Here is a 127,877-nt window from a genome sequence, read left to right as displayed (position 1 = left end):
CCTGCGTTGTTCTCTTTCTCTCTCATTATCTCCTTCTCTTTCCTTCTCTTTCTTTCTCCCCTCTCTCTCTCTTTCTCTCTTTCTCCCTCTCTTTCTTTCTTTCTCTTCAATCTACTAGTCTGGTCCCGTCAGATTTTTTTTCCCTGCAATGTGGCCCCTAGTTCCTGTTGTCTATAATTTTAAAAATACAAAAGATAATTGTAAATGTATTTTAAGAAAATAAATTTCTGATGTTCTGGTCTTAATCCTTTGCAGATGAACATGCTGCTGAGGCTGCAGGAAGCGGCCAACTACTCAAGCGCTCAAAGCTGCGACAGCGACAGCGCAAGTCACCATGACGACCAGCTAGACTCGTCCCTGGAGTCGGCGCTATGAAAATCTTGGACTTTGTTCACAATCAAAAAGTTATTTTAGTTACCCAATTGTACTCAACCTTTTTGAACAGAAATGGTCTTGATCCACTGGCAGATAATTTTACTCATTCTGAGTATATTTTCCTGATTTTACTACAATTATTTCAATCAATTCTTGCATTTGCTTTACCAAAAATGTTTCTTTCATAATGTTTCGAATAAGAAAAATATTTTTACTACTTTTTTTACCAGGGGGAAAACAAGTTTTAACGGGGTATAGTAATATAAATAATACTTTGAATGAAAGAAAAATCATTTTTTGCAGTGCTGTATACGTTTCTACACCTATGACCACTAGAAAAAAATACCTGACAGGAAACTCAAACAAAACAACAATACAAATAATTTACCTCATTGGCAAAAAAGGTTTTGAGTTTTTTCAAATTCCCAAATAACTTGTCTTGTTTTTAAAGTAAATAAGAAATATGAGAATTTCAATACACTTATCTGGCAAATGTTGGATCAATATATTAATGTTTTTTCTAATCAAGCCATAAATTTTGTAAAACTAGCTAAATCATACATCATATGCTCAATAAGATTAGTTTCTTTCTCTTTTTTTGTTTTACAGAAACAACATCAGATATCTTTAAATCCAAATTATTATGATTTAAATTAAATGAGCTAAATTATCTGAAGTTGGACTTTTTTTTCTTGCAGTTAACATTAAAACGTTGTTTTAAATATTCTCTAAAAGGAACTAATAACTATGACAATATGAGATACTACCTCCAAGTTACAAGAATAGTGTCACATTTATAAAAGAATCTCCTTAAGGTTAACTAAATGTTAACAGTATTGTTAAAGGGATAGTGTGTATTATTTGACCACTAGATGTCACCGGATTCTGTAGTGCAACTGAAAACAAATGCTTTAAGGCATTAAAAATACGTACTATGGGGACTCAAAGTGATCAAACCGCTGCAATTCCTTTCTCTCGTATTTTACCAAGCCTTTCACAAGTTTTTTGATTGTTAAGGGTAACCTTCGCAGCAAGATAGCAGCTCCCTCTCGATGAAGCTCATGATATGTAAAATAATGCAAATTTCTCGATTTACAAGCTTTTTTTTTTTTAAATGCCCGTCTATATGGTAGTTCTTGTCTCATCGCAGCCACTCCAGCAGCTCCCGTGTTATTTTCGATTGTTCTCGATTGTTCTCAGCTCAGGGATGCTGCTGGAAATGTGAATTTCCCTTCGGGGATGAACAAAGTATCTATCTATCTATCTATCTATCATTAGCCGTACCGCTTATCCTCATTAGGGTCGCGGGGGGGGCTGGAGCCCATCCCAGCCATCTCCGGGCAGTGGGCAGGGGACACCCTGAACTGGTTGCCAGCCAATCGCAGGGCACACAGGGACAGACAACTCATTCGCTCATTCACACCTAGGGACAATTTGGACCGGCGAATTCACCTGAAATGCATGTTTTTGGAACGTGGGAGGAAACCGGAGTGCCCGAGACATGAACTGTGCCGCACAAAAGAGCTATAATATTGTTATTTTAATGGATGTATTTTTAATCACTAGGATAGGGGTCAGGAACCTTTTTGACCCGATATATAAATATATATAGATATAGATATAGATATAGATATATATATCTATATCTATATATATATATATATATATATATATATATATATATATATATATAAATATATATATATATAGGGCAGCACGGCGGCGCAGTGGTTAGCGCTTGTGCGGCACAGTTCCGGGCACTCCGGTTTCCTCCCATGTTCCAAAAACATGCATTTCAGGTGAATTCGCCGGTCCAAATTGTCCCTAGGTGTGAATGAGCGAATGAGTTGTCTGTCCCTGTGTGCCCTGCGATTGGCTGGCAACCAGTTCAGGGTGTCCCCTGCCCACTGCCCGGAGATGGCTGGGATGGGCTCCAGCCCCCCCGCGACCCTAATGAGGATAAGCGGTACAGCTGATGAGATATATATATATATATATCTATATATATATACATATATATAGATATATATATATATATATATATATATATATATATATATATATATATATAGATATATATATATACATATATATAGATAGATAGATAGATAGATATACACATTATATTTTTTTTTTCCCGGCAGGGGAGGAGAGCCATACCATATGTTTTAAGATAAAATTCAGCAAAACCAAACTCATATAATACTGTGTCCCATATCACAAATATACCTCTTAAAACTTTTTTCCCTCCTGCAGTTGATTGTTGATTTTGTTCATTTTGACCTTTAAATTTTGGGGGTAAATAATGGTTTCAAAACAAGATGCGAGCAGAGTTCATTTGTAACAATGTCGCAAAAAGTTCACAGATGTGTTTTCATTCAGCACAGTGGATGTATGTGAAAGTGAGGGGAGCGTGTAATGTGTGCAGGGATCCAGGCCACCTCTACCACTCACCCAATTCAATTGGTCTGTGTGCTTGGCTGGCGTTTTGGGGTCTATACTGGACCAAACAGCATTCATTATTATTTCTTTGGCTATACAGGCACCAAACTCAACAGAATTTTAACGCTACAGAGGAAATTTACACGAGTAGCATTTTATCTCAGAGCCATATGAAGTCATGAAAAAGGTCATATCCGGCTTGCCAGCCATAGGTTCCCGACTTCTGCACTAGGAGGTGCTAAATAAAACACACTATCCCTTTAATGTGCAATCAAAATTACTGAATGTTTCCTTCAACTTACAAAAATGCTCTCTAAGTCAATTAAAAAGTTAAAAATATTAAGAAACTCCTCAAGAAAAGGTTACTACTTTCAAAATATATCTTTTACTGATATTTTGCAGAGCAGATTTGCAGAGCTTGTCTTTTAGTCACAATGTGTCACTTCTGCTCCCTCTGTTCATTTTCTACATATTTAGACTACAACTTTGTGGATCAGCCGCCCAAGAAGAAAAGAAATGTTAACTGGAATGTTTTGTTGGCAGTTACAGTTTACATTTCGGACAGGCACTATTTCTTGTTTACAGAGGTGCTCTCAAGGTCACTTGTTCCGAGTAGCCGAAATGATGCTACTGTGATCAAAATGGACATGTGCCAATCTCTTATGTTCATGCCAAAATAAAAAAAAACTAGCAAGGGAACAATTAAATTGGTGCTTTCGTGTTGCCTTAAGTGTGCAAAACATTTTTTTAGTTTGCTTCCATTGACCTTCAAATGATGAGAGGTTCGTATGCAGTGAATGCTTCATTCTTCCTGTGTTTCCTCAACAGGAAAAAAACAAATAGTTCATATATGTAAAGTATGAACTGATTATTATTGTACAAAAAAAAAACATTTATACATGAATACAATTCAAAGGGGATTGGGGGTTGTTTTTTCACCCAGTTGATCTGGGTTCACTTAAACTAACAAGAGCACAACCAAATGTTGTTTTTTTCTTTTTTAAGCATGCTTTGAGCCTTTTCACTTGAGGGTTCGGGGGTTTAATTAAGATAAAATATTAACCTTTATGTATACTATTGGACAGAAGCCATTTTGGATTTTTTTTTTAATGTGAGGGTTGGTTTTTGCACACTCGGGCGGCTTGTAAATACCTCAGTCTTCTTGCACAGAAAATCAAAGATGCATTCGCCCAGTTGATGTTACACGAACCTGCTAAAAGAAAATATGTATTTAAAAGAAAAATAAAAAATATCCAAACAGATCTAGTGATGTGCAGTGGACGCAGGAATATAGATGAAAATAATTTCCAAGCTGCACTTTTCTACTTGGTTTCCATCTTGCTGTGGCGTTCATTGGATTGTTTAAAGCTGCGGAGGCGCTCGCTTTTACTCTACACCGTACTGTAAAAGACCACAGGTGCTACCACAAACCCCATATTGACAACCTCAGGACAATCCCACCATCTACGATCTTACCAGTTGTCTGACTCTGCAGCCAGCGTGTCCAATTGGGCTTCAATTGGAAGGCCACAGCATTTGTTCTGCTTTGGAGATGAGAAGGTTCTTGTCAGTCTTCTTGAAACATTTGTCCTTTGAATGTTTTATATTTTGTACATTTGTATGTAACATATCATGTAAATAGACAGAGGCAGTGATATAACTCATCTGGAGGATTTTGTAGTCTTTGTAAAAGCTCTAAAAATAATAAATGGTATCTGGTGTCACAAGCAAAAACTGGTTCGAGTGATTTTTTTAGATTAGATTATTGTATTCTGACAACCATAAGAAGCACATAAAAGTCTCATATTTTTTTCAATTTGTGTGACACATCCTGTTGTTCAGTGCGGCGTGTGTGATGTAAAGCGGTGGACATAGCTGAGGACGTAGAGGAAGCTTCTAGACTCTAGAAGGGTGAAATGGGCATAACTGCTAAAGGGTGAGGTGTGGGCGTGTATATAATGCTCAGTTCTGTTTTTGGGATGAAATCCGATGTTTGTGTGAGATTGTCCACATTTCCAACTAAATGTGACTTGTATGCGTCTCCTGTGTTTATTACAAATTACTAGAAATTAGAATATTGTCATGATTGCTGATTCGGGGCACATGCGGCTGCCCAATTGGCGCCAACAGCCCTGAGAGCTGATTGGTTCAGAGACTCCTTTTAAACCCCCGGCTTTCAAGAGGAAGCCGTCAGACCGTTTGCGAACCTATGCTCCTAGCTAGGCAAGCTCATACCTTAAGACATTTTCCTGCCCTGTTTTCTCCAGCCTGATACGTGTTGCCGACCCGTTTCTGCCCTGATCTGCCATCCGGATCTCCGACCTGTTTTCCCCCGTTTCCTGCCTGATACCTGTTGCGGACCTCTTTTCTGAACTCAATACCGCCCTTGCTCTCCCGTCCCGGCTAGTGACCAGCATTCCTGCTGTCTATGATTATCCTCGCTCGACATGGAAGTGACACTTCCGCGTTCCAGCCATCTGCTACCCGTGTCCGTCGATCATCGGATCGTGGAAGCAAGCACTGCTCTCCCTCTTTATCAATAAAACTGAGTAAACGAACGCTACTGGGCCCTGTCTCCGTTTCTGGCTTGTGACAAATATAGTAATGAAACTTTTTGTGATTAAGGCTAGACTTAAAGTTCTGTTTTATTTTATGTACGTAATTACAACGACAAAAACAAAAATGTCATAAACTCAGGGTTCATCACAAATTTACTTAAATATTCCAAGTCTTTTATTTTTTATAATATTAATGATTATGGCGAAAACTTCTCCCTCTCTCTCAACCCCACTAGTCTTTTATTGCACTGTTACTATAACTTGGGACGGTCTCTAAGTACTAATTTGTAAATATTTTTGCCTATTTGTTCTGACAGTCTTATCTTTTTTTTTCTCTTTAAAGTCTTTATTTCATGTTTACCCTGCCATGTCTAATCTCATTGAATACAATGTTTCACCACGTTGATATCATTACAATAAAACAATGCTATTATAAAATATTAAAATATATTAAGGGCTATACAAATAAACACGACTTGCCTTGGAAAAGGTATAGTAGTAGGTTGCAAGCCGTAACCAGATATTATTGACTAACAAAAAAACTTGCAAAATTTTAGTTAATTTTCGTTTAATCTAAAATGTATACCATTTTTATTTGCATTACAGAAGATAAAGAACTTTATCATGATATCCACTTTTCTTCGACGAAACTGTTCGATATTCACATTTTAACGTTTTAGCAACATCCACTCGAAAGCGCCTGTTCCCATTGTTTACAGATCGTGCTTTAGAAAGCCACCTACCCTGCGTTTCAACCAATCAAAAGGTGGAACTGACAGAGGGGCGTCAGATGCACCGTGATGTTTAACACGGGGCATGTTTTTTTAAACAAAAATACATACAATCACAATGTATCGAGACTTCTCTATTAATCCAATAACTTTTTTTTTTTTTTAAGATTTTTTATTGTTTTCATTCCAAGCACAGATGACGCAATTCCGGTTTCTCCCCAACCACCTCCCTACGCATTGAAAGAACAACAGCGGCAAAATTGTGGAGGAAAATGACAACAGGAGAACCACAATGGCGAAAAGTGTATTCGTTTACCGGTGTGATTCCTCGTTCCAGACATGGGCACCGGGCGGTAGCCATCCGGGAGTTAGTTGTAGTGTTTGGAGGTGGAAACGAAGGAATTGCAGAGGACCTGCATGTTTATAACACCGGTATGCTAACATTTACCTAGCGGCTATTGTTTTTAGCATTAGCATGTGGAAGATGTCACAAAAATATCAACGTTTTCTTTTTTTAGATTTAGCCTTCATTCTGATATTTAAACTCGTTATCAGGTTACGTTTTATTTTCTTCCTGAACTTAATACGTCAGTTTCAGTGCTTCGAACCGCAGTGTCATTAGTAAGAAGAAATTTATAACATAATACATGTTGGAATTTTTGAAGTTTAAGTTATTTTTACTTATTGTATTATTAAAGTAGTTGACAGGATACCTTTTTTTTCAACCAAGATAAGCCTTTAAAATGGAAAATTTGGTATGCCTAACATTACTAGATGCATACCTGTCAATTTATACACACACACATACATATTTATGTGTGTATATATATATAAAAAATTTCAAACCTATATTGTCAGACCGATCTCGTCTTGGCCACCTCGACTCTTCTCTGTATTCTGCTGCTTATAATTAACAACACTTAATTTACTGCTGGTGGAGAGAAAAATTTACAAAGTTATTGAAATAATTGTTTTGTTTGTTGAATAAAATAATGTTGTTTACACAAATTATCTTTATTTTTATTCTACATAGACTCTCTCGCTGTGAGTAAATGGGAGCTCCGCTGTATTTGTAAGATTTAATATCGCATAATAAAGAGAGCAATTGGCTGTGCTTGAAAGGTTTTCTCAACAGCCTTAATGTTATTTTGGGTTACAAGATTGTTTTATAACACAATTACATTATTTCAGTTTCAAAGCAGTGGTTCCTGCCTGCAGTGAGAGGAGACATCCCCCCCGGCTGTGCTGCCCATGGTTTAGTCTGTGAGGGTACTCGCATACTCGTATTTGGCGGCATGGTGGAGTATGGCAAATACTCAAATAGTCTTTATGAACTTCAGGTAACCCTTTCCAATTTAGAATAAGCTGTACTGCTTATACCCTCACAAACGTACGTTTGATGTGCCAGGCTAGTCGTTGGCTTTGGAAAAAGCTGAAGCCAAGAGCGCCCAAGAATGGTCTGCCTCCATGCCCACGAATCGGTCACAGTTTCACCATTTCAGGCACCAAGTGTTACGTGTTTGGGGGGCTGGCCAACGTGAGCGAAGACCCCAACGGTAACATCCCGCGGTAAGTTGAAGGATGAAGCCTAACATATATTAACAATTATCGTATTTTCCAGACTATTAAGCACCCAATTTTGCCCACAATTTCGAAAGTGTGCCTTAAATCCTCTAAGAATAAGGCACATAAGACTGAAAATGCATACATTACAGTAATTATAGGTAAACATTACCATACAAGGTTTCACGGTAATACCATAACTGAGCAATGATTGTGCAATGAGTACTCAACTTAATAAAAATTGCTTATCTAAATTGCAAAACCTTGTATGCAACAGGAAATGAACCTTATTAGTGGCCGTGAAAGTGCCAACACTTTTCCACTAGACCACAGTAGCACAAATTACCTACAACAAGGCATTAGGCATTATAGTCACGGTGCCAGGAAAACAGATCTGCACAGTGCGCTCTGATCAGTTACTCTGTCCCTCCACCTCTTCAGTTAAAAATTAAGGGCAATACAAATAAACTTGACCTGACTTGGTTTCAGTTATTGACGCACAGGTTAAGAGGTGTTCCTATCTGAATGCACAATGCAAATCAGAGTTGTGGAACCGTAAGTTAATTCATTTTTATTTGTATAGCCCTTTATCACAAAAAGTCTCAAAGGGCTGTAATGACTACAATTACACCATCCCCTGATTTAAAACCTACATGAAGGCAAGGAAAAACTCAAAAACCTCAGCATAAGGAAATGAATGAAGCTTGAGAAGGGGCCCCATATAAGGTAATCCCCTTCCAGGATGACCTGGCTGCAATGGATGTTGCAAAGGCATCAACAGACAATACACAGACACCATCAACATGAAATATACAGTAGGTAATAACAAAATGTCCGGTTGACAGCTTCCTGAAGTCATCATAATCAATAAGATATTGAATATAAGTGTCTTTTAAGCCTAGATTTAACACTTCCTCGGAGTTTGCAGATCGAATCTCAGAGGGAAGAGTATTACACAGCACCGGGGCACGGATGGAAAAACACCATTAATGTGATAATTGGATAAGTTGTACTGCCATTTTACATGTTGTCAATATCACCGGTAGTCAGGTTGTAATGTGTTGACACAATCACCGCATTGGTCGGACTCTTCTTTCACTGAATACAATGATTTGCAATTTTGCTTTTTGGCACATATTAATGCCTTGTATTAATGCATTTTTAGGTGCCCGTAGATATGGAGGTGCTTGCTGTAATCTCAATTTCATGCGCCGTATTGTCCGCAAAAAATTCTATGTATGAAAATATAGGACTTTTTACTATTTTTGTGGGGGTTAGTCTAATAGTCTGTTGTGTTTAATAGTGCGGAAATACAAAAATCCATAAGCGTAATAACATAGATGCCTCGGCAGATACCTGGACGACCTTTATGAGCTGGAGCTGCAGTCTGTATCAGGGGCGAGAGGCTGGAGCATTCCAGAGACGAAAGGGGGAAGTCCTTCAGCGCGCGAGTCGCACACGGCTGTGATCTACACTGGGCTGGGGTCTCCAAAGCTCTTCCTTTACGGAGGGATGCATGGCTGCAGATTGGATGACCTATGGCAGCTTGATCTCAGTAGGATGCCCATTGCTCAAGTATTTATCGGGATCCCCATCACAATTTTTGTCTCTCTCTCAGACACGATGGCATGGTCACTGACTGAAACCAGGGGTGCCGTTCCACTTCCCAAGAGCCTTCACTCGGCCAATGTGATTAAAAACAAGTAAAGAAAATTCAACTTTAGTTCTCTTTTATGTAGAAAGTTGAGCCTTTTTTGTTTTATAAATGAATCGATAGACGAGTGTCTTTTGCTTGTAGAATGTTTGTTTTCGGTGGCTGGATTCCTGTTCCAGAATCGGAGAAGCACAACGCTGCAGGGATGAAATGGATTTGTACCAACTCCTTAAGTGTCCTTAATTTTGGTATGTAGTGTCCTCTCTTTCTCTCCCCAAAAATGGCACCAACCATCTTGGCATATGCCAATAACCTATTTCACAATTTAGTGTGGTGTTAAAAAGTCCAAATTTCAATCACTGTAATACTTTCTAACACCAGATGACCACCTTTGTGTTTGTTTTCAATTTGAGTGAGACAAACAACAACATTCATCTGTCTATTATATCAAAAATATCCCACTTGTCAATAAAATAATCAACAATAACGCACTGTGTCCATTCTGTGCATTAAGAAAAGTCTAAAATAATTTGACACAGTGGGATTTTCCAGTAAAAGAATGCTAACATTCATTTAAATGCCAGTATTATGTATTCTATAGCGACCCCTTTTGGTGTAAAAATAATGTATTCATTTTTTGTTGCATTTAGCACTTAACAGCTCCCTACTGCACGTATGCTTTTTTGCATTATTTCTTTCTCTATCCACATGTGTTAGCTTGATGCTAGCTGCTATTGTTATTGTTAGCTTCTCCGTGTAAACAAACCTTGCTCCTGCAATATGTTTTTGTCCTTTTAAGTAGCTCTCCCACGAGCTTCTGGGGTTAGCCACTGACATTAGCTCTGACCAACTCCAGCTACTGGCTCTCTTCAGCCACTCCGGGGAATCAAGTTCGCTCTGTCTTGTTGTCAGGCCGAGATTTAGAGCAGCTTGCATATCTTGTGGTTGGCGGAAACTTGTTATCATGATCATTGATCATGCAATAAAATATGGAAGTAGGCATCCAAATTTTCCTTCAGGCTTCTATATTGTGTATACTTTCAATGCACACACTTTAGAGGAATTACTACACTCACTTCAAAAATGAAAAGAGTTGTGTTCAATAGAAGAAATGTTGGGATTGTAAAGTAAAAAATAGCATATGATTACTGTCTTATTTTTTCTCTTCACAAAATATTTTTTCTCCCAGATACAATGAGCTGGAAGAACTTGGCCCCAGAATCTGAGGACATCAGCGACGAATTGCAGAGCCACAATACACAAAACAAAGATCAGAGTCCCAGCTGGCCCAAAGCTAGGGCCGGACATTGTGCCACCGTTGTTGGGTCCAGGCTCTTTATATGGAGCGGCAGAGATGGTTACCATAAGAACTTGTACCAAGTCTGCTGCAAGGACCTTTGGTACCTGGAAACAGGTGATACAAAGACTTTTACACAGTCATACATTTGATGGAGTTGAACTTGTCTTGTTTTCTCTGCTCACATTCTAGATCGACCAGCCTCGGCAGATGCAGTGATGCTCATCAAATCCACCGTAAGCATGCTTCACGTGGCGTGGCGCCCACTGTCAGGAGCAGAGTGCTACATCCTTCAAATTCAGCCCAAGTGTTCTCAAATCACACAGCTTGACTCCATTCCTACACCTTCAAACAGGAACGAAAAAGGTGCATAGAATCTAACCTACTTTTGTGAGATCTTGCATTTTACCCCGACTGAATCTTTTTCTTAGATTTGCAGTCCTCGCACCTCACTAGTGAATGTACTACAGAAGAACAGGGAAACTTGTCATCACAGGTATGAAGTAGTCCAAAATATTTCCATGCCTGTTGTGATTGTAGTATGCTTCAAAGCAGCACGACAATCAGATGGAATCTCCCCAAGAAAAGAAACAGGATTTTTTAGGGTTTGTTCCCCATCAAACAGGTACATTTGATTTGAAACATTACTCAACCAAAAACATGATCAGATTACAATTAGACGTTTTTGCTTCCAAAAATCCAGTTGAGAAGAAAACAGATCAGGTATGGAGCTTACTTTTATTTTCTGAGTTTTAGTGAGCTCGTCTTGTTTTATACGAAAATTTGTATTCTCTCCTAGAACGACGAAAGCAATAATTGGTTTGACGTCGGAGTGCTCAAAACGCTTTTTTCAGAGGTCCGGGACTATTACCTTCCTGCGGACAACAACCAGACCAGTACAGACCTCAACAGGTCTTCTGTTAATAAAGAGGTCAGTGGGATTCGGCGATATTGAATTGGGAAAAGCTTTACAATTTTACCAAGTACCTCTTACCAGCATTTTGGTTTGGTATATTAAAAGCGTTTGTATAGTGACCCTTAGTGGTATAAAAATAATTATTTCATTAAAATATATCACAAGTAATGAGCCAAAAAACATGTACTACAGTATCTCCTAATGCTGGTTCTAACTTTACAAATATGGCAGTATATTGCACAACTTTGAAGAATCCTACATATTTAGCCGCCATCTTCCAACTACGGATTTTGTGGATTTTGCCAAGATAGCTTGTCCTGGGGGTTCAGTTAGCACTTAACAGCCATTTAGAGCACACAGCTGAGCCCTGCATGTGAAGCCCCATCATTCAGCGATCTGCTGCATTATTCCACTCAATCCTTTAGCATCTCATCTCATCCACTTGGTTGCAGGCTACGGCGGCTCGCTGCCAACCGCTATTTTTATTGTTAGCTGCTATTGCTTTGTCCATCGGTGTAACTCGCCTTCCAAAGCTGGTCATGCTGCGTCCCATATTTAGGCATTGGCCATTTTTTTTCTCTACAGTTTTCTTCTCTAGCCACTCACATTACAATCTTGGCTTTAAGCTATGGCTCGCCTCTGTTGTAATTGTTAACTGGCCCTTGTAAACAAAGCTCACTTCTAAATGTCTTCTTCGGATGCACATGATTTAGCTCTACACAAAAATAGTGTGATGGAATGTTACACACTGCCACTAAAAAAAACACACTCTAAAAAACTTGATTTAAAAAAATATTTGGGTCAGGAAGTGGTCATTCTACTACTCTGGGTTGTTTTGTGCAAAAAATAGCCATTTTTTAAGGTTCTTATCCAGAAACAAAATTTTTAGGTAGAAGGGAAATAGAAAGGGAGACCTAACTTTTGGGGTTGTTTAAACCGCATGACCTTATATTTTGAGATTGAAACAAATTACCCAATTTTTGTATTGGTTTATACTAATGGCCATATATTTTGGACCTTGAACTAAATTCATGGTCTGAAATAATGACATGGTGTAATGTTTCTTTTTATTTAATTTTAAGAATGAACACTTATTTTTCAAATTTATTTTTTCGATTTTTGAATTGTAACATTTGATCTTGACTTGTCGTTTTCTGCTTTTGCTCGCAAGGAGAGCTCTTAGGCCTCAAATGATTATTGAAAGTTTCGCATTGTGTGATAATTATTTATTATGTGCATTGTTTTTTTGTTTTTTTTTTACAATTATTTGTGTGCATTTGAGAATCTCTGGTGTATTGGGCCCAATTTATTTTGTTTAGAGTTTCCGCAAGTCTCCAGCATGGATTTAGCACATATTGTCCCTACTGGCATTAGCTTTTATTCAACCATTCCAGTGTCACAGGAAGCTCCCGGTTTCGGTCGACTACCAAGACAGGAGGAAGAAGGAGCTGGAGCCAGGTCAGAGTTACCGCTTCAGGGTGGCCGGCATCAACTGCTTTGGCCAAGGAGAATTCAGCCCGGTCAGTGAGTTCAAAACGTGCCAACCAGGCTTCCCAGGGGCACCATCAGCCGTTAAGATAACCAAGGTTAGTGACAGTTAACAAAAGCAGAACAATTATAAATTATACAAGAACCCTTATTTTAAGTATATATGTACAGAGACCTAATGCTACTTTGCGCTGGCTCACTCCTTCGCAGAATCTGAATTGAATTGATTTTGTCTTGGTGGCACAGCAGCTGTTTGGTAAGTTCAGAGGCCATGGGTTCAAATCCAGCTATCAGCCTTCCTGTGCGGAGTTTGCGTGTTCTCCCCGTGCTTGTGTGGGTTTCCTCCAGGCACTACTGCTGTTTCCTCCCACATTCCAAAAATATGCATGTCAGGTTAATTGGCCGGTCCAAATTGTCCCTGGGTGTGATTGTGCGGGTGAGTTGTCTGTCACTGTGTGCTCTGCAACTGGCTAGCAACCAGTTCAGTGTGTCCCCCTCCCATTGCCCGAAGATAGCTGAGATGGGCTCCAGCACCCCCGCGACCCTAGTGAGGATAAGCAGTGCAGGTAAGTTATGGGTGATTTTGTCTTTATTGTCATTGATGTAATTGTATCGTGCATTGTGTTCGCACAGCAGCAACAGTTTATTTAGGGTGCTCTGTGTTGGGTGGCTGTGACTGTGTGTGTGTGCGAATGTCATAGACTGGTGTATGCCGTCAACAGGGTTGGGTAGGGTTACTTTTACTGGATTACTTTCAATTACTTTTGGATTACTCCAATACCAAATATGCTAATAAAAGACAAAAGGAACTAAATATGAATAAAATTACTAAAGGCTTGGGGAGTAACGGAATACATGGAACGGCAAAAATGATCTTGGCAAGCTGTTTGGATTTATTTTCACTTTGTTTCTGTCGCATTTTATGTTAGTTTTGCCAGAGATCAAAGAGATCAAAGCCAGGAGAGAAAGCTTAACACGTGTTGTGAGTCATAATTTTATTCATATATAGTTTCTTTTGTCTTTTATTAGCATATTTGGTAATGGAGTAATCCAAAAGTAATTGAAAGTAATCCAGTTAAAGTAACTCTACCCAACCCTGGCCGTCCCCATACACAAACTAGGAAGAATAGTTACCGGTACCTTTTAGCGGTGGTTACATTGAAAAGGAATTCATCAATTGATAGGACTCTGAACAAAGTCAGAAGAGCGCGATAAAGTGGTGATCACCTGTGGGTGCTCTGTGGATTATTATTGGGTTCCAGAAGCAATGGGGCAGTGTCAGTGAGAAGACAAGAAGGGTGCTGCTGGTCCGGCCTACTCCTAACAGCTAGGCTAACAAATCTCCTAAGCCACCGCTGTGGACCCCGTATCTTGCCAACGCCAGGTCCATAAGCCATGGAACGAATGACCTGGAGCTACAGTTTGTGGGAAACCACTACATTTGGGGCGTTTTATTTTATCATTGTGGAGATCTGACTCTGTTCGATGACACCCGATGCTACCGCTAAATTGCTTTCTTACACTGAAAGGAGAGGTCCTCCAATTTTGTTTTACACAAAATACTTTGACAATAGAACTATTCATTCAACTACAATTATGTCTCATGTGTTATTATTTGTAGATCTATTATTGTTATTTTATTATAGTCATGTACTCTGTTGGTAATGAGGTCATCTCAAGGTTAGTCTTAGGCTTTTATGAAAGTGCAACGCTACTTCGCTGAATTTCACTTTCCCGGGTGGTTCTGGTCCCCATTAACCGCAAAAACCGAGGCTCTCATATGTATAACAAATGTACACATCTATATGATCGTCTGTGCATGTGATAGTGTTGTGTCGGTCTCTTGTGACTTGTGGTTTTAAATTGTGTTATATTTGGGCAAAGAACGAAGAAGAAAGAATAATAACCGTATTTTATTGCAATATGTATTCTGTGTAGCACTATTTAGATATTCTATGTAACACGCTACAGTGGGCATTTGCACGTCACACTGGGTATTTGTATATTGTGTATCAGTAGCCTAGATGGTAAGGCGCCCGCTTTGAGACTGGGAGGTCGGTGATTCGCGCCCCGGCCGAGTCATTCCTAAGACTTAAAAAGTGGTCGGCGGCGCCCTCTGTTGGCTGCGGCTGCATCGGCTCGCTACAACGGGTCAGGTGCAATCGACATTTCGTTCTGTGTGCATTGTTACACAGAATGACAATACAAGGAAATTATTATTATTATTATTATTCTTTCTGCTTTATTATTGTATTGTTCTCAGCTCAGGGATGCTGCTGGAAATATGAATTTCCCTCCGGGGATGAATAAAGTATCTATCTATCTATCTATCTAATAAAACCGGCAGGGCTTTTTGTGGGAGAGTGGAATAAAAGGTGAAGGTTGCAGTGAGGTTTTTTTTCTATGTCAGAGCAGGGAACCTTGGAGGTGGTTGAAAAAGTTACAGTTGTGCTTGTTTGGGAATGAATGCGCGATAAATTGAGCAGTTGGGGATTGTTATGGCGCACCTGGCTCTCTTATCTGTGTGTGTGTGTGTGTGTGTGTGTGTGTGTGTGTGTGTGTGTGTGTGTGTGTGTGTGTGTGTGTGTGTGTGTGTGTGTGTGTGTGTGTGTGTGTGTGTGTGTGTGTGTGTGTGTGTGTGTGTGTGTGTGTGTGCGTGCTTTTCCTTCCACATTAATGAATACATATTAGGAGTTGTTATTATCCAGGTGAGATGTCAATTGGGTGTTATCGTAAAAGATTGATTATGGCAAATTTTCAATTGATAGTGGCTTCAGGGTTTGTGAGGGTGTTTGAAATCATTGTAAATACTTGAAATATTTGCCATTTTACTTAACAAGTCTGCTTAAAATGACGCAGACACTGCTCTCTGTTGGCTTAGCTTTTCTATTGCATTTCTTCGTCCCTCTTGATTAATGGCATCTAGCATTAGTTTGTATGGCATTGTTCCTCGAAGCGTCATCATACAGGCTGTGTCCAGTAGGACATGTGCATGTTACAACACAAACAGGCCACTATGAAAAGTGCTTTAGTGCGTATCAATTATTGACATCCGTTTTTTCTAATGGTATTGAAGAAATTGGTAAATTGGCTTTAAAGGTCCTTTGATAGTGCTTGGATTTGGCCGTGTAAAAGGTGTACAAACCCTGTGGCTTACAGTTCGTGATTTGGAAAGAACATGGATTAGGGTTGTGTATTGGGATTTTTCTTTGCCCTTGATGACGTCGTGAAGGACATTGTTTATAGGGTAGGTAGGATCCGGCTCGAAGGACCAAATTTGAGGTTAAACTTTAGTAGACACTCAAAATAAGGAGAGTACACATCAATGGATTTTGAACTTGCGGAGGAGAGACAGAGAGAGAATCTTTCGGATAAGATATTTTTTTTCCCGATTTCTAGCACTCCCTCTGAGCCTCCTCAAACCTTGAAGGTTGCAAAAACAGATCAGCCCCACAAGGTGTGAAAATCAAAGAACAAAAACAAGATTGCCGATGGCGACATTGATGTCAAAACATCTAACAACATAGAGCAATCTCATCTCATCTCATTAGCCGTACCGCTTATCCTCATTAGGGTCGCGGGGGGGGGCTGGAGCCCATCCCAGCCATCTCCGGGCAGTGGGCAGGGGACACCCTGAACTGGTTGCCAGCCAGTCGCAGGGCACACAGGGACAGACAGCTCATTCGCTCATTCACACCTAGGGACAATTTGGACCGGCCAATTCACCTGAAATGCATGTTTTTGGAATGTGGGAGGAAACCGGAGTGCCCGGAGGAAACCCACGCAAGCACGGGGAGAACATACAAACTCCGCACAGGAATTCTGGAGCTGGATTTGAACCCACCACAGGTTCCCGAGACATTTAACTGTGCCGCACAAGCGCTAACCACTGCGCCGCCGTGCTGCCCACATGGAGCAATAGTAGTAAAAAAACAGGGGTTTTACGGGTACTCGAAATCTGGGAAAGTGCTTGAATTTTAATACTGTGTGTTCAAGGTCAGGAAAATGCTTGAAATTTGGGTGACATGGTTGAAAATGTTTGAAATTCTTGCTTGAACTGGGTCATTCAAAAGGTGTACGAACCATGAAATAATGAACTGGGATCCTATTAAATCTCCTTTGTATTTGTCCAATATTAAAAACAGAATAAACCTATCACCTATTTTTTCTTGTGTAAATCAGGCTAATGATATCGTCCACATCACATGGCAAGCGCCTCCGTCGCCTTCAGGCCGGATCCTGGAATATTCCATGTACATGGCGGTGAAGAAAGGCCGCTCGTCTAGCTCGGAGGGTCCAGGCCACATGGCCTTCATCCGGATCTACCGCGGCGTCAAGACTTTCTGCGCCATCAGTACCAGCCAACTGGTCAACGCTCACCTGGACTGTTCGGCCTCTAACCGCCCGGCACTCATCTTCCGCATCGCCGCCAAAAACGAGCAGGGCTACGGTCCGGCCACACAGATCCGCTGGATACAAGGTGGGGGAGCTCTAAACCCACGTCTTGGTAGTCTAGGCCTGAGCGACATGACAGAATCTTTTATCACGATGAAAAAATTATTATCGGTCGATATCGATAATTATTGCGATAATCATCAAGTATTTTTTTTTTCCTTCACATTTTAAGTCTCATTTTTGCCCATGAGTAAAAGTTAAGAACATCCGATGCTGCTTTAACCAGGGTTTGTACCGGTGCTTGACATTATTGAAAATGCTTGAATTTTAATTATGTGTTTTTAAGGTCAGGAAAATGCTTTAGTTATTAGTGAAGTGCTTAAAAATGCTTCAAATTGTTGCCATTTCATGTTTTTTCCAGTCTGAATCCATAGATAGTGTTAAATAAAGAAATAGTTCTAAAAAGTGTGTGAAAAAAACACCAGCACGCCTGCCCTGGTGGCTTGTCATTGTGGCGTATGTGAAGCGTCACCGCTCCCTATTGGTCTTGGCTGGGCTCACTGCGCACATTCAGCTGCCAAACAGCTCCTCAGATTATTTTTTATTTTTTGATGATTCCGTAGTGCATTGGTTAGCTCATTTGTCTAACATGCGAAAAGTCTCCGGTTTGAGATCGGGTGGAAAATATGTTGGCCTGGAGAGGGATGGGCACCACAAGGCTGTACTTGCCCAAGACACACCACAGAAAATAGTGCCCCTACGACCCTAGTAGATAAGGGATGCAACCAACAAATTATAAATAATTATAAAACATGAACCAAATTATTTTGTAATTAGTATTTGTATGTTTTGCAGGGGATCCCTGCAAACACATGAAATGTAAATTCTAATGTTCACAGATCTACTAAACAAATTTGTAAAATACAAATCAAATTTAGCTTTTTACACACTGAACAGATTTAAAGTCGAACGACATCACAAAATCGCTGAATATACAAAACAATCAAATAAAAATTAAAATATTAACTCCTCAGTGCTATAAATAAATGATAAAATGGCCATATGCCTTTCCCTTGCAGGCCCACTTGATGAATGCTTATAGAAATTTGATGTTATTAGCAGAAAGAAAACCCAAGATTTGCCAATGCTAAACGTTCTGCTGAGTACGCCTGTCGGTAAATTTAACATTTAACATTAAACAATTTATGATCAGGAATCATCTAACATCGGCATATCATGACATTAGAGCCCATCCAGAAATTTTTATTACAATGGAAAACCTTGTGGGGTACGGTGTGGCACTTGAGTCAATAGATGAAATTGAAAAGGAGGAGCAATTTATGTGTGTGGGTGGGGGATTTAGTAAATAACCTACAGAGAACTGGAACCACAGTATTAAAGGCCGTAACAAATTTTGAGCGAAAATCTCCAACGCCAGCCCCAAAATGTCACTGCTCTAAAGGAGATTTCCATGGAAGAATGGGCCAAAATACCAGCAATAGTTTGTGTAAAGCTTAACAGAAAACGCTTGGCCTCCGTTATTGTCAACAAAGGGTACATAACAAAATATTGAAATTAACCTTTGGTATTGACTGAATACTTAAACAATGTCATTTTCTTTTTTTTCCACATTCTGTCACTCATAGTTGAGGTTTACCCATGTAGTCATTTACAGGCCTTGCACAGTTAGTGGTTGACTAAATACTTATTTGCCCCACTTAATCTGACCATACATAACCGACAACTACATCCAGCAATTCTTTGGCCAAATCCTTTTTTTTAAATCTTTTCAGATGCTTTCATCTTGCGAGCTGGATCCAAGGCGGATGGCAGCACTGTGGATGCCTTTGACGCTGTCGACAAGTGAGTTAACTGTGTCTTTTTTGTGGTCTCCTTAGTTGTTAATCAAATGCACTTCCTTCTTTTACAGTTCCAGCTGAAACCCTACGATGAATACAAACCTATTTGACTCAAAGAGCCATGACAGCAAATTCTTTAGATTTTTGAGAGCCATACCATTTATTTTAAGACAAAATTCAACAAACCCTGAAACCTCCTCTCCAAACAACAGCTAGTTCTTCAGCACATTTTATTTTCAGGGTTTGTACAGGTGCTTGAAATCCTTAAAAATGCTTTACAGACGCTGCCCTACTTACAAACAAGATTCCAGATGATCGTTCGTAAGTTGAACTTGTTCGAAAGTGCTATATTTTGTATTTTTAAGGTTTGTATAAGTAACCTGTATTAATTTGTACAAAAAAAAAACATTTCATCAAATAATATGCTCTATAAAGATAAATAAGGTTAACTAAGTTTAACTCACTTTTGGAAAATGTGCTTCAACAGTTCGGCAACTTCCTCCTCTGTGGTAAAAAGTGGCCGAAAAAAGTGATCCAACCATTTTCTCAACAGCTTCACATTCCACTTTAATTTCAAATTACACGGCTCGCCTCATCTTTACACTTTACACCAACCATATTGAATGCATGCACGATATATTAAACAATAAAAATGTCAGTTTTTAGCGCGCTGGAGATTGACCAAAGGCCGGTGGCAGCGGAAAAAAGCACTACAGTAATGTCATGTATTCGGGAAAAGATGCATACAATACAAAATCCAACGTTACAGTAATGTCCGATTAGTTTTTGACATCCCGAAATTTTTTTTCGTATCTACTATTTTTCTTAAGTCGAATAGTCGTAAGTAGGGGAGCGTCTGTACTTTTAAAGTTGTGTTTTAAAGGACTGACAAGTGCTTGCATTTCGGTGAAGTGCTTGTAAATACTTGAATTTTTTTCCAAGTTTCTCAACAAAGTCTACTTAAAATCGACGCCAACACTCCTCTGTAGTGACTTCACTTTGCCATTGAGTTTCTTCTTTCCGTGTGATAAATGGCAGCTGCTATAAGTTTGTATAATAATGTCCTATAAAGCATCAGTGCCCCTTAAGGGCGCGCCCAAGAGAATATGTCCATTCTACACCTATGCATGACACTATGAGATGTTTACAATTATAATGATTTCGTACCACTTGTTGACAATTATTATGGGAAATGCAAACAATTAAGGTTGTGTTTCCTCGTGGTAAATTGGAATAACCTCCTGCAACTGAAAAAATAATCTACATAATACTGTCATTTTTACCAAACCCCCATATGGGGGGAGATTAGTCTTGAAAAGATTTACACATGTATTGTTCAGATCCACAAATATCTATACTCAAGATCCAAACATCATATGTCTTGATAAATGCAGACACAAGATTAAAAATCACATATGCAAATTGAAGATATATTTGTGGATCTGCACATTACATGATTCACACCGGATTTCTTCTTTCAATGGTAAAGGAGAATTTGGAATATTGGCTTTGAAAGTCTTTGAAATGTGGTTGAATTTAGCCATGTAAAAAGGTGTACGGACAATTGTATATCACTATCATGTTTGATGATTTGATCAAATCTACGAAATAATAACAATACCAGGCTCTGGGTCCCATATCAACAATTATATGACTTGAAACTATTCTCTCTCATGCACTTACGATTGTTGATGCTCATTTGGTTGTAAATAATAGTTGTAAAACAAGGTGCAGGCACAGTTTTTTTAATGGCACAAAATACTGCAAACGAGAAATATACAGATGTATATAGGGAAGTGCTCTATGTGTGCAGAGATCTGCCCACTCCAACCGCTCACCCAATCAAATTGTTCTGGGTACTCGGCTGGCGTTCTCAGGTCTTTATCGTTTGTGAAAGTGTCTCAAATATAAAAGTACATTGTTTAATGAGCTTCTGAAGGATTCCTCAGAGACATACAGCCGAAACAGTGCCTGTCAGTGTAACACCGTGAGCGTAACTTGCACTAAAACTTTGACCTACATATTTTGGGCCCAAAAATCACTTGCTGTATTTTGGCCTCGCATACACTAAAATTGGAAAATCTGAGAAAATTACTATGGCCCTTGTTTTATAGCCGAGCTTGGTTTACAGTACTCCTTAAAAAAAACCTGGCCTGTGTGCCTTTTGTTCCCTACCCCTCCTCTATAACAATGAAACCATCTAGTTTTGATAAATTATTTAAATTGTTTGGTATGTGTTAAAAAAACAAAAACAATTATGTTTTATAGCTTCAGTTTGATATTTTTGTAGAAGACTCAAATGCATTACTATTTTTTTATATAAATCAGAAGATAGACCTGATAAGTTGTGTGTGTATGGCTGCAGGAGTCTATATATTGTTGAGTCTTCCACCTAGGAAGGGGTAATCGCAGTGAATGAATTAATGAGGGAATTTGTAAAGCGTTTTATGATTTTACAAATGAATAAACTACATGAATGAATTAATTTCTTTTGAACATAAGTCAAGAAAAAAATAAAATAATATTAATGTAGCACGTCAGAAAAGAAGCAGGATGAAGCATAAGCTTATTTACTTCTAGCCCTCCGACTTCCTTAATACTTGTGACTCAAATTAGCTCTTTTGTGTAGTTACATATAACAGACAAATACCTCACGCCCATACATTGTCACATAGGTTCCTCGTACAAAACACTTGGAAAATAATAATAATAAGAGTAATAAATGTATGCCCGCTCTAAGCAAAAAGTAGACATGAGAGCGTTCTCCATTCGGGCACTGGTGCTGTGGAATGCTCTTCCCTCTGAGATCCGATCTGCAACCTCAGTGGAAATGTTTAAATCTAAGCTTAAAACTCACTTTTACTCTATAGCATATGAATAACCTACTCTTCTCGTCGGCTCCAGAGCAGGGGAATGTATAATAATAATCTGAAAAATAGTCTGTGTAATATAGTGTAATAACCTGTGAAGCTCTTTGAGACTCTTTGTGATTTAGGGCTATACAAAAATAAAATGACTTGACTTGACATGAATAGATAAATAAAATAGCACAAGAGGGGAGTGAGTAGCAGTTATGCTTAATTGGTCCCACCCCTTAAGACTTAAAAAGTGGTCGGCGGCGCCCTCTGTTGGCTGCGGCTGCATCGGCTCGCTACAACGGGTCAGGTGCAATCGACATTTCGTTCTGTGTACATTGTTACACAGAATGACAATACAAGGAAATTATTATTATTATTATTCAGTCTTATATAATTAGTGGATGCAGCCACTTTATCATCATTATCACCTTATTCTTTTTTTCCCTCCACTGTCATTATCATCAACATTGCTGACCCATCCATCCATCATCTGCACCGCTTATCCTCCGTAGGGTCGCAGGGGTGCTGGGGCCCATCTCAGCTATCTTCGGGCAGTAGGGAGGGGACAGACACCCTGAACTAGTTGCCAGCCAGTCGCAGGTCACACAGAGACGGACAACTCACTTGCACATTCACACCTAACCTGACATGCAGGATTTTGGAATGTGGGAGAAAAACTGAGTGCCCGGAGGAAACCCACGCAGGCATGGGCAGAACATACAAACTCCACACAGGGAGGCTACGGTGGCTGGACTTGAACCCTGAACCTTTGCACTGTTGGACAGTGCGCTAACCATACATCCGCCGTGCTGCCCACATTGTCGACCCATAATATAGAAATAGAATATCTATTATAATAATAATTGTCTTCGGTGCTTTTGGTAACAACTGACAGTTTTGTTTGTGTTGACCATCAAACCAGGTATTCTTGAACCTCTGCTAGAGGGAAGGCCTCCCCCTAGCAGCATAAGCATGTTTTTTTTGTTGTCTTTGCAATGATCGATTTATACAGCTTTCCAATTTATTTATAAGTTTTGTAACCATGTGCATTACGTCCTAATAAAATCTTATGTGTATTTTAATGTCTGCTCCATTTACGACAATAGCACCTTTTTTGTAATGACACATTTCTGTATATTATATGTATTACTATATCATGTATTTGTACTGTACAGGGTTTTAGGGGGGCTTGAAATCCTTCATAAGTAACGAATTTTAATGTGTTATTTTACGGGATTGAAAATTGCTTGAATTTCAGATGAAGTGTAAATCCTTCAAATTGTTGCTATGTGACTCACCGAGTCTCCTTAAAAATGATGCCAACAATGCCCTCTGGTGGCTTCGATTTACCATTGAATTTCTTTTTCCCTTGTGATTAACTGCAGCTGGCATTAATTTGCACGGCATTGTTCTATGAAGCTAGAGGACAGGTGCATGCTATTCCTAAACAGAGCACTGAAATGTGTATTAATGCAAGAATTATGCATCAATTATTGACAGTGGTAAACGAATGGGAAGAACTTCATGCTACTGAAAATTCAAGCTATATATTACATTTTACCCAACACCTGTATGAGAAGGGTTTTGTCTCAAAAACAAGTATATTTAAGATTTACTCAAGATCTAAGAATCGGATGCCTTGATAAATGCACATGCAAAATTATGTAAATCACAAATATTTTTGTAGCTCTGCAAAAATACATGATTTACACCGGATTTTACTTTAAATGGTACTGGAGAAATAGAAAACTGGGCTTCGAAAGTCCATTAAAGACCCAGTGTGTAATATTGGACCACTAAATGACATTGTTGTCAAATGAAAACCAGAGCCACAGCAAGATCTCAGACAAACATGGAGGCCACCTTAAGTAGGGATTCCACTATGTAAAAGAAATACAAATTTCTTGACTTTATCAAAAATTACTTACAAAAATAACATTGGTATGAGGGCAGCACGGTGGGATGAGTTTTTTTCGCGTCTGCTGCACATTTCTGAGGTCATGGGATCAAGTCGAGCTACCAGCCTTCCTGTGCGGAGTTTGCATGTTCTCCCCGTGCTTGCGTGGGTTTCCTCCAACATTCCAAAGACATGCATTTCAGGTGGATTGGCCGGTCCAAATTGTCCCAGGTGTGAATGAGCGAACGAGTTGACTGTCCCTGTGTGCCCGGCGATTGGCTGGCAACCAGTTCAGGGTGTCCCCTGCCCACTGCTCGATGATTGCTGGGATAGGCTCCAGCACCCCCGTGACCCTACTGAGGATAAGCGGTGCAGCTAATGAGATGAGATGAGACTTACAAAAATAACATTGGTATGAGGGCAGCACGGTGGGATGAGTGTTTGTTGCGTCTGCTGCACAGTTCTGAGGTCATAGGATCAAGTCGAGCTACCAGCCTTCCTGTGCGGAGTTTGCATGTTCTCCCCGTGCTTGCCTGGGTTTCTTCACTCCCACATTTCAAAAACATGTATGACAGGTTAATTGGCAGGTCCAGATTTTCCTTAGGTGTTAATGAGCGAGCGAGTTGTCTCTGTCCCCTGGATGGCAACTAGTTCAGGGTGTCCCCTGCCCACTGCCCAAAGATAGCTAGAAGATAATACATGTATGTTTGCCTAGTAATACTAGGCTAGTATTATTATTTTTTACTCAGTAAAAGATTTTGTACCATTAGGAGGCATTAGATATTACACACTGTCCTGTAAAGGTGCTTGAATTTCGCTACGAAAGGGGTGTATGTCCGAACTGATTGTAATTGTTGCGATTGATAAAATTACATCTTATGGAATTTGCCTTTTATTATGTTATTATTGTAATTACTAGACTTTTTTTGAGTAAATTTAAAATCAAGATTCAAAGAGACAGTGTGTAATATTTAGTGCCTCCTAGTGGTACAAACAAACTGCCGTCCAGTAAAAAACATTGATTTGAATACTAGGCAAAAATACATGAACTACCAATCCAATGTTAATTTTCATGAAAGAAATCATGGATTGACATATTTTTAATTCTTTCACACCGTGGAATCCCCCACTTAAATGGCGCCATGTTGTCTGGCATAATGCCGCCACGCTCCCTTGTTGGAACAAGAGTGCCATCTAGTGATCAAATAGTCAAGTCATGTTTATTTGTATATTACACATTGGGGCTTTCAATAGATGTTAGCAATGAAACTTGAACTAATTAAGCACAGACAATAATGTTGTGTATGTGAACGTTATTAAAAATCTGAAATTATCGCTTTACAAATATAAACAAATCAACATAATTTCTAATATAGACAATTAAACAGGATTACGTGGTGTTAGCTCCCATAACATTTATCACCCCAGTGTTTTTTGGTTTGAACAAATTTATTGACACTAACAACAGCAAACAAACAATGTGAGGTTTGAACAGCCCTTCTCGACAATCTTAACAGCAATCAAGCATATTCCCAATTTTGTTATGTCTGGCAAAATAACGTTTTAACATTTTTTCCTGACATGAATTCAATTCAGACTGCTCAACTTTTGACATTTTACACTTTTAGCATTCCATCCCCTTTTTTTTTTTTGGTTTGAACAAATTTATTGACACTGGTTTGAACAAATTTATTGACACCAATAACAGAAAACAATCTTGACAATCTCAACAGCAATCAAGCACATTCACAATATTATATTTCAATATGACGTTTAACAGCAAACACAATGTGAGGTTTGAACAACCCTTCTCGAAAATCTTAATAGCAATCAAGCGTATTCACAATTTCGTTATATAACATATTTGTTAGTGTCAATAGATCCGTCCAGGCCCAAGTCGATTTTTTTTGTTCTGAACAAATCCACCGACACCAACAGCAGCAAAACAAACACGACAATCTCAACAACCATCAAGCATAATCACAATTTTGTTATATCTGACAATATGACGTGACGATATGACGTTTTAACACTTTTTCCTGACATTTTCAACAACTATTAACAGCAAACAAACAATTTGAAGTTTTAACAACCCTTCTCGACAATCTTAACAGCAATCAAGCATATTCACAATTTCGTTATGTAACGGTAATTGTCGAAAGTCAAGATTCACATTGAACTTTAAAGTGGCACTCCCTATGACGTCGGACGCATGACTGTACGTCACGTTATTAGCATGGGCTTTGATTTCTTTAGTACAAGTCACACATCTCATTTGGCACATTCTAAATTTTTATTTTGACTTTATACGACGCGCTTTCTTTCAGATTGTACGAGATGGAGCCTGCTAAACTGTTAACAGTGACTGGACCGGATGGTGCCGGGATCGAATTTCATCACATGCTTCTTGATCTTCAGAAAACGTCTGAAAATTATAAATCAAATTATAACCTTCTCAAAATAGAACATTCCAGGTATCTTTTCATTTTCATACGAATTATCACTAAATTAAACCACTTAAACTTTAGTTTATTGATCTCAGAAGTTTTTTTTAAGGTTATTGTTTGAAGAGCTAGTTTACGAATCAAAGCTTTAATACAGAGGTTCGTAAAGTACGGCCCGAGGGCCACATGCGTCACCATTTTCCCTTTGTGTGTCTACAACAAAAATACTACTACTGAATACGAAACAAAACTAAATATAAAATGCAGTGCTTAAAACAGCGACCTCACATATTATTTTGCTTTCATATTGAAGAGGAAAAAAAACATAGAAATACTACAAAAATACTACTTCAGTAATACTATAATACAAAAATATGTCTACATAAATACTAATAAAGAAATACTACAGAACAAATACAAAACATTATGGAAATACTTCATAAACACTTTTACCACAACATCCATTTATCCATTATCTGCCGCGTGAAATACCACTACTGTAATACTGTAATACAAAAACACTACTACCTAAAATATCACAATAAACATACAACTACAGTAATATACAAAAATATTACAGATATACAACAGAATTTCTACCCCAAAAAATCACTCCTAAAAAATACTTAATACTTCTACAGAAATACTACAAAAATACCATTACGGTAATACTATAATACAAAGATACTACTCCAGAAATATCACGACAAAAATATTACAGATATACTACAGAAATTATACTATGCAAATACTTAAAAACATCTACATCTATACTACAGAAATATTACAAAAATGATAGTATAAGAAATTATTAAAAAAAAATACTGCAAAAATACTACAAAAATACTAAAAAACAACTAGTTTTACTATGAAACAAAATATCAAATATAGTGCTTAAAACAGGAATCTAATATATTATCTTCCTTTAGTTGTGAGTGTTTCAAAATTCATTTGATAAAACTAATCTATTTAAAAACATATATAAAAAAATAAACAATGTTTATGCTTAGATATCTTTTGATAAATGATCTTATCAGTCTCCAGTGTCGGCCCCTTGGCCAAATATTTTAACCTGATGCAGTCCCCGACTCCCCAAAATTGCTCACTCCTGGTTTAATCATTTTTTCAGTTGTATTTATTTTGTAATAATAATAATTGTTCTTCTCTCTTTAGTTTGCAAGATGAGCTATCTCATTTGCAGGGGGAAGTGAAACGTCTCCATGGCCAGCAAAAAAACCTTCAATCCCAGTTGGCTGTGCTGACAAAAGAACTTTCGGACAAAAAAAGGGAGAATGAGGATCTTCGACTGCAGGTAATGATAAAAATAATTTTCAGATGTCACATATATAGATTACACAAGTTAAAATGATACAAAATCTATAAAATAGGGGGGGTATTTAGTAGGGGTGTAATGTAAATACTGACATGTCTCTTGAGCCATATAATCAAACTACTATAGAAATATGTTGTTATATATGCATATAATGTTTGTTAAGATGTTGTATTAACTGTATTAACTTATTATCTAGCTAAGACGAAAAACAACTTTTTGATGTTCTTGACTGTTCTTATGGTTCTAAAAACATTATATTTTGGTTCAAAAATAGTTTGGGCAGTAAACGTATTTTATGTGCAGAAGAAGAGTTTTATTTTATTTTTGTAATGTTAAATCTTTTTACATTGTACTGTATACTTTATTTACACTTCACTTAATTTCCATAACTTTGTGCAAATGTAAGGTATTTCAGTTTTCATGTTGTTTTGTTTAAGTGCATTATCCCGGTTTGTTAAAGTTTTCATAGTCACTTTATATTTTCCTATTTCTTAGTCTTTATATTGTATATTTTTCCAACTGGAGTGCAACCATAATTTCGTTGTAGCAATCCAATAATAGTAAAGTTGACTCTGACTCTGAATTGCACCTACCTACCTGATGCAGTCTCGGGAATGGCCCTCGATGCCCTTAATAAACGATAACCATATAAATTATATCTATCTCATATATCTATCCATCCATCCATTATCTGCACCGCTTATCATCAGAAGGGTCGCGGGGGCGCTAAAGCCGATCCCAGCTATCTTCAGGCAGTGGGAAGGGCACACCCTGAACTGGTCGCCAGCCAGTTGCAGGGCACAGAGACAGACTCTCGCAGACACTCGCTCATTTACACCTAGGGACAATTTGAAATGGCCAATTGACCTGACATGCATGTTTTTAGAATGTGGGAGGAAACTGGAGTGCCCGGAGGAAACCCTCACAAGCATGGGGAGAACATGCAAACTCCACACAGGAGGGTTTGATCTCATGACCTCAGAACTGTGGTTCACGGACCCCTTAACCGCACGGGTCGTATGGGCACCAATGAAGATGTACCTCTGGACAGCCTTTCACCGTTTACGATCCCTGACCTATTCATGGGTCGTGGCAAAGTTGGCACCATTCCATACCTGTCACACCTCCACTGCTCGATGCCCGTACAAACTGTCGTATTTTCCCGTACAAAATACAAAATAATCGTACACCATATTTATTTTTTTTTTTTTCAAAATGATGCATGATGGGAAATACCGAGACGGCAGACGCATGCGCACAGTAGCATCAAACCGCTCGCTTCGTTTACTTCGACAAAAACGATATCGAGATAGAGGCTTCTGCGGAAAACTCGTTAGACTTGATTGATTTGCCGTTTCGTGATAGTCGGTTATTACCGGATGGTACCCATAATTGACAAATTTGCGTTTTTCCGTACACGTCTTCAAATGCATAATAAACGTACTTTGTACGGCCAAAACGTACAGGTTGGCAGGTATGCCATTCCATTCCTTAATGTTGTCGGCCCAGTTCTGTCCCGGTCTTTCTCTTCACCTGCCCCCTTGGTCAGTCCTGATTCATACGTATGTATATATATATATATATATATATATATATATATATATATATATATATATATATATATATATATATATATGTATACAGGGTTGGGTAGGGTTACTTTAACTGGATTACTTTCAATTACTTTTGGATTACTACAATCCCAAATATGCTAATAAAAGACAAAATAAACTAAATACGAATAAGATTATGACTCACAACACGTGGTAAGCTTTCCCTCCTGGCTTTGATCTCTTTGATCCCCGGCAAAACTAACATAAAATGCGACAGAAACTAAATGAAAATAAATCCAAACATCATTTTTCCCATCCCATGTATTCCGTTACTCCCCAAGCCTGCAAAAAATTTAGTCATTTTATTCATATTTAGTTTCTTTTGTCTTTTATTAGCACATTTGGTATTGGAGTAATCCAAAAGTAATTGAAAGTAATCCAGTTAAAGTAACCCTACCCAACCCTGTATGTATGTGTGTATATATATATATATATATATATATATATATATATATATATATATATATATATATATATATATATATATATATATATATATATATATATATATATATATATATATAATATGCATATATGTAAGTGCATATATGTATATGTATATATGTATATGTATAACCATCCATTATCTGCACCGCTTATCCTCATTAGGGTTACAGGGGTGCTGAGCCCATCCCAGCTGTTTTCGGTCAGTGGGCAGGGGACGCCCCGAACTGGTTGCCAGCCAGTCACAGGACGCATAGAGACAGACAACTCACTTGCTCATGCACACCTAGGGACCTCAGAACTGAGCCGCACACGCGTTAACCACTGCGCTGCATATTATATACATATATAATGACAAGGTCCGCCTACTCGAGGGCGTTGTGGTTAAGGGTCGAAAAGCCCAGTGACGGTTGGACACCACCTGACGACATCTGCTCCTGGTTGAAGGCTGCAGTCACTGTTTGAGTGACTGCAAATGGTGCACTGATTAGAAGTGTATGTAATAGTGTATATTTATTTTATATATATACAGGACTGTCTCAGAAAATTAGAATATTATGATAAAGTTCTTTATTTTCTGTAATGCAATTAAAAAAACAAAAATGTCATACATTCTGGATTCATTACACGTCAACTGAACTATTTCAAGCCTTTTATTATTTGAATATTGCTGATTTTGGCTTACAGCTGAAAAAAACTCAAAAATCCTATCTCAAAATATTAGAATACTTCCTCAGACCAAGTAAAAAAATAATTTTATAACAGCAAAACTAAATCAAACATTTGAAAATGTCCATTGATGCACTCAGTACTTGGTTGGGAATCCTTTTGCACGGATTACTGCATCAATCCGGCGTGGCATGGAGGCAATCAGCCTGTGGCATTGCTGAGGTGTTATTGATGCCCAGGATGCTTCGATAGCGGCCTTCAGCTCATTTGCATTTGTAGGTCTGGTGTCTTTCATCTTCTTCTTAACTATACCCCACAAATTCTCGATGGGGTTCAGGTCAGGGGAATTAGCAGGCCAATCAAGGACAGTGATGCCATGGTCAGTGCACCAGTTACTGGTGGTTTTGGCACTGTGGGCAGGTGCCAGATCATGCTGGAAAACGAAATCCTCATCTCCATAGAGCTTTTCAGCAGATGGAAGCATGTAGTGCTCTAAAATCTCTTGGTACACAGTTGCATTTACTCTGGACTTGATGAAACACAGTGGACCAACACCAGCAGCTGACATGGCTCCCCAAACCATTGCTGACTGTGGGAACTTCACACTGGATTTCAAGCAACTTGGATTTTGCTCCTCTCCAGCCTTTCTCCAGACTCTGGCGCCTTGACTTCCAAATGAAATGCAAAACTTGCTTTCGTCTGAAAAGAGGACTTTGGACCACTCTGCAACTGTCCAGTGCTTCTTCTCCATAGCCCAAGTCAGACGCTTCTTCCGTTGTCTTGAGTTCAGAAGTGGCTTGACCATGGGAATACGGCTATTGTAGCCCATTTCCCGGACACGTCTGTGAACTGTGGCTTTTGATACCTGGACTCCAGCTTCAGCCCACTGTCTTTGAAGCTCCCCCAAATTCTGAAAGTGGCTCTTCTTCACAATTTTGTTAAGGCTGCGGTCATCTCTCTTGGTTGTGCAGCGTTTCCGGCCACATTTTTCCCTTCCAACAGACTTTTTGTGGATATGCTTTGAAACTGCACTCTGTGAACAGCCTGCTCTTTGAGAAATTTATTTTTGTGTCTTACCCTCCTGATGGAGGGTATCAATGATGGTCCTCTGGACAGCAGTCAGATCAGCAGTCTTCCCCATACTTGTGATTTAGTTTACTGAACCAAGCTGAGTGTTTTTAAGGCTCAGGAAACCCTCGCAAGGTGTTTCGAGTTAATTAGATGATTCAGGTGATTAGTTGAATAGCCTACTTGTATACTTTTTCATGATATTCTAATATTTTGAGATTGGAGTTTTGAGTTTTCTTAAGCTGTAAGCCAAATTCAGCAATATTAAAATAATAAAAGGCTTGAAATAGTTCAGTTGATGTGTAATGAATCCAGAATGTATGACATTTTTGTTTTTTTAATTGCATTACAGAAAATAAAGAACTTTATCACAATATTCTAATTTTCTGAGACAGTCCTGTATATATGAGTGAGTGAGTGAGTGAGTGAGTGAGTGAGTGAGTGAGTGAGTGAGTGAGTGAGTGAGTGTGTGTGTGTGTATAAATAGTATTGCAATATTATGAAGCAGATATAGCCGTTATTAAGCAAAACAATCAATCTTTTCACTTAAATGCGTCCACAACTTTTTGTTTTCTTTGATAAAGAGTGTCTGCTTGGATCCTGTAAAACCTCAATTTAGGACCACAAATGTTATTTTTCTAATTCTGGCACACAAACTACAACATGGCATTTTAACACCTAACTAGCAGATACAAAAGTTTGGTTTTACTTCAGTGTGTTGACCGGCGCGGAGTATTCTTTTGCATCCAGGGTGTGACGTCATGCTTGCTGAAGCTATGAAAGGGTCAATACTTCAGATGAGCAAAAACAATTATGAATTCTACAAGATTGTCAAGGACCAGGAACGGAGACGGGAACCCAATTAAGTTAGTTTCTTAGTTTTATAGAAAGAGAGTGATAGTAAGGCTTGCTTGATCGCTTGATCCGAGCACTGACGGAGCACGGGAGCGAGTAAGGCGGGAGTGACACTTCCGTGTCGGAAGAAGACAGACGGGAATGGCAAGTCGTTTGACCAGGGCTGGAGATCAGAGGCGATGTAAAGTTCGTAATAGAGGTCGTAGGCAGGCGGCGGGCAGAAGAGGCGTAGACAGGTTCAGAAACGGGTCAAAAAACGGGAATCGTACTGGAGTCCAAAACAGGGAGTCAGGTTCAGAAGGCCTGCCTTAGCAGGAGCTGAAGGTTCGGAACATTCGGACGCCGGCAACAGGGAGTCGGGGGGTTCAAAAAGTGGCAAGGAGCCAATCAGCGACCAGGGCTGTTGGCGCCACCGGGGCAGCCGCAGGTGCCCTGAATCAGTATTCATGACAAAGATGTATGAATACATATACAGATATATACTTTGTATATATATATATATATATATATATATATATATATATATATATATATATATATATATATATATATATATATATATATATATATATATATATATATATTATTTATTTTTTTAATTTTTTTTTTTTTTTTTTTAATTTATTTTGTTCAATGTAAAATCCTCAATGAGGTACAGCTTAGGATAATTTGCTGATATATTTGTTTCACCAGGGCAACACCAATGCAAAAATGTTTGAGCAACAAGAATGTAAGGAAAAATTCTGACTTGCTCACAATATTAAATGATGGAAACATTCATGTGTCCCAAATTGCAGGTGATGACTCCAAAACGTTTGGAGTTGCTGAGGACTCAAGTTCAGCAGGAATTAGAAGCGCCAGTCCGAGAGCGCTTCAACAAATTAGAAGAGGTCTAGTTCTGTTGGCTCTTTCCTTGTTTACGCATAAAAAATAATGAACACCTATTGATTTCTCTTCAAGGAAGCAGAGAAATACCGATCCCAGTTCAACAAGCTGCGTTACGCCATCACTCTGCTCAATTCCCAGTTTGAACAGCAAAAAGAAGAACATGTTGGGATGTTGGAGGCGCAGAAGATGCGCTACGAAATGGAGGTGAGCAATCCTACCTGCGATTAGAGCAATCTGGAGGTGTACATCAACCGTGCTGGGCACGTTAGTGAAAATCTGTTACAGTTACTGGTTACTTCAATTAAAACTTTATTTTGTTAGCCCTCTGATGTGTCTTGGGAAAGTACAACCTGGTGGCGCCCATTCCTTTCCAGGACTTTTTTTTGTGTAGGGGTTTGCTCCCTCACATACCGACACCCAAAAGTATCTAGTTACAAATTACTGTTTATACTCACATTGAAGCCAACCCTCTAAAACTGCTTAACGGTGTAATATTTAGTGCCTCCTCGTGGCCAAACCTGTTCTTGGGACAAAAGCTAATTTTCCCCGCTCATTTTTTTTCACTGTGTGACATTTGATGATTTTATAAAAATGTACGGAATAATAATGCCAAGACCCGGTGTCCCATTTCAACAAATTTGCCTCCCACAGTCACTGAAGATCGTTCAGGCTCAATTTGACCTTCATTTTTTTGGGTAACTAATGGTCTCAGAAAAAGCTTCAAGCTGTTCTTTTGTATGTCACTAAATACTGCAAACGAAAATTTTCCGGCTCTACAGTAGTTCCCTTCAGCGCAATGGGCGCATGCGATCGAGAATCAAGTCCACTGTGTCTGCAGATATCTACCCACCCCTACCGGTCACTGAATCAATTCAGTTTGCTTCAGTTTGTTCTGTAGGTTTCCATCATAAAGTGTCTCAACAGTGAAGATACAATATTTAATGAACTTACATATATAAAGGATTCCTAAGAGATATACAGTCAAAAAGGGTCTGTTGAAGTGACACCTTGACTCTATCTACACTGTAGTGGAAACTGCCCTTGACAGAACCACACTCACTACAATCGTTGGATTGGCTTTGAACTCGCCTAACTCCATTAGGGACAAGGAATTAAAACAACACAGATAAAATTATTGCATTAGAAAACTTTATCTTCGGGCCATATGAACTCATGAAAAGAGCCATATATGGCTTGCGACACCTGCTATACATCAAATATGGCTCTCGTCCTGTTTAGATGGCCCACCTGAAGAAGGAGAAGGAAAACCTGGCAGCCCAGTTACAGAGCATGGATCCCCTCCACGAGAGGAAACGAGTGGAATTCCTACTCAAGGAAAAAACGCAAAATGCGGTGTTGCTTAAGGGGCTGCGGGCAGAACTGGCTGAGCTCCGTGCCGAGAAGGACCACGCTGACCAGCGGGTAGAGAGCATCCAAGTCTGTCAGAACCGGCAACTCACGGAATCGCAGGCCGTGGTGAAGTCCCTGGAGGTGAGGAACCAGAAAACACAAAAAAAGGCTGCTTTGATAGCGAGTGCTGTTTGCAGTCGGAGCGCCAGTGCATGTCCATGCGCTTGGACCGCATGGAGGGGGAGCTTCGTTTGAGCCAGGAGCAGAACAACCAACTTGTCGGACAGATCCACAAGTACAAAAGAGAAGTCAGCTCCCTCAACTGCCAGGTGAGATGGAGCAAAACAGCAAAATGGGCAAAGCCCCAAAATGCCTGGAACAGTGTTTTTCAACCTTCTTTGAGACAAAAAAAATTAAAAAGAAATTTTGAGGCACAGCGTCCATCAAAAATGTTTAAAGCCCCAGTGTGTAAGATTTGACAATTAAATGGCACTGTTGTCTAATGCAAACACCAGTGCTACAGCAAACAGAAAGAAGGCAAACATGGCGGTGACCTTAGGTATGGATTTAACTACAGTCGTATGCAAAAGTTTGGGCACCCCTGATAATTTTCAAGATTTTCCTTTATAAATCATTGGTTGTTCGGATCAGCAATTTCAGTTAAATATATCAAATAGCAGACAAACACAGTCATATCTAAGAAGTGAAATGAAGTTTATAGGATTTACAGAAAATGTGCAATAATTGCTTAAACAAAGGTAGACATGTGCACAAATTTGGGCACCCAAACAGTAAAATTACAGTAGATCCTCCTTTTGCAGAAATAACAGCCTCTAAAGGGTTCCTTTATCTTCCAATGAGGGTCTGGATTCTGGTTGAAGGTATTTTTGACTATTCTTCTTGACAAAACATCTCCACTTTAGTCAGGTTTGATGGTTTCCGATCATGGACAGCCCGCTTTAAGTCATACCACAGATTTTTAATAATATTCAGGTCTGGGTACTGAGATGGCCATTCCAGAACATTGTACTTGTTCCTCTGCTTTAAAGCCTTAGTAGAGTTTGAGCAGTGTTTGAGGTCGTTGTCTTGTTAAAGTATCCAGCCCCGGTGCAACTTCAGCTTTGTCACTGATCCTAGAACATTGTTTTCAAGAATCTGCTGATACTGACTGGAATACACGCGGCCTTCAACTTTAACAAGATTGCCAGTACCTGCACTGGCTACACAGCCCCACAGCATGATAGAACCACCACCAAATTTTACTGTAGGTAGCAAATGTTTGTCTTGGAATGCTGTGTTCTTCTTCTGCCGTGCATACCGCCCCTTGTTATGTCCAAATAACTCAATTTTAGTTTCATCAGTCTACCGCACATTATTCCAAAATTAAGCTGGCTTTTCCAAATGTGCTTTAGCATACCTCAGGCGACTCTGTTTGTGGCATGTGTGCAGAAAAGGCTTCTGCCGCATTACTCTCCCATACAGAATCTCCTTGTGCAAAGTGCACTTAATATATGAACGGTGTGGAGTGACACCATCTGCAGCAAGATCATGTTGTAGGTTTTTGGAGCTGGTCTGTGGGTTGAGTTTGACTGTTGTCACCATCCTTCGCCTCTGCTTATCTGAGATTTTTCTTGCCCTGCCACTCCGGGCCTCAACTCGAACTGTGCCTGTGGCATTCCATTTCCTCACTATGTTCCTCGCAGTGGAAACTGACAACTGAAATCTCTGAGCTAGCTCTTTGTATCCTTCCCCTAAACCATGATGTTGAACAATATTTGTTTTAAGGTCATTTGACAGTTGTTCTGAGACTCCTATGTTGCCACTCTTCAGAAAAGATGCAAAGAGGAGAACAACTTGCCACTGGCCGCCTTAAATACCCTTTCTCATGATTTGCTTCACTTGTGTATGTAAGTCAAGGTAAATGAGCGCTCCAGACAAATTTTGTGTTCCAAAAATTAGTGCTAAAGGTATTCAAATCAATAAAACAACAAGGGTGCCCAAATGTATGCACCTGCCTACTTTTGTTTAAGTTATTATTGCAGACTTTCCGTAAATCCTGTGAACTTCATTTCACTTCTCAGTTATCACTGTGTTTGTTTTCTATTTGATATATTTAACTGAAATTGCTGATCCGAACAACAGAAGATTTATAAAGGACAATCTTGAAAATGATCAGGGGTGCCCAAACTTTTGCATATGACTGTATATCAAAGCAATGCAAATTTCTTGACCTATTATTTTCTGAAAAAAATGACACTGGCACGGAGCTCAGCCAGTTCTGCCCGCAGCCCCTTGAGCAACACCGCATTTTGCGTTTTTTCCATGTATTTTTGCCTCATATTTAAATAAATGTTTTGTTTTTTCATGAAATGTTTTTGTACCACTAGAGGCACTAAATATTACACACTGTCCATTCAACAATTAACTGCTGGCGCAAGTTTGATGTATTTTTAAAAGAAAAACTTTAAAGGAACATTGTATGTAATTTAGCACCTTCTAGTGGTAAAAAACTTAATTAATTAAATGTGTGTATATATATATATATATATATATATATATATATATATATATATATATATATATATATATATATATATATATATATATACAATGGTTACACTTTATTCTGGTCATATTTTTTAATCGGTTATCTGAGTTTTACTATATATATATATATATATATATATATATATATATATATATATATATATATATATATATATATATATATATATATATATATATATATATATATATATATATATATATATATATATATATATATATATATATATATATATAGCCTAGATGGTAAGGCGCCCGCTTTGAGACTGGGAGGTCGGTGGTTCGCTCCCCGGCCGAGTCATTCCTAAGACTTAAAAAGTGGTCGGCGGCGCCCTCTGTTGGCTGCGGCTGCATCGGCTCGCTACAACGGGTCAGGTGCAATCGACATTTCGTTCTGTGTACATTGTTACACAGAATGACAATACAAGGAAATTATTATTATTATTATTATTATATATATATATATATTTGGGGAGAAATATAACAAAACTAATGTGCAAAGATTATTTGCCATTGGAACATTGTTTAACTTCTTTTCATAGTAAGATAAGAATTAAAAACAGCAGAATTGCTGGTATGTGTAAGATTTTTACTTCATTTTATTATTTTTCCAGTGCAATCGTAAACAATTTATAACAAAATAAGTTTTTAAAAATACTGTACCGCCTCAAAAGCAGATAATTTGTTTATGAAAAAAAAATCTGCTGAAACCTACTGATGTAGCCTAGATGGTAGTGTGCCCGCTTTGAGACTGGGAGGTCGCTGGTTCGCGCCTCGACCGAGACATACCTAATTGGTATAATGGCGGCGCCCTCTGGCTGCGGCTGCATCGACTCGCTACAACGGGTCAGATGTATCGACATTTCGTTCTGTGTACATTGTTACAAAGAATGACAATACAAAGGAAATTATTATTATTATTATTATTATTATTATTATGTAGATGAATGTTGTAGTTACTTGGCTGATCACTGGAGGAAAACAAAGAAACTGAACAATAGTTAAGTCATGTTTATTTGTATTGTCCTTAATCACAAAAAGTCTCAAAGGGCTGTCTATACAGACTACAGACTACTAATACATCATCCCTTGATTTTAAACCTACATGAGGTTATGTAAAAACTCAAAAACCTCATGAGGTAATCCCCCTTCCAAGATGAATAGGCTACAACGGGTGTTGCAAGGACATCAATAGACAATACACAGACACCATCAACATGAAATATAGGTAATAATAGAATGTCCAGTTGACAGCTCCCTAAGGTCAACATTACTTATGAGCTATAGAATATAAGTGTGTTTTAAGTGTAGATGGAAACACTTCCACTGAGGTTGCAGATTGAATCTCAGAGGGTAGAGCATTCCACAGCACTGGGGCATGAATGGAGAACACTCTCAAACCTGCGGATTTCTTCTCTGCTCTTGGGATCACCAGTACAGGGATTTTTTTTGCAAAGATAAAATTGGGCAATTTCCTGCGGGACACTAGACAAGGTCTCAGGAGACACTGGTTGAAAAACACTGGGATAGAATAGAATAGAAATAAAATAATTAAATAAAACCCAAATGTGTCAGATGGAAAGCCTAAGGTTGGCACACAAGACAGAGGTGGACAACATGAAGCTGGAGTACACCCGCTCCAAAGGCGAGGTGGAGAGGGAGTGTGATTCACTCAGGGGGCAGAAAGAAAGTAAGTTGTTCACTCAGTCACAAACGCATTCACCTACTTGAAATATATTTTGACGGCCATACCTGTCCATGGCACTGAATGTGTTGACGACTAAGTCAGTGGCTCTCAAATTAGGGTATGTGAGATTTAGATATACATTTTAAAATTCAGATCAGATTCAGATTCAGATCTACTTTATTGTCATTCTAGTACACGTGTATACAGAACGAAATGTCGATGCATCTGACCCCCACAGTTTCCTTGAATGTACAGATATAAATAAAGTTGTATTGTAATTGGCTACGTATAGTATTTTACCATAGTGCCGATAGTGCAAGAAGAGTAGCTAACCAGATGTGCAAAATGGGCAGTCAGGTTAACAAGTCAGGTACACAGTAACATTAACACTGTAACAATAACGCTGTAAATTACCATAGTGCAGAGAGCAATGTGCAATGAGTGGCAAGCTATAAAAAACTGCCAGTAGTGCAAAAAGACAGATTAGCAGCCGTTTAGATTTAAGTTAACTATATGTTATATTGACCATTTAACAGTCTAATGGCCAGGGGGACTAGACTATTGCGGAGCCTGGTGGTCCTGCACCGCACACTGCAGAACCTCTTCCCAGAGGCTAGCAGAGTGAACAGTCCATGATGGGGGTGAGAGGGGTCCCCGGTAATGTTCTTAGCATGGGATAGGCAGCGCTTCTGGCCAATGTCCTGAATGGAGGGAAGTGTAGTCCCGATTATTTTCTCTGCTGTCCTCGTTACCCTCCTCACACTACCCCAGTCGGTAGCGCTGCAGCCTCCACACCACACAGAGATACAGCTGGTCAGGATACTCTCTATGGTGCCCCTGTAGAATGTGATGAGGGAGGGTGGGGGCAGGTGGGCTCTCCTCATCCTCCGCAGGAAGTACAGGCGCTGCTGTGCCCTCTTAACCAGTGATGCAGTGTTCACGGACCAGGTGAGTTTGTTTGTAATGTGCACCCCTAGGAACTTGATACTGCTGACAACCTCCACAGCCTTGTTGTTGATGCAAAGTGGGGCATGGTTGGGCTGGTTTTTCCTAAAGTCGACAATGATCTCTTTAGTTTTGTCAACATTCAGGACCAGGCTGTTGTCCCTGCACCAGCCCACCAACTGCTCCACCTCCTCTCTGTAGGCTAGGTCGTTGTCATCCCTGATGAGGCCCACCACTGTTGTGTCGTCAGCATACTTCACGATGTGGTTTGTGGCGGACCTAGGGACGCAGTCGTGTGTCATCAAGGTGAACAGCAAGGGGCTTAGGACGCAGCCTTGGGGGGAGCCCGTGCTGAGGTAGATGACATCTGAACTGTTCTGACCTATCCGCACTGATTGGGGTCTGTCACAGAGGAAGTCCAGCAGCCAGTTCCGCAGGGGGGTGTTGAAACCCAGGAGTCTCATTTTGTCTACCAGATGTTGTGGGATGATGGTGTTGAATGCTGAACTGAAGTCCAGGAACAGCATCCGCACATGGGTGTTCTTCTCCTCTAGATGTGTCAGGCTCAGGTGAAGCGCAGAGGAGATGGCATCCCTGGTGGAGCGGTTTGTCCTGTAGGCAAACTGAAAGGGGTCGAATGAGGAGGGGAGACTGGAGGTGGTGTGCTCTTTAACCAGTCTCTCAAAGCACTTCATTATGATAGGAGTCAGTGCAACGGGCCGGTAATCGTTGAATGATAAGATCTGGGGTTTCTTTGGCACTGGGATGATGTTGGCAAATTTGAAGCATGATGGTACTTTGGCTTGGTCTAGCGAGGTGTTGAAAATGTCTGTTAGTACACAAGCCAGCTGATCGGCGCACTCCCTAAGTACCCGCCCCGGAATGTTGTCCGGGCCTGGAGCCTTCCTTGTGTTGACCCTTCTCAGGGTCTTCCTCACGTCAGATGAGTCCAGGTGGAGTGCTCTTTCGTCCTGATTTGGAACCGCTTTCGCTGCAGTGGTGCCGTTTTGTGCCTCGAACCTTCCAAAGAATTTGTTGAGGTCATTCAGAAAGTCCATGCTAGTGTCCTGCACTGGGGCGGTGGTTGGCTTGTATTTGGTAATGGCCTGAATGCCTTTCCACATATCCCTGGTGTTGGTTTTGTTGAGGAAACGTTCCTGGATTTTTTGACTGTACGTTCGCTTTGCTAGTCTGATAGCACGGTTCAGGTTAGCCCTCGCTGATCTCAGCGCCTCCATGTCACCAGATTTAAAGACAAGGTTCCGTACTTTTAGTTGTTTGCGTATCTCAGCAGTCATCCAGGGCTTCTGATTGGCACGGGTGCATATAGTTTTGGAATTGCTGACGTCTTCTGCACATTTACTGATATAGGCTGACACAGAAATGGCGTACTCATCTATATTTATTTTGTTGTTGTAAGTGGCAGCCGATTTAAACATGTCCCAATCAGTGCAATCAAAGCAGTCCTGTAGTGCCTCCATTGCCCCCTCAGACCACACCCTCACCTGCTTCTCTGTAGGTTTTTCTCTGGTCAGCAGGGGCTTGTATGCTGGAATTAGCATAACAGAAAGGTGATCTGATGAGCCAAGGTGGGGGCGGGGGGCTGCTTTATATGCACCTTTGATGTTTGTGTAGGCCAGGTCTAATGTGTTCCTACCTCTTGTAGCAAAATTTACATGCTGATGGAAATGCGGGAGAACTGTTTTCATATTGGCCTGGTTAAAGTCCCCCGCCGCAATAAAAATGCACTCGGTGTAAGCATGCTGCAGTTCACTCACAGTTCGGTAGAGAACGTCCATTGCCTCCTTCGTATTAGCGCTGGGGGGCACGTACACGGCAGTAATGATGGTCGCGCTAAACTCCCTCGGTAGGTAGAAGGGTCTGCAGATCACCGTCAAAAGTTCAATGTCTCGTGAGCAGTGATTCGAGATTATCTTCGCATTTCTACACCAGTTGTTGTTTGTATAAATGCATAGACCGCCTCCCTTTCTTTTGCCGGTGAGCTCGCCGCTTCTATCGGCGCGGAAAGCAGTTAGCCCCACAATGCTAACAGCGTCATTCGGGATAGATGAGTTTAGCCATGTCTCCGTCAGAATTAAAGCACAACAGTTCGTCAACTCGCGGTTCGATGAGATATCCAATTGTAAATGGTCCAGTTTGTTGTCCAGGGAGCGGACGTTGGATAGGAAAATGGATGGTAGAGGCGTTTTGAAGGGTTTAGCCTTCATCCGAGCCGTTAGCCCGGCCCGACAACCTCGTTTCCTTCCCCGGTCACAGCGCTTCCGCTTGCCACTTTTACTCGCTGCTTTGTAGGCCGCTGTGTTCTGTTGACATAGCACTCCGAGGCTAAGTAAACACTCCAGAGTGATCGTCGAAATTTGCGCTGGATTTCTGGATGTTCGCATATCCAGCAAAAAACTGCGATCGTATATTAATCTACAGTTAGAGTTGTCTTTGTTCGCCCTCATAAACTGAGTCGAAGATTGGGGTTTTTGACTAGAATGTGAGAAACTGTCGGGAGCAGATCCAGCCGCAGCCATAGAGGGCGCCGCCATTTTGCCAATGTACCCTCAAGGCAAAATCACAACATGTGTTTATTTTCTAACTACACTAAAAATAGAAATCTTGCTCTATTGACAGGAAATGTGTCTCATTTTATGTTTTTTTTTTATTTTACCACATTTTAACTCATTTTACTTTGTAAAATAAATCTGATATTTTTGTCATTTATATACTCAAAAATATAAAAATAAAATGAAGAAAAGGTAGGCATTTAAGTAATTTTTAGTTCATTACTTTTAAAAGAAGTAATACCTAAAACATCCTCGTTTTCTGCAAATTGTACTTTATTTTTAACCTTTTTTTTCTCGTAAAAAAAGAAAGAAAATATGTACAATAAGGTCAATTATTTGATGTTTTACTAAAATCACAAAAATGTTTTTTTCTATCAGATTAAAAACAATAAAATGTATGTAAATAAATAAATAAATAAACATTGATTCAAAGTAATATAAATAGAAAACCAAACAAAACCATTTCTATATATTTTTGATGCAAACATAGTAAAAGAAAAAAGAAAAATGTCCAAAAGGTAAATTATTTTGTTTCTTATTTTAAACCAAATTAAGAACAATGCATCAAAGTAAATAATATCAAAATAAATCGAAATGATTATAAATATAAAAACAGAAACAAAAATTAAATTAACAAAACAATGTGCCATATCACACTATTTCTAAACACTTTTTATGATGAAATAGTCAAATTTAAAAAAATTAAAAGAAATACGAAATCATATGTAAAATAAGGTCAATTCTATTAGGTTCATGTTATATTTTAATTTTACTAAAATAGGTAAACGGTGATTTTTCAGTCAAATTAAGAAAAATGGAATATACATGAAAGTAAATCATTAAAAAAAATAAACCAATGTAAAAATAATATATCTAGAAAAACAAAAACAGAAACAAAAATTAGCAAGATTATCAGCCATCCATTAGACAATTTATGTAGATATATTGTTTTAATAAAAACAAAATACTGTGTGTAAAATAAGGCAAATTAATTGACTTTGATTGTATCAGTTTTTTTAATTAAAATAGAAAAATAATGTTTTTTTTAAGTAGGAACAATGAAATATACATGAAAGGTATTTATTTAGAAATTATATTAAAAATAATGTCAATATACTGAAACAGAAACCCCCCAAAAAATAGCAAATGTATCTGCCATATCGAATTTATTTTTTGATGAAACACAAATTTTCAAAATAACAATGTGTCCTTCAATGAGAAATTGTTCTATTATTTCTATACACAATTTTACTTAAGCACTGATTCTTGGGCTATTTGGCTCAAAGGCTATTGAACTAGGTTATATCAATAAAATGCTGACAAACTGCACAAGACGTTTTGGATGTGTCTCATCAGGTCTGCAAGGAGAAGTGTTGGCCCTCAAGCAGATGCTAGAGAGGCACAACAAAGTCCTGCTTGATAAAGAGAAAGATATGCTCAGGAAGGTGAAAGCCGTGAGTGACGAGGAGATGCTCAAGACTGCCACATTGCTCCAGGAAAAGTCAGTTTGTGCAGATCAACAGGCAGTGAGAACAAAGACACGGTATATCTGCGTGTATTGTGTGTTAGGTTAGATTTGGAGCAGCGTCTGATGGAGTTTGAGAGCCAGAAGTCCATGCAGAGCATCAACATGCAAACTCAGAAAGACCAATGGCACGACCAACTTGGCATAGCCCGTAAAAGGGAGGAGGCTGTTCGGAAAGAGCTTCAGACACTCAAGTCAGTGTGTGTGTGTGTGTGTGTGTGTGTCTGTTTTTAAACTCCTCAAATCTGTAGATTATTATTTTTATATAAGAGAATATGGTCCACCTAAAAATTAAGCGCTGTACCGTAATCCCTCGTTATAATGATGTTCGCCATTCGTGGTCCTGCTCCTTCACAGATTTCTCATTAAACAGACCCTAAGAGTAAACATTTACCTGTACAGTATACAGTACTTTAATTGTTTTTTTTGATTCAATAACATATATGAATATGCATGTAAAAAAATGAAATTGAATTTACTTGTGGTCTGACGTGACCCGAGCTGGTTTACTGGTGTTAATGCGTGGATGCAGAGGAGGGAGAAGACAGCGGATTAAAAATGAAACCGGTTATGAAACTTCCACTTGCGAGGATGATCATGTCCATAGCAGATTTCCTTGTATCAATCGTCTCCTCATTCTTAATAATATCCCGATCGTGCCAATGTAGGGAGGGTAGTGATTCGCGGACCTTCTTCATATTTCCTTAAGATCCTAAGTTTCATTCCAGGGTTAGCATGTTTTTACTTCTCCCTTTAGCATCACTGCAACAACCTTGGGACTGATAGCAAATAAATACAGGACAAAAATATAGTATTGTATCACCAAATCGCAAAATCTTTATAAAACACATGCGATTTTGAATTGAATGAAGCAAAAGGCATCGTGGGAGTTAATTCAGCCAAAAGCATATCTGTAATTGCATGCTACCATGAAGCCAATAACCGAGGAGCATTTATTTGTCGCCAACCAATAGCCGACGGGCATTTTAGAGAGATACCTCTTCATATGCACAAACACAGCTAAGTTTGACTTTTTTTACGTTTTGGGGAACGCAAATTAATTTGTAGTTGATGTCCAATAGTGTGGAAAATTCAGTAAAAACAACCATCTTATTTTACATCATTAAGTGAAAATGTCAGGGGTCTACTGTAATTAATTGTATCATAATTGTCAAGAAAAAAATAGAGGATTCTAATTTACGGTTTTTGCTTGAAATTGGTTCCTTTTGGAATGTAACACACGTGACAATTAAGTGTTCACTATACTTAAAATTACCACTGTAGGAAACATCAATCAACTAATTTACTCCAGTAGATGGAGTAAATTACTGAGGTTTTACTGTTCTAATTTTTTCAATTTCAAGCGACGAAAACAACAATTTGTTGACAGTTGTCAAAATATTTCGTCAGAACCAAATTAAAACAGCAAGGTGCTCAGCTGGAAGAGCTTCAGGGACACAAAGTAGAGCTGATGGAATTAAAGGAGGTGAGTGGGGAAAAATGCTCTTTGTTAAAGAAAAATTCCTTTTCCTGTATGTGTGTCTTTTGACAGAAAAACCAGGAACTCTGTGTCCATTTGGGGGCGCTGTCTCGCTCTGAAGCCGAACTGGCAGAGGCCAACGATCATCTGAGGGAAAAACTTGATGTCTTGAGGGAGGAGAACATCCGGCAAGGGGCCGAGAGGTGCTACTAAAATGCACTTATGTCATTTTTTTCTCATTTTAGCATCGTTTTCTTCACATTTTCTTTTGCAGACTTGTAGAGAACAGCAAAGAACAAGAAGCCAAGCTCGAAGATAAATACTCGCAACTCAAAGACAGACTGCATAGGGCGGCATCTGCTGAGAAAAAGGTGCTCTTGCTATTCTGAACTAAATTACCTCATTTTCACCAATAACGCCAACTTAATGACTCGTCTTGCTCCGTAGAGACGAGACAAGGAGGAGAAAAAAGAGCAGAGCTTGAATAGTACAATTCAAATGCTAAGGAAACAAATCGATGAACTAAAACAGGATGGGGTCTCTACCAACAAGTGAGTCTTGGAAAAAAAAACTCATATCCCAGAAAATCACAATAATTTAGAACAGGGGTGTCTAAGTCAAATGGACCAAGGGGCCAAATCAAAATTTTGGCAACTACTCAGGGGCCAGACTGATGGAAGGTTCACACTTTAAAAAATGCAGCGTACAGTCTAGTGAAGCCAATTGACCTATGGCTAAGCCGTGCCCCCTTTACTCACTCTGACAAATATCCAACATTGAATAGCGTTAGGACAAGTGTCAGAGCAGGAGACATTTCACATGAGGCAATTGAGCTTTTGGGGCCCTTTAAAGATCATATATAATCTCAAAAGGGCTGATTCCATGGTTGAGAAGGTTGATTAAAAGCTTCAGCTTCAGGTCACAATGAAAATGTGATTAAACCACATCTCATTGTCATCACCATCTTAAACAACACTACAGAGGATCAGCATTGTTTACCTTCAACTAATTAACCTGAACTTACCAACCTACAAAACTAGCATATAACAGGCCACTGAGCTCCCAGTAAACAAAGTGACATGATGTACAACGTAGCCAAGAGCTAACCTTAGACTAACGTCAGCCTAACGTTAGAGATGTTAACGGTATAAATAACTTTAGATTTTTCTCCAGTAAATTGACAATATGTTGCCTCAAATACTAAGTTGACTTACCTTGGAACAGATACAGACATCCTTATTAAAGTTTTCCACGTTGTATTGGTGCTATGGTCGACTCAATTTAATGTGGCTTGGAAAAGGGTAAAAAATACACCCCTTCCCCTAGGCTCTCAGGATACCTCGTATCAGACTTTCTTCTACTGCATCCACACCGTTTGACCATTCAAAAATTAAATACGTGAGGAATTTTTTTTAAAACTGTCAAACTGTAATGCATTTCAATGGAAACACCAGCGGAAAATGTCCAAGTGCATTGGCTTGGCTATGCACACTGTGATTGGCTCATCGCTTTGAGGTCAGGGCTTAGCCATAGGTGAACTGAACCTACTGAAAACCGAAGAAAAGGAGTATGATCTGATAAATAAAACATTTTTTCTTATGGCTCTGTAAAAAAAATCTTGAATTTTCAACAGGCACAAAAAGGCAAATTCCCTTGAAATGAAAATCCCAATAACATAAATGGTAAATGAAGGAAGCTGCTATTTAGTTGCTAATGTTGTGGTTGCAGCGAAAGACCCTAAGGCACGAGTCGGAAACCTTTTGGACCCAAAGAGCCATTAAAGCGAAAAATTACGAATTTGTTTTTCACAGAGCGATATGATATGTTTAATCAAAATTCAACAAAACCACCAAACCCGCTCTCAGGCAAAACCTAATTCTTTAGCTCATGTTATTTCACTAGGTGACATTTGATCAAATGTATGAAATAATAAAATTGCCAGTGCATGTGTCCCATATGAGTAAAAATATACCACTTAGAATTTGTCCACCTTCCGCAGTTACTTAAAGAGTGATAAGGCTCATTTTGGCCGTGATTTTTGCCAAAAATAAATAATGGTTTTAAAACAAGGTGCGAGTAGAGGTTAACCATAAACAACACTTTCTTCAAGTAGAAGCATTGTACAGTTAAAAAAATAAGAAACAATTCCTGGTGTATGATAAATAATGTATCAAGATCGTCGCATGTACTTAGAAAACTTTGCCACCGTTAATTTAATTTGTCAAATGTGATTTTAAAAGGAGTTAAAAATGACATGTCTGTTTTTACTGATGTCTTTAGGAGGTTGTTGGATTATCAAAAGCGCCATAACAAATTCCGACACCTCCTGATGTGCAATGGTTCTGTCGGCATCAGCGCGGCCCAAATCACCTCCACACGCCGCCCCAGTCTTCTACTCGGTCCTGAGATGATGCTTTCTGATATGCAAGTAGGTTTCACCTGCCATAGTCTACAGTTTCTCTGCCTGTTTGCTAATTTTATGTTTTTTTATTTCTTTAGGAAGAGGAAAGGGAGCAGAGAGAGTTAACCCGGATTCGTCAGAGGGTGGATGAGCTGGAGAAAGTTCAGCAACAAATTGAAGAGCAAGGATTTATTGAGACTAAGAAACACGACGTGGGCTCCGTATGATTGTGTTCCACTTTTCCAGCCCGCCAAGTTAGTACATTATAAATGCTTTTTGACAAACGTAACAAATAAACACCCTTTGGAGGTGAACTGTTTCTATGCAAAGCTCGTGCAAGCCACAAGATTGGCGGTTTCCAGTAAACAAACTACGTCTCCCATGATCCTTTGCTTTGTAGTTCTCAAAACGCGATCGTTAGCTAAACGGCTAGTGAACCGACAATGAAACAACTTGAGAAAAAAACGTGACAAATGAGCTATTATTCAGCCTTTTCTACATGGAATACTACTTGTAAGTATTATTCGATTTGGACGCTGTGCTCGTAATCTCAATGAGCGAAAATCGAGGTTATCAATCTTGTAACATTATCTCGAATGCGAATGTCTCTTAAATTTCATTTTTTAATATAAATTGTCATGTTGTTTTTAGAGAAGTAACTTGTTATTATCAGAGAAAAATTTCAGTTCGTTACTAATAAAAATAAGAGGCTGGTTTGATTGCATTCTTGAGCGGCGGGCGAGAACGCGCGATATTTGAAAAAGTAACAAACATGTGTTCACTACAATGAATTGCCAACATAGGAAACTGTATAATTAACAGCACTACTTGCACAAAAATATTCTTGTACTTTTTGTAGTCTTTTCGCGTTGCTTTTCTGTGTTAGGACGACCAAGTGAGCTGCAACCAATTATTTGACCTCTGCGAACAAAAACATGTCAATGCAATTTCCAGAAGGCACTAATTGTTTTAATGGAAGATATAATTTTGCATGTAATCAGCTGCCCTAGACTCGTCTCCACAACAGAAGCTGCAGCCAGGCGAGGGAGCTAACTAATCACTTGAGGTTGATATAACAGCCTGGTCCTGACTGCTAAGAGGCTGTGATTGTATCAAATAATAGCCTGACTCTTTGCATAGCTGCCATGGAGACTGACAACAAGGACACACTGCAAACGAGACACCAACTTGACTCCAGGGTTTCCTTTTCGCCAGCGCTCAGTATTGATCAGGCGGTGTGTGGATTTGGGCACCGGCACTGCCTAAGAAGCCCTTGTCCTCGATAAAGAGGAGACATGACCTCCTCGACCGTGCAGCAGTGTTTTCCGCTCCTGGGGGGTGTGGGGCCCGGCACGGGCAGCTTGTCTACCGGGGCCGATACGGAGCTTCAGAAGATGCTTATCGACGAGAGGACTAAGTGTGAACTTCATCGAGGCAACTACGAGACTCTAAAGGCTGAACATACCAGGTACGTGTTGATCAAACAGAGTTGAGTTTAATAATGTTACCGAAAAAAATATTTTCCTAGCTTGCAAGATGAGTTCATCCAGGTTCAAGAGGAGGTAAAGTATCTGCAGGCTCAACTGGAGAGGCTACAGCTGCAGTTTGCTGAGCGTACAATAGAAATTCTGGAAAAAAACAGGGAGATGGAGGGATTCAAACTGCAGGTAACTGAAAAATAAAAAGCTCCCTTGGGAAAAAGAGCACAGCAGCTTTGCCTAAAAATATAATTCATTTCAATTTAATTTTTTCTATAGATGATGACTCCTCAGCGCTTGGAGTTACTCAGAGCGCAGGTTCAACAGGAGATGGAGGGTCCAGTTAGAAAGCGCTTTTCCAGATTGGAGGAGGTCTGTGTTTATTTTACATAACAAAGTCACTTATTTCATTCCATAATTCAAAACAAAACGAATGACGGGGGCTGTGAAACAAATACTGGCTTGTGACATCCGCCCCCAAACAATAAAAATGATTAAGATCAGTCTACATGAATTACAATAACAAAAAAAAACACCCAATAGATAACACAAATACAGTTTGTGCTACACAAATACATCATACATATGCTTTTTAACATATTTTAAAGGCCTGTGTTTTGGTTTACACTTTAATTATCTCATTGTGTCATCTACTACATTTGCATTCCTGAAAGTATGGTAGTTAAAATTATTATGTACTTTTTTTTATCTGGAAATCCGTTTACTCTTGTGATTGTAAAGTAGAGCAGACGCATGTCTTAGGTCTAGCCACAATAAAGAATAAAGTGTCAATTCAATGAGAAGTGGCTGTCCGACAGATGTTTTTTGGCACGTCTAAAAGCTGCGCCAGGTAATGTGTACAAGGCAAATATTGTGTGCAAGAAATCAAGAAATAGTTGGTGGGTTTTTTTCTTTTCTTTTTTTTTTTAATTTATTTATTTATTTTTGGGTCGACTTAATCTTGATTTGAGTTCGAAAGGCATTAAAATGTCTTTAAAAGTCTTGAATTTGACTCGCCTTAAGCTGTAGGAACCCTGAAATAACCCACCTGGAAAACAAAATTAAAACAACAGCCTCACAGCAGTAATCACATTCTCAACCTCCTGTTTCTGATTTTGGTGATTTGAAGGAGGCAGAAAAGTACAGGTCAGATTTCAACCAGTTGCGCTATGCCTACACGATGCTTAACGCCCAGTTCGAGCACCAAAAGCATGAGCACGCTCGTGTCTTGGAGGAGCAGCGGCTACGCTATGAGACTGAGGTGAGTGTTCGGGTTTAGGTCAGTGATCTGGACCAGCCTTTTTTTAACCTGTCCCTTTTCCTGGCCAGATTGCCCATCTGGATAAGGAGAAAGAGATTTTAATGACCCAGAACCAGAACGCTGACTCGCCGAATGATCGAAAGCAAGTCGAGGTGCTTCTGCGGGAGAAAACCCAGCTGACCTTGCGCTTGAAGACCGTCCAGGCGGAGGTGGCTGAGATGCAAGCCCAGAAGGAGCACTCAGAGCAGCAGGCTGAGAAACTTCTGCGGGTTCAAAATAAACAGTTTGCTGAATCCCAAGCTGCTGTCAAATCTCTAGAGGTCAGGGTGGTTGATTTTTTTCCAAACATTTTTATTTACGTTTTCTCTTTAATGGTGGTACATACAACTGGAGAAGACTTACATTAAACTGGTTACAGTCGGTTCACACAGGTGTCTATATTGAATACCACTTCCCACCTTTACAACACATCCTGCCACAAATTCACACCATCCAGAAATGTAAAATAACTGATTGAGTAGATAAATAAAACAATAAAGGCAGAAATGAAAATATAATAATAGAACATACAAATTAAATTAATAATCACTGTAATGATCAATTGCTTTTGTAAAAATAATAATATGAATACATGACGGGGAAAATTTAAGGGAAAAAAGAAAAATGATGAATAAAACGGCTCAGAGCTCATGGTCCTCTATTTCAAACTGCAAAGTGTCTATGTGTAATGAAAAGGGTAGCCGGGTCTCGTGGAAGGTCTATTGGCAACTTTAAAGGGAGAATCTAATTTTATCAAGCTTCACATTTCACAATGTTTCCTTAAACCATCTGTTGTGTATTTGAGATTTTGACTTAAAAAGTACTAAGTACAACTCAAATAAGACAAAATTGTGTTTTTTAAAACTTGGAATAAGTTGCCCGTCTAAAACATTTCAGGCAGAGCGTCAGTCCTTGCGACTGCGGCTGGAGCGGATGGAAAGTGAGCTCAGACTGAACAACGAGCAGAACAGTCTGCTAACTGGACAGCTGAACAAAGCCGAGAAGCAAGTCAACTCTCTCGGCGGCCAGGTAAAACGCTTTCCTTGTCTTTAGAGTTGACATGCACGCAGAAAACAATTTTGCGATGATTGAGAGTAGACTCGTTATTGTCGTGCTTCATTACAGATTGAAAGCCTTACACATTCCCACAAAATGGAGGTGGCGCGCATCAAGCTGGAGTGTACACGCTCCAAAGGGGAGCTGGAGAGGGAGAGGGACGCCATCAGGGGGCAAGTGGAAGGTAATATTTTTTTTGATTGATTTAGTCCAGTGCTGCTCAATTATTTTCCATTCCACCTGAGGAAAAAGAAAACCTAATAACATTGCTCAAATTGACAGTGAAGTTTTTTTGTGCTCTGTGGTCACTGTGGCTCAAGAGGTTATTCCTTTTGGTTACTAATTTTGCTGTAAATTGAAATTTTACTATAATTTTGTTGTATTTTTTTATCTTGTTTTTCAAAAAAAATAACAATCTAACTTTTTTCCTTTCTTTTTTATATAAAAGAAGATAGAAAATATTAGATAAATAAACAACGATTAAAATCAGCAAAAGACCCCTTTTTTATTTGAGCCATTTTATTTTTTATTTGTTGGACAACCTGTAACAGCTGAATCAAACAAAATAAGTAATTATCTGTACTACTTCATGAGCAGATGATTACCGTAAATTCCGGACTATAGGCCGCTACTTTTTCACCAAACTTTCAACCCTGCGGCTTATTCAGTGATGCGGCCAATTTATGGAATGTTTCTAACGGCCGCCAGCGGCGCTCGAGTACCAAAGGTAAGATTTAGACCGGTGGAATATATGCGCCGAGGAAGACTGCAACTTCTTGGCTTGACTAGCGGCGAGAAATCTTTCACTAAAGCTGGCCGCATGCGAAAGGCAACTTTTTCGCAAGTCTGCCAGTGGATCCTGACAGCGTGGGGCAGCATCAAAAAATCCACCATTACCAACGGGTTCCGAAAAGCCGTGACAGAGAGGAGCACACCAGCGACAGTGAAGCGCAAGTGAGGCTGCGGGAGCGTGGGACGACGTCTATATGACACTGTTTCTTTCCGACAAAGAGGAATACAACTTCGATGGCTTCAGTTGTAAGGAGGAAGATGAGGACGGTTTACCGTGATTTTTACAAGTACTGTATGTTTTTTTAACAGACCCGTTTACTGTGTTGCTAGCGTGTTGCTACCATTAACTGCCTTGTCAGGCACCGTTTGGGATGAAAGTTATATTATTATTATTAAAGCTTTGAAAACTCTCGGTGTACCGTCTTTCTTTGTAAATATGTGTAACCCATGTATAATATGTATTTGCACCTGTATATTTTTGTAATGTATTTATTTGAGACACTTATTCTGATTTGTTTTGCGAATTAAAAAAGAGGGGTGGAGCAAACGCGGGCTGACGAGAAGTGGGGTAAAGGTGAGTGAGACCTGTTGTAGCGGCGGACAATAGTGGATATATATTTTTCCCACCCTTACCTTTGGAAATATAGACTTTTTTTCCTTGGATTAGTTTCAACAGGTACCTGCAGGTCTGCATCAAACCTTAAGTCCCTTTATCATTTTCCGTTCATTATGCCGGCTGTGATTTTTGGACTGTGTACTTTAATGAAGGACATTTAGTTTCAACCGCGCGACTTGAAGTCGGGTCTGGATAAATTTAATGTTTGTGTTACAATTTTTTAACGTGGGCGCATGCGGCTTATATGCAGGTGCGGCTTGTGAATGTGCGAAATCGGTTTTCCTCTGAAAATGTGGTGGGTGCGGCTTATAATCAGGTGCGCTCTATAGTCCAGAATTTACGGTAGCATAAAAAATGAGGCGGAAGAAATCTGCAGACACCTACTGATATGGATGAATGTTAAAGTCACTCTGCTGATCGCTGGAATATAAGAGTAGCTACTGAACAAAGTCATGCTTTTTTACAAAGATTATATTGGGCAATTTCCTCTGGCACACTAATAGGTTGAAAAAAACTGATCTATACCTATTGTCACCTAAGAAAAAGGAAAAAAAATGTGTCTCTTTTTGAAATGTTTAAAATGTTCTGTTTCAGGCCTTCAGACAGACGTGGAGGTGCTTAAGCATGCTGTGGAAAGACACAAGGAAGCAATCATAGAAAAAGAGCGAGAGGTGGCCAGGAAGGTGCAAGCAGCTCGTGATGAAGAAATCTACAAATCCACTCTTTTACACCAGGAAAAGTAAGAAGAGAAAAATAAACTTATGTGGCCACTTAAAAGAACTTTATTGACTTTAGGATGGAAATAGAGCACCGTCTTGCTGAACTGGAACAACAGAGGGCGCTGCAGGACACCAAAGACCAAGCCCAAAGAGAAGAGTGGGAATGCCAGCTTCGCATTGCCCAAAAGGGAGAAGGGTCTGCACGAAATGAGCAGCAGAGCCTAAGGTCTTTCTTGCTCTATTAGAAAAGGCAAATTGTTAAGTAACCGTCGTACGTTTTATGTGTAATCACTTGTTAACTATATTTCAGATCAAAATTGAAGCAGCAAAGCGCCCAGGTGGAGGAACTGGAGAGACAAATAGTAGTCGTGTCAAACTTGAAACAGGTCAGGCAAAACTTAATCGACCCAAAATTGCAAAATATATATGGGAAGGGTTTTTTTTTGTTTTGTTGCAATTTTAGGGTTAAATACCCCCACCCACTTCCCTTAATAGAAAAACGTGGAGCTGTGCACAGAGCTGGCTACGTTGTCGCGATCTGAAGCTGATTTGACGGAAGCAAATTTGGGCCTAAAGGCAAAAGTGGAGGCTCTGAGGGAGGAGCTGAGGGCTGCTCGCACCCAAGCTGAGAGAAGTCAACAAGAGGCAGAACGGTCATTAAGAAAATATACATATTTTTTAGGTTCTAATTTTAACTATAGCACTTACTATTTTTTTTATTCAATTAACTGGCTCATAAACTCAGATTGTTCTCAAAGCACAATAGAAAATATATAACTTTTTGTTCGGCAGGCAGTTGGAGGTGAGTCAGATCGAGTGGCTGGAAGAGAAACACAAGCTGCAAGAACAAGGGTCCCAGCTATCCGAGAAGTACAACCAGCTGAAAGACAAAACAAAAAGGGCTGCACTTGCTCAAAAAAAGGTAACCATTTATCCTTCAATTGTTGTACTATGTTGAACAAATTGTCTCTTACAAGAGGTTGAAATTGATTTACAGTGGCACCTCTTTACACGAGGACCTCTCAACAGCAGAATTTTGGTATACGAGTTCTATTTGCAACAAAATATTGCTCGCTATACGGAGGAAAATCTCGAGACTTTAAAGGACATGAAATTTATACATTATTAATTTCATGTTGGTATTGATAGATACTTTATTCATCCCCGCAGGGAAATTCACATTTCCAGCAGCATCCCTTCACTGAGAACAATACAATAATAAAGCAAAAGGATTACAATATACAAATTGTGTTCATAGTTGTCAAAAAATATTTTTTATCATGGCCACATGTAGTAAACAATGTGTGTGACTTTCATTGCTCAGCTTGAACTGAGAAAAAGTCAAATAAAAATCTATACCAATTTTTTATTTAAAAAAAATTAGGAGTGTTTTATACAAAAATAATACAGTATTTACACCCCACCTTTTTAAGCCCTGACCCATTTTCATGCCTGATTAACAGTCTCTCGATCTCATACCTGTCTACCTCCGTCAATTGCTCCCTTTATTAATAATTGTAAATCCTCCCTATTAAGCTATAATAAACTTCACAAACTTAATGCAGCACCCACTCACAGCAAAGTAAGACAGACTATGTAGAATATTGCGACAATATTAGCAAACTAAGTTTATGTTGTCATTTGCTACTAGCGACCAAGACGATCCAGATAAGAGCCTAGAGCCCAAATGGACAAGACGAGATTTTTATGTTTTCCCCATATATTCATTGTTATGCGGCGTACACATTTTAGAATGATCAAAAGACACGTAGAGAATACAGGGGAAACAGGTTGACAGGTATGTAATCTCTATGACTAGTAGCAAAAAACATGTACATTATTAAGAGGTTACACTGTATTTTAATTATTTTATTTTTTTCTCTATCCACATGCACAATAATTGAGTGTGTGTCATGTTTTACAGAGAAGAAACCAGACAGATACTAAAGAGAAGAGCCTGCAGAATAAGATCCAACTGTTGAAGGCTCAAATGGAGGAACTCAAATTGGAAGCTGCCGCAGCCAAGAAGTACGCTTTGCATTGATCCTTAGATTATGTCCATTTTGGCATTGCAATTTAAAAAAAAAAACTTTGATTTTTAGGCGTCCGCTTCATTCCGAAGAACACAACCAACTGCGCAGAAGGATGCGAGAGCTCCAGCGGCGACACAACGAGTTTGGCCGACTGCTATTGGGCGACCAGGGTGCCTTCAGTTTTGCACCGGCCCTCCTCACCTCTACACAGAACCTGTTTGTCACGGCAAATGTGTCCAATGTACCGGAAGAGGAAGAAAGGAGAGAGATGGTTTTGCTGAGCGAGAGGCTGGACCAACTGGAAAAAGCACAGCAGCTGCAACTTGAAGAATTGGACGGATGAATATCCCATCCCTGTCAAGCTCAGCTAATTGCTCCACATATCAATGGTTGCAATTACCCAAATTAAGTGATAATAAAGCTTACAAACACAACGCGGCACCTATTTACTCTATTTACTGCGACAACATAGATAGATACTTTATTCATCCCATCAACATAAGCAAGCTACAATGACGTTTTCTGCTACCAGTGACAGAAGATCTGGATTGGAGATGAAATGGACAAAACACGATCAGTCTATGGGGAAATCGTATTAATTTACAGGTATGTTATTCAAAAATTATGAATTAAGCCATTTCGTTCTTAAAATGTCTCAGGTTCATTTTGAATAGTCACTGTACTGTACTTTTCTGGGACATGAATATCATGGGTGTCCAATGACCTGTTTTCTATCGTGATCATTTGACCTCACATTTGACCATGCATGCAATAATGTACATGTTTACAGAACATCAATGTATTCACACATAAATGGTGCCCTAATCGGAATGGAAAAGGTCTGGCAGAATAAAGTATTATGTACACTTTTTGGTCTGAATTAATGTGCACGAATAAAGTCATCTAAAAACCTTTTTGTCAGATGTAGCACTTGCTATTTTTCAAAAAATGTATCATTAATAAATAATAGTATTTTAGCTATGTGTTGGTGTATTCAAGTTGTGGTTCTCCTCCACATAAAACTGATAGTACAATGGTTACTAGTAACAGGAGAACCCTCCTGATCTGACTCAAATACAGCACCTTCATCTGGTTTCTCTTGTTTTCCAGTGTGAAGCGTCATCCCGCTCTTAAGAAATGAGCCAGACCTCAGCATTGACAACACTAATACTAGATCCTCAATCACTGGGAATAGTATAGATAAGATTCATCTATTTTCTGCGCCGCTTATCCTTACTAGGGGCTAGGGAACCCATCCTTTGGACATTGGGCAGCGGACACTTCGAACTGGTTGCCAGCCATTCCAAAGATAACATAAGCCAATCCATTTTTTCTTCTCGTTTGCATTTACCTGCGCAAGTTGTATCATTGTCTATTTGTCAAGTGACTATTTCATTCAATTGGTTTTTGACACACAGAATATACAAAAAAATATAATTTTCAACAACATAAAAGTGATAGTAATGTACCCCTTTTTTAACCACTAAATTAGATAATTTGCATTAAAAAAAAACATGCAATAGGGCTACTTCTGCAGCGTTTTATTATATGCTTTGGCGACACCCAGTGGAAATATTAAAAGCCGCAGGTCATTGTTCGAAGTGGCATATTTTTTTTCTTATGCTTCTCTTAGCCACGTCTCGCGGGCCGAATAATATGTGTTTGCGGTTCTAATGCGTTCCAGAGTTTGTTGACTCTTGATTAAAGTTGTTGATTTATTTACTTTATCATTAAAATGAGCTAACCACACGCTTCTTATTAGCAAGAAACGGAGGGCCTCGGGTAATGTCCTTGTCATTTATTGTGAAGTAACCACCGGACTAAGCGTATACATTTCAAAGTAAATCACAAGAATGACGACGGAACATTAATACAAACCAAATTATTGGGAAAAAAAACATAACTATTCTGTATGTTTTGAATTATCCAGCTACATGGCGTGTCAGATATTATCTGTTTGAATAAAACCCACCATCTGCTTTGTCTCTTTGTTTTGTTTTGAAACGAAATAAACGGAACTTTTCTCTATCATTCTGGCCTAAAACCAGTAACCACCTCTTTGAAATTGACACATCAGAACCGGTCTGGAATCAGTTTACAATTTAGCTATTTATGTACCTCGTTTCTTGCTCATTGTGCATATTTTTAATTTTAATATGCAATGCAGAGATATTGGAAAGCCATGAACAGTCAATGAAGAGGACCGTGCTCATTTGTGATTATCAAACCTCTGCTAAAGTGTTAGCATCAGTCAAGCAACACCTACTTGAGGAAAACGTGGATTTAAGAACTGGTTAGAATCCTTTTAGGTGAGTACAAAAGGCGTCAAATAACGCTCAGGTGCAAAGGTTTTCAAGCAGCTGTCACCATAAAAGGCAGCTAGCTGTGCTAATGTTTGCGCCTGCAGAAGACGGACGGACTACTATTATGTAATAACGGATGGAAAGTGGAGCCCGCAGCAATATGTTTGCAACAAGACATTTCTGTGCAAATTTTTTTTTCAATTTTGTTGTAGATTTTGGTTACCATTTTACCTTTCAGCAGTGTGTGAACGCATTAATTTTGTGACTGCACTAATCTAGTCAAGTGGACAGTATCACTGCGCTTAACAGATGAACAATTTGATGAAAAAAATCAATTGAAATATACAACGTAATATACTGTATAATTTGGTTTTTCTTAACATTTTGAAAAAAAGGTTCGTCTGCTGTAGACGACATTTAACTGCAATCATATTCTACATTATGTTTTTTGTAAATGGTTGCCTCGCTCCAAAAAGGAATTTTCAACTTTTAACTCCACGCACTTGTGACAAATGTTGACAGAACAATAATCAATATCTGACAAAATTATTCATTAATAATTATTCAAAATTTATTTTCGATTTATTTATGTATATATATATATATATATATATATATATATATCATTAGCCGTACCGCTTATCCTCATTAGGGTCGGGGGGGGGGGGGGGGGGGGGGGGGGGTTTGAGAGAGCCATCCCAGCCATCTCCGGGCAGTGGGCAGGGGACACCCTGAACTGGTTGCCAGCCAATCAGAGGGCACACAGGGACAGACAACTCATTCGCTCATTCACACCTAGGGACAATTTGGACCGGCCAATTCACCTGAAATGCATGTTTTTGGAACGTGGGAGGAAACCGCATTAAAAAACATGCAATAGGGCTACTTCTATATATACTGGACTGTCTCAGAAAATTAAAATATTGTGATAAAGTTCTTTATTTTCTGTAATGCAATTAAAAAAACAAAAATGTCATACATTCTGGATTCATTACACATCAACTGAACTATTTCAAGCCTTTTATTATTTGAATATTGCTGATTTTGGCTTACGGCTGAAAAAAACTCAAAAATCCTATCTCAAAATATTAGAATACTTCCTCAGACCAAGTAAAAAAATAATTTTATAACAGCAAAACTAAATCAAACATTTGAAAATGTCCATTGATGCACTCAGTACTTGGTTGGGAATCCTTTTGCACGGATTACTGCCTCAATCCGGCGTGGCATGGAGGCAATCAGCCTGTGGCATTGCTGAGGTGTTATTGATCGCCAGGATGCTTTGATAGCGGCCTTCAGCTCATTTGCATTTGTAGGTCTGGTGTCTTTCATCTTCTTCTTAACTATGCCCCACAAATTCTCAATGGGGTTCAGGTCAGGGGAATTAGCAGGCCAATCAAGGACAGTGATGCCATGGTCAGTGCACCAGTTACTGGTGGTTTTGGCACTGTGGGCAGGTGCCAGATCATGCTGGAAAATGAAATCCTCATCTCCATAGAGCTTTTCAGCAGATGGAAGCATGTAGTGCTCTAAAATCTCTTGGTACACAGTTGCATTTACTCTGGACTTGATGAAACACAGTGGACCAACACCAGCAGCTGACATGGCTCCCCAAACCATTGCTGACTGTGGGAACTTCACACTGGATTTCAAGCAACTTGGATTTTGCTCCTCTCCAGCCTTTCTCCAGACTCTGGCGCCTTGACTTCCAAATGAAATGCAAAACTTGCTTTCGTCTGAAAAGAGGACTTTGGACCACTCTGCAACTGTCCAGTGCTTCTTCTCCATAGCCCAAGTCAGACGCTTCTTCCGTTGTCTTGAGTTCAGAAGTGGCTTGACCATGGGAATACGGCTATTGTAGCCCATTTCCCGGACACGTCTGTGAACTGTGGCTTTTGATACCTGGACTCCAGCTTCAGCCCACTGTCTTTGAAGCTCCCCCAAATTCTGGAAGCGGCTCTTCGTCACAATTTTGTTAAGGCTGGGGTCATCTCTCTTGGTTGTGCAAGCGTTTCCGGCCACATTTTTCCCTTCCAACAGACTTTTTGTGGATATGCTTTGAAACTGCACTCTGTGAACAGCCTGCTCTTTGAGAAATTTCTTTTTGTGTCTTACCCTCCTGATGGAGGGTATCAATGATGGTCCTCTGGACAGCAGACAGATCAGCAGTCTTCCCCATACTTGTGATTTAGTTTACTGAACCAAGCTGAGTGTTTTTAAGGCTCAGGAAACCCTTGCAAGGTGTTTCGAGTTAATTAGATGATTCAGGTGATTAGTTGAATAGCCTACTTGTATACTTTTTCATGATATTCTAATATTTTGAGATAGGATTTTTGAGTTTTCTTAAGCTGTAAGCCAAATTCAGCAATATTCAAATAATAAAAGGCTTGAAATAGTTCAGTTGATGTGTAATGAATCCAGAATGTATGACATTTTTGTTTTTTTAATTGCATTACAGAAAATAAAGAACTTTATCACAATATTCTAATTTTCTGAGACAGTCCAGTATATATATATATATATATATATATATATATATATATATATATATATATATGATAATCACAATGAGCACGGTCCTCTTCATTGACTGTTCATGGCTTTCCAATATCTCTGTATATATGTATATATATATATATTTGGGGGTTTGGTCACCTAATGTGTCCCAAAGACAGATGTTGCGACACATCGGTTGGGTATAAATATTGTCACATCTTTTCTGTACACAATCATTTGTGTGTGTGTGTGTGTGTGTGTGTGAGACCGAACCCCTGATTAATCAGGGATAAGGCAAATAAAAAGGAGAAGAATCAATAGGACAGAGCTTTTCTTCCTTTTGTGTTTACCTCCACATTTGAAATGAAATGATCTGCATTTATATAGCGCTTTTCAGGTCAATGAAGACTTCCCAAAGCGCTTTACAATGTGCTTCACATTTACCCATTCACACACACCAATAGCGGCCGTGCAGCCATGCAAGGCGCCAACCTGCTTATTGGGGGCTTTAGTGGTTCAGTGTCTTACCCGAGGACACTTCGACATGTAATACGGAGGAGCCGGGATTCGAACCTGCGATTTCTTGATCCCAAGACGAGCGCTCTAACTCCTGAGCTATGCCGCCCCCGTATTGTATTGTCAATGAAGGTTTTTTTTTTGTTTACAATTTTCATGCCAAATTAGTGTCAAGAGTCAACTAGCACATTTGTTAAGCAAATTCATTGAGTTTCCATTCTGTGCCCTTGTCAACTGCTTTGGTAGTAAGCAAGCCTCCCACTCACATCCTACCCACGCCTCAAAAAGGGGAGATGTTAATACAGTACAGTACTGTACTTCCTTTTTGTCATGCTTGTAGTTTTAAAAGGATTTATTTGTGTTTGTTTCATAATTGCGGTTTCGAACATGTTCTACTGAATATTTGCAGTTATACATAATGGTGAGTTTTTTTATGATTATGTGCATATATTTGATAGTTTTAAATGCAATAGCAATGCATCAGCATATTGAGCACCTCTGCAATGGATTGATTTAAAAAGTGTCTGATTTGCAATTTTTGACCTTTTTGAATCATGTGATACATTCGATCATTCCCCTTTGTTATTGATCATCTGGAGACAGATAAAAATTCACACACACACCAAATGCTATAACTCATCTCATGCACAACCTGGCCGATTTAGATTTGATAGGAAGCAGGCAAAAATATGGTGATGTCATCACATTGTCCCCCCCACACCCACTCTATACTTTGTTTTTCTCCTTCCAGGGTCCGTGTTGTGAATACCATGGTGCTTCTGCTGCCCTGGAAAAATCAGGTATGTCCCCTTGCTTTTAGCAGGCATGTGATGGAATTTAACTATGTTTCTTCTTTAGCATGACACTTAACAAATTCAAATGAGATTATTTAATTCCTAAATCAAACACGAGTCAGATGAGACCTTGAAGCTCTTCATCTTTTAATATTTCAAAGACAGATCTTCCTAACATCTGTCTGCACCCGTGTTCCCTCTCTTGCTCACTCTTCTGGTGTTATATAAGAGGTTTCACTCTTCCATTCTAATCAGGCAAGCGTGCGTCACAACTCATTTTCGCAGCAAAACCGCGTTTCCCTCTCCCGTACATGCCCACAGTCACAGTAAAAAGCATTGTTTGGCCTCTAAGAGGATTTCAGCATGCCTTTGAGGTCATCACAGTTTCCTTGACACCTCGCGGGGTTCTGTCTGACTGTCCTTGTCATCCGGCTCATCATCATTCTAATCAGCATGTGGGCTCGGGTGGCTAACTTAGCTATGTCTTTAAAACAATAGATTTTAATTTTAAAATACCAAATAGACGTCATTTTTTTATCATCAGCTGTAATGTTTTACAGTTACCAGGGTTGTCATTCAGGGAGCTTAATAGATGTTGTTGACAGACTGTTGACATAGGCATCCTCTTGGTTTCGTCCTCTTTGAAAATCCACATGGTTTCTTTGTTATTGTTTATTTTTTTCTTTGTTCTTTATTTAGGAAAAGTATCAATACTTCTAACAGCTCTTGCGTAGACACATTAATGCATGTTTTAATAGGACTGATGCCCTGTTTCACCTGGAAAATTAGCAACCACAAATATCTTGAAATTTGTGCTTCCCATTCAGCAAACTTTTCCTGTGTGACGATGGCAAAATATTGTCAAGTCCTTGCAAAATGTCACACTGAAGTGATTATAAACAGTGCAAAACCGTAAGATCTTATGCTGGCTTTATTGAGGCTATATCTGGATAGATGGCACTTGATAATGAATAAAATAAATTGATGATAACATAGTGTAAATTGTTCGCAACGAGGTTAGACATTGCACTCTGATAAACATGTAATAAAGTAAAATAAAGAGGAATATTTAGATAGCTAAGCAATATTTACAATATTTACTGTGTTATTTAGAGGCTTTACAGTAGCGCCCCTCCTCTGCTTCGTGTGTGACTGAGCGAAGCCGAAGAGAGATCCGTGTTTTAAGCCCAGCCACAGGAACACCGCTGCGCGATAAATGAACAAATCATGACAGCTCCTCCAGAGAGAAAATCTCGTTCTTTCCAGCCAGCGCGGACAGATGACAGGTGCTTTGTGCAAAAAAATGACCGTGCTGTTTGTGCATTATGCCCCGAGAGCGTTGTACCTCGCTAACCAAGGGTTGATCGTCAATACATAATGAATCATGAAAATGAATTCAAGGACAAGTCTGACATGGCGGAGACATTAAAATGCGCTGTGTCCAGGTACGGCAAACAAACACAGACCCTTAAGACCTTTGTCACTGCTAAAAACGCTACGACTGAAGCAAGCTATCACATTGCTCACTGCATCGCAAAGCACAGAAAACCATTTACTGATGGCGAATATTTTAAAGAAGCGTGTGTGTGTGTGCATGCGTGCCTTCTGCTTTGCTGCTGTTATTTCAAGTTTTGATATTTTCTGCAACAAGATATCATTGATGAATGGTATGGTAGCTGTCCATATTACTTGTTTTTTGATTGCAGTTTATAGTTGATGAAGAATGGTTAATTCAGGTTGATTCCTTTGGTAAAAAGTTCAAATCATGAATGGCAACAGGCCTTTCCACATGTTGTTCACATTCATTTTTTAGTTAATTGATGAACAGGAATAGTGGAATATAAATTGGTCAGTTATACGTTTTAAATGTACATCCATTTTGTTTATTTAGACTGGTGTAAAATTACAGCTCTGATGAATATAAAAGAAATGTTTTGCGAGTCATTAATCTTGGTGTGGCACACTGATTTACAAGGAGATTTGAAAGTGGCACTCCACAACAAAAAGGTTGCTCACCCCTGCTCTATACAATCTTTTCATAGTGCAGTGGTTAGCACATTCGCATATCATGCAAAAGGTCCCCAGTTCAAGACTGGGTGGTAACATATGTGGGCCTGGAGAGGGATGAGTCCCACCATGCTGTACTTGCTCTAGACATAACACAGGAAATGGTGCCCCTACGGCTCTAGTGGTTAAGGGTGTCAAGCAACCAACATATACATGGGCAAAAGATTTTCTTCTAAAGGTTCGTGTGCTTGTTCAGGTTGGTGATGGCAGATGGTGATAGTCTTTGTTTTAAATGGCCTGTAGTGTCTAGCAGAGGGCGGCAGTAGCTCAGGAGGTAGAGTGCTCGCCTTGGGATCAAGGGATCCCAATTCGAATCCCGGCTCGTCCGTGTTACATGTCGAAGTGTTCTTGGGTAAGACACTGAACCCCTAATACCCCCAATAATCAGGTTAGCGCCCTACATGGCTGCAAGGCCGCTATTGGGAAATGTGGAGCACATTGTAAAGCTCTTTGGGAAGTCATTGACTTGAAAAGCACTATATAAATGCAGATCATTTCATTTCATCAAAGAAGTGATGGCCAGGGTAAGAGAAGTCCTTAATGATTATTTCTTTTTGCAACAAGTCAAAAGAGGTCTTGGCGGTCAGGGTGAGAGGGTCAATAATATACATCCATTATCTGAACCGCCTATCCTCAGTAGGGTCTCATGGTCTCTGGAACCCCCTCCCCGCTGTTTTCGATCAGTGGACACCCTGAACGACTTGCCAGCCAGTAGCGGGGCACACGGAGACGGACAACTTGCTCGCTTTTTCACACCTAGGGACAATTTGGACTGGCCAATTTACCTGACATGCATGTTTTTGGAATGTGGGAGGAAAACTGGAGTGCCTGGAGGAAACCCACGCAAGCATGGGGAGAACATGCAAACTCCGCACTGGAAGGCTGGTAGCTGGATCTGATCCCATGCACTCAGGACTGTGCCTCAGACATCCTAACCACTCAGCCGGCGTGCTGCCAGGTCCATAATATGTTTTTGGTAATTTCCTCCAAACCAGACACAGAGCAGGCGATGATTTGCTGGGCTTTGTTGAGGACTGTAAGGTTCTTTTGTCTACTGCCGTGCACCCAGCATACCACACCGTAATGCCTTCATCAAAGAGTAGATTTGATTGCAATATGTTGTGTTTTTCCAAAAGGTAATTTTACGCATCACAGTGTCTTAACTGTTTGAGCTCCAGATTCCTACTGTTTAGAAAAACATCCATCCATCCATTTTCTGCACCGCTTGCGCTTATCAGTGTAGGGTCGCAGGAGTGCTGGAGCCCAACCCAGCTATCTTCGGGCAGTGGGCAGGGGGTACCCTGAACTGTTTGCCAGCCAGTCTCAGGGCACACAGAGACAGGCAACTCAATCACTGATTCACGCCTAGGCACAATTTGGACAGACCAATTGCCTGCATCTACTGTATTTGGAGAAAGAATAAGGTTTATCAAACATTCATTTAAGCATTTTTCTTGCTCCTACTACCACTGCAGATGCCACTCTGTACTAATTCATGCACAGATTGCATAAGCATCTGTCTTAGTCTGACAGATCATAGAGAATCCAACAGTAGCTTTGTGTCGTTGCCAAATGACTGTCAGACTGCAGTTGCAACTGTAATCATTTTTTGCCTGTATTACCTCACTACCTGACAGATATCCACATACTTGCATGAGCAACGCTGACAAGCCTCCCGGTTCATCTCAGACATGACCATGAAGTCTTCTTCTGAATCCCAGCAGGAGACAGAGATTGTATTGGTGAGTTGATAGAAAACCAGTTGAATGAATAGGACACCGTTGCACAAGTTAAGTCTGTAAAGTTTCTTCCAGTGTTTATAAGCCTGGCGTGACACCACAATTTAGTTGTTCATTCCCAGTCTGCCTACTATCTGACCAGCTTGTCAACTCCTTCAAGATAAAAAACTTCAACTACACTGATCAATAGTAAATTATGTTTTAAATTAAGTGTTTAAGATATTCAGTAACAATTTTTTAAACACTTTTCAAAGCGCATATTACAGTTCATATCACGTTGACATGGATGAGCATGTTGAATACAAAAATGTGCTATTCTTATCTGTGTTAAAATGTAATTTTTTTTGGTGGTAATGCTGAGTAATGCACCGCAAGACATTGCTGCCTCCATCATGTGCATCATGTGCTTGTTACTGAAATGACGTACATAATCTATTTCAAGCACTTCCTTAAAGTTTCAAATATAATTTATTGAAACTCCAATACATGAAAGTGCCGTGTTCTTTCACTGCCGTTCTGTCCTTTGAGTTCACCTCCACTTTAATCCCCGTAGTTTTTTTATGGGCTGAATGAGATTGGAATTTTAATTGCGGACAGCCCGACAACATCACTGCATCACTCTCTCAATGTTGGATTATTGAGTTATAGGCCCAAATGCCTTTCACCCCCGCATCGAGTATTCCAGCATAACTCAAATCGTTATTATAGCAGACCATGTTTTGATGTCACACAAGTATTTGCAAATATTTTGAAAAACGGTGTGTAAAATGCACTCACATTCTTGTAGCAAACTAAAAGAATGCGGCAACTTAAAAATGTTTTTTGTTCAATAACAAGTAAAAATGCATGCAAGTAAAACTTCAACCTTCTGCAATGTGTAGTGCAACCATTCTATTATAATCAGCAATTACAGTTAGAAATTACATTTTATGGTATGTGCTATTTTTATAATTTTACAATTTGGGGTTTATTTTTCTAAACTGGACTCTTTAAAGTTTAAAGATTTTAAAATATACATAGAAAAATAAATGTATTAATGAGCAACCTTTTTTTAATTTACTTAAATACAGTTAGCACACTATTTTGGAAGACAAAATCTTTTTCGTTAGCTTATTGAACCGGGGCCACCAGGTGAATTGTCCTCTTTGTATTTTCTCGGAAGAGTGGCAACAGGGCAGGTTCAAATCAACTGGCAAACGACCTGAAAACATAGATTGTTCAACATCACTGATTAGCACAGAAATTTTAGCCGTAGTTAACACTTTCAGAATCATAGTGAAGTCTACATGCACAGTTGTCGTGAAGGGGCTCGTGGTGGCTGGCAGAGAAAAAATGGATTAGTATGCCTGCATGCAGGGTTCGTACGCATGCTTGCAATCCTTGAAAATACTTCAATTGTAATGTTGTTTTCAAAATTTAAAGAGTTCCTGAATTTTGGCCGGAGTGCTTGTAAATGTTTGAAAATTTTGCCATGTTTCTTAGCATTTTGATTCAATAGTTCACGCATTTAATAAAAAAGAAAAAATACAAGTCTACTACTGTAAATATGAACTGGACATCTGAGCCACTGTTTTCACCTAATGGAACTGGGGAAATGGGAAGATTGGCTTTGAAAGTCCTTAAAAAAAGTACTCGAATTTGGCTATCATAAGGTATACAAACCCTTGTATATGGTGTAAAAATTACAAAGATATTGGGTTTTAAAATAAATGGTAAAAAAAAAATTCCTACAAATTCTAAATTTAATGTCCATTGGCTGATACTATTCCACTTTTAAATTTAATTTTAGTAATATTGTGCAAGCCAACTTTTTGGCCAATTTATGTAACCTTTGATATGTCAGGCGCTGATGATGGCACCGTTGCAACCTGATCTGTTGTGTAAATAGCACCTTAATCAAATGTTTATCAAGCAATAGTTTTAAAAAGTCAACATGGAAAAAGCCCTGCGGGAAGTATCACAGATATGAAAAATTGGCTCTTTTTTTTCTAATTTCAGGAACAGTCAACCAATTAACTAGGTTATTTTAGTTTTGCCATTTTTGAAGTTTTATTTATCAAAAAGAAGCATCCGACCTATAATTCTATCAATGAGACAGCACCAAAGCATGACATCCAACATGTGATTGAAAAATGTTGGGGTGAAGCATCAAGTGGCTTGTACACCATCCTAAAGGCGTGCAATTACCTTTGAAAAATGTCAATGTTATGGAACTAATAGAAACATTACGAAACTGTTCTGAGGCGGAGATCGCAAAGTGAAAATCTCATTTGGTGGGGGATAGAATGGTAAATGGGTTGCATTTATATAGCGCTTTGCATGTCACTAAACCCATCGTAATTAGCTAATGCCTTTTAAACCACCTGTACTCCAGATAAAAATATTAAATTAACGGAATAGTTTGTAGTTAGTACTGCTTGAGTGTAGCATCCGTGTATATAATTACATTTGACAAATTAAATAAATCTAAATATACAATTTGGACCGGCCAATCCACCTGAAATGCATGTCTTTGGAATGTGGGAGGAAACCGGAGTGCCCGGAGGAAACCACTGCGCCACCGTGCAGCCCATGCAACTTATCAAGGCTAGCAATTTGAGTGCTCTCTTTTTATGTTTTGAGAATCGCTTGCTTCATTTCGATGGTTTTCATGTTTTTGCTTCTTCTTTTAACATAAATTAAAGCCTTGGACCCGAAGAAGTGACTAAAGTACAATAAATACAGTATTACATCCCCGGAAAACACTCAAGATACTTAACTGAATTAAGAGAGTGAAAGACATTGTGCAAGGTAGTTCAAGCCACTGGCATATCTGCATTTTCATGATGCCGTGACACAAACCCATAGCCCATCAGCGTTTCATATGACATCTTAGAGACGTAACTTGTAATACGCACAGACACCATAAAGTTTTTGAGCTTATGTAACGGCCCTCTTTCATGCACGACACAAGGTTTCACAGTCACTCGGTTCATTGCCTGCATTCAGTAAACAAAACAATACAAAAGTCAGGGGCATCTGTTCACGACTGCATTTATCTTCAGCGCATACAAATTTACTGAAGCTACGGCAAGCAGACAACATTTGAGCACATTAATAGTGAAACTTCAATAATAACGATGAACATAACTTTCCCACGTACCTGCATTCAGTAAACAAAACAATACAAAAGTCAGGGGCATCTGTTCCCGACTGCAATTATCTAAAACATTAAAGATACAAAAAAACGGGTCATCACTCAACAGGCCGCACCTTGTTGCGTGTTTGCATCAAAACACATTGTTTCATCGTTTCACGCTGTATTGCTTTACTTCTTATTTAGTGCTTTTTTTATATACATCATTTAGCACAACGTATATATCTTTATATACAAAAATAATTTGCGAAAGCAGCTGATACTGATATTGGGCACATCTTACCTTCAGCGCATACAAATTCACTGAAGCTACGGCAAGCGCTGAAGCCCATAAAGTGCCAAACGAAAAAGACAGTCGCAGACGCCCATGACTTAACAACTGAATGAGGTACCGGAATATTAACAGTAATACAACAAAAACACAGATTTTGTGAGAATTCAAAAAAACATTCAAAACAATCAAATTTCAACTCTGTTACACTTACAATTTTTTTTGTTAGTGATATTATATTGAGTGGTAAATGTAATAAAGAAGGGCCAAAAATATATCTTTTTTAACACTGTAAAGTGAAAACAATGCTGAATTCTAAGGGTCTACTGTAATGTTATTGATGATTTTTTTTTTTAAATAAAAGAAATTTCAAATAGAAAGAATAAGTCATTTAAAGGACATCACCACCATTTCCGATCAGCAAAAAAAATCTTACTTCTTTATTTATGTATGTATATATTTAATTATTTTCTGAAAATATGACTAAGTTTTACTCTTGGGGTTAATAATAGAAACTGACATCGGCTCAGGACAACAAGTTACATCCATAACATCCTCTCTCTAATTAACTTGGAGAAAAAGCTTCTCTATTGACATAATTTGGTAATTTCTTGGCTGATGATTTTATGTTCTGATTTTCCCGTCTGTAATGCAAACTTGTCTGCTTGTTGAAGGGGAACACTAGCATGCGTGATTCCTGCCTTGATCAGCGGCTTTTTGTACTTTATTGGTGCAGGAGGCCGTCTCCCCAGACTCGTAAACGTTCCAATAACTGCCTCAGTACACAAGCCCAGGTCTCCTGATAGTGCCTTCCACTTCAGCCCATTCCAAAACGCCCACTTCCTTGTTTTTGTGAGGCGCTTTGATAATTTCTATGATGCACCCGCCAGCCTTGCAAAAAAGAGACTAGTGGTTTGTGATGTCATAAATCAAATAGAAAGAAGGTGGATTGAGGCAGCAAACCAAAACAGTGAAGGAAGGAGAGAAGGGGGGTTTACGAAATAGTGAAGCTCCCTCCCATCTTTCATCTTTACAGTTGAAGCTCGGAGCTCGGTCATAGTGCGACAGCAGTGGAAAGCATTCCTCCCTTCATACGGTACGCATTTATCTTATCCGGGGGGGCATAGACCAAGTAACAAACAGTCCGTTGGGGACTGATGCATGACTTATACTTTGTGTTTCGATTGATTTGGAATCGGCTTTAAGACCTCGGGCCTTTCATTCGTCTTTTTGTGGCCGGTTTCCTAAACGCTAGCGTCACATGCAGTGTAGGCTGAACACCACTTTGCTTGGCAACTGCATACACGTGCAGACATGCCGCTGCTGCAAAGATGGGACAAATACATTTACACAACTGAGGGTTCTTGGTAGGAACCATTTGGGCAGACAGAGGCGCTTTCTAAAAAAACATGTAATCAGATTTTGACATTAAAACAATCTATCAATCTATCTATAGATATTCACACACTCCTTAAAAGCTTGGTCAAAAATAACCCAATTTAGTTCAAGTTGAACTAAATAGATTTGTCTTTATTGTCACTGATATCAACGTTGTAAAACATTGTCTGCAATGAGATTAGGCATGGCGCTCCAGGGTAAACATGCAAAAAAGCCCTAAAAGAGAAAAATAAGACTAGCAGGATAAATAGGGAAAAATAATTACAACGTAGAGCTTAGAGACTGGCCTTAGTTATAATAATCGTGCATTGTAACAGTAGTGCAATGAAAAGAAAGGCAATTACATTGTAATAATAATTAAGTGTAGACTGATGCATTACAAGGCTTCATTTGACACACTCTCCTGGGCTGTTGTGAAAAATCTAAAAAATGTTGCTTTATTTTCAAATACTAAACATAATGGTCATATTAGTTAAAATAGCTCCACCAAAATGACGTTGAGTTGTTTAAAAAAAAATGTGGTCACATTCTAAAAAGAAACTCCAAAAGTGTATCATATTAAAAGTAAAGAATATTACTCTATAATAGTACTCATTAACCCATGGTAATTTTGTCTTCCAAAAAACAACCTACAAAGATTGATTTATTTCATACTAATCAATCGAGTGAGTTGGATTAAACTGATCCAAGTACTGTGATGAATTGGTTAATTTTGGATCCCGTTTTGGTTCTTTTTTTACCCAAGTCCGTACACTGAAGTTTAACTTTGAAAGAACGACTTGTAATTCAAGAAGTGCAATATCAATATGTCATTCTTAATGTTCCCGACGTCTATGTCCTGTAGAATCACATTTAATTAGGTTGTGCTAGATTCCCAGCAGAGAGAGGACAGAAAACTTCCCTCTAATGAACTCTCCTCAAGTCCCATGAAACTTCCATGAAACAAAAGCACTCTTGTGAGTCATGTTTTAAAAAAGTTTTGTTGGTGAATGGGCTGAGCAGTGTGATGTAACTCACTAGCAGCTAAACATCATCTGTAAATTCAAAGGAAACATTTTTTAATTTTTCTTCCATAATTTCCAAAAGTTAAAGCCTCTTCTGTCGATTTGTCCGTTTTTGTCTAAGTACCGGTAGTGTGACCTACATGGAAATCTGCGGAGGAACATATGAATATCCACTAGGCTAATTGCGATCCTTATCAGGATCAGTGTGTTTACATAATGCATGGGCAACAGGTGAACATTTTGGGGTTTTTAAAACACTACATTAAAGTAAACTCCTTAAAATCAATGTTTGCATTTACTTTTAAAGGCACTGTGGCCGTTATGATGATTGTGGGAATGATAAGAGTTTTTACCATTGTTGTTTAATTATTACTGCAATTATATGACTTTGATTCTAAAAGCTCTCACGTGCTACATCCGATATAAACATTCACCATGACTGTTTCATATCCAATTCAAATCCTCCACTATTTTTTTACAACCAAAAAGAGCTTGAAGGCAGAAACTTTGCTCGGCAAAAAGGTTTGAATCTAGTATGTTCATCATTGTTTTTATTCCATGTTTTACCTCTTACTCTTTGTCCTACTCTGCTTTTTGCAATTAATATAGCTAAATAGCTGTACTAAACATGTAAAACAACTATTGAGTATCACCAATCGCTTTTAGCCTAAAGGTAGAAACTTGGCAAGCAGTAAGTACTAAAATCAGAAAAGTATTTTTTATTTAACCTTTTTATTAAAGCCTTTGACGAATTCCCATTTAAGCTTTACCCTTTGCTATTTGTCCTTATTTGCGGGATTTGATTTACCACTCTATGCTTACACACATAATTAAATCCATTCAACCGTTGGCTTTCAGTTTAACCTTTCCAAGTGAAGTGTGTACCGGGTTCAATCCAGATCCAGTAAGGCTTTATTCCAATCAATCTTTCTCTCAGTCGCTAGCGCTCCAACATTCCCTTGCAATTACCGTGCAATGAAATTACTAAGTCAACACTACAAAAGCTCCTTGTTATCATCTAATATTTTTTGAAGAGAATATATCTCATTCAAGCTGGATGAATGTCAGCTTAAGCTTAAACCCTATAAATAGCTTTTGTCTAAAAAGAAAAGTTGCATTAAAATGTAATAGAAGAGTCTTTACCTATATGTGAACCTCTAAATGTCTATGATTTACAGTATTATTATTTAAATAGACTTGAATGCATTCTGATGCAGATATACTGAGGTTAACAACTACAATAAAGGTTGGCAGAGAAAAGGGTGGAGTAGAAATAATAATATTCAGCTGTAAATGTTCAAAATAATAGTTAATGTATGACAATTTGTCATTTGGGCCACTGCATTGCTACTGGTTTGTTGGATCCCTTAACCACTAGGATCGTAGGGGCACCATTTCCTGTGGTGTGTTTTGGGCAAATACAGCCTGGTGGTGTCTGTACCTCTCCAGGGCAACATATGTTTCCACCTGGTCTCGAACCGGGGACCTTGCGTGTGGTAGGCGAATGTGCCAACCACTGATCTACGGAAACCCATTGTGTCAGATCAGGGGATGGTGCAATAATATTCTGTGCGATAACCTGTGCAGCCCTTTGAGTCTCTTTGTGATTAAGGGCTATACAAATAAGAATGATTTGACTTGATACTCCTACAAAAATAAATAAATGTATTTTTGATATATGATTACACGACCCTCATTTATTTATTACTAGAACAGACATTCATTTTGTGTGCAGTGTTTTAGGCAGAAAAAAAAGTTGCCTTTGTTCTGTTGTTATGCTGATCGGGGGAAAAAATGGGCTATGGAGACTGTAAGCTGTGGGTTATGTTTGTGCATTACATAACGTGGGAGATTTTATACATAGTAAGCAAACAGTGACGCTGGACGTTGCTACTTGCAATTCAGCTACAATCTGTTATTTTTCTTAAAGACTTTACCGTGAGAAAATAGAAGGTGGGGCTTTACACTTATTCTTCCCTAAAAGCTAGTTACCAAAATAATGTAACAATTTAAGAAAACCAATAAAAAGTTGTCATAAAATAAGTGATACAGTCATAATACCGTAAACAACAAATAACAGCAATAGTTAGTAAGTAATTGATACAAACAGGCCAATAAAAAATTAAATTTAATTAGTAATGACTTCAAACACTCGGGCGACTGAGTAGATAAAATAAAAGTCACTAAATTCACAAAAGATAATGATAGCAAAAATGAATGAGCTTCTTTTTATTAGAAATGTGATAAATACATTTAAAAAAAAAATATATATATATATATATATATATATATATATATATAATAACATTGTTGCTTATTTCCAGGCAGCTCATTGTATTTGATTCTGATCCCTGAGGATTTTTATAGCATATTTGCTCACTCCTTGTGTGTGTTAGTTTTTTTAGTAGAAATCTTCATAGATCTTTGGCAATTCTCACATATTTTTGACTCCTAGCTGACTCAAGTTGTCAGGAAACCGGTAGGGCTGAAAGGCAGATGTAGCGTGTGATACTACCAGACTCCGTCCCCATTACCTAATGTTCTGAAAAAGTAAAAAAATAAAATAAAAACAAACAAAAGTCACAAAATAATTAATTCAAGATGGCGGCGCCCCTGTTCGGCTGCGTCTACATCGGCTCGCTACAGTTTTTTACACTTCGGCCATAAGACCCAGTCTTCGACTCAGTTTTGACGGCGCACAAAGATGACTTAAACTGCAGATTAATATACGATCGCAGTTTTTTTTTGCTGGATATGCGATCATCCAGACATCAAGCGCTCGGTGCTACGACCACTCGGGAGTGTTTATTAGCCACGGACTGCTATGTGAACAAGACCCAGCGGCCTACAAAGCAGCGAAGCAGAGTGGCAAGAGAGTGGCGTGACCGGACGAGGAAGCGAGGTTGTCGGGCCGGGCTAACCGCTAGGCTAAACCCTTCAAAACGCCTCTCCCATCCATTTTCCTCTCCAACGTTCGCTCTCTGGACAATAAACTGGACCATTTAACAACTGGAAGTGGCATCGAACCGCGAAATGACGAATTGCTGCGCTAAAATTCTGACGAAGACATGGTTAATCTTATCTATCCCGGCTGACGCTCAGGGAAACTGCGGGTCAGATGTATCAACATTTTGTTCTGTATACACGTGTACACGAATGACAATAAACTAAATCTGAATCTGAATGTGGTGTGTCTAGCATGCACCTGTTTGCCAGGCCATGTTTCTTCAGGTCAGTGCCTATCTTCAGAAACAAAAAGATAAACTAGTTTGAGATTAAATTTCTAATAACCGGAACCAGTATCTTTCATTTAAATATTCCTTTGGGGGGATTGTATGATTACATTATAATAAGATTATTGCTAAAGTCAAGTCAAGTCATTTTTATTTGTATAGCCCTTAATCACAGACTGTTTTAGTTTTAAATAAGAGGGTGTGTACAGTCTTTCATCTACATGATCATAGCTATCTGTATTTCTATACATATATGCAATATAATTGTACAAGTCCTAGGTCACACAAATTGTGAAAGTTAAAAGTAAATTGAGTATGTAATTACGGATGTGTATACCTTTTCAATCTCCATTGTTATCACCATGTTTCCTCTTTTTGTGTCTTAATTCAACTGTTTTCTTTTGCTGTCTGTGTCTTTTTGGTTGCGATGGTCGGCTGCGGCTTCTCCCCATTGCCGGTTGACAACGCCTCAAGGATCCCATCCCACTCTTTTTGTCCTCATCCTTGTTTCATTTTCTTCTCCCTTTTGCATTTCGATTCCTCCCTTCTTCTGTTTGACTCCCTCTTCACAATAAACCTGTTAGCACCCTGCAGAGTTGAGAGAGCTCCATGCCACCTCTGGTAAGCCTCTGACCTTTATACATTGGAAGGGATGAGGGTAATTATGGCAACAACATGCCAATATTACATGACAAATTATGGCGTAAAAAAGGTTTTGTATTAAGTAATAAGACTGTGTCTTACTTGCTTGAACCAGTACAAGTCCAGGACTGTCTGATGCTTGCCAAACATCATTCTATTCAAATGAAAACTTTTTTTGAAGAAACCCAATTTAAAAAAAAAAAAAAAAGGTAGAAACTTCTACGATGGCAAACAGTCCAGGGTGTCCCCTCCCCACTGCCGGAAAATAGCTGGGATGGACTTCAGCATTCCCACGACCCTACAGAGGATAGCGGTGCATATAATGGATAGATGGATGGATGAATGTAGGTAGAAACTCAACTTTTTGTTCATCTTGCTTTGGGACTGTTTTTCTGAAAAGGCACCAGGGCGACACAATTTTTCATTAAAATTTTGAATCAAATTCCTTAAGTATTAAACATGATTGGATCTTTAAGCACAACAATTATCCTAAATCAGTCAGGCTTTTAATTCTTTCTGCTGAACAAAACGTTTTTTTTTGTTTTTTTAATAGTAATCAAAGGAATAGCGTTTTGGTGCCTCTCTGGTCCCTTTCTGGCCCCTTCTTCTGTGATAATGGATTCTTCTAATTACATTGCGTCATGCATTGTTCTCATTTAAACATGTCATTTTTAATATCATGTTTAATTACGTTATGTGTTTTGTTTACCAGGATATTTATTGACTACCATGCAAAAGAAAACACTTAAAGGGACAATGTGTAATAAATAGGAGTTTTTGAATGTATATTATCAAATCTAGTGCTTAAAAAGGGCTTCATGTTATGTTTAACAAAGGTGGCCCTAGGTGCAGAAACACAAGCTTAGGGGCCGGTCACACAGACATTTGCGGCTGAATCACGGCCAGAAATTTCTGCCTCTGAGGCGGACGCTATTGGACGCATTGAGTTCGCCATTCAGACGAGATACAGCGGTGCTTGACACGAGTTCGGAAATTCGCGCGCGGGTGGCGGCGCAAAAAAATTTTGCCCTGCCCAATTCTTCAGAGCGCGGGTACGCAGCCTTTCACGAGCGTATTGAGGCTGATCCACGGCCAGAAGTTTCTGGCCGTGAAGCAGATGCTGTTGGACGCTGTCGGACGTTTAGAGACTGCCATATAGACGAGATAGAGCTGTGCTTTACTCGCGGTCGCAAATTTTCACGTGGTTGGCCGCGTTCAAAACTTTTGAGCAGCTCAAAAGTTTGAGCACGTGTTTAAACCGCGTGCCGCACACGTGGTCAACACGAGGAAATGACGCGGAAATGACGCGGAACGACGTGCTCTGGCCGCGGCCAGGGCGTGGTTACACATGGGTAGGACGGGAAATTTCAGCGGGTAATCGTGGGTGGAGCATGGTAATAGCATGTTCTGCGCCTGTATCGCGGTGTTATTACGTGAAATTAGCGTGTGACACTCAAACGCCTTTCTCCGCGTATAAACAGCGCGAATGCCGAGCACACGTCAGTTGTGCTCGTGACGTCAAAGGGGTGAACATGGATCCCCGTCAGCATAGTTTCTCTTCATTTCGAATAAATCTTTCGGTGCATTCGCAATGATCGCAGCAACGCTTTATTGCTAGGACCTTAACTTGGCCTTTTGGCTGAGAGTAAGAATTTCGGCTCCTAAGCTTTGTAGCGTATTATGATCTGATCGATAATGAATAAAGAAGATAGGCCAACAACCTTTAAACCTCACCCCGCCCCCCAGTCAGCGTAGTGACTTCGTCTCAATCCATTTTTATTTATTGACAGTCCTTATCAAGATAATAAAATAAAACTGATGCCATAGCTTGAAATCTTGATCTTCACGGGACTGTGTTTCTACAGTCCGTTTCCGAGATTAGCTTCCCCTCGCTATTACAACCACATTTACGTCGTTTAATCTCACTTTTAGGGAATGTGATGGCGAATATATATCCAAAACCACTTCGTCTTGCACTTGTTGGAAATGTAATACAACTTAAAGCATTCCGTCTTTGTTTTTGTTGTGAACGTAATCGAACGGTAATGCACACCGTATATAAAATCCTCCCCCCCTCGCGTGAACGCGCATTCTGCTGCGCTTCCAACAAAAGCGATCGTATTCTATATAAAACGCTTATTAAAACTATAAATCGAGCTAATTAAACAATTGGGAGATCCTAGTCTAAATAACGCGTTTATTTAAACAATAATGTGCGATCGTATTCTACAAAATGCGTTTGTTAAAACGTGGATGAAAAAGTCACGCGGGGGGGTGGGGCGGTTATGGGTGTTGCGTAGGACTCGGATTTGGGCACAACACCGGCTCGGCAGTTTTTATACACGTGGTCTAAACACGGAAATGATGCGCAAATGACGCGATGAGAGGAAGCGGAAAAGTCGCCGGCGTCTTTTTTCCGGCCATACCACAGATCAACAGCGGGTTGGCCAATTTTGCGCATTTTCCATCCCGGGCAACCACGGGCAAAAAAAAACCGCAAAATTTTAGCCTTGATTCAGCCGCAAATGTCTGTGTGACTGGCCCCTTAGTGACAGGTTTATTTGGGAGGAAAGGGAATTTTTAAAAAGTTATTTATTCCTGGAAGGACTGGAGAAAAATAATCAACATAAAACATAGTCTGTAAAAAACTCACAGCGGGTACAGGAAGTCTTGAGTTGGTCAAGGAAGGACAGGCATCGAGGGGTCAGGAAACAAACGCAAGCAGGAACATCAAAATGTAAAGCAGTAACTCAACAGCTTTTGCTGTCAGCAGTCATTATATACAGGGTTCCGAACAAGGATCAGGTGTGGGGATCCTCCAGTCTCTCCATCCGCTGGCCCTCTCTGGAGGATGGTGAATTGTCTATTAATTACAACTATGAAATTAAACTTGTACTTAAAATTGTCTGCATGTGTATTTAGTTATAAATACATATTGGAAAAATAGAATATATTTCTTCATTTATTGCCAAGGTATTGGATTAAGACTCAGTATCTCCAGTTACAAAAGATTTTTTTCCTCCTGGTGCAGCCGCTTATCAAAACATTTCAACTGTATGGGGTCCCCCACTAAAAAAAGTTCGCCTCATGCCTCTCCTAAACACACTGCCCAGGCAGCAAAGGATTGGCTACATGAAAAGTGGTCAAGCCAGTTTTCAGTTCTCAACCCCAAATCTTTGTATGGAGTGAATTGTTTGCCTAATGACTGCCCCAAAGCATTACTGCTCCAGAGGATATCTGCTTAGAGGAATATGTCAAGATACCTACAAAAGTGTGTGAAAAACTCTTGAAGACTTACAGAAAACGTAATTGTCAACAAAAGGTATACAACAAAATATTGAGATGGACTTTTCTTGATGACCTGATACTTATTTTCCACCATAATTTGTGAAGAAATTCTTTAAACAGTAGACAAATTGATTGGATTTTTTTTTCTTCTCATTGTGTCTCTAAATTTTGAGGTATTACCATAAAGACAATTACAGGCCTCTCTCATGTTTTTTAGTGTGTACTTGACTAAATACTTAATGTCCCCAACATGGAATGTCATGGAAAAAAAAATCAAACCATAATTGGCCGTTCCTCACTTGTAAATCACTGGCCCTTTAATGCAGTGGTTTTCAACTGGTGTGACTTTAAGACTCACCATTCCAACCAAATCAAGAAAAAAAATCCTCTTCTCAATGATTGTGCAGTTTAAAGAAGAGAGTATAACGTATTCCCTTATTTTCCCCAAAACAAAACGACGAGCAAAACCAAAAGTATTGTGAGTCAAATGAAAATGCTTCAAAGGTGAGCTATGAGGTCGCAACACTGAGTGCCAAATACTGCAAACCTCACTAAGGATGAATTTATTATTATTACAAATTTTCCGTTTACCAAATCTGGGCGGCCTTCGAAAAAGTTTGGACACCCCTGTGGTAGTCTGTAGCCCATACAGCCTTTTGAGACCTTATATGATTAGAGGCTATACAAATAAACATGACTCGACTTGACTTCAAGTACCGTATATATTGCTTATAAGCCTACATTACATGTAAGTGATCCCCTGTAATTGCTTTAAAATAGCCACGTACTAAAAGAAATTCAAAACCTTAATAAAGTGTGTACCTAAACAAGTTAATAAAGATATATTTTCTGGTGAAAAGGTAAAAATATACCATTTTAAAACTATTTACTGTACCTTCCAGCAGCGCTTCAATGGCAGCCACTCGTACAGCGTATTGTATTTCACACTCATCTTATTCTTCGACTCAATTGTTGTCACTGTTTTCCACTTTTCCTTACCCTAATCACTAACTTTCTTAGGACCCATTATTATGGGCAAAAAAGTCAAGTCAAGTCAAATTTATTTATATAGCCCTTAATCACAAAAATGTCTCAAAGGACTGCACAGGATTACAATGATACAATTACCTGATCTTAAACCAACACGCGGGCAAGGAACAACTCAAAACCTCAGCGTGAGGAAAAAGAGAAACCTTGAGAAGGGACCTCACAAGTGGTATCCCCCTTCCAGGATGACCAGGGTGAATTACATTCAGCATGAAAGTACACAAACATAGTAAACACTAGGTAACATGTTGAAAATTTGTCCGGAAAGTGCATGACAGCAGCAACGCCCCCAGCCTGTAAACTAGTCCAGAAAGTCTTTGACGGCCACGACGCAGCTTCCCATCTATGCCGGCTAGTCGATGCAGGCGTTGACATGCTTCAGGTCAGATGCTGGTCTGTTGACTCATTTCAAATTGTCCTTCTCCGTATCAACACGAGCCAGGCAGTCGGAAAAAGACAGGACAATACAAAATATGAGGTGGGCATCAATCATAAGCTTTTGAATAGAAGTGTGTCTTAAGTCTAGATTTTAAAACTTCCATTGAGGTTGCAGATCTTAAAAAGGAAATAAAACCAACAAAATCACAATAAAAGGAGATGTGGTCTCTCTCAAACACGCTGACTGAACAGGTAGAAGCGCATAGTCTCCATCCACTGTTAAGGAGTGTAATTGAACTTTTGTTTTTGTCTTTGTCTTAGTATTATTTTGCCAACGAAAAGGCCAGCAACCCTCTGAAAACGGGTTTGTGACCCACTTTTGGGTATCAACCCATTAGTTCAGAAACAATGCGTTAACGGACCATACTAAATGCAATGGGTTGTCACCTCTAAGGATGTTTGTGTTTTTGCAGCAGCAGCCGTAGTGTATGTCGACGATGCCGGTTCTTTGACGTCAGGCAGGATGAGCCAACGCCAGGTGAAGGAAAAGGACAAAGAAAAGGAGACCGGCCTCCAAACACCAAACCGTGAACTCGTGGCTTCTCCATCTTCACTCAGCCCGGGCATCAGCTACAGCCACGGTTTGCTTGCCACTTTATTCTTAAAAAAAATAAGATTCCATCAATTTGTTGCACACAAAACACTCAAAATTTCTGATATGAATTACCGTATTTTCTGTACCACACGTCCGTCTGTAAAACGAGCCCAGATAAATGCGTAATTAAGAAGGAAAATACATGTATAAGTCGTACTCTTGAGTATAAGCCGCATTTTGGGGGGAAATATATATGTTAAATCCAACACCTAGACCATAAATAAAACCCCTAGCAAAAGTATGGAATCACGAGTCTTGGGCAAGCCCTTACACAGACATTTTATTCTGTAGAAAAAAACTAAAAAAATCACAAAAGTGAAACAACGGTAAGGTCAGTCCAAAGTGCAACACTAAAATAAATTAAGAAGAAACATTGCATTGGTCAGTAAATGTTACTTTTGTAGAGCAAGTGCCGGGAAAAAATATGGAATCAATCAATTTTGAGGAAAAAAATTGGAATCAATGCATTTTGAGTAAAAAATAAGGACACGCCCAGGAATTTTCCTTTCTATAAATGGACACCTGGCTTAGATTAAGTTTGCTTGTTAGTCAGCAGTTAAAAACAGTGCAGTTTTCGCACTTTAGAGGGCTCCTGGACTAAGTGGATTGGCAGGAATCATAGCTCCAACAAGAGAGATGTCTTTTGAGACCATAGACAGGATCGTCAAACTTTTTGAAGAAGGTAACTATTTGTATGGTTGCCAAAGATGTGGGCTGTTCACAGTCAGCTGTATCGAAGATTTGGACCAAGTACAAACAGCGTGGGAAGGTTGTTAAAGTCAAGTATACTGGTAGGCCAAGGAAGACATGTGGGCGCCAAGACAAACAAATAAAGGCCATATGTCTTGAAAACAGAAAATGCACAACAAGACAAATAAAGAGGAAATGGGAGGAAGTTGGAGTCAATGTATGTGACAGAAATGTGCAAAATTGCCTAAAGTAAATTGGATTCTCATATAGGAAAGCAAAAAGTAAACCATCGTTGACGCTTAAACACAAAAAAACAAGACTGCAATGGGCTAAGGAGAGGCAACCATGGACTACGGATGACTGGATGAAGGTTATCTTGTGATGAATCACAAATCTTAATTGGGCCAGGTGTAGATGCTGGAACTTTTGTTTGGTGCTGTTCCGGTAAGATTTACAGAGAGGACTACCTAAAGAACCCATAAAAATTTCCACAGTCCTTGATGACATGGGGCTGCATTTCAGGCAAAGGCACTGGGGAGATGGCTGTGGTAAAATCTGCAATAAATGCACAAGTTAACATTGACATTTTGGACAGATTTCTTATTCCTTCAATTGAATAAATGTTTGGGAATGATAAACTCATTTTCAAAGATGACAAAGCATCATACCACAGAGCAGAGACTATAAACGCATTCTATGGAGAAAGACACATCCGGTCAATATCATGGCCTGCAAAAAGCCCAGATCTCAACCCTATTGAAAACCTGTGGTGGAAATTAAAAAAAAATGGTCCACAGGAAGGCTGTGACCTGAAAAGATGATCTGGCAACTGCAATCAAAGAGAGTTGGCACCATATTGATGAAGAATACTGGCACTCTACAAGTCCAAGCCTCAGAGACTGCAAGCTGTCATAAAAGCCAAAGGTGGTGCAACTAAATATGAATGATTTATTTTGATTGTTTATCTCGTTGTCTATTTTTCAAGTCAAGTCATCTTTATTTGTATAGCCCTAAATCACGAAGAGTCTCAAAGGGCTTCACAGAATATTCAATATTCTATATTTTTTTCCTCAGAATGGATTGATTCCATATTTGTTCCCAGTGCTTGGTCTAGCATTTACTAACCACCACAAAATGGTTTTATTCATTTATTTCAGTGTTTCTGAAAAACGTTGTTATTTCATGCTTTTTATCTGAGTTTGTTCTACAGACTAAAATGCCGTCGTGAGTACTTGTCTAAGACTGAGGATTTCATATTTTTTGCTAGGGGTTGTACTTTTTGAGAGGCAATTTAGAATACAAATAAAATAGAGAACACGGTTTACTCGCGTTACACGTTTGTGCATATCTTAAACACACTCGCCAGTAACGACGTAACATGTTGAGAGTTATTCAAATAACTCTTGCATAAAGAACATGATTAACGACCCATCGGCTTCACTCCAAAACACTAAATCAAATTAAGTCTCCATCCTTTGTGTCAATTTTACCGGTAAACAATTCCCGGTAGGTCCCCGAGGTAGACGATGCGCCGGCTTCCTCCTTCCGCTTTTATGACACGGTCAAGGTTGAAATTATCAACACAGGCCTAGAGCGCCCTCTTGCGTTTCACTGTGAAAAGAATATTTAAAGTGATATCCTGTACCGGCAATACAAATTTAAAACTCAACGATATAATGATGTGTTAATAGTTTGTCATTATCAGTCTTACCAGAGTATAAGTCACACCCCCAGCCAAACTATATAGTATCAATATTTGAATCTATGAAATGCTATTTCTACCTGGCACCGTGTGAAGGGGTTGTCAGAGCTCATTTTAACCTCCTAATAATTACAACATATCACATTTGGCTATCATGCGAAAGGGAATATGTGTTGGCCTGGAGAAGGACGGTCGCCCGACGACCTTAATGGTTAAGGGATCCAACCAACAATAACATGGTAGTAACATGTTATTTTAGAAATTAATATGAAACTGGTAACCCTATGTGCTAATCAGTAACAAAAGAGTAGCTTTAAGGTTCAGAAACAGTAGCGGCCCCTGGTCTAGTGCAACAGGAAAAAAAAGGCTAAAAAGAACAAGGAAGAATACAAACTATGGAGATTCAAAGTGACCAAGCTGTACCATTTTTCCCTAATTTTTTGCCCAGCTTTTTGCAAGGTTTTTGTGCACTTTTAGCAACAAGATGGCAATTATGTCAGCTCTCCCATGTCATGTCAAATAAACCTACAACTATTTAAAAAGAATGCAGATTTTTGTGATGGTTTACATATTTTTGCTCATTATTTAAATATTTTTTAATTATTATTATATGAATATTTTTGCCACTCTGTCCGTTTAAAGGCAATAACATTTTCAAATACTGAGTTACTTATTTTAAAGTGTATATTGGCACTCCTGAAATTGAATAGAAAATACATATATTTCTATGGATAAAAAATACAATCAATATAGGTTTTTTTTTTTATTAGACATTTTTGTTTGAACATTTTCTTCAACAAATGACTAATATTTTTGAATATCTATTATCTATCTACCTTGGTCATATCCCTCAAGAGGGGTGACTGACAGCAAGACAAACACATACATTGACAAAGAAATTAAAAAAGGGAAAAGAAATGGCAAAAAAACACACACAAACATTTTGGACCATAGCCAACCCAAATGCCCAAACACCCAAACAAGTTAGGCACCTCTGCACTTAGTTGGTCAATTTTTCGCCCCTCCAGATGAAACGGAACACAATAAAGTGGCCATGTGACTCGGGTCAAGGTGACACAACACACTCTTTTGTTCAACAGCAGGGCCCGACAGCTTTCACTGCTTTACCCCTGCCGCATCATACAGGTGCCCTGCCCATCCCTTAGAACGCGTCCAAACATCCCACTATCCTTTTACAACACCTCTCCACTCATTCCTATCACCAACAAGAGCTCTAGCTTTCACTAGATTCAGACCTCTTTCCTGCAGTGCACTCATAACACTGTCCATCCACGTCAATCGCGGCCTTCCTCTTGGTCTCCTTCAATTTACATCTGCTCTGTAGATTCTCTTCAACATTCGCTCCTGATCCATCCTCTACATGTGTCCAAACCAACCGAGTACTCTGTTATCCACACGCTTGCTCAGTTCCATTACTACTCCAGTTCTGTCTCTTACAGTTTCATTTCTCAATCTATCCAATCTTGTCACTCCTTACATACTCCTTAAACACTTCATCTCAAAAACATTTAATTTCGTTCTTAAATCTGTTTTCAGGCTCCAAGTCTCTGCACCATACAACACAGTCCGCACAATCACACTCTCATACAGTCCCCTCTTAACATCCATACTCATACTCTTGTTGCTCATCACTCTCCTCAGAGCACCAGAAAGGTTCACTAGATTTAGACCTTTTATTAGATAAATAATCTTAAAATTCCAACAAGAACCCTATTGTTGTTAATGCCCAAATATTTTAATTTCTTGATTTTTAAATGCTCACTAGAACATTTTGGATACTGATGTCAGCCACCTGTGCAAATACCTTAAAAATGCTAGCGTCGGTGCCATTACCAATACTGTGTAACCAGTGGCAGTTCTACATTAAAATTTCAGGGGGGGATAAATAATAACTGAATTTCTAACAGTTTTGTAGTAAAGCACAATCTGAAGGTGAAATGAGATGGCTTGTTTGCTGGGTAAAAACTGATTTAGTATTGTTTGTATAAGCATACCAAGCACTATGTCCAGAAGGCCATCAAACATATACGACATAATTACGATTAGCCCTTCTTTAATGACATGAATACTGACCGTCCCTAATCAGTTAAAGAAAACTAGTTGCATACCTTTATTCTTTCTCCTTCTTCTTTTCTTTTTTTTCTAAATTGGGCCCCGGATAGCTTGGTACGTTTTCTGTTATTTTCCACTCGTCTTAAACGTAAACAGATGCCCATCCCCTAACTGTCACGACAAGCGGTCAAGACTAAACCATTTCGCCTGAGTGACCACATAATCGATTTTGTAGCACATATTTTATCTTTTTCACAAAATTCAGTTAAATGTGCAGTAATTTGCCTGTATTTTTATAATTAAAAATTATGTGCCTTCTTTGGAAGACAGGGGCAACCAACTCGTCATACAGTAAATCGTTTTTCTCTTTTTGTTCGAATTTTCTGTCTAGACACCTTGTGTAGAAGCAATGACTCATTTACTTCAAGTGCAGCATGCGTTACTCCGTGCTCCTCATTAGATTGTGCTCTGCTTTCCCTAACCATTTTAATAACCTTATTAAGTCAAGTACATGTTTTGTAAAACGACAAAGAATATTGACAAAAAAAGGCGATTTTTGACCACGGGGTGCTGTAATGTTGTGTTCGTACGCCCTCTTTTGGTGAGGATTATTAGTGTGTATCTTTGAAAGATGATTTAAACTAATTGATCCAACTTTCATAAATTACACATTTTTACAATGTATGATTATGTAAAATTTTGAATACAATTTCCATCAACATACTTTAATATAATTAATCAGTGTAGTACAATAAACAATGCTTGCAAATAAAGATACATATACTTATTTTATAATAACATAAAATTCCTTTATAACAATCCTATTTCTTTGGCCAGTGGCATTATAGCTGAGAGCAACTCAATATGTACACAACAACTTCAAGCATTTCCGGCTGGGCATGTTATATATTGTTAGAACGCTGAGTTTAATCATGATTTGAATGATACCAAACATCTCATCTCATTAGCTACACCGCTTATCCTCAGTAGGGTCGCGGGGGTGCTGGAGCCCATCCCAGCAAGCAGTGGGCAGGGGACACCCTGAACTGGTTGCCAGCCAATCGCAGGGCACACAGGGACAGACAACTCACTCGCCCATTCACACCTAGGGACAATTTGGAGCGGCCAATCCACCTGAAATGCATGTTTTTGGGATGTGGGAGGAAACCGGAGTGCCCGGAGGAAACCCACGCAAGCACATGGAGAACATACAAACTGCGCACAGCCGGTCCGGTAGCTGGATTTGAACCCACACAGGAGGTTCCCAAGACCTTAGAACTGTGCCGCACACGCGCTAACCACTGCGCCGCCGTGCTGCCTGATACCAAACATTATAAAATAAAATCATATTTGCAGGCACAGCGAACATTTAAGTCAAACGATGGCTAAGGGCCCGGTCACACAGCCGTTTGCGGCTAAATCACGGCCAGAAATTTCTGCCTGTGAGGCGGACGCTATTGGACGCTTTGAGATCGCCATACAGACGAGATACAGCAGTGCTTAACACGCGGTCGGAAATTCACGCGCGGGCGGCAACGCGAAAATGTTTTGCGCTGCTCAATACTTTAGAGCACGGGTACACAGCCTTTCATGGGCGTATCGAGGCTGAATCACGGCCGGAAATTTCTGGCCGTGAAGCAGACGCTGTTGGACGCTTTGAGACCGCCATATAGACGAGATACAGCAGTGATTTACTCGCGGTCGGAAATTCACATGCGGTTGGTCGCGCGAAAAAGTTTTGAGCTGCTCAAATCTTTGAGCACGTGTTAACCGCGGGCGGCACACGAGGTAATGACGCGGAAATGACGCGGAACGACGTGCTCTGGCCGCGGCCAGGGCGTGGTTACACATGGGTAGGACGGGAAATTTCAGCGGGTAATCGTGTGTGGAGCACGGTAATAGCATGTTCTGCGCCTGTATCGCGGTGTTATTACGTGAAATTAGCGTAGGAGTCGGATTTGGGCACAACACCGGCTCGGGAGCTTTTATACCCGAGGTCCACACGAGAAAATGACGCGGAAATGACGTGATGAGGAAGCGGAACAGTCGCCGGCGTCTGTTTTGCGGGCATACCACCAATGAACAGCGGGTTGGCCAATTTTGCGCATTTTCCATCGCGGGCAAACACGGGCAAAAAAAAAAACACAAAATTTTACCCACGGCTGTGTGACCGGGCCCTAATATACGAAAATGTAGAACTCATCATTTCAGCCTCATAAATTATGACACAATTTCATAATTCATCATGAATATTACTTCAACGTTGGTCCTGTAAAAGTATTTCAGTAATATAGTTAGTCCAAACAAACTTGACATCCATCAGTTTTTCAAATCTAGATGGCGGATAAGATTGCCCTAAGTCTTCATTAGATTCATTTTTCAAAGGGTCACCCAAATGACACTTTTGGTTCGCCTGGACCTCCTTTTAGGAAAACTTTAGTTTAAATGCTCATATTTGTAGTGTTGTCAAATTCGAGATGGAGCTCAGGGAGACTTTGAGCTGTAATCCTGTTTTGTTATTCAGTCCAGTCCACCCCTCTACATTACTGTAATATTCTGACTCTTAAGACGCCCCTGATTATAAGCCGCACCCAGAACATTTTTAAAGGAAAAAACATTTTGTACATACATAACTCAGGAATATAAGACGCATGTGTCCAGTTTGAAACATGAGACATATACAAAGAAAGACGTTACACAAAAAGAGTTTTAATAATGTGCACGATGGGCCGCCAAATTTTTTCTTTTTTGGGTTCTATTTTTCTGTCTAGACACCTTGTGCAGAAGCAACGACTCATTTACTAAAAGTGCAGCATGTGTTACTCTGTGCTCCTCGTATATATTGTTTTAACAACCTAATAAAATTTAGAACACGTTTTAAAAAACGAAAAAGAAAATGTAAACGGCGATTTTGATCACACTGTGCAAAATGTCATTGGAAATTGCAAACTTTTGTTATTCAAGATATGATTGACCATTTCAAAATATACTCATCAGTGAAACATCACGATCAGTCTGAAACAAGACACACGAAAACTATTAAGCTGAAGTAACTCACCATTACGTCCCCTGGCCGTTTTCAACTTCTTTAAATTTTTTCGAAAATGGCTTCGTTACATCAAGGACAATCCATAGAATCTATTCCTGTAAAGCACACAATAATGCCAACAGACACAGGGAAATCTGTCTTAAAAATGTCTGCTTCGTTGGACATTGCTTCTCGTAATCCGTTCGTTTCGCCTCATTATTTCCATTTGCAAATACCGTAAATTCCGGACTATAGAGCACACCTGATTATAAGCCGCACCCACCACATTTTAAGAGGATAGCCGCTTTTGTACTGACACAAGCCGCACCTGCATATAGGCTGCATGCGCCTACATTAAAACATGTAACATAATCACAAAATTAACCAAACCCTACTTTGAGTCCCACGATTTTAACTGATCATAAAGTACGCAGGTCAAAAACCACAGCCGACATAATAACGGAAGATGATACCGGTAGTTAACATTGGTTGCAGACCTGCAGAGTCCGGGTCCCGTTAAAAGTAATCCAAGGAAAAAAAGTGTATATTTCCAAAGGTAAGGGTGGGAAAAATATATATTCACTATTGTCTGCCGTGTCCACAAACACTCACCTTTACCGGTCCCCACTTCCCGGCATCCCCCGCGTCTGTTACGCCCCTTCTTTTTAATTGGTCAGTGCAAGACTTATCAGAATAAGTGTCCAAAATAAATACATTACAAAAATATACAGTTGCAAATACATATTATACATGGTTACATATATTTACAAAGAAAGACGGTACACCGAGAGAGTTTTCAAAGCTTTAATAATAATATTTTAACTTTCATCCCAAACCATTAGCGCTCTCATTTGGATTGACACGTTTTCCATGTTAAGGGTCTCTGCATTGTAGTTTTATTCATGCACAAAGTTAAACTTGTGTCTTTCTCAACACACATATTCATCGTGTCTCACGCTCACCTTTACCTGCTCAGGAGAAATTGCGTGGTGATATCAGCTACAAAATTTACATCAGATTGGGCCTTATAAAGCTGAGAAAATACTGCACAATAGTGTTTTTAACATTAAACCAGACTAAAAATCAGCTCTTTTACACTGTTGCTGCCTTCCAGCGGCGGGAAGGAGCATCTGGTTTGTATTCATTAAATAAAAATCATACATTTTGATAGAAATGAGCTTATTAAGACTTATTTTTTTTATTTTTTACATAAACAGAAATTTAAGGCGGACTGGATTAAATCATCCAACAGGATGTATCCGGCCCTCAGGCTGTATATTTGACATGCTGAGATATATACATACATATATATATATATTTGCCACAGTGGCATTCAAAATAAATATCATGAGATGTAAATTTCAAGCATGAGGACTTTGTTTTACATATATGGATTTTTGCATTTGGTCTTCATATGAATAACAGTTTTTGAAATGTTTATCGGAGGCATATGTTGGAAAAGTACACAAATTACTGTGATGATGTCTTCTGAGTGGCTGTGTGGAATTGTCTGAGCATAAATTAAATAGACAGTGGTGCTAGAAAGTCCATAGTTTCTGATAAAAAAAAATTCTGCCCTTACAAGTGAGCTCTTTTTCTCTTTTATGTCATGGTTTGTTAGGCTATCATATTTTGAGTACTTAATTCAGATTTTGATGTGGCTTCATCATTATAATGAGTATCTAAATGTGTCCTCGCTTTGTAAAACACTGAAGCAGAAATAAACCTGGCTTGACGTGATTTCTGAATCTTATAAGCGTCTGATGGGGGGGTGAGATGAAGCAAACGGCGATGATGCTGAGAAAAACAGCAAAAGAGCAGCCGGGGTCAATGCAGATTTAAATCCAGCTTGTGGGATTATGTGTGGTGCGCTAGTTGCACAGGACAGCCAGCCTTATTCTCGTCCTGAGCCAATCTCCTTGCGCTTTTGCTACTTCTACCCTTAACTTCATCCAATGAGAACCTTTATTACGATGACAGGGAAGTTAGTGGACGTGAGTCTGACGTTATGATGGAAAAGACGTCGGCGGCCGGAGTTTGGTTATGCCGGCGGCTCGTCCGGGCCTTGTGGAACTGAAGTAAGATCATTTGCTGATTATTCACATTTGTTGTTCATTTCCAAGAGGTTTCCATTGTTTGGCAAAGTCTTCAGTGGGAGGAAGCACATTTTATATAATGAATGATCTCCGTCATGAAAGGGATGACAGCATTTAGAAAGCTTCTTTGTTGCAAAGATAATCCTGAGGCTTAGAGTGTCTGTCTTTGCATCAGAGTGGACGTTGTTACCTGCACATTACTAAAGCTGCACACTGTCATTGACTTGTAATCCTTCAGGCAGTGCGACAGTGAGGTCACCATTGAGCCTTAAAGAAGTTTCTATTTCTCAATTGTTTATTCGCATTTTTTTTACAATATGCAACCCTGCAATACAGAAGACCTCGGTGTGATATGCTTTTTCGCCCTCCATTACGCCATTTTCCCCACTATACAACATCAGCAACAAGTTATTTCACGAGCACAAAAATGTATAGGATTCAAACCTTGTGGCGTTCAAGCGTATGTATAGTTATGTCTCTAAGATACCTGTCTGCTATTCGTGCGTGTCATATTTTAAATGCTGGTCTGCAATGGGTTTTTGTCACGGTACTATGAAAGTGACTATATTTTCATACCTTTTTCGTCTTCCAGTTCAGAATCTCGTGTGCTTCGCAAAGACTTTACTAGCCGGCAATACGATACTGTATTATAACCTTGGAAAAGAAGCTTGCGATTATCAAAATATACAAAACAGGCTCACGAATCACTACCCTTGCTAAGTAGCATCTCTGTAACCAATCGAGGATTGGTACTATTATTAAAAATAAAGTGACCATTAAAACAAGGAAAGAGTACTGTATTATGTAAGGGTTTTCTTTTTTTTACCAATAACTTCTGTCCAATCAGAATGTAAAACAATGCACAATGAAAATATGTGAAGTAACAAAACTGTCATAAGTAAACCAAGATGGGGCGGCAGTAGCTCAGGAGGTAGAGCGCTCGTCTTGGGATCAAGGGATCCTAGTTCGAATCACGGCTCGTCCGTGTTACATGTCGAAGTGTCTTTGGGTAAGACACTGAACCCCTAATACCCCCAATAAGCAGGTTAGCGTCTTACAGGGCTGCAATACAAGGCCGCTATTGGGAAATGTGGAGCACATTGTAAAGCGCTTTGGGAAGTCATTGACTTGAAAAGCGCTATATAAATGCAGATCATTTCATTTCATTTCAAGATACAGGAAGGGATTATTGTACTCCTTTTTGAAAGAGCAGCAACTATATATCATTTACCTGTCCACATTATAGAAAAAGGATTGGGCCACAAAAAGCCCCTGGCCCATAGTTTGGACTCCCCCCAAGGCATATAGCTGAATGGCAGCTGTAACTCCCATGACGTACCATTATGATGTGAGATAAGACATTTTTTCCTGCCCGACTTGGATGCAGCTCTCCTCTCCAAACAGAGGGCTGAGTAAGAGGAGGGGCCATGAATTGAGAGATAGAACAAGAGCGAGGGAGGGAGGGAAGCCATTAGGAAATAGCGCACTCCACTCTCTGGCTGTTTTATCTCGTTTTGGTCGCCTCGCTGTAGGAGTGTGGGACTCCCGCCTTTCCTCTTTTGACACCCCTGGACGGCCGGCCCCCCATGATGAAGGAAGAGGCACCGATGGGACGTCGGCGTTTCTCCACGTGTGGCGGCACAGCCTCGCTGCGCCCATCGCATCCGGACGGACGCAAACTGATCCGCAACGCCTCCTTTGGGGGTTATAACGAATTGTCGCCCTCCATGCTGGCAGGTGGGTGTCGGGAAGGAAGTAGTGGGCGCAGTCAATCCGCCCCTTAGTTGTGACTCGTGATTGAGGTGTGTCAGTTTGATCAGAAAATCCCTTTGTTTGTAGCTTCTGTGGTTGGATGTGTAAATTAAGATCTGTTAAGCATCATGTTAGACAAAGTAGATAGTTTGTTGCCATGGCAACCAAGGATCACGTTGGTTTGTAACTTTGTTCCTTGTAATTTATGATGTAAACCTCTCAAAGGTTTCTTTACTTTTGCCATTGTATCGTTTTGACTAAAGCAGACATTGTGAGTTTTATTATTATTTATTTTTGACTTGAATCAGGTCGGTGTTTTGTTGTGGTCTTTTGTTATTTCTTGACAAATGCATCGACTAACCACATAAGTGTTATTTATTGCGTTTTGTATTTAGGATGATTAAAATTACCGAATTTATTTTTGCATAACGCGCACTCTTGAATAACGCACACCCCTATTTTTTGCTTAAAGATTTGTTAAACATTTTTTAAAAATCGGCTTAGACTTAAGCATTGTAAGTGTCAAACATTGTTGAATACACTACTGTATAAAAGTTTGAGGTCACTTAGAAATTTCAAATGCTTATTCACGGGAACTGGGAATTGCGGAAATAGAAATGTTCCCGTTTAATTTATAGGTGCATTGTGTATTATTTAGCATCTCCTACTGGTAAAAAAAGATTCATTAATAAAGAGTGATATTGATTTTAATAATCAGCCAAATTACATAGACTATCATACATACCTGGTACATGGAATTTTTTAGATATTTGTATATTCATGTACAGTATACTAGGCACTCGTTTATGACGTGCACCCCTAATATTTCTTAATAATTATTGGTAGAATTTTCTCAGCTCCAACCAAGCATTGTTAGTGACAAATATGTGCAACTATAATAGAATCATGTATTGATTATGCAAACTATGAATATAATAACAACATATTTATAATTTGTATTTAATGTCCTTTAAAGTACGATTCATCATCAGAGTTGTTTCGCTCCTGCTTTTTTGCGTTCATTTTGTATTTTTCTGGATGACTTTTGTTTTCTCTATCCTATATTATTTATCTCTGTTACAGTAAATGAAAATCGTGTGATTATGAGATAAAATGTGTCATCTAAATCACTGGTGGTCTAGTGCAGGAGAATCCAAACTTTCTAGAAAGCAGGCCAGATCTGGTTAGCTTAAAATAAGTGAGGGCCAACTTTTTAGCCGGGCATTCTTTTCAACAGTCTTAAATAAATTGGGGAAAGCATCAAAAATTTTACACACCCACTTTTTTGTTTTTTATTTGTTAAAAAAGTTAAAAATATCTAATAAAGTGGGTTCCACTTCATGATTGTGTCCCACCTATTGTTGATGCTTCACGAAAAATTACAGTTTTATATCTTTATGTTTGTAGTCAGAAATGTGGCAAAAGGTCACATGGTTCAAGGGGGCCAAATAGTTTTGCAAGCCACTGTATATATGTATATGTATATATGTGTATGTATGTATATACTGGACTGTCTCAGAAAATTAGAATATTGTGATAAAGTTCTTTATTTTCTGTAATGCAATTAAAAAAACAAAAATGTCATACATTCTGGATTCATTACACATCAACTGAACTATTCCAAGCCTTTTATTATTTGAATATTGCTGATTTTGGCTTACAGCTGAAAAAAACTCAAAAATCCTATCTCAAAATATTAGAATACTTCCTCAGACCAAGTAAAAAAATAATTTTATAACAGCAAAACTAAATCAAACATTTGAAAATGTCCATTGATGCACTCAGTACTTGGTTGGGAATCCTTTTGCACGGATTACTGCATCAATCCGGCGTGGCATGGAGGCAATCAGCCTGTGGCATTGCTGAGGTGTTATTGATGCCCAGGATGCTTCGATAGCGGCCTTCAGCTCATTTGCATTTGTAGGTCTGGTGTCTTTCATCTTCTTCTTAACTATACCCCACAAATTCTCAATGCGGTTCAGGTCAGGGGAATTAGCAGGCCAATCAAGGACAGTGATGCAATGGTCAGTGCACCAGTTACTGGTGGTTTTGGCACTGTGGGCAGGTGCCAGATCATGCTGGAAAATGAAATCCTCATCTCCATAGAGCTTTTCAGCAGATGGAAGCATGTAGTGCTCTAAAATCTCTTGGTACACAGTTGCATTTACTCTGGACTTGATGAAACACAGTGGACCAACACCAGCAGCTGACATGGCTCCCCAAACCATTGCTGACTGTGGGAACTTCACACTGGATTTCAAGCAACTTGGATTTTGCTCCTCTCCAGCCTTTCTCCAGACTCTGGCGCCTTGACTTCCAAATGAAATGCAAAACTTGCTTTCGTCTGAAAAGAGGACTTTGGACCACTCTGCAACTGTCCAGTGCTTCTTCTCCATAGCCCAAGTCAGACGCTTCTTCCGTTGTCTTGAGTTCAGAAGTGGCTTGACCATGGGAATACGGCTATTGTAGCCCATTTCCCGGACACGTCTGTGAACTGTGGCTTTTGATACCTGGACTCCAGCTTCAGCCCACTGTCTTTGAAGCTCCCCCAAATTCTGGAAGCGGCTCTTCTTCACAATTTTGTTAAGGCTGCTGTCATCTCTCTTGGTTGTGCAGCGTTTCCGGCCACATTTTTCCCTTCCAACAGACTTTTTGTGGATATGCTTTGAAACTGCACTCTGTGAACAGCCTGCTCTTTGAGAAATTTATTTTTGTGTCTCACCCTCCTGATGGAGGGTATCAATGATGGTCCTCTGGACAGCAGACAGATCAGCAGTCTTCCCCATACTTGTGATTTAGTTTACTGAACCAAGCTGAGTGTTTTTAAGGCTCAGGAAACCCTCGCAAGGTGTTTCGAGTTATTTAGATGATTCAGGTGATTAGTTGAATAGCCTACTTGTATACTTTTTCATGATATTCTAATATTTTGAGATAGGATTTTTGAGTTTTCTTAAGCTGTAAGCCAAATTCAGCAATATTCAAATAATAAAAGGCTTGAAATAGTTCAGTTGATGTGTAATGAATCCAGAATGTATGACATTTTTGTTTTTTTAATTGCATTACAGAAAATAAAGAACTTTATCACAATATTCTAATTTTCTGAGACAGTCCAGTATGTATGTATATACTTTTTTAACATTTAGATCCAGATTGTAAAATTCCCACTAATCGATTATGAAAAGCTTTGACAACAGCAGAGGACACTCCAAGGCCGTATTTTGTTGCACGCAGACATCTTGATCCAAATCGAAATTGCTAAGTATTGCTCTTTTCAGACACCGAAATGCAACTCCAACTGCTGTATAAAAATATTCAATTTACAATAAGATGTCTTACAAATAGTTGCCTGCAAAGCCAGGGGTTACGCAACCAGCTTTAAAGACAGCAAATTTAGTGTAGAGGATTGTTTGTTAGTGGTGTTTTATCCATGCAAAGCACACAAAAAAAAACGTGAGGCTGCGTGCGAACCACCCAGCTGCAGTGCCGGCCTCATAATAAATGTACAACTTAAAATTCATCTCCCTCCCGCGGTTGCTTAAGAGTTCAGATTCAGATTCAGATCTACTTTATTGTCATTCTAGTACACGTGTATACAGAACGAAATGTCGATACATCTGACCCGCACAGTTTCCTCGAATGTACAGATATAAGTAAAAGTTGTATTGTATTATGGCTACGTATAGTATTTTACCATACCATAGTGCCGATAGTGCAAGAGGAGTAGCTAACCAGATGTGCAAAATGGGCATTCAGGTTAACAAGTCAGGTAAACAGTAACATTAACACTGTAACAGTAACGCTGTAAGTACAATAGTGCAGAGAGCAAATGTGCAAGGAGTGGCAAGCTATAAAGAACTGCCAGTAGTGCAAAAAGTCAGATTAGCAGCCGTTAAGATTTAGGTTAACTATATGTTAGATTGACCATTTAACAGTCTAATGGCCAGGGGGACTAGACTACTGCGGAACCTGGTGGTCCTGCACCGCACACTGCAGTACCTCTTCCCAGAGGCTAGCAGAGTGAACAGTCCATGATGGGGGTGAGAGGGGTCCCCGATAATGTTTTTAGCATGGGATAGGCAGCGCTTCTGGCCAATGTCCTGAATGGAGGGAAGTGTAGTCCCGATTATTTTCTCTGCTGTCCTCGTTACCCTCCTCACACTACCCCAGTCGGTAGCGCTGCAGCCTCCACACCACACAGAGATACAGCTGGTCAGGATACTCTCTATGGTGCCCCTGTAGAATGTGATGAGGGAGGGTGGGGGCAGGTGGGCTCTCCTCATCCTCCGCAGGAAGTACAGGCGCTGCTGTGCCCTCTTAACCAGTGATGCAGTGTTCACGGACCAGGTGAGTTTGTTTGTAATGTGCACCCCTAGGAACTTGATACTGCTGACAACCTCCACAGCCTTGTTGTTGATGCAAAGTGGGGCATGGTTGGGCTGGTTTTTCCTAAAGTCGACAATGATCTCTTGTTGTCATATATGTCCTAAATAATGGTTTCATACCAAGGTGCGAGCAAAATTATTTTGTAAAAATGTTACAAAACTAGGCTGCCAACGTGTTTATCTTTGGGGCAGACGACACTGGTCGAGGGAAAGTAGCAGTGCGCCTGCTCTGTGTGTTCCTATTGCTCACCCAATCAAATTGCTCTGTGTGCTTTTCTAAAGTTTTTGGGTGTTAACAGTTTGTTCTGTGGGTTTTGTCAAAATGTTTTAACAGTGAACACTGACTGTATTTATGAACTCCCACATAAAGGGCTTTTTAGCTATGTACAACCAAAACAGGGTCTGTTGGTGTGACACCTTACCTGGAAACTGTAGTTGAGACTGTGCCTTATATATACTAGACCGAACCCTACTAACAGTCAGTGCTTGACTTACCGGCTTTGCAGGTGCTACTTTCGTTTTATATGTCACAATGCAGTAAATAATTGCGCATCTTCAATTTTATCTCTGACCCAGATGTTCTCATGAAAAGAGCCTCACGAGCAATAGGTTCCCAACCCCTGTGATAGAATAGTTTGTTGTTTTGTGAACTATTTTCCTGTCTTTCCAAAACTTCAACATTTGGATAGGGGAGGAAATTTAAAATATATTTTTAAAATCTGATTCATGAATAAATCTGAGAAATAATTGACAAATTCATCGACTATTAAAATAATCCTTAGTTGCAGCCCTGGACATTCTCTATTTTTCCAAGATGACAGCCTGCCTCATAGCGTTGTTTTGTTTGGTTGTGCACCGCCATCAATTACAATTTGTGGGAATGGAAGCCAGCTGACAGATGAGGTTGGTGAGTCATTGTTTGTGTGTGGGCAGAATTCAAAATCGATGGTCGCTTGCCATCGATTTTTACTTACTCAGGGGGGGATAATGGATATTTTGATGTGCTGCATAAACAATGTTATCGTCCGCATTCATTTCATGCTGCGTAAGGTTTTATTTCTTCATGTATCCCTTTAGCCTGTGTTATTGTGTCTGCCTGTTTTAAATGTTCTGGGTGCAAAAAAGTCATACTGTTCTGTAATATATTACAATGAACATTTTTTCTGATCTTTATTTGAAAACTTATCTTGTAGCCTTATGTGCAACACTGTCTTCAAGCACAGAAATATTGTGTCCCACAGACAGGTGCATAAATGAATTTTCCTCTTTTTTACCGTGGCTAGTAATTTTCCTTATTTGAATTAATCAATCCCTAGTGCAGTACTTCTCAATTGTTTTCTGCCGATAGATGGATGAATTCGCATTTTTTTCTATATACATCTTTTTAAAGCAGGATCAAGCAACTCTCTGCTCCTGCGCAATTATATGTTGCCAACATTGCTCGCTGCTTTACTGACGTAGGAGGTACAATCGGCACCAAGGGCATTCTTTGGGATCTGAATTCGTTAGGACTAAAACATAACAAAACATAAGGCGCACATGAAATCGGGAAAAGGCGCCGCCAATACACTTGTTCAATGTGCCACTGCTTCAGGAGAGATCATGATTTAACCTTTTCCGCGCTGCTCTGATCGATTTATCTTTTTTTTTTTTTTTAAGATATCACATATTGATGGGGACATAACGATTGCTCTATATTGGTGGTAACACGTCACCTCCATGCTAAATCTCTCACTTTTGGCACATTTGCTGGAAAGAACCTCAAGCGTGATTGGGGTGTAATGTCTTTGAGTGACAGCTTAATTTATTCATATCTGTGCTGCCCGCTGCCAACATTTTTAATGTAGCAAGCATAAAGGTCTTTGCCTGTCTCTTTCTGTGGTCGCTGTGAAGTCTACGTGCGGTACGCCAAACTTCCTTGTCTCAGCTTTCAGCTTTAGGCAAAAACTTTTGTTTGTCACTTCACCCCGTCTCTCGCTGTCTGTTTCTACGTTAAATATTTGTTTATGAGGTCACTTAATGGTCCACTCTACACTGTGTCAACACTCTTACTCTGTGCTGTATGTTATATTGAGGCTAAATGTAACCAGGAACACAGCCAACGAGAGCACCACTGCTCCCAAGTGTAGCGGAGCTGCAATTGCACTTTATTCTGGCAAAGTTAAAAAAAAGTTTTCCGATGTGAAACATACCACCCCTTGACAGCGCCCCACTATTTGAGAGCCAATTCGTTAGGGTGACAAACACTTTGAACTGGCCAGTCTCTTTGCTATACAACCTTGTATTTTTTAAATATATTATAAACTATTTCCCAAAAGATCTTGAAAATATTCCTTAAAATTAGTTTTTTTTTTGTTTTTTTGGGGGGGAGATAGAAAATATTTCTGCTTATTTGAAAGTATTAGTTTCTTATTTATGTTTATTTATTTATTTATTTATTTATAAATCACATTTTTGGGGTCGAATTGAAACAAATGTTTTTAATTATAGTACATCAACAATTCTTAAAGTTACCAAATTTCAAGAATTACTTTTCTTCTTTAACCAGAAACTGGGAGAAATTTTATAAATGAAACATTTTACATTTACAAATATAACATCTTAAATTACACTTAAAAATGTTGTTGAGAAAAGGTTTATTTTAAATTTTACAACAACAAAAATAAATAGAACATTTTGAAAATTAATACTTAGAAATGGGCATTCATACATCCCAATATGTACAATGAAAATAATTCAAAATATTGAATGAAATTACATTAAAAAGTATTGTTTAAAACCGTTTCATATTTTACATTTTACAAAAAATGTTTAAATGTATAGAAAATTGAGAAAAATTATCCTTTAAAATGGGAAAGATTATCTCCCAAAGAGACAAGGTTTTTTGGAGTGATAGCACAAATATTCTTTTGTACTTTATTGCTTTTCAATGGCATCCTTATTAAACAAAGCCAAAATCGCTTTGAGCTGTTCATTCCACAAACAGAGGCTTTGAACTAATTTCCTCTTGAATAAAGTATCACTTTTTTCACTTTGACACCGGTCAAAACAATAATGAGGCAGTTGGTAAAATCCCTCACAGGCCAAAGTGCAAGCCTAAAAAGCTGTCCATTTTCTTTCTGCACTGTCAGGCTGTGATGCTAAAATGAAAAAAAATCTTGGTTTGTGTGCAATGTCAACAGAATTCCTGTTTTTCAACTGGGCATGATTTTACCCTGAAAATAAGTACAATTGAAATCTCCCCAGAGAAGATACAAGAGCACTCGAGAATGCGACCTTATCTGAACCGTCTGCTGTCTCGCAGTTATCTCATTGAAAAAGAAAAATGCGAGTAAACTAAAAGACAGCCAACCGTGCGTCCGAAAATATCAATGTTGTGGCTTTGATTGCAAATTTATGCCTTTTTTGCACAATTGCAAACTTGCCCTCTTATGCCTAAATGTGTACTTTTAAAATATGAAAGCCAATTCCACACTTGAACTTGAGGTCTTGTTTACCACCAGAGATGGTCATTGCGTTGGGTGACTACAGGTGGTCTAGCTGTGACTGCAAGTGGTCTAGCCGAGAGTGAATTCATTAGAAATAACAATGTTGATTTGAATAATAAGCAAAAATACACAAACAAACATATTTAACAGTATATGCAATTTTTTAATTATTTGTTTATTTGTGTATAACGTGCACCCATGTACAACAAACCCCTATTTTTTCATTTAAAATAAGTATACTTATTTTTCAAAATGATGTATTAACATCATAAACTATGAACACAATACCAACATAAACGTACAATGTATTTATTCAATGTCCTTTGAAGACCAATTCATCATCACGTACAGAGAGGAGTTTTTTTTTTTTTTTTTTTTTTTTTTTTTTTTTTTAATCTTCTAGGAAAACTTTTGTTTTCTCAATTCTCTAACATTTGTCGCCGTAAATAAAAATAGTGTGATAACAAGATAAAAGTAAATGCATTTTTGTATGTCATCTAAATTACTATTGGTGTAGTCACTATTTTTTGGGATTTAGCCGCTCTCACTCCAGCTTCCTAGGTTCAATTCCCATTGCAACCAATGTTTTGCCATTGTGGTTAGCGATATTTTGTATCAATCATTGCACAAACACAGAAAGATCATACTTTAAAATATCATGTTTAACATGCAACCAAACTTTTAGTTAAAAAAAATGTGTGTTATACAAAAATAAAAGTGGTACTCGTAGGTAAAAAAAGAAGTATAATTTATTTTTAAATGAGGCTACCTGGAGGGAGCTGACGTGATTGTCTGCCATCTTGCTCCTACAGTAAAAAAACAAAAACCTTGTGAAAGGCGGGACAAATTGGTGCGCTTTAGTCACTCTGAGTCCCTGTAGTTTTTTGCTTTTCTGTGTGCTTTGTAGCACTCCTTTTCAGTTGCACTAGACAATACAGTGACATCTAGTGGTTAAATATTATGTAGTGCCGCTTTAAAGTCATTTTTGGGTGGGAATATTTCATGCACTTGTGATATTGCTATTCACAACTAGTTATGAGGTTTTAAAAAAATATATTAATAAGAGTTATGTGTCAAATTATGTGGTTTACATCAGTCACACCGAATCACTGATTCTTTTGCTCTTGACAATTTTATTACAAGAAAAAATTGATCATTTCTTTTTTTGTGTGTGTGGGTGTGCGTGTAAAAAAAAACATATTTATACATCGCGATGTACATAGTACTGTAAAGTTTAGTTTTTTTTTTTTTATAGAAAATACTACTTTTTGTACTTTTTTGATGTAAAAAGTAACTTCTTTTGCTATGTCTCATTTTGTAAAATTATTTTTGGGGGATTTTGAAATACAAATATAATTGCTTTAGACAAGCATGATTTTGTGTTGATTAATTTTGTGTTGTGTGTCATTTTTTAGTAGGTTTCGAGAGAGGGAAGGAGGACCTTTTGTCGTTACCTCTGAAAGAGGACTCCCTTTCGATATCCAAGAGCAAGGTGCAATGGACAAACTTTACTAGCTGAAAGTGTTTCTCTATGGATATTTTTGCAACTTTCCTTCCTGATTTTGGCTTTTGCTCCTTTTGCGTAACTAACTGGCGAAATAATTTCCTTGTTCAAGCCTGATTATATTTTGATGCCTTAATTAAGTCTCCTCCTCTATTGATTTTATCCATTAGATTGGTCGTTTTTGGGAATATAATTTATTTCATTATTTATAGTCAGATTTTTATTATGAGGACCACAGGCAAGCTTGGCCCTAAATTATGCCATTAGTTTACCAATTTAAAGATTGAACTCAAAATGGTAAAGATTGGACTTAATCGCATGGTTATTTCGGGAATAAACTGTGACACATAAATCAGGACGAATAGTAAAAAAGTAAATACAGCCTTCATAATTGATCATCTTATTTGCCATGATTATCCTGTTATTTTTCTTCTTTTTTCCAGTCGGAAACCAAACTGTACAATGGCTCAGACAAGGATATATCAGCGTCTGGAGGGAAGCTCACCAAGAAGGAGTCACTCAAGGTCTAAATCCGCTTACACATTGTTTATCCGGACACACTTAAGACGTGATAACCGTGATTACGCCATTGAAGAAATGCATTAGGGCTATTTTTTTTCTAAATACAAAAAAGGATTTACTCGATATCATCTGTCAGGTTTATTTTAAGAATTACTCTTATTGAAATGAGAAAAATATATGAGCAAAATTAATGTCGGTTGATGCATTGAATCATCTTGCTCTTTTCATTTAACTTTTTAAATCATTCGTTCCCTTCGAATGGGAAGTGCGGGTGCCAGCCATCTTTTGCCATTTTGACTCATTTTTGAAGGCCTACAGAAAATTTTGGGCTGTGGCTATAAAGGCATAGGACATATTAAAAGAAAGCTTGAACCCTCATCTTTCATTTAAAAGTATGTTTTTAGCTTTTACCATTGTTTGATAAACAACAGTTGAACATTGCTAAGTATTCCTTTCAAAGAAAACTTCTGAGAAAAATAAAACTTTCACTTCAGTGGGTTTTTTTTTTGCATTTGTGATACCTCCAATCTCTGAACAATGATTTCCATAAAAAAACATTTTATTTCAAGAACACCAAACTTATGCATGAACCTTGCAAGAACCTTTCAGCGCTCAATGTTTCCGGTGACATGATCACACAATTTTGGTCACTCGGGGGCAGCCCACACACACTCAATCGCTATATAGAGGAACCGAAGCAACACGAGGAAGTGGGGGCTCCACGCTCTGTGGATAAAGATCTGATCAAAGCTGTTCCTGGCAATTAGTGGTGATTTACCATACTGAAATCATTCACTGAGACTTTATACTTTCTGATCAGCAGCGCGAAAGCGTTTCTTATACTTTTTTAAAAATAAAACAACAACAAAAATATTTTTACGTTTTGGCTCTCAGGGACAATGCTTCTCAAAATGTATTTATGCTTTATGGCACTGAATAAGTTACATGTTATTTTTTTTAATTAATTGAAAAACAAATACATTATCCTAAAAAGAGTTAAATTATAAAAGGAATTTGCCAGGACGTTTTTTTGTTTTTTTTGGGGGGGCGGATGGAGAGTGTAGTCTATTAAAGCACTAAGTGTTTGAATTTGTCTCTAGGTCCAAAAGAAGAATTATAGGGAAGAGAAGAAAAGAGCTACAAAAGAGCTGCTCAGTACCATCACAGATCCATCTGTCATTGTCATGGCTGACTGGCTAAAGGTAAACAAGCAGACTTTTAAATTTTATGATGAAGTAAGAGGCATTGTTGGCACGAAACAATAAAGGTACATTGAAGTTCAGTGACACTTTGTTGGGAACTATAGTAGTACAAAAAGACCACATTAATGTGTACCCATCACCTGCAGATCCGAGGAACCCTAAAGAGTTGGACCAAGCTATGGTGCGTGTTGAAACCGGGCGTCCTCCTGATTTACAAGACTCACAAGAATGGCCAGTGGGTGGGAACGGTGCTGCTCAACGCCTGCGAGCTCATTGAGCGACCTTCCAAGAAGGACGGCTTCTGCTTCAAGCTCTTCCACCCCCTGGAGCAGTCCATCTGGGCTGTCAAGGTCATCAGCTAACATCACACACAAAAATATAATGCAGCACCTAAAAAAACATGTTTGTTTTTTTTGTTTTTGTTTTTGTTTTTTAATGGACAATTTATAAAGCTGCTTATCTCATTAATTTAGCATTGCTAAAATGGATCTTTGGCGTCTGTGGCCATCTATAGGGGTCTAGCTTAAATGGATCTTTGCCGCGTACAGCCATCCATATCAGACTTGCGAAACAGATCTTTCACTCTATCGCTGTCTATGGAAGCCTAGATACAGTTATATAGATCTTTGACATCTATAGCAGTCTAGCTCAAATAGATCTTTGCCGTCTATAGCAGCATAGCTAACTGGATCTTCAACTTATAGAACTTTTTATAGCAGCATTGCAAAAACGGATTTTTGACAACAAAAGCTGTCAATAGCATCCTGGATCAAATTTATCTTTGACGTCTAAAGACGTACATGGCATCCCAACTTAAATTGATCTTTGATATCTATGGCAGCGGAATAGTCAAAAGGATGATGAATAACACGCATGACATATTTTGAATCATGTATTTTTAAACGAGCAAAAAAAAATTTTTTTTTATTTTTTTTTATTATTATTCTAGGACTTCATATTATTTTGGTAGTTTTAAATTCAGATTTCACTGTAGCAGTTTCTATTTTTAAGAGGTAGGATTATTTAGTTGAATTTGAACTCTCAGGTTGCTTTGTGATACCAACGAAGCTTTTAGCTAAAATCCCAAATGATCCTTTCAACGCTCTGAAGCATGATATAGGATGAGGCCATAAAGCCATCCTGGATTATTGAATTGTCATAATGGAAGGATAAGAATAAAGGGAGCAGTTTCAAATGCAAATAATCCAAAAGACAATCCTTTGTTTTCCTTTGAAAAGCAATGTATATATTAAGAGAAAAGCATCCAATTCTTTCCAATTGTGTTTCTCCATTATTTATCAAAGCTCTTCTTGGCCCGTTTTTTTCCGTCTATTTAAATAACTGTAATCCTTCCAGGGTCCTAAAGGAGAAGCCGTGGGCTCCATCACTCAGCCGTTACCCAGCAGTCACCTCATCTTCCGTGCTGGTTCAGAGTCTGACGGTGGGTGACTCCATAACCTTCCCTCTACTTCGGTTTTGAATTGAATTGAATAAAATTGTCTTTATTTTCATTGGTAACAACTTAGGTAACATTATTTACAGCGAGATTTGACACACTATTATAAAATACTTTAAATAAACATTTTACGAATGGCATATGGCACTTATCAATTTTTTTTAGTTTCCTTCTCTAGTTACTCATGTTAGCCTGCTGTCCGTTATTATTAACTGCTCCTGCTTCATCTGTCAGTGTCTCCCACCTTCAACAGATCTCCAGAGACTACCTCTCATGAAAGCAAACATCGCTGAGTTCTGTGATCTAGGGTCCTAAACGCTTGACAAATTCAATGTTTTACTGACCTTTTTTGTTGCTTCTACCACTAGCTGCTAAAGTTAGCCACTTACACCAGCTCTGACCAACTTCAGCTTTTTAGTTCCTTTCAGCTGCCCTATCCAGCTTGCTTAGTCGTTTGTTGTCTCTTGTTGGAAGTTAACACCAGCTGTTTTAAATTTATCCTTGCTTATAAAAGAAAATCTGGAAGTAGGCCATCAAATTTGCCAAGTGGTAACCTTCAGTTTTCCATAGTGCTTCTTCCAATGTTTCAACTCCATTCTAAGCTATAACAATTTGTTGTGTTGAATTATTACACTTACTTCCACACACTTTAACTATAGCCCTTTAACTACAGCTAGGAAAAATAAACACAATGAGATTATTTTTTTAAAGGAATTTTAAAAAATGGGGAAAAAAACAGGGAAAAAGAAGAAAAAGTGTGTGTTGCATTCAAATAATTTCCAATTTTACCAAGTCAATCTTGTTGCCAACATTGTACTTCCACTAAAAAATGTGATTAAATATAGTTCTGTATCGTGCAACTGACTAAATAAGCCCCCAAAAAATGTTAGTATTATGCGACAAAAGATACCAGGATAAAAAAGAAATGTAAAAACAAATGACGTTTGTAGGCCCTGCAACCTTTGCAATCGTGCATTAGTCAATTCATTCAAAAGTGAAAAATAATTTTGCATTGCCGGAAACTCAGCAAAATGTAACATGATGTCAAGTTTTGGACATGTATGATAAGGATTTAGTTGCCACACTTGGGGTTGCTGTTGCTCACTGTTGTTTCAAGCGTTGGTCACCGACTTTGTGTGAACGCTCAGACCTGTGGAAAATTAGAGGGAACATTGGTCTCTACCCGATGTGCGAAAATGAACAAACGTTTTCACACATTATGTAACTGTCCTCAGTGCTGAAACAAGCAACAAGTCTTTGCCGAGGGACTAAAACATGTGAAAATGTCTGTTGTCAAGCTATGTATCTGTTAAATCAATTCATTTTTCAGTTTTTACAGCACTTTTAAATTCAGTTGCTGGGAAGATCCGCAGTCAAGATTTTTATTGTTGTTTTTTTGTGTTTTTTTTTGTGTGTGTGTGTTTTTAGGGCGTTGTTGGATGGATGCCCTGGAGCTGGCTCTAAAGTGTTCTAGTCTTTTAAAAAGAACCATGATTCGTGAGGGCAAGGATGACATTAGCACGGTGGCATCTGGAGAACATTCCCTCAATTTCTACAGCCTCCTACGAGCACACAACATGCAGGGATTGCAGTAGGTCCAAAGTCACATCTCCATTCAGGCTTGGAAGATTGAAATGTTCGCCGGCTAATACGTGACAATGACATTATACTGGCCTATGTTGTAATTGCATCAGTAACCACTAGAGTGATGCAATGACAGCAGCATTATTGTGCAAAAATAAAGGGCTTAAGATGTCAATCATTAAGTCTGGCTTCTCTATCGCCGTTTTTTTTAACCCTTTGAGGATTTGCAGAGCATGCACTTACTTTTATCCAAGTAATTATTTAAATAAAGACCATGCTTACCAAACTATCAGTTCAACTCTAAATCACTAAATCTAAAGAAATTTTCATCCTCTGTTTTATAGTAGGTGCCCCTCTTGCGCTTTCCGCCGTTACATTGCTTACGTCAGACGTGATTCTGCTTGTTGCCAATAACGTACAAGCTTTACAAACTTTCTGCCTTTCTTCCAAATATTTAAGTTTTTGCAGCTTGTAATCTGCAGAATATGATTTTCTTTTTGGTGCCATTTTGTCAGTTTCACCTTCACTTTCGTCTGCTGCACTTTGCCGAAATGCGCTCTTCGGCGCCAAACTGTTCATTTCAGAGAAGTGCACACTTGATTTGAGGGACTAAGCACCAAGTAAACCCCAAGCTGCATACTTCAACCGAAACGCACACTTTGACGCTGAAGTATACACAGCCGAAGTAAAGCTTCATGATATTTTCGTGGTTAAGTAAGGCTTAGGGTTTACTTAGGCTCGGTATATCAAATTTAGTGTATATCAAATCTAGTTAATCCTTCGGGTTTGGGCAGGTTTTGGTTTATGTACCCGTGACTTAAGTCCGCACGAGCAGGATTTTTTAAAATCCCGATCTTATCTCTACCTGTGATTTATATATTTATGTACAAGATATTTTAATCTCACGATATTGTGTGCTTGTTTAGGGCTCTGGGGATTAAACTGTCTCTTAGCATGTTAGTATTTTTTTAAGGGACCTGTAGTGGCTGCCAGAGCGCGGCTGATCAAAGAGCTAGAGGCAGAGGGGAGAGGAGTCCCTAATAGTGTTGACTGTCCTTCATACTAGACTGTTTTAATGATTCTCTGTAAGGTATGCTTAAAGCATACCACACTGCCACACCAGTATGCCAGTATGCTTTCCACTGTGGCTCTGTTAAAGGACACCACTAAAAGAGATTTATTTGTCCAGGTTTACCGACGGCGACCATTTGAAAGACCAGGACATGTACTCCGACAAGTCCGACCGAGAGGGGGAGCAGGACCACGAAGAGTCTGATCCAGAAGGACTAGAGAAGAGTGAGGACAGTGACAGCGACACATCGGAACGCCAGGAGGACTCGTACGTTGACATGGACCCCAACGAGCATGTGCGGGAGACGTCCTACCTGGAGCAATCTCATGAAGAACTAGGAGAGGTATCCACTTTTCAAATTTAATTGTCATTGTGCAACTCAACAGCTAATTAGTTAACCTCAAGATGAATATGCATTGGTACATATGCGGTTCACTTTTCACAATCTCGCTACTTCACTGATTTGCATCATGAATTATGTTCGGCATTCTCACTGGCTGAACAGTCTTTTCGCTTCTTTTCTACCTGTCAGTGTATAATGTTGAAGTAATATATACACGAAAATAAAACAGCTTGCCATGAAAAGGGGTTGTCTTTCGCTTTTAATGTAAAATACTGTACAGTAGAGCCACAGGATATGACTTGATTCTGTTATGAGTTGGGAATCACAAAGTGAGATTGCCATATAGGGGTGATTGAAACGTATGGTAGTGTATTAACAAACGTGTTCCAAACCCCCATGACCAAAGAGGAAATTATAAAATAGTAAAATAGTATTTTGTTAGTACTACTAAAGTGTAATATACATGTACCGGTGTGTGATTACATGACATCATAGATGAATGAGCATGTAAAAGAAAAGTGAAATTTCATTTAAATTCTGTGTGATCTAACTTAAGCCAGTTAGTTGACTGGCATAGCAGGTGGATGCAAAGGGGGAAGGAGACAGTGGATTGAAATTCAAACAGATTTTAAAACTTCAACATTCAAGAATTTCTATTACCTTAGAAAATCTTGCTTTATTGCCTTCTTATTCTTAATGATATTCCTGATCATCGAATTGTTAGTCTTTATAGGATAGCCATTTGGGTGCCTCCATTACATTTCTTTACAATTGTAAGCTGTTTCCTTGATTATAATGATTTTTCTTTTCCCTTTTGCATCACTACAGACCTTGGGGCCCATACCTAATAAGTACAGTACAAAAAATACAGAATTGTAACGTGCCAAGTCTTTACGAAGAACAGAGGATTCTGAACTGGATTGAGAAAAAGGCATGTTGGGGGGTAGTTTTGTCAATATCGAATTGGTATTTCCATGATGTCATGACGCAAACTCAGAACAGACAAGCATTTTATATGACGTCGGCCATATGCAGATAGGACACAGTTTAGTCAAGTTTTTATGCACGCAAAATAGTTTGTTGTTGATATTGTACAGAGGGGAAAATGCCGTATATAGGAGCTGAAAAATGTCATATTCCACACCAAAAAGTGAAAATGTCATAAAACAGTACGTCATATTTGAGGGTTCTAATGTATGAAAATTTAATAATCACTTCTGCAGGCAGGTGAGGCTGCCCAGACGGAAACGGTTTCTGAGGAGAACAAGTCCCTGATTTGGACTCTGCTAAAACAAGTGCGGCCAGGAATGGACCTGTCCAAGGTGGTCCTGCCCACGTTTATCCTGGAGCCAAGGTCCTTCCTAGATAAACTCTCAGACTACTACTACCATGCTGACTTCCTCTCTGAGTAAGAACTTCTTATCCAATACAGATTGTGCCCCAGCCAGTATCCTCTGTATCTGATGAGATTGTATTTTACAGTATTATTTTGATTAACTTTCTTAATCAGGGCGGCCGTGGAAGAGAATGCCTATGACCGGATGAAGAAAGTAGTCAAGTGGTACATCTCTGGGTTCTATAAAAAGCCAAAGGTAAAGCTGTGGAGTGCATTCACCCCTCTTCTATTGAGATTAAAATTAGTAGAATGGTTGTGCTAATGTCCTTCTGAACTGGTAGGGCTTAAAGAAGCCTTACAATCCCCTTATTGGCGAGACCTACCGCTGCATGTGGCTTCACCAAAAGACCAACAGCAAGACCTTCTACATTGCAGAACAGGTGATATCCCCATAGAAACTGAATTCTGCAAGAACTTTGTGTCTGCCTGTAGTGCATTAGGAGTTCAAGCCAAAAAATAAAAAAATGATCACCTGAATCAATGTTTTACGACCAATTATTGAAACATTAACTTTATAAAGTTCTTTACTCATGATTTTCCCTCCATTTCATTTTTTAGGTATCTCATCATCCCCCTGTGTCGGCCTTTTATGTCAGCAACAGAAAAGATGGATTCTGCCTCAGCGGAAGCATTCTCGCCAAGTCCAAGTTTTATGGTAAATGCTTGAGAAACATTAGTTTTGAGGAAAACATTGCTAACATGACTTTTTGCTTTATAGGAAATTCCTTGTCGGCTATACTAGATGGAGAGGCGAGATTGACATTCCTTAACCGGGGAGAGGATTATGTTATGAATATGCCTTACGCTCACTGTAAAGGTTTGTATTTATTTTCATTTTTGCTGCATTTTCGTTGCTGTTATTTGTATTGCTGTTATTGTGAGGTTGGTTAACAGCTGCCACCTGCTATTAGCTGCCTCCTGTTTGCTTGTATTTTTTTCCATTTATTTAGGCTTCAGCCGATTCTAACAATCCACGCAAACTTTTTGAGTAAACAAATAACTCCAAAAACAATAATTGTTGTTCATCTTTTTTCTGGCTTAGTTAAAGTTTAGCTGTATTTTAAATTTAGTTACCGTAAATTCCGGACTATAAGCCGCTACTTTTTTCCCAAACTTTCAACCCTGCGGCTTATTCAGTGAGGCGGCCAATTTATGTAATTTTTCTAACGACCGCCAGCGGCGCTCGAGTACGAAAGGTAAGATTTCGACTGCAACTTCTTAGCTTGTGCACAAATTAAATTAGCGTAGACATATCCTCATCATGCAAATTGCAAAAATATAGGCACATGACGCAACTTTCAAGTTAAACGCAATCGACCTGTCCGATATAGAAGGGAACAGAGCTACCGCACGTAATCTTTACTTTGCTAGCGTGATGCTAGCGTGTTTTTGAATAAGGGAGTGTGGGACAACATCTATATGACATAGTCTCTTTCCCACACTGAAGAAAGACGATTTTGATGTCGTCGGTTATAAGGAGAAAGATAAGGAAGGTTTACCGTGCTTATTACAAGCACGGTATGTTTTTTTTAACAGAGCTGTTTACTGTGTTGAGAGCGTGTTCCTAGTAGCGTTTTGCTACCCTTCACAGGCACGGTTTGGGATGAAAGTTATAATATTATTATTAAAGCTCTGAAAACTCGGTGTACCGTCTTTCTTTGTAAATATGTGTAAGCATGTATAATATGTATTTGCAACTGTATATTTTTGTAATGTATTTATTTTAGAAACTTATTCTGATATGTTTTGTACGAGCAAATGAGAAAGAAGGGCCGGGTCAAACGCGGGATGACGGGAAGTGGAGTAAAAGTGAGACGTGTTTGTGGACGCGGCCGACAATAGTGAATATATTTTTTTCCCACCCTTACCTTTGGAAATATACTTTTTTCCTTGGATTTCTTTCAACGGGCACCCGGACTCTGCAGGTCTGCATTAAATTTTAAGTACCGATATCATTTTCCGTTCAATTTGTCGGCTGTGTTTTTCGGATTCTATCAGGTATGGATTAATTTCGTGTTTGAATTGCAATTTTTCAATGTGGGCGCATGCGGCTAATATACAGGTGCGGCTTGTGTATGTACAAAATCGGTTGTTCTCCCGAAATGTGGTGGGTGCGGCTTATAATCAGGTGCGCTCTATAGTCCGGAATTTACGGTAGATTGAGTGGTCGGAGGTTAATTTTACTTAAGCTGGGCGGAGTTTGATACTGTATTTGAGATGTTAAACTGAAATAATAACATTCAGAGTAAATTCCTTTTTTTTCTGGTACTTTCTTTTTCCGTAGTGCAGTGGTTAGCTCATTTGCCTAACACGCAAAGGTGCCCGGTTCGAGACCGGTTGGAAACATGTTAGCCTGGAAAGAGATAGGCGCCACCAGGCTGTACTTGCTTAAGACACAGCACAGGAAACGGTACCCCTACGAACCTGGTGGTTAAATGATCCAACCATTGTCTTTTTTACGGACCCGATCAATGGCATAAATGATGCAAAATAGATATTTTCAGAAATACTTCAAAAATATGGGCCCAAAATTGGTCTATGTAATTATCCATTTCAATTGAAAACCACTTCTATGGACCCAAACATTTGAATACAAGTCATTAATCTTCTTTTAGATATGTTGCGGAATGAATTTGTTAAATGGTCATATCAATTTTAACAGGCTCCAGTAACAACTAATGTACACTGCATCCGGTCCGGTGGAAGCTTTTTATTTCATCGTGATGCTGCATGCGGACTTTTATGTAGCTATATAAAATTAGATGATGCCGACAGTAAGTCAGACGTCAAAAATAAAGTCGTTTTCAAAACTAGTTAACTGCATGTGACATTTAAAAGACAAATAGGAACCCCCAAAAAATTAAACTGCCGAAGACTGCATCATTACGTACTTAACTGTGGTAGATGAGGCAAATTCACTGAAATAAAATCCACTAAGCGTATCTTGGAACGAGTAGAAAGCTATAGTTTACAAGTAGCGTGAACGCAAAAGCCTTTTAGTTTATTTATATTTTTTTAAAAGGAGCAAATCATCCTAGCAGGGTGAAATAAATGTAACTGGGGAAACTAACTGAAAAAAATGCATGACAAAGCTCGCACAAATTATTTTACTTGTGCGTCCCTAATAATAGGGTGTCAATTGTTTTTTTAAATTTTGTTTGATATTATTATTGTACATAATTATATCTTTAAAATATTTATCTGCTAGGCATCCTGTATGGAACCATGACTCTAGAGCTCGGTGGTCAGATCACTATTGCTTGTGAGAAGACAGGCTACAGTTCACAGTTGGAATTCAAACTCAAGGTCAGACAAAATTTTTCATTGTGAATTTTGTCCTGCTCTGAACCTTCTCTCATATCACCATTGCATGGCATTCTTTTTGAAATATAATTATACATTTATTTTAAATTTATTGTAAAAGATACTTGGACATCAAGCAATTATGGTATTGGACTTGTTCATTAATTCGTATGCCCTTTGATTTGCAGCCCTTTCTGGGAAGCAGCGACAGTGTAAACCAAATCTCGGGAAAGATTAAGCTGGGGAAGGAAGTGCTGGCGACTCTTGAAGGACACTGGGTGAAATATTAAACTGTGAAAGAGTCTGAGCAAATATTTTTTGTGGATTAAAGCTTCACAACCTGTAGTCCTAATCGTGATGGTGGCCTCCTTTAGGACAGCGAGATCTTCATCAACGACAAGAAAACAGGAACGATGGACACTTTCTGGAACCCGACACCAGACCTGAGGCAGAGCCGACTTACACGCTGCACCGTTCCGCCAGAGGAGCAGGGCGACTTTGAATCAGAGAGGTGGGCTTTTTCTCACAGCTTTGTTTCGTCTTTCTGCATCAATTACATCATCTCCTGACGTTTGTAGACTTTGGCAGAATGTGACAAGGGCCATCAACAGCAAGGACCAGACGGAAGCCACCAACGAGAAGTTCATCCTGGAGGAGAGTCAGAGGAAGTCAGCACGGGAAAGAAAAGCCAAGGGCGAGGAATGGAACTCAGCTCTTTTTGAGCAGGACACAGTCACTGGAGAGTGGCATTATAAATTTGCAGAGTGAGTACAAATGGGGGTTTGTCCACGACCTGTTATTGCTGCATGGACAGATGGATTAGGTTCAATGGGAAAGGTTTTATGGGCAGTGATGTTGTTGACCACAAAAGCATACAGTATAACTAAAGGAAAATGCAAGTCTTAGAAGGAGAGAAGAGTCGTTTGTAAATTACAATTACAATTACAATATTATTTTTGTCATTGATAACAACAAAGTCAACATTGTTTACAGCAAGATTAGGCACGGCACTCCAGGTTAAACACGTAATCAAGGCTGACACGAGAAAAATAAGAAAAAAAGAATGTCAGGATAAATAGTCAAAAATATTTACACTTAAATGAATTGTTTACCTGTTCAAATAAATGAAGGACAAGAACAAGACAAGAAGATCTAGTCTTACCCAGAACATTTATTGTTACACTAAAATTTTTATATGAATTAAAAATTCATGAATGATCATTTGTTAGTTAATTTAAAAAAGGGAAATTATGAATATATGAAATGAAATGTGAAAATATGACATGGAAAGGCATTAGGTTTTATCTCATGACCACAATATTTTTCAGGGTACCAGAGATGAATGTTGGATGATGGAGAAAACAAAGTGGTCCTAAAAGATCTAAATATACCAAAAAGTGTGTGTTATACATGAATAGATATGGTTGATAATATTTTAGCAACATAAATAACTTGTGGCATTTTAATCATTCAGCACAAGATAAGTATTTAAATACATAATATTGAAAACAAAATGTCCCCCCTCATTTGCAGTACAAGGCCGTGGGACCCGCTCAACGACCTGATTCAGTTTGAAAAAGATGGTTGTATCCAGACCAAAGTCCGACACCGCACCCCCATGGTACGTTCTGGCAGTCTTATTAGTCTGAGTAACCAGGGGACGCGGCGGGACAATTGCAAGTGCCAGGTAGGTTGTTTTCTAAATCGTCTTGCCGCCTCAGCTACCATCTAAGCAGCTTCTTTTTTTCTTTTTTCTTTTTTTTTGGGAGGGGGGGATTTATGGCGGCCCTTTTTTTATTCCATCATTGCCCCTTTTTCTTACATTGTTCTTTTGGATGGAGCATGAACATGTGCTGAAACTGCACCGACGTTGTCCTTTCGCGCAGTCGCATTTTTGAGGGAAATTAATTTGATAAAACCCAACACCAAAAACATACATGTCTTCTTGAAAGGCAATTGTAAAAAAAAAAAAAAAGAGAGCACTTGCTGAATAAGTTTGTATGTATATGAACATTACATGATTGACATGCCTGTTAATTTCAGTAACGCCGTGACAGATAAGAGATATTCAAATAACTCTAGCATAAATAACATGCTTACCAGACTATAATTTTAACTCCAAATTACTAAATCCAATAAAAATTATTCATTGAGTCACTGTCACGGTAAACAATCAGCCGCTTCCACCATCCGCTTCTACGTCGCTTACGTCTGACTCATCGCCACCTCCCCTTTCTGCTTTTCACTTTTTTTTATCTTGTAATCTGCAGAATATGATTTTTCTTTTCAGTGAAATTTTTGTTGTTTTCATGAATTAAAAATCTTTTTTTAACAAGTTAAAAATGTTTACGTTGGCAAAATGACGGTATATCTTCTGAACGTCCTTGTCCCGATTACCGGTAGTAAGAAAAGGTAAGGTCTTTTCGCCAAAGTAAATATTTTCAACTTGCTCAAAAGTGCTTCTGATAAAAGGTGTAAATTATCTGTCTTTTACTGTCCTATTACATTTGCCACAAAAATGAGATACCAAGTCATTTTAGTGACGTTTGCCCGAGTGATGTATGCTAGAGGGGCATATGTCAGCACAGCACGGCAAGGTTGAAATTATCAACATAGGTCTAGAGCGCCCCATTGCGGTTTAGTATGACAATAACATGTGAAATGGTACAACCGGTAACAATTCGAAAATAACTTTATATATAAGTCCCACCGAAGTATAAGTCGCACCCTCAGCCGAACTAATAAAAAAAATGTGACTTGTAGTCCAGAAAAAAATGGTACATTTGGTTCGGAGTAAAATTTAGCTCATGCAAATGTTCACTGGTCGTCACAAACTTGGTACATGCGAAGATGATTGTAGTACATGAAAATCCAGAGCAACACTTAGATTGTTAAGGGTTTGGTCCAGAACGTATAGGGCAGTGTCAGCTACAGTTTACAGTCTGGGTGTCGCAACAACAGACGTCGCTAAGGAATCCCATTATTAGGAAGCTCAAAAATAATACATGCTCACTGTAAGGAAACTTTATGACAAAAACCCACAGAACAAACACCCAAAAATACCAGCAAAGCACCCATAGCTATTTGATTGAGTTAGCGGTAGGGGTGGTTTATCAAATCATCAAATGTCACACAGCTAAATAAAATGAGACGAAGAATCAGGTTTCGTCTGGAGAGCGGGTTTAGCGGGGTTGTTGAATTTCGTCTTGAAATATTTGAGGTAGTTCTCTCAAAAAAAAAAAAAAAAAAAAAAAAAAAAAAATTTGCATTCATGGCTTTTTGGGTCAAAAGGTTTCCCGGACCCCTGTTATAAAGTTAGCATTTTGCATCCATCCTGACGCTTTTTCACCCTCATCTGGCTTCTGACATCTCTACTCCAGCAATCATGTTTGTGTGAATTGCATGTGTCCATTTTTTCACCCTGTCATGTTAAAACTCTGTGCGCAATTTATAACTTCAGAAGTATTCTAATGTCTCATCAATCCTGAGCAGTTTTTTTGTGTGTATCATTGATGTGTGTAGGTGACTGTGCCAAAGAGGAAACACAAGAGCGATAAGCCCAAACGTCCAGAAAGTGGCTGCTCTTCACCTGAACTCGCCCGACAAGACTCCTCCGGAAGTGACCGTGAGAACATACTGAATACTAAACAACCCAGAGAACAAAAAAATCCATAATGGGGAAAAAAAAAAAATATATATATATATATATATATATATATATATATATATATATATATATATATATATTTAACAAATTAGAAGACCATCTTCAAGATTAAATACAATTTGTACAAAGAGAAAAAGGGAAAAGAAAATAAACACACACATAAACACATGCAGGGCAGTTGAGTGGTTAGCGGCACAATTCTGAAGTCATGGGGCCAAATCCAGCTACCAGCCTTCCTTTGCACAGTTTGCTTGTTCTCCCCATGATTGTGTGGGATTCCTCCAGGCACTCCGCTTTCCTCCCACATTCCCAAAAAATGCTGGTTAATTGACCAGTCCAAATTGTCCCTAGGCATGAATCAGCAAGTGAGTTGTTTGTCTTTGTGCCCTGCACCTTGCTGGCTACCAGTTTATGGTGTCCCCTGCCCACGGTTGGGATGGGCTCCAGCACTCCTCCGACCCTACTGAGGATAAGCGGTGCAGATAATGGATGGATGGATGAACACATGCACACTTACAGGGAAAATATATAAACAAATTGATCAATTATTTAATCCAAGTAAACTAATAAACACACACACAATGGTTTGAAAATACAGTACAAATACATCTCATCTCATCTCATTAGCCGTACCGCTTATCCTCATTAGGGTCGCGGGGGGGCTGGAGCCCATCCCAGCCATCTCCGGGCAGTGGGCAGGGGACACCCTGAACTGGTTGCCAGCCAATCGCAGGGCACACGGGTACAGACAACTCATTCGCTCATTCACACCTAGGGACAATTTGGACCGGCCAATTCACCTGAAATGCATGTTTTTGGAACGTGGGAGGAAACCGGAGTGCCCGGAGGAAACCCACGCAAGCACGGGGAGAACATACAAACTCCGCACAGGAAGTCTGGAGCTGGATTTGAACCCATAAAATTATTAAATTGTGTTTGATATAAATGAACAATGTAGCCTTGAAAAAGAATTGTTGGAAACTAAGGTTAGGTAGTTGCTTGTAATCCTACAAAAGAGTGCTTAAATTTAGACCACGTAGAATATATCCATCCATCCATTATCTGCACCGTTTATCCTCAGTAGGGTTGGGGGGTTGCTGGAGCCCATCTCAGCCATCTTCGGGCAGTGGGCAGGGGACACCCTGAACTGGTTGCCAGCCAGTTGCAGGGCACACAGAGACAGACAAGTCACTCGCTCATTCACACCCAGGGACAATTTGGACCGGCCAATTAACCTGACATGCATGTTTTTGGAATGTGGGAGGAAACTGGAGTCCCCAGAGGAAACCCACGCAAGCACGTGGAGAACATGCAAACTCTACACAGGAGGTTCGATCTCATGACCTCAGAACTGTGCCGCACGCGCTAACCACTGCGCCGCCGTGCTGCCCACGTAGAATATATATCAATCAAAAATATAATTTTCTATTTCACATGGCAGACAAGATATGCCCTGTTTTACTTTACATTAAGAGAACAGTAAGAAGCCAATATTGTTTATAAAACACCAATTGCTCACTTTCTAAATTTCCAACAAACCTTTTTACTTGTTTTATGTGAGGATGCCAAACCTGTTTAAAAAATTCAGACTTACTAGGCCAGGTCTAATATTCTCAAAATATAACAATAAAGTGATCAAATGGTGGATTTTGAATGACAATTTACTGCAAAATACAAAAAAAAGATAATCAAATTTACCAAATTTCAGGTTTCTTAGTACCGAATACACTCACGTTAGAAGCCTCACAAATTTGCAGGCTCACACAAATTCAACAAAATGAGAGCCACATTAAAGGAGAAATACGATAAAGTAAAAAAGAAAAGTGCTTTCACATGCAACACACCCTGAAAAAGATGCATTGGTGGATAAGGTGCCGGTCTGTACACTCGAAACAGATTCGGCTCACGCAGGTAGCTCCTTCGTGTGTGTAAATCTAATATCTATTTCTGTCTCTCTTGTGTCAGAGATTAAAATTGACGCAATTAGTTTAGTGGTGCATAATGTATACGAAATAAAGTTTTAAATCAAATTGTAAACATGCAAAGTACTCTCATCTTTTGCCATTAATTGGGACCAGAACCACCAGTTAAAAGTGAAAATCCTTGAAGTAGCGTCGCACCATCAATAAAGCTCTCAAGGGTGCAACTTACCTTGCGATGACGTCATTACCAACTAAGGGCCCGGTCACACAGCCGTTTGCTTCTGTATCGCGGCTGAATCACGACCAGAAATTTCTGCCCGTGAAGCAGACGCTGTTGGACGCTTTGAGATCGCGATACAGACGAGATACAGCCGTGCTTTACACGCGGCAGAAAATTCACACGCGGCTGGTCGCGCGAAAAAGTTTTGCGCTGCTCAAAACTTTAGACCACGGGTAACAGCGGGCGGCACACGTGGTACACACGAGGTAATGACGCGGAACGACGTGCTACGGCCGCGACCAGGGCGTGGTTACACGCGGGTAGGACGCGGAATTTTAGAGGGTAATCGTGGGTGGAGCACGGTCATAGCACGTTTGTTCTGCGCCTGTATCGCGGCGTTATCACGTGAATTAGCGTGTGTAACGCGTGTGACGGTCAAACGCCTTTCTCCGGGTATATACAGCGTGATTTGCCGAGCACACGTCAGTTGTGCTCGAGACGTCAAGGGGTGAACATGGATCCCCGTCACCGTAGTGACCTCGTCTTAATCCATTTTTATTTCTTGACATTTCTTTTCATTTCATAACAAGATAATAAAATAAAAATGAAAAACTATTACAATAATAACATATTGGCTTCTTCTTCGGTGCCATAGCTTGAAATCTTTATCTTCACGGGACTGTGTCTTGAGCGGTTATGATTTCTACAGCCCGGCTCTGCAGCTTTTGTACCCGTGGTCCACACGCGGAAAGGACGTGGAACTGACGCGATGAGGAAGCGGAACAGTCGCCGGCGTCTGTTTTGCGGGCATACCACGGATGAACAGCGGGTTGGCCAATTTTGCGCATTTTCTACCGCGGGCAAGCACGGGAAAAAAAAAATCGCAAAATTTTACCCGCGATACAGAAGCAAAAGGCTGTGTGACCGGGCCCCAAGTAGGGTTGTATTTACATTCTGTAGGATCGCGGGGACTAAGAGTATATGACTGTAACAAAATAACAACTATAAATCTAAAAATAGTAACACACAACACATAAATGCAGTTGAATGGATGGCTTTATTGCAGCTCTATAAAAGTAAAACCAAATTGAAAGGCTTCTCCTTTCAGAGTAAGAAAGCAGTTTAGAGTTTTCCTGGCTAGCTGTGCACTAGCATCGCGTGTCTTCGATTTAAGTCTTTGCGATGATTAAAATCGAGTATCTAATGTAGCGATTTCCCACGAGTTGTAGCTCCAGGTCATCCATTTCTTGGTAAATGGATCTGCCGTTGCTGAAATACAGGCTCGGCAGGGGGGAATTAAGTTGTTAGCTTAGCCGTAGCAGTAGGCCAGACCTTCAGCCTCGCTATTGCTTTCTGTCCCAACGCCACCTCAGTCGATTCCCTGACCCGATAACATTCCATGGCGAACCCGCTGGTGATCAGCATTCCTTTGCTCACTTCTGACTTTCATCAGAGTCTAATTTAATTGATGAATTTATTTTCAATGTAGTGAACTGCTAAAAGCCAGCGGCCGCTATCTTTGCCGTGTTTGTTTTGATTCAGAGACGTTGACTGTGCATGCCCACTGCGACTGTTTGACAGCGTACAGCAGCCTATCACAGTAGTGCACGCAGTCACCGCCACCCAATACACGCACAATCTCTCCCGTGCAGCACCTGCTGCGTGCTCTCTCTGACCACCATGAACGATACATTTCATATCAACGACAAGACAATTAAATGTAAAATCTGCAAAGGAGTGAACCAGCGATAACCTAAGCGGGAAGTAGCGAGGGGTTTCCATAAACCTTAGTTTGACTAAATGTTACTGTAATTTTATTACATCTTTTTTCTGTCACTGTAACGAAATGCAATTAATAAAATGTTTGTATCCTGATTACGTAACACCGTTACATGTATTCCATTACTCCCCAACCCTGCCCAGGACACAAAAGCAAACACAACAGCCGTCTTCGGAAGAAGGGGGCAGACCTGTGCGAACTTCAAAACGCTATCGAATCCATCAAGCAAACGCAGCAAGACATCAACAGGTGAGAGCCACCGGGCAACCGTTCTTGCGCGGCAAATAAAACTTTTATTTATTTATTTATTTATTTATTAAGGATAATCAACGTATTGAGGAGTCGAACGGTCATCCGGGCGGAAAGCGCATCCTTCCTGCAGCAGCGGGACTACATGGTCATCATGGCGCTTATCATTCTGGAAGTGCTCATCAACTACATTTTCAAGTAGAAAAGAGACTGACAGCTAAGGCATATGGAAGCCCCAGAGTGCTATAATTCAATTAATAAAACTAACATTCAATTGATAAATATGGCCTTAAACGAACAAAAGACTTTTGAGGTAAAAAGCCTTTCACAAAATATTTTAATTGAAATGGCATCAGAATTGAATCTTACATAGTTTTCATATTTTAATACAGCATACTTACGGAAGCCAATTCAAAATTTTCACTATAATGGAATTTGAAAAGGGCGTTTTGAAATAAAAACACACTTTTTTTCAAAAACAAACAAGATTTTTAAAATAGCCCCTTGGCAAGTAAAATAAATAACATTATTGTGAAAAATAAGCTGCTCTAAAATTTTAAAAATTATATTAAATTCAACCAAAGCTTTTTATTTCAAAAAGCTGTTATAGGTGTCTGAATGTTCATTTTATGGCCTTTGTTATTAATTGAAGGATTGTTTTAAGGCTGTTTTTAGTAAATGAGTGTTTGTTTTTTTAATTGAATTATAGTACTCTTGGGTTTCCATAAAGCACTCAATGTCTGCAAAGCACTTTTTCTCCTCTTCTGCATTAATAGCTTCTACAAAAGGAACTAGTGCAAGTGCAACCGCAACCGAGGATATTTGTTTTGTTTCCCAGATCATTCCAAAATATCGTCAAGATTTGCAGATTTCAAAGAGACTTGCATAAAACGAGCACGGTGATTTTTTGGGGGGATGAGACGAAGAGCCAATAAGACTGTCCATACTGAAAATACTTTTTATGCTAATATTATTCTGCGTCCAAGCTGTAAGAATTTTTTATTTTGTTTTGTTTTTTCAAAAGTGACTGAAAATGTTGGTTTTGATATTATAGATAACAGCTAGGAAAAGTGTGGCCAGCACATGTCTTCTGCGCAAGTGTACTGGAAGCGTCCAAATGTTTCTCAAAAGTCTCTCTCATTTTAGCTTCTAAGCTACAAGGACCACTGCCTATTTTATTTTTTATCTTGTTTGTGTTGACCAAATGGTTCTACAATGTCATTTTAAGTGTTCTTAATCGTGAGAAGCTGGCAAAACAACTGAATGGTAAAAGTTTGGGGAGCTCATTCAAGAACTGGCTTTTTGGATTTAACTCATTTGAAAGTGGTTGAAACATTCCTTTTACGTCTGATACGCTTTTATTATATGAAATTGAGTTGAGCAATTCCTGCCTTAACCTAGATTAGCTCATCTTAGTTTGCATAAAATAACAGGAAAGATGAGTCTAGCTGGTGTAATTTTAATGAAACCATTATCAATCACAGGGGTCAGGAACCTATGGCTCACGAGCCATAAATGGCTTTTTTCATGATTACACCTGGTTTGGAGATAAAATATAACTAAGGCAAATATTGTCTGCATCATATTAACTATCACACATGAGCAGGCAATTTTGCACGAGCAAAGCCGGGACACCAATGAATTAAATAATCGTTCGGTCCAGTATATGTAGGGCATATCTCAACTGCCGTTTACAGTCAGCGTGTCACACCAACAGGAGTAAGGATGGGCAGAGCTTTATACACGGCACGTGCACTCGCTTCTCCCCCTCACCCAGGGGTGTCTGCCCGGAATGTAAATGCGTCCCATATCATTCTCATTTGCAGTATTTTGTGACATTTTTACAAACTAACTTTGGTTGCACCTCGTTTTGAAACCTATTTAGGACAAAAATAATGGTCAAAATGAGCCTCAACACCCCAGCCCTGGTTTATTCCTGGACGCTGGCTATTTCAGCTGAAAATGAAAATCTCCATTCTGATCCCTGTATATATATATACATATATATATATATATATATATATATATATATATATATGTATATATATATACATATATATATATATATATATATATATATATATATATATATATATATATATATATATATATATATATATCAGGCAGTTTCAGTGTTTAGAGGATTAGCTTAGTGTATATATGATTGTGTATAACCTTAGAAAAATTCCTTGCAAAAAGACATTTTTTACATCAACACAGTGTCCAAAAAGTACTGACATTTACATGTGCTGTATTTAAGCTACTCACCATAGCTATTTAAAACAAAAATGTTTATGGCATCTTTCGATCAGTTAAAAAAGTTTAAGGCAGGGATCACAAATACAGAAAAAGAATAGCCCCTTAAACAAATAGTTCATCAGTGATGGGTCCAATGATAACTTAATAATAAAATAGTAATAACATAAAACGTTTTTATTTAATAAATACATATGAAGTTAGTAGCACTTTCCAGTAATCAGTAACTAAAATGTAGCTTTAAGCTTCAAAAAAAAGTTGGTGACCCGGGTTTCAAAGTCCACAGCGGTTCCTTGCGATCCGACTAATCGAGTTCACATGGACCAACTTTCTGTCATGAATTTAAAGCAAAAAAAAAACATTAGGCGCTGTCAAGTGACTATGAAAACAGTTCTATTTTCTTGACAAGAAGATCCAAGCTTTTAAACGCCAATATTCTTAAGTTAACCATCAAACTAAACAGAAAAAAGACATGATTTGTTCAGAAAATGTCAATGCTGATGGGTGGATATTCTTTATCCTCTGGGAAAAAAAAATACTCATATAAGCGAGGTAAGTTATCCCGGCTGGTCCGTGTGCTTACACCCTCCGTTTTGTCGTACCTCACGCATAGCATCGCTCATTAAGTTATCCAGATGTTGGAATGTTGAGAATTACTAGTGCCTTTCAAAAAATAGAATTAAAAAGGATGAAGGTGGAGCCAGGAGTGTTACCGGAATAGAAAAGGTCAGACATAGTTGTGGACGTGCCATAAAAAGCCTTAGTAACCAACCCTACTCTGCATAATGCCCAATTGGGAGGTGTCGCCATAGTAACTGATCCCTTGTCATTAACTGGTAGAATTTTTTTTTTATGTTTCCCTCAGATTTTCGAATGTTGTCTGTTTTTAATGATGTCGCTATACCTAGTCCGGCCATTCCCGATGTGTATGGACTTTGTTCAAGACGCTCATAATAGCATTGTGCACTTCTATGCTCACATGTAATATACCACAAAAGAATAAAAATATAAATTATGTAATGATGATGTCCTGTGTGAGTTTGTCTCAGACAATTTTCTTGACAGATTTTATTTCAGTAAAGGTTTTTGGGAATAAATTAAAATTCTTTATATCCCATTATATGTTTGTTTTCACATATTTTTGCAATGAACACAGAAGTATTTACAATAACAGTTTACAATTAACCGATTATTACTTTTCAAAATAGATTTGGATTCGTATTTCCCAAACTTTGTTAACAGTATGACTTCACGTACCCTGTGTACGTGACTCAAGTACATCCATGGATTAGCTGCACCGCTTATCCGCAGTTGGGTCGCGGGGGTGTTGGAGCCCATCCCAGCTATCTTCGGGCAGGAGACACAATTAACTGGTTGCTAGCCAGTCGCAGTGCACAACTCCCTCGCACAGTCACACTTAGGGACAATTTGGACAGGTCAATTAACCCTTTTAGAATGTCGGAGGAAACCAGAGTGCCCGGAGGAAATCCACGCAAGCACTGGGAGAACATGCAAACTCCACATAGGAAGGTTTCGATCTCATTACCTCAAAACTCTGCCGCACAAGCTTTAACAACTGCTCCACCGACTCAAGTACAGTAAGTACATAACTGTATTAATATAACAATCGTAAACAGCCTCAAGGTATGTTCGAATTATTTAAAAATTAGTCATTAAGTGTAAAAAAGTTCTTATTTTTTTGTGCTTTGGAAAATGATATCAGCTTGCATACCTAGCCTGCAGATGACAAAGCATTACTAGTTCAATGTTAATGATTTATCCATCCATCCATCCATTATCTGCACCGCTTATCCTCAGTAGGGTCACAGGGGTGCTGGAGCCCATCTCAGCTATCTCCGGGCAGTAAGTAGGGGACACCCCGAACTGGTTGCTGGCCAGTCGCAGGGCACACAGGGACAGACAATTCGCTCGCTCATTTACACCTAGGGACAATTTGAACCGGCCAATTAATCAAACTTAAATTAACTTTCTTAACAAAAAGCCGCAGTTAATTTTTTGGTTGTAGTGGTTATATTTACTACACACACACATATATATATATATATATTGTATATTGTATATTTTACAGTTTTTCAACACATCTCTAACATTTTGACACAAATGCAGTAGTCAATTTAATTCTGGCTTTTAAGACTTTTCACGCTTTTACCACAGAATGTCGCCAGACACATAGAGATTACAAGAGAAAAGAGAAAACTAGCTGGTTGAAAGACGTAAATTTAGATACACAATTTATGAATTCTGATTATGAATACTTGTATTGCTTTGTGGTTACAATGGTGTTCACTTTCATTCAGTCGAATTTAATCAAAAATCCTATTTCAAGAAAATATTTTTTTATTAGTATATTATGATTCTACATATTGCCCCCTGTGGGCAGCACCGCGGCGCAGTGGTTAGCGCATGTGCTACACAGTTCATGTCTTGGGAACCTCCTGCGTGGGTTCAAATCCAGCTCCAGACTTCCTGTGCGGAGTTTGTATGTTCTCCCCGTGCTTGCGTGGGTTTCCTCCGGGCACTCCGGTTTCCTCTCACATTCCAAAAACATGCATTTCAGGTGGATTGGCCGGTCCAAATTGTCCCTAGGTGTGAATGAGCAAGTGAGTTGTCTGTCCCCGTGTGCCCTGCGATTGGCTGGCAACCAGTTCAGGGTGTCCCCTGCCCACTGCCCGATGATTGCTGGGATGGGCTACAGCACCCCGGCGACCCTACTGAGGATAAGCGGTGTAGCTAATGAGATTAGATGAGATGAGATGAGATATTGCTTCCTCCCCGTCAACAGGGTTGGGTAGGGTTCTTTAACTGGATTACTTTCAATTACTTTTGGATTACTCCAATACCAAATATGCTAATAAAAGACAAAAGAAACTAAATATGAATAAAATTACTAAATTTTGTGCAGGCTTGGGGAGTAACGGAATACATGGAACGGCAAAAATGATGTTGGCAAACTGTTTAGATTTATTTTCATTTTGTTTCTGTCGCATTTTATGTTAGTTTTGCCGGAGATCAAAGAGATCAAAGCCAGGAGAGAAAGCTTACCACGTGTTGTGAGTCATAATTTTATTCATATTTAGTTTCTTTTGTCTTTTATTAGCATATTTGGTATTGGAGTAATCCAAAAGTAATTGAAAGTAACCCCTACCCAACCCTGCCCGTCAAATAATAAAATCTTAATGTCATTATTGTAGCATTAGCCAATGAAAACGGATCTAAATTTGATCTTAAATCTGTTAAAAGCATGTGTGACCCTCGGGAGTTATTTTGACGTACAGTATTTTGTCTTTCTGACCGTTTTGTTAAGTTGTCAAAGAAAAAGCATCAAAGACAAAAAAGTATATACATAGCTGGGGTGGCCTCCAGCACCCTACTGAGGGTAAGCGGTGCAGATATTGGATGAATGGATGAATATATATATATATATATATATATATATATATATATATATATATATACATATATAGTATCCCACCTCTCCTCGGGCAGTGGGTAGGGGACACCCTGAACTGGTTGCTAGCCAGTCGCAGGGCACACAGGGACAGACAACTCACTTGTTCATTCACACCTAGGGACAATTTGGACCAGCCAATTAACCTGACATGTATACACAGGTAGAACATGCAAATTCCACACAGGAAGGTTTGATCTCATGACCTAAATACATCTATCCTCCTGAACATTTTCAGTGGATGAAAGTAAAAAATAAAAAAGGAAATTGATCATAAATGACAAAGTTATAACGCTGCAAAGGCGTGGACATCTGATGGTCAAAATATCTTGAGTAGAGATAAGCTTATTTCTGTTGGATTTAGACAAAATCTGGTCTGATCTATTTTTTGAACCAAAAAAGACATCTAGAATTGGGTTGTGTTTAGCCCCTTCAATGTGGACCAAATTTGGTCCAAGAATAGTCCAATTTGGTCCAAACTTAGCCCCCAACGTTTACTTTACCAGCACCGGACATCTATTGGAAGTAGGATTTTAAGCTAGATCTTGTCTGGTCTGTTCTGATTTATTGGGATGTCCATTCAATGTTCACTTAATGCTGTCAAAAATTGTTCTATCCAACCCAAATGTAGCCCCAACTTTAGATTTTCAACCAAATAATGAAGTATTTTCTGGACGGAACCCTGGTGTCTTTTCAAACTGTATTTGCTGGGTAGGTAACTACTAATGCTAGCATTGTGCACAGGTAATAATCGCTAACTACTGTCTTTGTAATCATGCCAAAGGTGAAGTAAAAGTAAATACATTTCAGATTTTAAAAGGAAAATATTCACAAATGTGTTAATTAGTTCTTCTTTTTTTAATTGAGATTGGTATTCTGGTTGGAAAGAAATCGTGATAGAGTAGATCAGATAATGAAGTGAAACAAAAAGGGAAATTGAGGATTTTGGGCCGCCATGGAAACTGACAAGGGAAACGATGGAAAGCAAAGGATGAGGGGGGACCACCTCTTGTTACGTAAGCAAGGCGCCACCCTCACAAAGCTGTCTCGACAATTTTCATTGTCACTGAGTTGTGTGGAGAAAATGTTGGCCACTAACCAGTTAACACTTTCCTGCTTTGCAAGTCTATTACTCACCTTTTATGTATTTATTTATGTATTTATTTATTTAAATCTCAAGCTTAAAGGATGCTGGCTGCCAACAAACGGGTTAATTGATAATAAATGAGGTCATGTGCAGTGCAGCAAGACTGGCAGGTTTGTGCTTGCTCAGCATTGTGTTTATCTAGAACTCGACCCTCCTCTGAGCATGAAAAGAATTGCTGCAGTGGGCTGCTCTTATTCACAGCTGGATTAGCGTACGTTGGTCTTGTTTTGGGGGACTTTATGCTTCTGTCTCATATATCTGTCCTGTGACTTGCCTGTCCTCCCACAGTCTCCCCTTTTGTATGGATCCCTTAACCAAGGGTCACAGGGGCACCATTTTCTGTGGTGTGTCTTGGGCAAGTATAGCCTGGTGGTGCCTATCTCTCTCCAGGCCAACAAATATTTCCACCCTATCTTGAACCAGAAACGCTATGTTGCTATAAATAGACGCAGGGATGACTTGGGAGAACACCGCCATTTAGGTTGTGCTCAACACTCATTGTGGCATCTCAAGGCAGAGTATCGTAATTTTATAAGTCGCAGTTTTTTTGTTTTCATATTTTGGCCAGGGGTGCGACTTATATGTGAAATTATTAACACATTATTATATCATTGAGTTTTGAATTGTAATTACCGGTATATCACACTAAAGCCCAAGAGAGAGCTTTTAAGCTGGACTATTTTTATTTATATTTTACTATAACTTGCCTTTCAAGATGACATGTTTTTGGTGCTGCACTT

At 39.1% G+C, this 127,877-nt stretch overlaps 5 protein-coding genes and 1 long non-coding RNA gene across 33 annotated transcripts in view; 5 read left to right on the top strand and 1 right to left on the bottom strand.

Moving 5' to 3' along the window:
* nav3 (neuron navigator 3) overlaps positions 1–1,658 on the top strand; it is a 208,860-nt gene extending 207,202 nt beyond the window's left edge. For all 6 annotated transcript variants that reach the window (XM_088348491.1, XM_088348490.1, XM_088348493.1 and 3 more), the window contains one exon: positions 256–1,658. In XM_088348491.1, coding sequence (XP_088204617.1) covers positions 256–375 — 120 coding nt within the window. In that variant the 3' untranslated portion in view covers positions 376–1,658. The remainder of the gene's footprint in view (positions 1–255) is intronic.
* A 4,610-nt stretch (positions 1,659–6,268) lies between these two features.
* Positions 6,269–23,212, top strand: hcfc2 (host cell factor C2). 6 transcript variants are annotated; one of them, XM_088347703.1, is made up of 16 exons: positions 6,270–6,538; positions 7,298–7,446; positions 7,515–7,675; positions 9,022–9,224; positions 9,288–9,372; positions 9,468–9,571; positions 10,513–10,737; positions 10,813–10,986; positions 11,052–11,116; positions 11,161–11,245; positions 11,324–11,343; positions 11,420–11,551; positions 12,931–13,122; positions 17,207–17,504; positions 19,213–19,282; positions 19,350–23,212. In XM_088347703.1, exons 1-16 carry the CDS (start codon positions 6,379–6,381, stop codon positions 19,357–19,359), a joined length of 2,133 nt encoding a protein of 710 aa, XP_088203829.1. In that variant the 5' UTR covers positions 6,270–6,378; the 3' UTR covers positions 19,360–23,212. The 6 variants fall into 6 exon arrangements, 5 of the variants coding, with proteins under 5 accessions (XP_088203828.1, XP_088203826.1, XP_088203829.1 ...); XM_088347704.1 differs by having other exon boundaries at positions 6,272–6,538; positions 11,176–11,245; XM_088347702.1 differs by having other exon boundaries at positions 6,269–6,538; positions 7,325–7,446; positions 11,161–11,343.
* A 3,106-nt stretch (positions 23,213–26,318) lies between these two features.
* LOC148357309 (centrosomal protein of 83 kDa-like) lies at positions 26,319–48,119 on the top strand. Its single transcript, XM_088347480.1, has 15 exons — positions 26,319–26,507; positions 27,651–27,789; positions 33,257–33,349; positions 33,420–33,551; positions 34,587–34,838; positions 34,895–35,026; positions 38,838–38,952; positions 43,824–43,968; positions 44,037–44,186; positions 45,403–45,478; positions 45,545–45,675; positions 45,747–45,843; positions 45,920–46,023; positions 47,753–47,900; positions 47,972–48,119. Exons 1-15 carry the CDS (start codon positions 26,371–26,373, stop codon positions 48,098–48,100), a joined length of 1,980 nt encoding a protein of 659 aa, XP_088203606.1. The 5' UTR covers positions 26,319–26,370; the 3' UTR covers positions 48,101–48,119.
* A 1,049-nt stretch (positions 48,120–49,168) lies between these two features.
* On the top strand, positions 49,169–56,781 carry LOC148357308 (centrosomal protein of 83 kDa-like). Its single transcript, XM_088347479.1, has 14 exons — positions 49,169–49,341; positions 49,402–49,540; positions 49,631–49,723; positions 50,481–50,612; positions 50,681–50,932; positions 51,549–51,680; positions 51,777–51,891; positions 53,710–53,854; positions 53,911–54,060; positions 54,145–54,220; positions 54,330–54,487; positions 54,627–54,756; positions 55,759–55,862; positions 55,937–56,781. The coding sequence occupies exons 1-14, from the start codon at positions 49,169–49,171 to the stop codon at positions 56,208–56,210; spliced, it is 2,073 nt and encodes a 690-aa protein (XP_088203605.1). The 3' UTR covers positions 56,211–56,781.
* Positions 56,782–57,919: 1,138 nt separating this feature from the next.
* Positions 57,920–123,541, top strand: osbpl8 (oxysterol binding protein-like 8). Of its 18 annotated transcripts, none has more exons than XM_088347341.1 (26): positions 57,922–58,176; positions 61,934–61,982; positions 65,681–65,785; positions 70,226–70,285; positions 75,419–75,445; positions 80,656–80,820; positions 101,461–101,537; positions 101,993–102,073; positions 103,172–103,273; positions 103,420–103,623; positions 104,630–104,714; positions 106,158–106,320; positions 107,503–107,728; positions 108,952–109,136; positions 109,239–109,320; positions 109,406–109,504; positions 109,683–109,779; positions 109,843–109,941; positions 112,333–112,430; positions 112,616–112,705; positions 112,802–112,938; positions 113,006–113,191; positions 113,961–114,114; positions 115,950–116,052; positions 120,160–120,265; positions 120,338–123,541. In XM_088347341.1, exons 6-26 carry the CDS (start codon positions 80,703–80,705, stop codon positions 120,465–120,467), a joined length of 2,622 nt encoding a protein of 873 aa, XP_088203467.1. In that variant the 5' UTR covers positions 57,922–58,176; positions 61,934–61,982; positions 65,681–65,785; positions 70,226–70,285; positions 75,419–75,445; positions 80,656–80,702; the 3' UTR covers positions 120,468–123,541. The 18 variants fall into 18 exon arrangements, with proteins under 18 accessions (XP_088203456.1, XP_088203455.1, XP_088203453.1 ...); XM_088347339.1 differs by having other exon boundaries at positions 80,653–80,820; XM_088347338.1 differs by having other exon boundaries at positions 75,409–75,445; positions 80,653–80,820.
* Positions 78,416–83,113, bottom strand: LOC148357307 (uncharacterized). Its single transcript, XR_015852000.1, has 4 exons — positions 83,015–83,113; positions 80,907–80,931; positions 80,627–80,839; positions 78,416–80,219 (listed from the first exon to the last, which is right to left on the bottom strand). It is a non-coding gene; the product is annotated as an uncharacterized LOC148357307 (long non-coding RNA).
* Positions 123,542–127,877: the final 4,336 nt, after the last annotated feature.

Source organism: Urocampus carinirostris, chromosome 11, assembly GCF_059441175.1.
Source record: "Urocampus carinirostris isolate Australia breed hairy pipefish chromosome 11, RoL_Ucar_1.0, whole genome shotgun sequence".
Classification (NCBI taxonomy): Eukaryota; Metazoa; Chordata; class Actinopteri; order Syngnathiformes; family Syngnathidae; genus Urocampus; species Urocampus carinirostris.
This window is presented reverse-complemented; position numbering and strand designations above follow the sequence as displayed.

Coding starts and splice junctions, on each gene's coding strand:
- hcfc2 (XM_088347700.1), top strand. CDS start 6,379: ATGACAACAGGAGAACCACAATGGCGAAAAGTGTATTCGTTTACCGGT. Junction 11,552..12,930: donor GGTCTTCTGTTAATAAAGAG/GTCAGTGGGATT, acceptor CAACCATTCCAG/TGTCACAGGAAGCTCCCGGT. Junction 17,505..19,212: donor ACAGATCCGCTGGATACAAG/GTGGGGGAGCTC, acceptor AAATCTTTTCAG/ATGCTTTCATCTTGCGAGCT.
- LOC148357309 (XM_088347480.1), top strand. CDS start 26,371: ATGGAGCCTGCTAAACTGTTAACAGTGACTGGACCGGATGGTGCCGGG. Junction 33,350..33,419: donor GCTTCAACAAATTAGAAGAG/GTCTAGTTCTGT, acceptor TTTCTCTTCAAG/GAAGCAGAGAAATACCGATC. Junction 43,969..44,036: donor GCCACATTGCTCCAGGAAAA/GTCAGTTTGTGC, acceptor ATTGTGTGTTAG/GTTAGATTTGGAGCAGCGTC.
- LOC148357308 (XM_088347479.1), top strand. CDS start 49,169: ATGACCTCCTCGACCGTGCAGCAGTGTTTTCCGCTCCTGGGGGGTGTG. Junction 50,613..50,680: donor GGCTACGCTATGAGACTGAG/GTGAGTGTTCGG, acceptor TTTCCTGGCCAG/ATTGCCCATCTGGATAAGGA. Junction 50,933..51,548: donor CTGCTGTCAAATCTCTAGAG/GTCAGGGTGGTT, acceptor AAAACATTTCAG/GCAGAGCGTCAGTCCTTGCG.
- osbpl8 (XM_088347326.1), top strand. CDS start 65,735: ATGACCATGAAGTCTTCTTCTGAATCCCAGCAGGAGACAGAGATTGTA. Junction 65,786..75,408: donor AGGAGACAGAGATTGTATTG/GTGAGTTGATAG, acceptor TAAACCTGTTAG/CACCCTGCAGAGTTGAGAGA. Junction 107,729..108,951: donor CTCATGAAGAACTAGGAGAG/GTATCCACTTTT, acceptor TCACTTCTGCAG/GCAGGTGAGGCTGCCCAGAC.